Consider the following 135,887-nt stretch of genomic DNA (forward strand, 5'->3'; position numbering starts at 1 on the left):
TACTAGTGAAATATTTTTTGATTGCCAAATATGTTTTTCTCCTATACAATGTATTATCAGTTAACATTTTAAGATAGTAAATTAGATGGATTCTTTATTGTACCATGTTCAATTTCAATTAACATTTTAATGGAAACTTTGTGTGAACGCTGTTAATTGGCATAGAAAGCGTAAAACTGAGTATTTGCTGGTTTTCTTGGTTATTTCGTCAACCACAGCAAATCTTTAAAAAGTTAAGGCAATTTGCTTACAATTGTCATGATAAACACAGCATGAACGCGATAAGGGGATTAAGTGGTATGGCTAGTCGTAATGGCTACTGTACACTGGTTATCTAGCCATCCAATCACTGCAGATTACCTTCTACAGGAAGAGGTTGTACACTTCCAGTGTCTTCTGTCACACTCTTTATTGGAACATTCACTATTCCACCAGTTTTGTTTTGTCCTTGTGTGTGAGCAAGCCCTATCAAAAACTTGCTTCCATCTGTGAGGTCAACCTATAATTACACCAGTTGTTATTTAGTACACAAGAATGGAAACTTGACCAGGTTCAATAATTTTTATAGTGAAAAGTTAAATATTATAATCTCTGAAACAACATCTCCATTAGTTTCTTTGTTCAAAAATGGTACCAGTGCGAAAGGTTACTGAATAACATGAGCAGGTGGCATGTTTATGGGTCTCATAATAAACCTGATGAGGTGAACTTAGAAGGTGTTGTACCTCTAGACTCCCAATGCTTATGAAGCCGTCATTAGTGTTTGTGATGTTGTAGATGTGTGCTGATACATTAACACTTTTCTCAAATCTAATTGGAAAATCTTGAGCTCGGCTATAAAAAAAATTGAACATTCAAAAGTTATAAACTGGATGTTCTATTTGGTTCACATACATGTATACTTGTATTATGCAATATCTACAGTTGCCAAAGAGAATGTCTAACTGTTATATGTGCCCTAAGTATGTGTGACCTTGAAGCAATGTTATAGGTGGTCCAGCTGGTGTTATCTTTATGACTCATCAGTACTGATCAAGCAGCCTAGTTAAGCAGTCATCTTGAATTATCCTTGTCAACATTCATACAATAAAACCACCTTGAGGAAACTTCACATTATAACATGGTGTCAGAACGTCTATAGTATATAGCGTGGATTATCATCACTGGATAGTAATGGCAGAAGGTGGTTTGCGAGCTCCAGGTTGCTTTATATTTAATGCTGGCAACCCCCGTGAGACTAGCAGAAGCTGGCACGAATGGCTTGAACAATTTAACTTTTATATGCTAGCAACAGAGAAGTCAACAAAAGGGGAAGAAATCCAAGTAGCCATGCTGTTAACCCTACTTGGACCTCAGGGTCAAGAGATATTCCGCACTTTTAATCTTCCTGAAGAAGACCGCAAGGATATTAAAAAGGTTAAGGAGGCATTCACCCAGCACTTTACACCGCAAGTGAACACTATCTATGAACGGTACAAGTTTCATAACAGAACACAGCTTCCAGGTAAATAATTCGACAATTTTTTAACTACACTACGCAGACTCTTGTCTACTTGCAATAGACATGCTGATGAACAAAATAGTGCTCTAATAGACATATTTGTATGTGGCATCAACTCACTAGAAGTCAGAGAGGACATATTCAATTTAGATGGCAACCCAGGTTTGAACATAGTCATACAGCTGTGTCGCTGGGCGGAAGCCACCGAACATTATCTTACAGATTTGAAGATCGACAAAAAGATCGCTAATATTAATACAGTACAACAACCGACTTGTCTAGCTCACAAGAATAAGAACGGCATCAGGATAAATAGCTGTAAATACTGTAAGTCGGGTCACCCTAAAGGAGCATGCCCTGCATATGGCAAAGAGTGCCGAAATTGCCACAAGAGGAATCATTTCAGCATAGCTTGTATGGCACCACAACATAAGTCTGCTGCCAAAGCTGCATATGAGCTAGTAGAAACCAGTGAAGACCAGCATGACATAACTTTTACTGTGAACAACAACTAGAGCCGAAAAGAATGGTGCATCACCGCAAGGTGCAATTAAAAGCCGCTACATCTCAAAGTTGACACCGGAGCTTCATGCAATGTCATGCCTAAAGGGATATTTGACTTTTTATCGGTGCATACACCTCTACAAAAGTATGGCAAGTCACTAGTTTCATTTAGCAACCATGAACTAGATGTACTAGGTAAAGTGAAATTTTTGGTGGATGTTAGCACTCGTTTTGTACCAATAGATTTTGTAATAGTGTCATCAAGTGCTGGTCAGAAAACCTTGTTAGGATTACCAAGTGCAATGGAATTGGGTTTGGTCAATGTCTTAAATACAGTCAGCGATGACCTTGCTAAAGCTTACCCAGATGTGTTCAGTGGTTTGGGGTGCCTCCCATGCAAACATGCCTTGCAATTGAAAGAAAATGCTAAACCAGTAATTCAAAGTGCCAGAAGGGTTCCCTTTAGATTGCCCGATAAGTTGAAGGACACTCTTCAAAAAATGGAATCTCAGGGCACTATAGCCAAAGTGAAACAGGCCACAGATTGGGTTCACCCTATTGTAAATGTATTAAAACCAAATGGCTCACTTAGAATTTGTCTAGATCATACCCAGTTGAATAAATGTTTACGGCGTGAACATTTTGCACTACCATCGGCATCAGAAATATTTGCTAAACTATCTAAATCGCGGATATTCACAACGTTAGACGCTACACCTGGCTTCTTAGCGTTGGAGCTAGATGAAGATAGTAGCCTACTCACCACCTTTGCCACTCCCTTCGGTAGATACAGGTTTTTAAGGTTGCCATATGGTATTTCTTTAAGCCCAGAGATATGTTGTTGCACAGTTTCTGAACTATTTGAGGATATAAAAGGCGTTGAGTGCTATGTCGATGACCTCTTGATTCATGCACCCACAATGGCTGAACACGATGCAATTCTTAAATCAGTGCTAGAGAGGTGCCGGGAAAGAAACCTCTGGTTAAATGGGTCAAAGTGTACATTCAGACAAAAGCACATCAAATATCTAGGTCACATAATTGGGGATGGGGTCATCAAGCCTGATCCAGCTAAGATCAAAACAGTCATTAGCATGCCTCAACCACAAAATGTGGAAGATGTTTGTAGATTGCTTGGAATGGCAACTTATCTCTCAAAGTTTTGCCCTAATTTGTCAGACATAACCACCTCGCTGAGAGAACTAACAAAAAGAAATGCGACTTGGTCGTGGTCAGGCACACATGACGAGTCCTGGGCACAACTGAAAGCTGTGGTGACATCCACTCCAGCATTGGGAATGTTTGATCCAGACCTGCTTATTGTATTATCTGTGGACTCCAGTCAGTTTGGCATGAGTGCAATGATAATGCATTATGGGGAGTCAATTGAGTTTGCTAGCTGCACACTGACAGACACTCAAAAAAAGTATGCTAAAATCAAAAAGGAATATTTAGCAGTTCAGTTTGGCTTATGAAGATTCCATCAATATATATATATATGGTCAACATGTAGTGGTAGAAATGGATCATCTTCCACTCATAGGAATCATAAATAAAGGTCTTAATGATATCAGTCCCAGGCTATTGAGAATGAGACTACGCAATCAATTATATGATTACACACTTGTGCATAAACCAGGTAAAGCTCTAGTTCTTGCAGACACACTATCGTGTGCCTTTTTAGCAGATTTATGTGAAGATGCGGAAGCTTTAAGCTCACTAGATAAAGAACAAATTCATTCAGTCACAAGCGGTGTCCTTAGAAACCCAACGTTCAAAGACCAGCTCCTTAGCACAGTGCAATCAGACGGCATTCTACAAATCCTCAGAAGCTACATACGAAATGGCTGGCCAGCTAAGAGGAGCAAAGGCATCGAACCACCGAAACCATTTTGGGCAGCAAAATATCATTTGACGACACACGATGGTCTGATACTTAAAAACAGTCAAATAGTCATCCCAGTGTCTATGCGCAAGCAGGTAATAGATATTATTCACATAAGACATTTAGGGGTTAGTAAGTGCATAGAAAAAGCCAAAAATTCCGTGTACTGGCCAGGTTATCAGGGGCAGATACAGGATGTGGTGTTGAGTTGTGCAACATGCCAGGAGAATGTTAGGGCAAATGCACAATGTGCTTACGAACCATATGACATACCGCAGTATCCAATTCAATCAGTAAGCATAGATGTTTTTCACTTAGCTGGCAAGGAGTATCTAGTCACGGTAGACAGATATTCCAAATGGCCTACCTGCTGCGAACTGAAGAGTGCAAAATCAAGTAACATTGTCGAGATACTGCGTAGGCAGTTCCTTGACTTTGGTAGACCTGAGGTCCTAGTTACTGATAATGCTTCGTATTTTACATTATTTGAATTTGAACAGTTTCTAAAAGAATTTGAGATACAGCACATTACATCTAGTCCATATTATTCTCATTCTAACGGCCTTGCTGAAAGGATGAATCAAACTATCAAAAGCAGTCTGAAAAAGGACGATGAGTCAAATCAAACATTGTTTGATGTCTTAGCCTCCCTTCGATCTACACAGCTGGGGGTAAATTACCATCACCTTCAGTTCTATTACAGTCAAGAAATCTGAGAAACTATCTTCAGTTCATGCCTCAACAGCTCAAACTTCAGAAAGTAGATCTTAACCTCATTGAGAAAGCTTTCAGAAGGTGCCAGTCTCAATATATGTTCAACACAAGCCCTGCTAGGCAGCCTATTGAGATGTGTGTAGGTATGAGAGTTTGGTGCCAACTAGGCCATCGGCATTGGGTAGATGGTGTGATCATCCGGAGAGCAGAGACACCCAGTAGCTTTTATGTGGATATCGGCAAGGGTAGAGTTTTTAGAAGGAACATAAAATTCTTGAGGCCATACAAGGAAGCCCCAACAACCCTGCAATCTTTGAATTTAGATACAGTGCACCCTTGAGATACGATTACCCTGATTTACTATTTTTTCACCTTACAAAGTGAAACATTGTGATATCTTCACCTCGCCATACAATTTTTATTTCACCATATGATTTTGAGAAAAGTTTCGCCCGAATTAAAATTTGGCGGTTGGTGTGCTCATAACACACGTTGAAATAAAAAAGACACCGGAATATAGTTTGCCGAAAACGTTTTCAGAACGTGTAGAAGAGACACCATGATCAACTTCTCTCGTGTCAGCATTCCGCGTGGAAAATTCCGTGTAAAATACACAAGCGAAAGCAAATATTAATTTGTAGCGTTATTGTATCTTTTACTATAAACTTTTAAGTCAGCATACGTATATAACTACAAGTAACTACATTTAACTCGTTAGCTATGGAATCTGAGACCGATACAAACGTTACAAAACGAAGAAAAAATGATGTCAACAAAGTTAGATGTCATAAATAAGAAGGCACCCGTATTATTAACATTGTCAAGGAATATGATCGCAACCAATCAGCATTTGCAATTATTATTAAAACAAGAACTCCATTAAAGCAAGCGCAAGAAAGAGCTTCCGACTGTAGATTTGAAGGAGCTAGGTCATGAACGCGATCAGCATTCAAAAGGAGCAACCATTTTGTAAAGGCTAGGAAGTAGAAGATACAGAAAACCCCACATTGGCAGAAATATTTGAAGTATTTAACTTACTGATGTGGACTGGTACATTAAAACAATGCATGTATAATATATATTATTTATCTCTTGTGTGGCATGTTTTTCATATTTTATTTGTTTCCTTTTGATTTTGTTTAATTTTCTTGTTTAACCATTAGAGGTGGAACGAGACACGAGACGTCTCGAGTATCGACCTGTCTCGTCTCGTATCGGTCTCGTCTCGAGTTAACTATTGCCAAACTCGAGACAGAAAATAGAACTAAAGCGCCTGCGCACGGTCGTTAAAACATGGCTTCTTGCGGTAGCAACAACTCCATATATTGTAACGGATTGCGGGCAGCTGCCTTTAAAGTTATACACAGTCCGTTACTACCTGTTGCTATTGATTATGTTGGCCACTGAGTCTAATCATGTAGTCCGGACAACGGCCCTGTTATATTTTAGTTCGGTTCTGTGTTCTTAAAACAGATACCGGGTCGTATCTAATTACTCTTCGGATAATCCAATTTAATAAATTGGATAACTTTTGCGGGTAAAATGTCTGTATTTTATCGTATCGTGTCTAAACACCAACTGACCTTCATAAAATTCGGGCCTCTTTTACGTATATACTACCAATCGCGGATAAAACTTGCCCGGACACGGAGAAACGAACGAAAGGCCGTGTCGACCATAGTCCGTGTTCGGTTAACAATGACGTTTTGTTAACTCAATATAAGAATATACATGTGCATGTATACAGTAATTAATATAATTTCATGAGTACAATTTAAATATAATTCACATACTACAGTTAATACATAAACAAAACTTAACATTAATGAAACGATAAGAATGAAAGTGTTATCGTGTGTTCTTTTAGTTGCGGTATTTCTTTGTAGAGCGACGGCTATCGGTTTCATTACACATTACATTAAAAAGTAAGAACTATTCAATAGATGGTAAAAATATACATGTACAAAGCAATATGTTTATAATAATTATGATCAATCAAGCTCAAAATTCTTAGAATATATAACTTCGGTATTTTAGAGCTGTTTGTGTCACTTTTGTTTACAAAAACTACATGCATATCACTATAATAATTAAAATGTTGTATTTAAATCGTTTACACCAGGTGAAAATTCAATTTAAAAATAGATTTATTAATTTATATATACCGAGTAGCTAGTACTTGTGTAGTGAAATCATCACCAAATGCTCATTATTTTACTGTCTCGTGTCTCGAATTTTCACAAGACAGTGTCTCGAGTCTCGTCTCGAACTTAAAAAACCTGTCTCGTTCCACCTCTATTAACCATGTCTTTGCAGGTGAGCTTGCTATCTCCTACGTAAATACAATTCATCGTATGTATGTAACTCCTATAACTAGCTACTCAAGATAGTTGATGCATTTACATTACTTTCTGAAACTTGTTAAAGTCCTTTCCTCTAGGGTATAAATACGTACAAACTTTGTACGTATGGTTACATTGATTATTGTGCACATTTCATACAAGAAAAACTACTGTAGCACCTTCTCTGGATCCTTCTACAAGCTTTAGCTACCTAATAGTTTTCTGCATTGCACCAGCATTTTTTTTAAACCAGAAAAAACGATTGGACAGGACTAGACAACCTTCTTTAGCCTGCTGAAAATTCCATTTTATTACGTATTAAATTAATCTTCAAGTGTACAGCAACATAATTAGCATTGATACGTTTTTGTCTCCTCTTTGCTTTATTCTCTACAATATACCAACTAAAGTCACGTTACTCCAAAAGTATGTACGTCCTGTGTAGTAAATAAAATTTCATTTTTCTTTTCGGTAGCCATTAAATGGTCAAGTGTGTGAGAGGCCACTTTCGATAACTGCATCGCTCAGCCTTTCTTATTGATTTCTGGTTGAAAAAGGTTTCAACAGACACGCTAAATTTTATAATGAAAGTGAAGACAGAAATTTATGAAGGATAAAATAACAGTGATAACAGTTGAAATTCATTAAAATAGTTCAAAATACATACTAAAACTTGGTTTTAAGGGTGAGTTTGGCAAGCTAAACTTATTTGAAGTAAATTCAACGTTTATGTTATGCGTACCTTTTGAAGGTAAGAACTTGTTACTGTCCGATCTGCATTTGGTACACAGATTACAATTTTACAGTATTGCAGATTATAATCACTAGGTGCACTTAATACAATGCAGCTACTGTAGGTAACTAAAGTTAACATACTATTTTGTTTCTAATTTTTAATATGTACAGCATTTTTATAAAATTTTAGACGATTTTTAATTTCTTTTTTTCATTGTATAATTAAAATGGTTTCTATACTCGGACATATGATTTTTTCGCCATACGATGCCAGCCTTGGAACGGATTAACACCGTATCTCGAGGGTGCACTGTAATAGAACCATGCGTAATTTTATGGCAGTGGAACAAGACCGGCACAATGTGTAGACCGCAATGACACAAGGTCAGAGGCCACACAGCCTTCAACCTCATCAGATACCTCACAGTCTTCACACCCCACTCACCACCCCAGTCATATTTATCAGTCACTTCCATCTGCGCAAACGCACACAACTAAGTCAGGTCGCATATCCACACCACCAATGAGGTACCTCCAGCCAAAAAACTAATTTTAAAAATTGAGCATGTAACACTAACCCTTGCTTAGTAAGCTGCATCCACCGACATACATTTTAGTTAACTCAGCTCCAAACTCTATTATAAACATTTTCTATTTTTATGCTTTTGTATTACCTGACATTTTAAGTTTTGTTTTACTGTCCTCCCAAAAAGGAGCGTGTTATACCCTACAGGATGAATTTATTCGCGGAGTTATATTTCACGAAAATTGCCATTTCATGCATATTCGCGGATTAATATATTCGCAGCTGAAAACTGTCACTCTCTATGAAAAGTTAACTCTATTACGTCTAGCAATAGAGTTAACCTTACGCATGTGCGGCTGCGCTCATTGCGCGTTTTGTTTTCTATTTAGCTTACAACTATATACGGGTGGATCGTGCTAAGCTATAAATTCTTTGCTGCATTCAGAGGTTTTCACGAATATTCATAGATTTGGAGACCTATGATGAACCAACAATTTGTGGTAAGTAATGAGTTTTTCACATTTACTAAATTAGTTGAATTTTACTTTGGTTCTTCGGTAAAACGCAATACTTATTTTTTCCATCCCTACCGCTTCATTATTTGTCTTAGTGTGAGAGCGATTTTTCATCATACACGGAAAAACAATGATTGCAAGGGTGGTAGATGTCATTCTTAGAAGATCACCAATCCTTCAGGGAGGTCTTGAAATTGAGGTAGAAGTGGCCGCAGCTGCTAACGAGGAGAATATATCTGTTTTAAAAGAGGAACAAAAACGCCTTCACGAGCACAAATCTTTGACCAACCGACAGAACTTTACAATAGTAAGCCACGAGGAGAGTTCTGATGATAACTTTCTTACCAGTCATGTAGTAGCGAGAGAATCACCTTTAACATCTACCCAGGACAGTGACAGAGCTGCTATTACCAAAATAACTTGTCAGAGAGCACCATTACACGCTAGTATTCACTTATCAAGAGTACCAGTTTAATTTTATTGCTAGATAACCGCCATAATGACTAAACTGTTTATATTTACTCTATTCATCTTTTGTAAAATTTTATTTGTATTTGAAATATTTTATTTGTACACTCGAGTTTGTAATAAATTATAATATATCTATACATGAAATAAAATATATAATTTAATCATGTTTGCTGCAGCGATATCAAGGAGTTGTTGTCGATGAAGGGGTCTAAGTTAACTGGTTGCTTCTCTGCCAATATTCCTGACTTGATGAATATTACTACTTGTCTCTAGTTTTCGTAATCGGAGTAGGTTGTTTCATTCTCAATCTGCAGTAAACACAAAAAAGAAAAAAAATATTAACAAGTGTCAAGGAAGTACAAAAACAATAGCTGAAGTATTTAATGAAAGCGATCAGTTTTTAAACAAAAAAATTAACTAATGCAGTTAATTATGGAAAAATGTATCTGCACTGCAAATAAAATACATACCATAATGTCCAAATCAAAATCATGATCGTCCTCAACTTCGGTATTAGAGATTGATGGAGTTGATTTCAATGTAACAAGACTAGGAGAGATTTTTTGCGATGATGAAGCCATACCGAACAACTTGTAAAAACCTTGAATAATTTTGTAAAGTTTGCTGCAATGGCAATAAAACTCGAAGCCCGGCGATGATTTTAAAGAAGTTTTGGAGCTCTCCTACGTTTAGTACTTCTGCCTAGTGGCTATTTTCGCTATGACGCCATTCTGCATATCTTGTGACAACCTTGAACAATTTTGTAAATAAATGTGATGCATTGGCAATGGTGTTAGCTCAAAGCCCAGGCAATGATTTTAAAAATGTTTTGGAACTCAACTACATTTAGTATTTATATTAAAAACTAGCCTAGCGACTAGTTTTCAATTTGATGCAGTAGTTATTCTCCCTTGTGATTAAAAATAGAACTAATTATTCACGGAATTTAATAATTTGCGGAATTGACTGTTCGCGAAATCGCGAATTTTTATGACCAACGAATATTTTCATCCTGTACGGTATGTGCACTAAGTATGTGTGACCTTGAAGCAATGTTATGGGTAGTCCAGCTGGTGTTATCTTTATGACTCATCAGTGCTGATCAAGCAGCCTAGCTAAGCAGTCATCTTGAATTATCCTTGTCAACATTCATACAATAAAACCACCTTGAAGAAACTTCACATTATAACACTAACCAGTAAAATATTGCTACCACAATCTGACCTGGTAGCAATGATGGTGCCAGCAGTGCTGACGAGAATAGCTAGGAGAGTAAAAGTGAACTGCTCGCTTTTTAGCAAGTACCAACCAAAGGGTAGAAAGTTGGTTAGAAAGTTCAGCCTACAAGAAGTTTTAGGAGAACCAAGTGTTACAACCAGTATGTACTCATATGGAGAGCAATTGGGGAGGAAAGATGTCCAAAAAGAAGGACTCCAAATCGTGTGCTATTAATAGAGAGGAAAAAAGTTCTGGAAAATTGTTGCAGCAACAATGACGCAATTTCAGGCAGAATGAGCTGCCATTATACACAGCTGAAACAAAATAGCAAAAGTGTTTGTGAAAGCAGTCTGAGACACGGCGTGACAAAAGTAAGGGTGACGTGATTTCAATCTCACCACGGGAGAGGCTCCAGCTTGGTAGAACTTACAGTAATTGATAAAGCCAAACAAACCAAGACCTCTGGTTAAGTGGAAAATGATAAGACTCCTGCTGAAGAGGTAGAAAAGCCAAGATCTTTAACAGCCTAAAAGCTGAAACTATTTCTGACATATTGACATGTATGTACTGAGGAGAGGTTTTAAGCAACGGGATTTTCATTGCAAGGAAAAGGTTGACGTATGCTCCCGGTAGAAATCTTTTAAAACTGGGATCATGAACAGCCTAAAGAGCAAAATGATAAACATGGTAAAAATATAAGTTTGACAGCTTTTGGAGAGTCGAAGTGAGCCTAAAAAATATGAGAAAGGTTTGATAGCTTTTGGAGGGGTGGAGTGAGCTTTTAAATAAGGAGTCATTTTAAGAATCAATATGTAGGAGGCAGGAGTTGCTCAAACCAATCCATCTCGGCTATCTAGAAATTGTGTGAGGCTTTAAGGGGACTGTACAGTTAATCTTTCACAGTTCACTCTATGTTGATCGCTGCATTCCTTCCGAGTTTACTATTAGACCTAGTACGTAAGTAAGTCGTGCACTAGATGTGAGCCGGGCACAGATGCTCAATGAAAAAATTTATCCTCACGTCAAAACAAGATTATAATCCGGCAAAAAGAGACGGGAGGTTTCGAATAGCCAGCTTTTTCAAGATACATTCAAAAGCCTGCATTATATCTGAGATCGGCAACAAAAATAACTGCAATTGATTTTCTCTCTACTTTCAGGTGAATATAAAGGACAAAGGTGCATAAGCAGGTGCGTAAATCAAACACAAGTTGCATGTACCTCTTATCTTGGAGTGAATCAGATCAACTATTTATAGAAATCAAAATCAGGAGCTTTTAGATGAATGCGACGTTGATAAACTTTGTTGGCAGTATTTTTCAAGTAAATGAAATGCATCTTTTTTCCTAAAAACTATTGAAACCGTAGCAAGCTAAAAAGCAGTGGTGACTTTGTGCTTTGAACACCCATCTGCTAAAAATAGAATATTGATGCTATGTATGTACTTTTTTGGTACAGATTACTTTAAATGAACAGTTATCGATGGCGTAAATTAACACTCGAAGAGCCAATTCAATTCAATTTAACTGGAAGGATGTGCTGATGTCAACTCAATTCTACAGTAAGTAAAAGATACCAAAGAGTCAATTCAATTTATTTGTGAGATGAACCATAAGAACCTCTCAAGCAAGCATGCTAATTCAAGCACCCATCTCTGACTTTCGGTGATCTAAATTAGCATTTCATAGTTTATCCAATGTTTAGTCTCAAGTTGAACAACTTGAAGAGTTACGAAAAGGAGTTTTTACTTGAGTGAGGCAGCGTCTTTTGTTACAAATTTTTTAATCATACAATGGCATTGCTAGCAACCAATCAGAAAAAGCTACATTCTGCCCAGATAATATATTGTTAATCTTTAGTTTAAAACGGAACTATTTCAGTATTTCAACAAACTTCAAAGGTAGCAGTGCATCATTTAATAGTCATTATTTGAATAAAAGAAATAATAGCTTTGAGGTGTTATATGTAGGGTAATAGAAAGTTGAAAGACATGATAGAGAAGAGATGAACCTTCAACATTTGCACAGCTCTAAGTTGGCAGTCCGCTATCAGCAATACAATTAAGGTGACCTTTCCATATCTTCAACACCGATAAGCTGGTGTTGATAATAGAAAGTTCGTAGTATGTTAACAGAATGCTCAAGGAACCATTTGTTTTCGAATCTAAAGTTTTTTACACAAACTGATGCAGACAAATAAAGTGATGGAGGCAGGCAAATCTGACCTGATATTAGTAAATAGAAGTCAATTAGTGCCAAATTATAGAAAACATAAAAATAGAGACGAATGAGTCTGTCGTCGTCATTCAGTGTCTTCCCAACTCTATATATGTACATATATATTATTATGTACATATAAAGATTTACAGCCTGATGACTGCTTACACAGTCATAAAATATACATAAAATATATATAATATACATAAAAGATATACATTGAAATTTATCTATGTAGAATTAAAGCCACAGTGTTCAACATAGAATAGAGCAGTATAAACTTGTAGAGAATTAGATGAATTACTTATCTTGGTCAGCTACTGTCAGTTTCTTGCTTACGCAGTCATCAGATTGTGTAATTCTTGAGATCTACAGCCTGATGACTGCGTAAGCACAAAACTGACAGTAGCTAGTAGCTGACCAAGATAAGTACTCTATCTAATTCTCCACTAACTAATACAGCTCTATTCTATGTTAAACACTGTGGCCTTAGTTCTAATTATGATAAATTTCAGTATATATATATTATAGTGTATATATATTATATATATTTTGTGCATATTTTATGACTGTGTGAGCAGTCATCAACTTTCATCAAGATTTTTATATATACATATAAATAGATATATTTAAATCTCAAAGTTTGTCATCTTTCGTTCGGTCTGTCCAGCTATAGCGATTAGTATGCAGCAATGGAAAATCCGTGTCACAAAAGATTTGATCTCGGAACCACCCAATCACCAGGCTATAAGCTAACCCATTGAGTTATGTGAGATACAATTGAGATTTATTGGGCAATATGAGTTGTTATCTGGGTTAAAGTACACAGAGGGACTCTGTGTAACATGCAATGTCACTAATGCTTGCTCTCATGGCTCTTATTAGTAAGTTTAGCAATACAAATACTAGCTTACTCAAATTAGCCATTGACAATATGCCAGGCTAATGGCAGGCAACTAAATTATCTGCCACTGTTTATACGCTGTGTTTTAATACCCGTGCAACGCTGGCCATCTGTCTAGTATATACATCTATATATATATAAAGCTAAAAATTTATTTGTTCTGTACTTCAGTTTGTCTAGCATTAGCTATTAAACTGTTAGAAAGAAAATAATTGGAATATGTATATATATACATATATATATACATGTATACACTATACATATATATATATATATGCATACATATACATATATACATATATACCATATACATATATACATATATACTATATATATATATATATATATATATATATATATATATACAGTCAAACATGGATAACTCGGCCACGGATAGCTCGAAAACATGGTTAATTCGAACGGTTTCTTTGGTCCGTTCCCACGTAATGGTAAATTGCTATAGATAACTCGAACTTAACATTGATAATTCGAACAGTTTTTGTGCCAAAGGAACCAACTTAAAACAAACCGAAGTTGGTTTTAATCCGAAGGAATTTACATTAGTCACGGAGCTACGACTACTCTGCCTTCCTAGCGAGGAAAGCGCTCTCTATATGTATATAGTGTATATATATATATATATTTCCCCCGTACCGTATAATGGAACTGATTAAGAAACCGTATAAAACCTGATTAATGGGGTCGCTAACGCGTCGGCTAAGTTACGGCCAAACTAAAAACGTTAAAAAGTATTAGCGATAAAAATTTAATAAAGATCGACACAACAAGCAAAATGCATATTGTAAGAGTGATTATAATTACGCGGATATATAAAGAAAAAATGTCAAAAATATATTCGTGGCCCGGCGTCCGCTATACCAAACATCCGCTTTGCAATGGCCTCACGAAAACAAGGAAAAGCGTGGAAACCTTTTGAAAAACTTAAAATAATCGAGCAAATTGAAGCAGGACAAAAGTCATCTGCAATATCAAAAAGAGAAAATCTTCCAAGAAGTACATTGTCAACGTGGATTAAACAGAAAGAAAGAATAAGATCGTTATGTGACCAAAGTTCATCAAGGTTAAGAGATCGTTCAACGTCGCACGATGATTTGGATGGTGTGTTATTGACTTGGTTTAGACAAATGCGTGGTAAAGGCGTACCTATCGATGGGCCAATTTTATTAGAAAAGACTAACAAGTTTTTACAGGATTTAGGGAAAGATACTATTGTTTCTCGTGGTTGGATCGACAGGTGGAAGAAAAGGCATTCTATTGGCGGTCAGAGAGTTGTTGGAGAGTCAGCTGCAGTTAATGTTGGAGAGGTGGAAAAATGGAAGGAAGAGGTGCTAACTCCATTACTTCAAACTTATACTTATGATGACATATTCAATATGGACGAAACCGGGTTGTTTTACAAGCTCATGGTTGACAAAACTTTGCTCTTTAAAGGGGAGAAGTGTAGTGGAGGGAAGCTGTCAAAAGAAAGACTGACTGTGGCACTTTGTGCTAACATGTCGGGCACCGAGAAGGAAGTTCCTATTGTCATAGGAAAGTTTGGAAAGCCCCGCTGTTTCAAAAATGTTACTAACCTTCCATGTCAGTATTACCACAACAAGAAGGCTTGGATGGTGAGTGACATCTTTCAAGCATGGGTAAGAGATTTTGATCGGCGGATGACCAGAAAAAACAGAAAAGTGCTTCTCATCATTGACAACTGTCCATCACACCCAACTATGAATAGGCTTATGTCAATCAGGCTTTTATTCACACCACCCAATACCACAAGTGTGCTGCAACCTATGGACCAAGGAATTATTCGAAATTTCAAATCTTACTATCGTCAGCAAGTTTTGCAATTTACCGTTGATTACATTGACACTCATGGAAAGAAGCCAGATGCATCTATTAATGTTTTACAAGCTATACGCTGGGTGCACAAAGCATGGCACTGTGTCACGAAAGAAACCATGGCTCGCTGTTTTCACCACGGGCTTGGTCATACCAACCTTGATCAAACAGATGTGACTTCAACTGTTGATGATAATGGAGGTGACACTGTGAGAAATCTAAATCTGCTACTACATACCATAGATCCTACATCAAATGTGACAGCAAGTAGGTAATCTTGAAATAGCCTATGCTGTTAAATTATCATGAATTCGACCCAATAAAGGGCTACATTTATGACCGGCAATAGTGCCTAACAAATGTTTTAAACGTAGTGTTACTTTCCCTTAAAATAGAGTTTTGTTTTGCAGATGAGCTTTTAGCGGTTGATGCAGACGTCACTGTTGCTGAGCATTTGAGTGATGCGGAAATTGTGCAGTCTGTGACATCTTGGGGTACTCTGGATGATTCTGAGGGAGAAGATGAGGCTGAGATTGTTGAACCTAATCCACCTACCATGGCTGATGCAAACAACGCTTTAGATGTCCTCAGACGTTTTATAGATACGAGAGAGGTCAAGGACTATAATAACTGCTTAAAAGCTATATCTACACTCAGTTACACTGTTGATTTTTCTCAACAAAACATCTTTTACCAGACTACACTCGATAAGTTTTTTAAATGAAACAACTGATCAGATGTAAAGCATGCGTTTTTGCATTGGTCGTAAATGTGTACTCGTGTGAAGTTTTAAAAATTATCTGAAATTTTAAATATTTTTCTATCAGCTGAGATTTGTTTGTAGTTTTAGGTGATGTGACTGCCAGGATGTTTTAAAATTAAAATTGGCAAAATTGATCTCTGTTAAAACACTCAGAGGAAAATGATGGGTCTTTTTTCTGAGTGTTTTAACGGCGATCAAGTTTTGCCAATTTTAATCTGAAAACGTCATGGTAGTACATCACCTAAAACAACAAACAAATCTCAAGTGATAGAAAAATATTTATACTTCCTGATAAATACTTTTGAAACTTTACATGAGAGGCCCTATAACTTGCAACAAGCAATCTATGATTTCGCTTTATACATATTTTGTATATGTACGTTTATCTTCTGTTAAATACATGCACTTGTGACAGTGCTCTGATAACTTGAACGCTCTGATAACTCAAACACTTTTGCTCGGTCCCGTGAAGTTTGAGTTATCCATGTTTGACTGTATATATATATATACATATATATATACATATATACTATACATATATACATGTATATATATATACATATATATATACATGTATATATGTACATGTATATATATATATTTATATATATATAAATACGGTGAACTTTTGAAACTGAAATCAGAGTGCTCAATGCATAAAGCAGAGCTAAAACTAAAATATCACACATGAACTCAGACACATGTTTTTCCTGTAATATTTTATCTATATATATGCATATATATATATACATATATATATATATATATATATATATATATATATATATATATATATATATATATATATATATATATATATATATATATATATATATATATATATATATATATATATATATATATATATATACATATATATACATGTATATATACATGCATATATACATGTATATATATATATCGTGTATATTTATCGTGTATATATATCGTGTATATATTATATATAGATATTTACTGTATATATATATATCGTGTAGGCCTATATATTATATATATAGGCCCACACTATTTACTGTATATATATGATGTATATGTATATATTATATATATAGATATATACTGTATATATATATATATATATATATATATATATATATATATATATATATATATATATATATATATATATATATATATATATAATGTCTGTTTTGCTATGATTAAAATAAAAAATAAATTGGTAATGATACAATTAATACGAACTGAGAAAACAAAATAAAAGTTCTGAATATGTTGAATTAATAATAACAATTCTTGCATAGAAGTGTGTGTATAAAAAAGGTTACTGCTCCGCCAGAAGCTATCCATCAATACTTTGAATAAGACTATAATTATACTGGTACCTCTCGACACTAGTACAAATGTAAAAATGTGATATCGGACTATCTTTGTCTGATCGAACGGTGAGAGAATGTAGAGGCCATTCCTAACTGAGATAATACTAGAAATTCCACTGTCATACAGCCCACGACCAAAGAAATATTGGAAAAAAAGAAAGGGTACTGATGGTTGAGAAATGCAATATTAGCAGTCAAATGGCACTGCGGTGCAATAGGATAACTGCAATGGTAGCTGTCATGTACTGGGTGTTATTATATACAACAAATAGCAATAACGAAAGGAAAAGATTATATGTTTATATCTCTCCCCTGCAATAGGAGAAATGCAATATTGGCCAATATTAGAAGTAAAATGCACTGATATTATTAGAATAACCAATATTATTAATATAGTAATAATATACTTGTAAAACCAATGCAAAATTTTGTTTACATTTCAAAACGTCATAGCTAACAATATCAAGAAGTTGTGATATTTATATAGGTTTTTTAGAAAATCTGTACTACGTAGTCATTGTTCTGTAGTCATCTAAACTTATAATTAAATATTGTAATAACTTCATAAGGATCGTTAGAAAAAAAATCATCGTCATTTCCTTTACTTACACTGCGTTAGACATCAGTTAGAATACCAAAGCACTCAAGAGTGTCTAAATTGTCAGTTACTTTGAAATCAGCAAAAATGAAACTTTCATGAAATGATTTCAGTACTCCTATGTTAATTACAGAAACCTTCGGCAATTCGACAATGCTATAGACTGGTGAAAGGTGAACGTTATTTTTCCGTGAAATGCGCACGACTTAATCGTTCTATTCTCTGTCGCTTGGCGTTTCAATTTCCGGTCTTAACTTTTATTAAACCAAGCTTGTCAAGCGTTTTGTGAAGAATTTCAGCCAAATTAATTTGTCTATTTGTGTATAATTCGTTCAGATGGGTAAGTTTTAAGAGATTTTCGACAATTTACAAATACTTGGTAACATATTCAAATAGGCTTATATGTGTTTTGTATCGTTATTATACTTTAACGACTCTACAAAACAATGGTTAAATTTGTTGATGAGATTTCGCGACAAGGGTTCGTCTCATTGTTGATGAATAATTTTCGTAAGTTGTGTGCACATGCATTTATCATAAAAACTCTCAAACTTCGCATCCACTCGTTTGGTCGTGGTAAAATTGTCCACATGAAAAGTATTGACCTTTAGAAATTGAACCTTACAGAAAGCCAGAAATAGAAGTTAACAGAAATCCGAAAAACCATCGTGCTGCACAGAGTTAATAGAATTCATTGTTTCAAATAATACGCCATTTAGCCTGTGCACACGCTAGCCGTGTGCACATGCTACATGGTATATAATATAATAACGTCTTTTTAGTTCAACATGACTTGCATAGCTCAGTGGTAGAGCTTGTGGTTAAAAATATTGTGGATGCAATCTCCGAGTTCAAATTCATCAGGACGTGGAATTTTAATTCAAAGATTTTAATAGCTATAGCTGGACATACCAAAGGACATACGACAGAAACGACGACAAACTTTGAAAAATATATGTATATATATATATATGTGTATACCGATATTTATCAATGCTTACCACCGACAAATATCTAAGGTCGGCAAAATCTACCAGACATATACCTATGTGGCTGAACAAAGGGAACCTAATGGCCAATATGAGTCGCTACTCATAGCAGCCCAGAAGCAAGTGCTCCCAACAAGGCAACTCCAAACAAAAATCTATTACACTAGAAATGATCCTAGATGCAGACTGTGCAAAGATGCACCAGAAACCATTCAACACATCATCAGTGGATGCAAGCAGCTAGCCGGATACGCATACACTGACCGTCATAATCATGTTGCAGGTGTTGTGTACAGAAGTCTATGTGATCAATAATAAGCCACTAATAATTGTGACCTTAATAAGCCATGACACTGGTTGGAAGCTCCTCGTAAGGTCAATGAAAATGACTGCTCTAAGATCCTCTAGAACTACATCCAAACTGACAAGCATGTCCTAGCAAACCAACCAGATATAGTCGTGGTGGACAAGGAGAACAAGAGAGCTACTATAATAGATATTGCAGTACCCAATGACTACAATATAGCCAGCAAAGAAAAAGAAAAAGTGGAGAAATATCTCCCTCTTGGAGAAGAGAATGAAAAATACTGGAATGTAAGAACAACTGTAATTCCAGTAGTCATTGGGGCACTGGGCACATTAACACCTGCGCATCAAATGTGGCTTGCCCAAATACCAACAGCAATCAACTCAGGTGAGTTGCAGAAAAGTGTGCTATTGGGAACAACTAAGATCTTGAGGCGAGAGCTCAAACTCCCAGGTCTCTGGTAGGAGACCCGAGTTAGAGCAGAAATTACCACCCACATGGGTTAACTGGTGTGAGGAAACAATTTTTTTTATATATGTATATATTATGAGAAATAATAAAGCTTGAGAATACAATGACAACAGTGAAGTGAATGTGGGAAACAAGAGCTGTAGTGATAGTGATTGGACCATGTCCAGATATTTGATGTCTGGGCAACTAGATGGACTCTGTATTGGTTAGAAACTACTTAGCAACATCCAAGGACATTTAGTACTGGGATAAACAGACATGAAAAGGAAGAGGCTGCCTATCTAATTCTACTTGCACTATACTAATAGATAGCAACCTAAGTACCAGCATCAGCTGAGAAATATCTGCAATAGTATTAGTAATTAGTGACTAGTATTAGAGGTAAAGAGGAGCTGTAAAAGGCCGTGATGAGCATACAATCAGCTTCCCTGTGGGACTCAGCAAGAATGATGAAGAAAGTGTTAGTCATTAGCTGGTTGTTCTAACCCGATTCCAAACATCAACAAGCAGCTAATTACCAATTTGAGTGTTCAAGTAAAAGTGGTAATAATGATAAGTATTTGACTCATGTTTGTTACTAGGCTGTTATTATGTCCATGTATCAGAACTAAATATCATCACCAAAAATAAAAGTATCAGATTAAAGGTGCCAAATAATTATAAAGTGTTACCTCAATGTAAGTATCATTAGACATAGTGTTAAACGTCTCCCTGACAACATGTTAGCTCAGTAATCCTACAACAATAGGCAGATTATTAGTAAGAATGCAGGTTACTCTTGGTGAGTTGTTAGACAGAGAGCCTTGCAGGTATAAGTCTACTATGCCTTAGTTTCTTTCAGCGAGCATCCAGAACTGAGTGTTGTTCTTTATAAAAGAGTTGTAATTGACTGATAGCTAGCAAAATGACATGCTTTACTCATCCTAAAGCAACAAAGTCTAATTAAATCAGACATGTGAGACTATTTCATGTATTTTTATGGTCAATTATTCACGTATCATGCCAGTTGAATTTTAAAGATGCAATGAGAATTGTTGGTAGCAGAACTAGCCAATTAGACTATAAACAGTGCAATTGTACTTTCAACAAATTCTCTAAGTTTGTCATAAAAGGGTCTGACGGCAGAACCATTTTATAAATTTTTACCATTTATTCTATAGAACTGCATAGAATGTTTAAGTAATTTCTATCTTCTGCTGGAACAAAGTCACCCTCTTGACAGGAAGTAAATGGTATCCAATGAGCAAAAAAAGGTCAAGACATACATTTCAATCCAGGTGCAGTGGCTGGCCAATAGATAGGTTTGTTCATTCTCGCACTCTAGATGCTGCCACTGTGCATCACTGGAATAGCTTAGCGCTTCTACATATGTTATTTTGGTTCTGCAAGGATGTCCAGTTAACCCTCCCCATATGTATGAGGGTTGATGGCTTAGTCACCGTCAGCCCGACCCATGTACAGGTGGTGCTGGATTACATGTGTTACTCGTAAGAGGGTAATATAGCCTGGCATGACCTTAACTCAACCTAAACTCAAAGTTTGAAAGCTTAATACAAAACTTGGACAATGCTCATAAAGCTTTATACAAAGCTCAAAAAAATTAATGCAATTAAAAATGTACTGTTTTCTCCATATAATTTGTAGCCAAAGTCTTGGTAGAAGTTTGGTTATAGATTGTACATTAATTATTAGCTAAAAGGTTAAGCTTTTCTCCCAGTATATAAACGAGTGCCTCCTGTGGAATTTCAGCCGTTCATGTATTGCTAAATAATTTCTCTCCAAAGTATCGATTTCTATTGATACAAAAACCATTTGATATCCTTATTAGAAAGTTTGGGAAATCAGCAAAGTTTACCACAGCTAAAAATACTTGTGTAATTAAGAATAATAAGACATAATTTATTGTCTGACTCTAGCATGTCAGTGTGTCTGACGCTAGCGTGTCAGTGTGTCTAACTCTAGCGTGTCAGTGTGTCTAACTCTAGCATGTCAGTGTGTTTAACTCTAGCCTGTCAGTGTGTCTAACTCTAGCATGCCAGTGTGTCTAACTCTAGCATGTCAGTGTGTCTGACGCAAGCATGTCGGTGTGTCTGGCTCTAGCGTGTCAGTGTGTCTGACTTTAGCATGTCAGTGTTTCTGACTCTAGCATGTCAGTGTGTCTAACTCTAGCATGCCAGTGTGTCTAACTCTAGCATGTCAGTGTGTCTGACGCAAGCATGTCGGTGTGTCTGGCTCTAGCGTGTCAGTGTGTCTGACTTTAGCATGTCAGTGTTTCTGACTCTAGCATGTCAGTGTGTCTAACTCTAGCATGTCAGTGTGTCTGACGCTAGCATGTCAGTGTGTCTGACTCTAGCATGTCAGTGTGTCTAACTCTAGCATGTCAGTGTGTCTGACTCTAGCATGTCAGTGCATTCTGCGTACCTGGCTAGCTAGATAATATTGGTTTGCTTATCATAATAGTATTTACTACATCTGTTAACAGCTGCTCACCAAAAGTCAGTGAGTAGTATAATGAAGCAGAGAGTATTACTTCCTGTACAGAGGTTCGACTCCATCATGGTAGTATCAACCTGCTAATATAACTGCTTATGATATTGCTAATGGCTGTATGGGTACAGAAGGATTAACTTTTGTTATATAAAAGACAGTCAGCCTTATGTTCACCCTAGACTATGTTTGTCAGCTCACTCTCGAGTCTGTTTGAGTGGCTATTTGTTAGCCCTTGAAGTTGTCTACCTCTTCTAATAAAACTACTTCCTGTAGTAAAGCAGGGAGTAGTGAGTTATCACTTGCATGCATAAAATACTCTATGGTGCAATAGATGAACCAATGGGTGCAAATCTTTAGCATAAATCAGAACATGAAACAGTCGAGTCACTGAAATCTTTGTATATCATCTCGATTACCTCTGTTGCTACTAAAAGAATATGCTGGACTCAGCGTGAACATCATTCCCAGCAGTGATCTTAAAACTCCTACGTCTTCTGTGAGCAGAAGAAACTTATTTAGTTTTAAGTAGCACGAATTGTAATTCAATTTTAGCTAATGTCTGTATATTAGTTACAGTGCAAAATAAGTTACGATCATCACATTTGCTTACATTTCCAAGGAGTTATCAACTTGTTCCCATAACAGAACTCAATAGACATCTTGGCACACATGGGAGTGTTTGTTAAGAAAAAACTTCTCTGAACAAATTTGTCAGACAATATATAGACACACACGCTTCAGCTATTTTAGAAGATACTAAATTGCAAATTGATCTAGATAGCTCGACACTCACCGTCCTCCGCATATAAGGAACATCCAGTAAACTTTAGGCAGTCTTCAATGCAGGCTCATGCTATCAACTACATTAGCAATGTGATTAGATAAGAGAAATGCCACTCAGTTTCCTTATAGGTAAGTACTTCCTCCTACACCGTTATGTTCTTATGAGTCAAGGCAAATGCAATCTCCATGCAATTCAGCACATTGGATGTGCCTACTGCTAGTGTTTATATGTATGAATATGTTTATAGCTGTAACCAATGACGGTTAGTTGTGGTTACTATCTTATCTTACCGAGAGCAAACATGAGTGCTATGAGAGAATATTCCTAAGGAACAGAACTGATAAGTACCCCTAACCAATAGCCTACCATAGCGGATATGACCCTACCGATCTCTTACTACTAGCTAATGACGGTACCTATTTGATCTCTACTATAGAAAGTATGACCCAACCGTGTTTTCTACTTGCCAGCTAATAGAGGTACCTAGGGGATGTCTACCATAGAGTATATGACCCTACCCTATCTCCTACTATTAGCTAATAGATGTTACTAATTGATGTCTACCATAGAGAATGTGACTACCCTATCTCCTGCTACTAGCTAGTAAATGTACCTAGGGGATGTCTACCATAGAAAATATGACCCTACCCTACCTTCTACTTCCAGCTAATAGAGGTACCTAGTTTATGTCTACCATAGAGGATATAACCCTACCTTACCTCCTACTACTAGCTAAGTTAAATACCCAGACTGAACTCTCTTTTCCCTAGCTTGTGTTATCAGCTGAGCCATCGAACACGTAAGGCTAATAAAACTTAAGTCTTACATTTAAACTAAAGTATAAATTTACAGCATTTTATTATTGAACTGACAAAAATAGGTATTTTTAAAGAAGCAGAAACATAACCTGGCTCTGATAAATGTCGAGAAACGTATAGTATACTATATAAAATATAATATTTTCATGATCGTATACAATTGTACGTTACGACTCCGGGAACATTGAGACGATCGAGTTAAATGATGGTGATTCCAACTAGTGAAACACCTGCCATCCATTTGGATAACTTCAACAATCGTTGTCTTTGAAGCTTTTAGAAAAATGGTCACCGTGTTGCAATGTACTGTAGTTGTAGATTTCCTGGAACACAAGCTAGTTGTGGAAAAAAATTGGAGAGTTTGGTGGCCAGTCCAACCCAATGCAGTGTTTCTCGGACCAAACAGACAACCTCGATGTCATTTCATGCATTAAATCATTTTATTAGTTGATGACTTTTTGAATGCGTATAAATAGACCCTGTCTATCCTTTCTAAATAACAGATCAATGTTATTATTAATATACATGTATATAACAATTATATATATATAACATATATAACAATTGAAAATATTATCAGACAGACAGCTGAGTTCAGAATAGTAGGGTATTTAACCACTCTGAGGGCTGACGTGATTGGGACTCCACATGACTTAAAGCAGAAATTAATATTGTATATTTTAATAAAATAACTACTATTAGTAGTGTGATACATTACTAGCAAGATATAAGATTGTATAGTCACACAGATTAATGATAGAGCTGAACAACAAATAAGACCCGTATTTTATAATTTCTCTTCAAGGTTGACTTGAAACAAAATTCACATTACAGTTATTTGGTATCAAAAAGATTCACCATGTCTTACTCTGTTGTGTTGTAGGTGCAAAATATGTGGGAATGCGATTACAAGCTCTTAAAAGCTAAAAAAACGAACGGTTAATCGCAGCCACACGAGACCGCCGTAGTTTGGATTCTCTTTCCAAAACTGCTGAAATGGGACGTAGTTACAAAATGGTTTCTGTTTACACTTTCATGCAACCTTATTCGTCGAAATATTTTCACAAATATACTTCACGCATTCAATAAAACCATGTCTATTGTTCTTACGCGCGTCTGTTTTATCATCATTGTAATGCTGTCACTTTTAGCACTGATATCTCTTATAACTTACCGTAAAAATTCGTTTAATTTTTTAACCTTAACTCGAAGGAGTACATATCATTGTATGATAATCATGACGAGCCTGTTGGTCACCTGTGACAATCGAAAAGTGCTGCAGAAAATATTTGCGAAGTATTGGGTCACATGATCAGATTACGACTTGACGATTAGATCAAGCAGAAACAAAACTGTAAAGTAGCGAGCATCTATATTTGATACTGGGTCTTCAGTAAAACCCAAAGTGTTTGTCATAAACTAATGCCACAATAAGTTTTATATCAAACTTTTTATTGGCCTTTCAATTCACGTGAGAACATCACATGACAAGACAATAATCAAATGTAATTACTATGTCAGAGAAATAAACAGATTCCAATATACGGCGACTTTTTGTTTTTGAGCTTTTAAGAGCTTGTAATCACACATATTTGGCACCTACAACACAACAGAGTAAAACATGGCGAATCTTTTGATACCAAATAACTGTAATGTGAATTTTGTTGCAAGCCAATCTTTAACATAAGACAGAATTAATACTTCGCAATACTGCTGGTCAGATGGCACAGGAAAGGGAGCCTAACGAGATTGCTTTGAAAGAGGCACATCAGCCTGGTCTTCCATTTTAGTAGTTGAGTTGGCTTTTCGTTTATTTGAGTGGAAGTAAATGACTATTCCCACGATAACAGCAATAACCACAACACCTCCAACTGCGATCAGCGCGACAATCCAAACAGCTGTAAAAGAATATCATTATTAAACCACCATATATGAAAATGATAATCTACTGAGATATGTACTTTGTATCTCAAAACGTCATATGTAAGAACAGATATGCTCATGAGATTGCAATGCAGGTCATTTAATTTGTTCCACAGTTTAAAATTTGATGGCAAGTATTCAGATAAGTAAGAAACTAAACAACCAAAAGAGCATTCTATAACTACACTTTGGGTGAGTTAGAGATCGATAAATTAAGGTATAGCCTTAGTGATACAAGAGGTGGAGAGATGGAAGTAGGGGACTTATAAGGGGTTTGGAGATATTATAAGTTTCAAGCTTCCTTTTCTCACATAACTTTTACTTTCTTACACGGAATGACTAGACTCTATAATAACTTCCTCATAAAGAATTAATCCCAAGATGTTTACTCACATATTTCTGCAATTTCTATCATTTATCTTCTAAGAAGGTAGTGCTTTCTGCAACTTCTCACACTAGCCATCCAAATATGCACACTTTAAAATCATGAAGGGCAATTTATGAAGCTTAGTTCAAATCATATTAGGATCGCGGAATCAAGCTACTAGTAGGAGAGTTAAGTACATATATATATACATGTATATATACATGTATATATACATGTATATATACATGTATATATACATGTATATATATACATATATATATATATATATATATATATACATATGTATATATATATATGTATATATAGGCTATAGTATATATGAGTAGCTCTATGAGTTAGTATATATATACTAACTCATACAGCTACAAAAAAACCTTGAGTGGCAAGCATCAGAAACTAGTTAGAATGTGGAGTCAGAGATTTGATTAAATCTCTTCAGATATTTGAGTGATCACAAGTTGAGGTCAAACGTGTACAGCTAAGAGATCGTGTCCTGACTATAGATGCACACTACTGTTTTTGAATGAGTGTACAATCAAATTTTATTTATAATTGCCTTAAAATCTGTGCTTTCCTAATTGAAATATAAATTTGAACAACTATTTGAATCTGCATTTCCACCGGTTTCTAACATACACCACTCGAAGCATCACAACTTTAGAATTAGGTGACCAAACTAAATACTAAAGTAGTTGAAATCATAAGCTAGGTACATAAGCTAGGTACATAAGCTAGGTACATAAGCTAGGTACATAAGCTAAGTAAGTCAGGCTTGAACTAGCCTGGTTAGAGAAGTTGCACAAAGGTAGAGAAAGTAGTAGTGTGAAAGGAAGAGAGAAACGATAGCGTGTCAGAGATAATAAAGAGAAGAATTGAGAGAAAGACGAGTAGAGGTCGACACAATTAAGGACGATAAGAATTCCACAGTGAAACACTGATAACAAAGCCGATGTTTGTAGATAATTGATAAAAATTGAGATTAAGTGAGAAACTTCTAAGATGTATTAAACTCTTGGCGACAGTGAAGCGCATAGATATGACCAAGGAGCTCTGGAGTGGGTGTAATAGCATGCATCGCAACAAGCCATTTTTAACATTACAAATGTGGAATGGTAAAAAAAATTCAAAACAAACTTAGTAATATAAAGAAAATATACAAATGGGCTAATAGGTTAGTTGGCATCCACTGGAAAGAACAGCTATTAAGGACACAGGGGCATTCGGTAAGAACAATGGGAAATCAATCACTTCCATTTATGAATCACACAAATTCAAGCTTAAACAGATGCATTTTTAACAATGGAAAAGAGCTCAAGTCATACAAAAGTTTAATAACATATTTTGAAGATATTTTATACAGCTCCAAAATATTATGAAAAGTTAAATATGAAAAAAAATGTAAACAAATTGACTGAGCAAAAGGGCGGATGCAAATCTGAGTCGTTAAAACTTTGAAGAGCAAAGGTGGGTCATGACTTTTTTTTCACAGTTTCATCTCAGACGAGTTTTCGTGGTATTGACTAAAGGCTTTAAAAAACAACAGTGGAATCTCTACATAAAAAATAAACTACTGTAATTTGCTCCGGAAGTCCTTTCGCAAGTGGAAAGATGTCATAACAAGAGACCGATTTTGCCATGTAAACACTTAATCTGTTCCAAGTGCCAACAAAACTCAGAAATAACATTTGTTAAATAATATGACATTAAATTAAAACCCGTAACAAATACATGTTGGAATTACATTACTACATAATAAATAGAAAGTGTACATAAAAAAAGGACGAAAAAACAACGAATAAAAACTCCGAGCAGTAGGTTTGTTTACTTTTGGCGTATAGCCATTAAGCAAAGATTGCGTGAAGTAGGAGAATGGTCAGAAGACGTGGGTGTCGAATTGTTGCTTTTTTGCTCAAGATAAATGTTTTTAAAAGCATAAGTAGAAAGATTTATTTACATTAGTTCATACTAAAAAACTACATCATACAAAATATCCAGTAAGTAAACTGACTGAGTTGAACACGCTGCACATCATGACTTCAGTAAGTCATGACATCACGTTGACATCATGCACATCAGTAAGTATAATGTACATGATGTACATCATACTTACTGGACACGCTGTATGTCATACTTACAGGACACGCTGTATGTCATACTTACAGGACACGCTGTACGTCATACTTACAGGACATGCTGTACTTCATACTTACGGGACATGCTGTATGTTATACTTACAGGACACGCTGTATGTCATACTAGCAGGACATGTTGTATGTCATACTTACAGGACACGCTGTACGTCATACTTACTGGACACGCTGTACGTCATACTTACAGGACACGCTGTATTTTATACTTACAGAACACGATGTACGTCATACTTACAGGGCACGCTGTATGTCATACTTACAGGACACGCTGTATGTCATACTTACAGGACACGATGTATGTCATACTTACAGGACATGCTGTATGTCATACTTACAGGACACGCTGTACGTCACACTTACAGGGCAACTGTACACCATACTTACGGGTCACGCTGTATGTCATATTTACAGGTCACGTTGTATGTCATACTTACCGGACAAGCTGTATGTCACACTTACAGGACACGCTGTATGTAATACTTACAGGACACACTGTATGTCATACTTACAGGACTCGCTGTATGTCATACTTAAAGGACACACTGTATGTCATACTTACTGGACACTCTGTACGTCATACTTACAGGACATGCTGTATGCCATACTTACTGGACACCCTGTACGTCATACTTACAGGACACGCTGTATGTCATACTTACGGGACACGCTGTACGTCCTACTTACAAAAAGCAAATAGGCCCAGACCTGATACAAACAAATGGACTAAAAAATGAAATACCTTTCAACTATTTATATCTAGAAATATCCCCTGCAAATAGAAGTAAAGTGTCTGCCAAAAGACATTTCATAAGATGAAAATTTCATAAGTACAAGCTCAAATGTACATATGAGCGAAACGAAGATGCGAGTCGGTCAGAATTGGTAGTCTAATAATGAGAATGAGAGAGAATGTGAATAACTATGGAAGCTGATGGCATCAGAGTAGAGCTTGGCTAAGAGATTGGGAGAATGGAGATGTAGATAAACAAGAAGATAAACAAGAGACATAGACAACATAGAATTATGAGAGAGGTTATAATTTATGAATAAAGAAAGAAGAATTAGCCCTGATAATATATAAAAACTGACCACATATTGACCTCTTATACACACAAATATCACACCGATATTGGCTACAATAGGATACTTGTTCAGCATATAGACATAACAGAGGACTTGTACAAGTTATAGCTACCTTATAAAACATCAAATAACAGTGATGGTACATAAGCTTGGCATAAAACCTGCCATCTGTGACCATAGTCAACAAGTTTTCTGCCATGGCGGAAACCTAGATATGTACTCTGTTCAGCAAAACACTTGACAGCAAACTATACTTTATATTAGAAACTCATACATTTGTCTAGCCTCTTCACTGAAAACCCCTAAACCTGTTACAATTTAAATTCATTAACAATTCAACTTCAAAATGATTTTATGCTCACCTAATCCATCTGTTTCTCCATTAGCCGATGTACTACCTAAAACAATATATGATCTGCATATCAATCACTGATTTAAGATTATCTATAATGATACAGAAAGTGGAGGTCTTCCAATCAATGTTGTTCCCTAAAATATTTACCATATACAGTGTATATGCATTCATATATTAGCCCATATCACCAAATTTGAAAAACTGACCCAAAAAAGAGGACTTTTCAACAACTCCCATATAAGCTGACACTCAAACATTGCACCTGCTGTTTGTTATAATCACAACTGAGGATTGATCTGTAATACCTTGATTAAAGGTATGACAGATGAACATTTCACAAAGGTCTGACACTATAAGACCACATATATGTACTCTCAATAAGACCCTGGGTATACACTCTCAATAAGGCCCTGGATATGCATTCTCAATAAAGCCCTGGGTATACACTCTCAATAAGACCCTGGATATACACTCTCAATAAGGCCCTGAATATACACTCTCAATAAGACCATGGATATATATACTCGCAATAAGATCCTGTATATGTACTCTCAATAAGACCCTGGATATATACTATCTATAAGACCCTGGATATGCACTCTCAAATAAGCCGTGGATTTGTACTCTCAATAAGACCCTAGATATGTACTCTGAATAAGACCCTGGATATGCACTCTGAATAAAACCCTGTATATGTACTCTCAATAAGACCCTGGATATGTATTCTCAATAAGACCCTTCAGACCGTAAAGCCTGTATTTGAATGCCACCTCTATCTGAGCGCCACATCTATTTGAGCGATACTATTTGACATTCACACTCTTCATGAACTCATAATAGCAAGCAATTAGTACAAAAGTGCCCACAAAACCGTACTAATAATGACTTGATTACATTAATAACAATTAATTTGTTCATCGTTTCTGTCCGTATCAAAGTACGTTTTCCCACTTCAAGTCTTCAAGTTCTTTCATTAAAAACTTTGATTGCCGAACCATAGAAATAACTGGTAGCTGTATCAGGTTAAATAAGGAGTTCATTTTTAACGCGCCCTTGATACTTTGATGTATGCGAGGAAAGGTTTTTGCATTTATGCTGGAAGATGCGCTAACATTTTGAGGTTATTTTGAATACACACGGTTTCCCTTTATTTGGTCTAAAAGTATCTATTCAAAATGGCCTCATGAAAAAGTTTTGCTCTGCTCAAAAAATTGTTAAGACGCTGATATCAATATCAACTAGTTCAGCAGTGCAGAAGAAGAGTTGAGATCAGAAGGCATTGTGGAAGATATTAGACAACTAAAAGATGTTTTTTTTCATCGAAAACAACAATAAGAAAGCAATCAGTCGAGCAAATAATGCAAATACTTTTGTTTTAAAAATGTGAATAATTGTTTTAAAATGTTAGCTTTTGTCTTTGCACATATTATAATTTTGGTTTACTTATGTCATTTGCTTTTGAACATATATTTGTAACATTTAATAGATTATTATAAAGCTTATAAATTTGCAGATTTATGGCATTTTATTTGATAGTTTGATTGCGGTAATCTGAACTCAGCTTACAATGGATTGACGCTCATAACTATTGTTTTACTGCACATAAGAAGCCAGTTTTGGCTTCGTGCAATCAGTTTGTACACAACCTTGTTAAATAAGTTTAAAAAATGCTTTCAAGTTTAAGCTGAAATGAAGAACTTAAGTTCCTACATACTGCAGTGCAGACTATAAGATCATCGCAGGTTAATTGCGAGCAGTAGATATCAACTGGTAGAGACATGTATCAGCTTCCTCATGCATACTTATTTAAAGATCTATGACAATTTGTAAGTAAGTTAGCAAATTTCACTCATACAGAAGGGTTAATGTTGCACCACCCGAAGGATAGTAAAAAATATAGGCGACATTCGACTCCCTCGTGAATGGGTTGAATTTATCTACACAACATTCTGACAAGGTCTTTGAAAAATACGTCATCCTTTATTTGACCGTCACCTATTATAAAGCGCAGCTTTAAGAGAAGAGTTGAAAAATAGCGTGCCATGGCATTCAAATAAAGGTTTTATGGTGCGTATACTCTTGCATAAAAACCTTGAAAGAAGAAACTTTATATGAGCTATAGCAATGCTGCAATGCTATTTACTTACTCATAAAATTTATGACTTGGAATCCACCGAAAGATTTGTCATAGACAATGTACTGATAATGGTTCACCCACACTCCAGCCGTAATATCAGTAAGTGTACAGTTGGTTCTGTTGCCAATTCTGCTGTAGAGTGGGTTCTCACAAATAGTGGTGAATTCTCCTGAAAAAAGCAAAAACGGTCCAGAGGTTCAGCTCCCACAAAGTATTAGTTAACAAATATTTTCAGTAGAACTAGTTGGTGCGTAGTAGCTGAGTTGGTGGTGAATATCAGTTCTTACTAAGTCAGTATTAGTTAACGAGTATATTCAGTAGAACTAGTCTATTTCATCACCTACTAACATACTAGTCTGCAACTGAACTAGTGACATAAGATCATTAAACCTACTGTATCTCTTATTAACTTGTTAGTTTATAATAAGTAGTTAAACAGTGACTAAAGTGATGTTATTATTAAACTCACCAGTTGTGGTGTCAAGGAAAGAGATTCTATTATTGTTGGTGTCTGTCATTGTAAGAATATTCTTTACTGGACTGGCGCTCATATCACTGTCACCATCAGTAATAACAGTGTTTCCATTGTTATATTGGTACCAAGCCGTTGTGTCGACTTGCTTTTGAGGTTCCCTTGCACTATAAAAAGAAGTAGTCATACAATAGTCACTCTATGTTATGCAGCAGTAAGGTTACAAAGTGAAACCATTTAATCCATTTCTTAGTTAATAACTAATGGAATAGTTTCTACTGTGGAGAAATTGACCATAGTTTTACCTGATAAACCTGACGAATGTCACATTATCAAATGGCTGAGTCCCAGTTGTGTTGAGTCCATCAAGATCATATCTATTAAATCCTGCAATACTAACTGAATGAATCCCACAAACATGATTGGTAGACATTCATATCATTTACTATGTTACAGATTGTTGAGAGAAACAAAACCCCAAACTATAATAGTCCTTCTTCAGTAGGCGACATAAAACACTCAACATGAAATTGAGCAATGTTTTGATAGAAACAGAATAATAGTTGGGTTCTCTTATGAGCCAAACTATTATTCTGTATTCTAAATAATTATACCCGTACGCAAGTATAGGGAAACATCCTTCAGGTGATTTGTAATTTTGGAGTTATCTGCTGTTACATTGTGACCGTTTTCTCGTAAAAAAGTATGGAAGAAATAATGCAAGAATATTCACCAGTTTAGAAAAAAATTCCATGTGACTTTGAAAAACTCGAAAAAAAAACTCATGCGATCATTGCGGAGACATAAGTGACAATTTTTCTTTTTATAGTATGATGCAATTTAATTATTAGTAGCACTTATTTAACACTAGAAACACAGCAAATCTATTAAATAACTGCTAGAAAGAATTATATTACTAACAGCCTAAAAGCAATGGTAAGTAAACAATCAGGCATTTAGAAGAAAATGTGAAAAATTAAAGCATTTACAGATACAGCATAAGCAGATGAAATTAAACAAAGTTCATGTTGTTGAGTTTCTCTTTGTCAAAATAATCTGTAGTCAATAGAGATCTAACCACTTACCATAAGGCACCTTGTTCCATAGATAATGTTCATTTATGATCAACTGTTTTGGGTAGGAGCCTGCTGGCACTGACTCATCATTAACACGTACAACAAGATTTCCAGTGTAATCTGCAGAAGGTTGAGCTCTTCTGTACATGTACAATCCCTGAAAAACATAAGAAGGCTTCTCTAGAACAGCGGCATTAAAATTCAGCCACTGTTAATCACATCATATTGAAGGCAGTAAAGATGCTCATCATTCTTGTGAAGCAATATTATAGAACTGGTTGTATTATTTTGCATGATAGTATGTCCTGAATGGAATATCTATCATGACCTTGAAATTTCATAGATTTACCATTTCTTAGTATTTTAGATATTACAAATAGCAAAACCCTGACCTTGGGTCCACTTTAAATTTAGGATTTTTAACAGGCGATGTAAAACATGAACAAATACTTGTCTAGACAGAAAATTAAGTTTCTTCTCTTCATGGCAAACATTATGAAAATTTATCTTTGTATTTGTCAGTCTCTGACATAACATTCTACAAATGTAGGCCTTTACTCCTCACATTATGATTCATATTATATAAAAATATAAGCCTGCGTTCTTCACTCTATGATATACATTATATAAATGTAGGCCTTTACTCCTCACTCTATGATTCATATTATATAAATATAAGCCTGTAGTCTTCACTCTATGATATACATTATATAAATGTATATAAAATAGAACATTTGATGCAGCTTAATATACTATGTCAAAAGATTGTTTTTATGACTGACTAACCAAACATATCTCAGGATGAACTCACATGAATAATATTATGTTTGTAATGGACTGACCAAACATATCTCAGGATGAACTCACATGAATAACACTGGTTATGTAAATTCTGTCTTTCATCTCATCATAAACCATACCAGATATAGCTGCAATATTTTGTTGTATGTCTAGTGTATGTTTTCCACAGGAATCCCAAGCTTTTCCTAAAATGTAAAAATGTTTACCTATCACCAAAGTCGACCTCCAAATTATGACAACTGAAAACCTGTAAATTGTACAAATAAGCAGCACTTAATCAGGAAAATGGTTGCAAACACAAAAGTAGAAATAATTATCACTCAATATTTTAAATTTCTTTTTCAAATTGTATCAATATTTTATGTTTCTTCAGTATGATGAAACCAGCAGAAAATAAGATCATAATATGCGATTACAAGCTCTTAAAAGCTCAAAAACTAACAGTTAATTGCAGCCATCCCAAAAATGCCGTAGTTTGGAATCTCTTTATTTCGATGACGCATTCAAACTTTGTGGTTATTGTTTTGACACATGATGTTATTGCAAATAGACCTATTAACTATAGTTAATAGGTCTAATAACTATAGTTAATAGGACCTATTAACTATAGTTAATAAGACCTATTAACTATAGTTAATAGGTCTACGTTATCACGTGAAATTAAAGGCTAATAAAAGGCTCAATATAAGACTTCTTGTAGTAAGTATCTACGAAATGTTTATGACAAACACTTTGGGTTCTACCGGAAAGCCCTTATTAAATATAGATGCTCGCTACTTTACGGCTTCGTTTCTGCCTGGGCTAATAGGCTAGTCGTAATCTGACCATGTGACCCTTACTTCCTGCCAAATGGCGCGAATAATTTCTGCAGCATTTTTCGACTATCACAAGGTGACCAACAGGCTCCTCATGTTTATCAGAGGATGATATGTACTCCTTCAAGCTAAGGTTAAAAAATTAAACGAATTTCTATGGTAGGTTTTGATATATCCGTGCTCAAAGTGACAGCATTACAATGATGATGAAATAAACGCATAAGGACAATAGACATGGTTTTATTGAATGTGAAAACTATATTTGTGAAAATATTTCGAAGAATGAGGTTGCATGAAAGTGTAAACAGAAGCCATCGTGTTCAAATACGTCCTATTTAAGTCATTTTGGAAAGGGATTCCAATCTACGGCGTTTTCGAGATGGCTGCAATTAAGTGTTTGTTTTTGAGCTTTTAAGAGCTTGTACTGTACTTTTCGGACTATAAACCACACCCCTATATAAGCCGCATCTGCTTCATTTTTCAAAAAACGATAATATAACAATACATAGGCCGCACCTTTGTATAGGCCGCAGAACTCAGGACGGTGCTTTGTAATGCAGCAGCAACTTTGCTATTGAAAACGGAACAGTGCCTAATGGCACTGTTTCGTATTAACCGACACTTTTTAACCTAGTGCCTAACGGAACAGTACCGTTAGGCATTGTTTCGTAATTTCTCTCACCAATAGAGGCACACTAACCGGAGATTCTGGTTAATGCGCCCTAGCGGTGAAAAAAAAGCCACGGAACAGCCGCACCTTTATATAAGCCGCATGGCTCAAATCGTCAGAAAAAGTAGCGGCTAATAGTCCGAAAAGTACGGTAATTACAGTTGTACATATTTTGCACCTACAACACAGCAGAATAAGACATGGTGAATCTTTTGATACCAAATAACTGTAATGTGAATTTTGTTGCAAGTTAACCTTGAACACCAGATTATTAAGTGAGTGATAGAGGTCTCTTACCACCAGATCAATAAGTGAGTGTTAGAGGTCTCTTACCACCAGATTAATAAGTGAGTATTAGGGGTCTCTTACCACCAGATCAATAAGTGAGTGATAAATGTCTCTGATTACCATCAGATCAATGAGTGAGCGATAGAGGTCTCTTAGCATCAGATTTTGGAGTGAGTGTTAGATATCTCTTACCACCAGATTATCGAGTGAGTGATAGAGGTCTCTTACCACCAGATTAATAAATGAGTGATAGAGGTCCGTTACTAGCAGATTAATAAGTGAGTGTTAGAGGTCTCCTAACACCAGATTATTGGGTGAGTGATGGATGTTTTCGTCACCAGATTTGCGAAAGAGTGCTAGAGCCCTCCAACCTGTCCCTCATGGTAAATTAAGTATTAGAAATGTTTTTCTGAGGCCTGATAGTACAAAACGTCATATTCTATTAATTTTCGATAATTGTTGGGTGACGATATGGAAGATTTTAAAGATTACGATACTGAATTGGTATTGGATACAATACATAGACTTGAAGGAAAAGAGTACATAGAGTGTGGATACTGAGATATTCTACTAGTCAACTCTACACTGCTATGAAACTAATGAAATTTGACCTCAAATGCAGCTCCTAATGCAAACTGCTAGATTTTTGTATTATATAACAGTAAACAAACCTGAAGGGATAGTGGTATAATTTTTAGAAGGATAAATACTAACCTAGCACTGTTGTGATTCTTTTAGTGTCTCTATCATATTCCCTGACACAAGAAAATGCATCTACCCACATCATCTTTTTTCCATTAGCAATTTGTTGCAAATAGAATGGATTCTGAATCTTCTGGAGAGCATCCCAGTCATCATTCGGGTCAAGTCTGTTATTAGTGAATGACCCTGCAACCTCTAAAAAACCCACATACAGGTAAGTACTGTAACTCTACTGTATGTACTGAAAAATAATAGACTACAAGAGTAGTGGTTTGACTTTTCTTTTTGCTACAAACCAACTCCAACACTCAAAGACCTTCTATAAAGTTAGTCTATGATGAAAAACTGGCTGAAGGCTGATCAAGCACATGCTGTTCAAACTTTTTTTGATATCTACCTTTGATGGCTCAGATGGTAATGGTCTTTCAATTTGAGGAAAATTGTCTACATTGTGTCACTGCCTTAATTAGACACGGACTGTTCAACATTCTTTTCTAATCTGGATTCTTTCATAAAGGTAAACCAATGAATTGTTTCGGATATACTTTGGTTAATGTTTAAAGGAATTGAGACTTCTCTACTTGCCCTTTTAAGTACGGATTCAATTAATCTTTTAGACATGGATTAATGATGCGGCAACTTTGCAAGATCTTGCTGACTTCTTGAATTGTCTCAACCCTTGAGTAAGCTAACATTTCCAGAAAAAGTGTGTAAGATGCAGGAAATCTACATACTTGATCTGATGAGTATTGTTAATAGAGGTAAATATTCACTACTTCAGAAATAAACTATATACTCTTATCTGATGAGTGGTGTTCAGGAATAAACTATATACTCTTATCTGATGAGTAGTGTTTAGAGATGAACTATATACTCTTATCTGATGAGTAGTGTTGAGAGATGAACTACATACTCTTATCTGATGAGTAGTGTTTAGAGATGAACTAGGCCTATATACTCTTATTTGATGAGTAGTGTTCAGAGATGAACTATATACTCTTATCTGACGAGTAGTGTTTAGAGATAAACTGTATACTCTTATCTGATGAGTAGTGTTTAGAGATGAACTATATACTCTTATCTAATGAGTAGTGTTTAGAGATAAACTATATACTCTTATTTGATGAGTAGTGTTAAGAGATGAACTATATGCTCTTATCTGATGAGTAGTTTTAGAGATTAAACCATAACTGCCACGAACAACTTTTATCGTATTTACTAGGTAAATCAGACATGCTGATTCCGATTTTGTAATCAAAATAAAGATTAGGCCACTAACTTTCAGAGTAATAAAGGATTTTTTATAGCGTTTTAATATCGGTCTCGAAAACAACACGATTGGCATAACAAGCTCCGCCCATAAATACTTGACGTAACCTAGCTTTTTAGGAACAGAAGTTACGTAGAGATGTTTAGACCGATTTAGAATAATAGAGATGGGTGTTTTAAAATCTATTAATATCTAAATCCAGCTTTAAAAATAATATCAGTCTTTTCTGAAAGGTAGATAAGCTATTTAGCATTGCATATTTAAAAAGCGCGATAACAACGCTAGCTCGTGATAAAACCGCGCTTTTTGAGCTCATTTTTCTCGGCGTCCAGCCCATTTAAACGTCATGTAACAAGCTGCAAGCAATTTTAAATAGTTTATATCCCTTTCATAAAAAACTGAAATTATTTTACAGGCTGGATTTAGGTAATAATGGGTTTTAAGACACCCATCTCTATTATTCTAAATCGGACTAAATTTTCCTAACTTCCGTTTCTGAAAAAGCTAGGTTTCGTCACATATTTATAGGCGGAGCTTGTAATGCCGATTGTGTTGTTTTCGAAACGGATATTGAAACGCTTTAAAAAAGCCTAAATGACTTTGAAGGTTAGTGGACTAATCTTTATTTTGAGTACAAAATCGGAATCAGCGTGTCTGATTTACCTAGTAAAAACAATAAAAGTTGTTCGTGACAGTTATGGTTTAACTATATACTCTTATCTGATGAGTAGTGTTTAGAGATGAACTATATACTTTTATCTGATGAGTAGTGTTGAGAGATGAACTATATACTCTTATCTGATGAGTAGTGTTTAGAAATGAACTATATACTCTTATCTGATGACTAGTGTTTGGAGATGAACTATATACTCTTATCTGATGAGTAGTGTTTAGAGATGAATTATATACTGTTATCTGAAGAGCTGTGTTCAGAGACTTTTATCTGATGAGTAGAGACGTTGAGAGATAAGTTCACCAATTTGACTGTTTCCCTATTAACAAACTTGACTACATTGATAAGGTTCCATTTAGACATTTTGCTGACAACACAATTTGGTGCAAACAAATGGTTTGGAGCTGAAGCGGGCATTTTGGTTTGAGCGGATGGCTTCTGATCCTCCAGAATAAAAATCCAATTTTGCTCTTCCCGCAGCAGAGAAGAGCAAATAATCTATAAATTGTTACTGCCTATTCTGTTTTTTAAGGAAATGATTTGATGGTCGTGTGTCAAATAGCCAAGTTTTGCCAGCATAAGAAACAAAATGGTCCATTTCTTAAAACATTTTAAGAACATGAACACCAAAGGTTCAGCTAAATGGCTTGCCATCAGGGTTGGTTCGGTCTAACCGTAAGATTAAACAAAGTGGTTTAAACACGCCAAATAACTGTTTTTATGGTTTTTTCATTTTTTTGTAAAAAAAAACAGTATTTTAAGCTCTTAGTGGTTTCTACATTGTAAAAATGCAATTATATGTAAATATCAGCTGTGAATAGTCATTTGGCACATAGTAGTGAGGCGGTGGTAGAGCCCAAGTTGTAACTAGATGTAATCATTTTCACTTTCAATTGGTTTTATCAAGTGATATGATGAAATATGCAAACCATGTGAAATATACTAATCCCATCATCGTCTCTAATAATGAATGAAAACTTTCTTAAATATGGCCAGTGAGAGAGGATTGTTTATAATTAGAAGTTAAAACAATAAATCCTTTTGGGCAAATGCTTTAAGTTTGCAAACAAATATTTCATTCATTGGGCACAAGCCAAAGTAGTTGAATTGCTAGATTTCAGTTTATTAAGTTTTTTGTGTTTCGAAAAATCAACTCTAGTGTTAACATTTGGGTTTGTCCATTCAAAAGTCAGAAAGACACTGGGCACAGAGAAAGCAGAGAAACTTGTATTTACTTATCGTATGACCAATACCTAAGTACATATTCAGTCACACATTGTATCTACTACTACCCTTACAGATTTACTTATTTACTGATTTTTGCTACAGTTTTAGCAATTGTAGATCATTATGCTCTGCTCTTCACCAACACGCGACTAATCACTGGGATTAAAATTCTTACTTATACATAGAGCTGTATGTTATATATTCACTTTATGTAATAAGATTTCTGCTCTGTATTTCTTCATTCATGTTTGACTAAAGGTTCATTTGGAAATTTCCATGTTTTCTCTCCTTTTTCTCGTAACAACTCCCACAGTACCATCTTTAACTGATGATTCCAGATATGCATGTTCAAGACTCAATCATACATCTATAGTAAGTAATGTTAATTAGACTTGAAATTGCAAAAACCTTGGTCAAATTATATAAACTATAAAAACCGAGTTAAACCAAAAATACCTGGTTTATTTGGAATTTTCATAAAAACTGTGGTTGTTTCCAACTCTACTTGCCGTTGAAAACATTTCTTTTTAGTAGATGTGCCATAGCCGAAATATTCAACTACAAACTAGTGACAGTGCACTAATTATGCCTCGCGCATCCATTCCAAAGCTACATATAAATCTCCATTGGTATAATTTTCGTGTCTTATCTTGACTCCTGCATAACTGATCGAGGCCTGAGTCGAGAAAAGCTTCTGATTATTCAGGATGAACTTGTTGTTATTTTTACTTATCTAGTGAAATGCTTTATTAGCATAAGTGTACTTTATCTGGTCAGCTACGCCGACGCTGCTCCATCCAGAATTACACTCTGCCATTACAGTTGCCATGATTTGATCTGACCATTCCTAAGCATCTACTTGCAAGTTTTTATGCTTTATCCAAGATATTGAATTACCTGCATGAGATATCTGCCAGTCTTTACACCATGTTGTTATGATGTCCTTTGGAGCTGTCATTTTTGTTTTTGACACAAACAGCACAGACTTCATGTTTTTTGCCTTGTATTGTTTCACAGATGTGTCTAGCTGTGAATCTGGCCTACCTGTTTATTAGGCTTAGTCTACCAGCATTCTTACGAGTCACTTGGTAACTATCGACCAGGTCTTCGATTACCTCTACAATTTTAGATTCCATCGGTTTTGTGACATTGTGGTTTTGCTTATACTTACTGTATCCGTTAGTCATTGTTCTGTCAATAAAATAGAGGAATATTTCTTTCCAGTATTTTATGGTTCTTTTCTCATTAGCATAAGTGTACTTTATCTGGTCAGCTACGCCGACGCTGCTCCATCCAGAATTACACTCTGCCATTACAGTTGCCATGATTTGATCTGACCATTCCTAAGCATCTACTTGCAAGTTTTTAAAGCGGGTGTAGACAGCATGTGTATTTGTTTCCTTCTGGCCATTGCTCATGACTCTCATATCTCCTTTGGTTGACAGCTTATCATTGATGCCATCAGGCAGACCTCGCGACCTGCCGGTACTGTGCCAGGAACATATATTTGCTTTCTGAGCATTTCTCCAAAAAGAACTCGGCTGGTGTAACTGTTATCAACAGAGAACTCAGCTGGTGTAACTGTTACCTTCAAAGAATTCGGCTGGTGTAATTCAAATATCAACTCAAATATGGTGATTCTTGCCACCATATTTTTCTAAAGGTTTGTTACAGCCATCGAATAGCCGCTCTTCGCTATATATGTTAAGATATGTCTTATTACAGACAGCGTTGTGCACATATTCAGCCTTTTAGTTTGTAATATTGTGCTCATTTGAACCAAACTGGTGATGTTTTTATGTAATTGACCAGACAGTGATGACCTTTGACTCTTTTGACTGTTTCACCATTTCATATTACTTTGGAGAGATAATAACCTTGTTGCCAACTAACTGTAAAATGTTCCAGAACTTTCCTAAACTTGTATGACGATCATAATTTTTGCCTAAGTATGGAGGCTCACTAGCACTGTTAGAGACATGCAAAAAATCTGAGCATGGAGTTTGAACCGTCGTTGCAGAATTATTAGCTTTGTTATGAGTAAACTCATAGCAATATTTACTGTTTGTTAGGAAGAAAAAAAGTATCCAAAATACTTAAAGTGAAGTTGCAGCAAGTGGTATGAAGTTGGGAGCGGAATGAGAGAAAAAATTGTAGAGCGATGGAGACCTGTCACCATCTAAGTCAGTGGCATTAAACCAACCCTTGAAAGCCTGTGTGGTTGCATTTGCCCAAACCCCTGATCCCAAGCGGTTGTATGAGTTGCATTAGAGCTTGTGGCACTAGTATTGCATGTATTTGGGTTGCTATTATGGGGCACTCATCTAATTTGCACGATAGAACTAATAGACACATCATCATCATCAACAGAGCTACTATAGCCATCACGCTTCTCATTGTGTTCAAAGTCTCCAGGCTTTACATCTCTATCATTATCTGAATTATTATCATACTAGCTGTGCTACCCGGCGTTGCCGAGTAAGAAAAAATTCTTTGGACAGAAAATTGATTGGTACTTAACATATAGCAACGTTTGTCATTCTAACTTTCAAACTACATATCCTGAGAGAAGTGTTTTGTGTAGTTGAAATAAATTAAAAGAGAAAATAAAAACAACTTTAAAGGTTTTCAAACTTTGTCAAACAGCTGTAACTTTCAACCTTCATATCATAAGGCAAAGGTTTTGTGCAGAACAACTAAATTAAAAGTAAATAAAACAACTGTAAAGGTTTTCAAATACTGTAAACTTGAAATTTCATAACTATCAACAAAGTATTTCTTTTGATAACGTACAATGGAACCTCGGTTTGAAAGCCGAGTTGTTCAAGATCCGAAACAATTTTTCCCATTAGAATGAATGTAAGTAAATTTTAATCCATTCCAAGGTGAGAAAACAACTTCAGTAAAGTATTTTATATTTTACACCATAAACTGTACTGTATACTGCATACTATATAAATAAAAATGGGTAGATATAGATCGTGTTTAATTTTAATAAAAGGTTTTCTATTTATGATGATGGAAAAAGAAAACAAGAGTAAACACTTTGTATGTTTTGTACAAAAGTAAACATTTTGTACGTTTTGCTCCTAAAACAAGAAAAACATTAAAGGTTAAGATACAATGACCAAAATTGCAGAAATTGATAAAGAAACAGCAAAAAATGCAACAGATCAGTTACATCAGAAATCGTGTGAAAAAGAAAATATAAACAGCAATGGCACATTTACTTCACATCTTTGAAGGAGAATCCTCCTCCAAAACAATTTAGGGTAACTCGACTGGAGGGGTTGTCTCTCTAGCAAATCTATTCGGTAAATCTCTTCGTCCCAGATGGTTCCTCCCTTTTTGTACAGAATTTATGAAGCGTAAATTGCTTCTCCGTTTGCTAACTAATGTTTGTATGCTGTTTCCAAAGCTGTTCTAATTGCAATGCGCATGCTCTCGAATTTATGTTCGAGATCCGAGACGAACAAATCTCAAAATCTTTGGTTAAAAACTGAATTGGTCGAGAACCTAGCGTCCAAGAGCCGAGGTTCCATTGTATATAATCAGTACACAAATCGCAAAATTTCAACTTTGAGAAAAATTATTGTCGATATTGTGGGCCGAATAAATTAGCCCTACCGAAAAAAGACGAATAAGCATCACGTTGCATACACTTATGCCCCAAAATACTTTTGAACAGAAGCATCGTAACTCGTGGACGCAAGGCTAAAATAATTAGCACGCGTATGGTGTATGCGGTATATGATAAAGTGTCAGATCACTATGTCGTGCTCGCTCAGCGGTAGAGTCTCCGGATAATAACCTTGTTGAAGCATTCGTCGCGAGTTCAAATCCATCAGAAAACAGAATTTTAATATCAAGATTTTAAGATCTATCGCTGGAGGGACTCACAAATCCACACACATACTTTGAGAAATATATATATATATATATATATATATATATATATATATATATATATATATATATATATATATATATATATAGACCAATCAAGAAGATCAATGATCATTACGATATTAAAAATATTTTTAGATTTTAGTTTAGAACATACATTTATGCATATTAACTTGTTTCATCCATTTTGGTAAGGATCAGGTTTTCATTTTTTTAGTTTTAGCGTAAAGGAGTGCAGATAATCATTTCATATCATAGGTTATAGATAAATAAATTTTCCACAATCGTGAAAACTTGATAACCTTGATTTAATTTTCCTCTGTTACTGGGTGGGAGCTTTACCAACTTCTATTAGAAATGACATAACTTTCATTTATCCACGGAGACAATAGGGGACATTTATTCTATTTCTCGAAAAAAGGATTAATACAAGGCAAAATAACTTGAAGGCGAGCTGATTCACTAATTTTCAAAGCAAAGAAAATGGTTTTTATTAATGATTTGATCTAGGTGAACCTTTTGGTAATCGCAAACAGTCTTTCTTACTTCATGCACTTGAGTACTTACATAAAACACCTCAAATGGTGATGAAATTGTGTTTAATCGGTCTTTTGTCTTTGCAGTCAAGTTACAAACATTTTACTGCAGTTATCACTGGTAGCATGTAGTTTTACATGGCATAAGTAGTATGTAGAGAGCAGATCTACACAAAAAAGTGACGGATCCAGCAGGGGGATAGAAAAAGGGGGTTGCGAATTAAATTGGCTAGGGGTGTAGATTGAATTGCGTGGAGTTGAATGAGATGTTGGGGTTTGGGGGGAAATTGTGGTGTAGAGTAGGGGGTTGAATTCGAGGGGGTATGGATCCGCTCCTGGCGTAATCGGCGGATTATCTGTGGATGAGTCATCCGATTAGTGGGGGATGAGTCATCCGATTAAACGTGGATTAGCGCGGGATTAGTCGGGGGAATCGTTGCGGATTAGTCGGCCGAATCGTCGCGGATTATCGGTGGATTAGTGGGGGTGAATATCTGGGACATCGAGGGCTGGTTGGTTTTCCGGAGTGGATCTCGCGGATTATCGAGGAGAGCGAGAGGAGAATGTTATATATTTGGTTGAATGAGAGATAAGTTTTTATTATAAAATATAAACTATAAATGTTACAAAAATTCAAAATCATTCTGTCATTCGTTTTAAAAAGGAAAGTTTTGGAATACATCTTTCATCAATTTCTGTGTCACATCGAAGAACTAAAATAAGAGTTGATTTTCCCAAAGAATTGAGAAACTGAACAGGAAGTAACAAATCTAACCCTTCATTTTTTCCAATATTATCATAAATGAAGGTATCTTTAGGTGTAGTAGAAGTTGAAATAGGCTGAAGATTACAGATAAAGTCAATATCTTGAAAATTCGATCCTGGAGGACATTGCAACATTGAAAGAGTAGAGTTATATCCACATAATTCTCCTCTGTAGAATAATTTGAAATCAATTAGAATATCGATTGTGGAATTTTGAACTGAATATTCACATTCAGAATATGTTAGAACTTGTTCCGATGAAGCTGACACTATAGGATTAAGGTATAGGTTTTCTCCATCTGTTTCATCTTCATTTAGTAGTTCTTTACATACAAATCTGTGATTGCCTGGTAATGGATAACCACAATGAAAGTAGTCTGATGGAAATATTCTTCCGCATGTTTCATTATTCTTGTGATATAAAGTAGTTTCTTCGAATGGAAGTAGTAATGAAACTTCAAATTCATTGAGTGTTCTGCTTAAGCAGCTATTCGCATCGGTAACATATTGAATTCTTTGATTTCCATTTATTATTCCCGTAAACCGTAAAATGAGAAATATTATAATGTGCAAATTCATTATAGTCATAGTGTCTTTTTAAAATACTACTCTCTTGACTGAAGTAGGCAAAGAAAATGAATAAAAAGTATGTCAATATAATATATATAGTTCATTTTTCAAAATTATCTTGAAATACTATACAAAAAAGTTATTCAATTCTGTTTGATGACTCAATCCTTCTTGGATATGAAGTGAATAAATATAAAGAATTATGCAAAGTCTAACTGTGATGTTTATCAATTCTTCCCATTGATATGTAGGAGTTCACTGAAGTAATGATTTGTAATTTGTTGATCATTGGCTTCTCTCAAATATGGATAAAGTCTTGTTTCGGTTAATATTATGTTTGAAGGTGTGTTCCAATCAAGTGAGGATAATAATGATAGTTGGACTTTGTCACTCCTTGGTCCGATTTGAGCAGATTCCAAACACGTTCCAATATCGAGTTCAGCAAAAGTCTCATGAAGTTCTTGTCGAGTCAATCCTTCATTTCCATATCGTACTTGCATTATTCTAATACAATATTGACATCCTCGAGCTCCCTCGAAGCATCTACACTGACTTTCTAAATATGTTACAAAGCGTTTATAGATATAGAATCCGATAACATAGTAAAAAGTTTCTTCAGTAACTCTTCTGATGAATTTTTTTGTGTTTTTCTTTACAACCACTCTTGATAATTGTCCATCCTTAAGATGAGCTGGAAGAAACTCCTCTAGAAATATAACCGACATTGTTTCTGTTTTCTTCGTTTTTGGTTCCTTCACCGTCAGAGCTAAATTGAAGAATGGTGGAGAATTCTAGAGGAGTAGACTTAATAACATTCCGAATCTTTTTTTTATTTTCATCCAACAGTTTTTTCATCTATAATTACATCATCAATTTCATGCTCGATTTCCTCTTCCAGTCTTTCTCCGATTAATGGAAATTGTGCTATATGAAGGAGTCTTCTGAAGAGCAGTTGTTTCGTTTCATCACGTTGTGTAGGATGAGTCATGTAGTGCCGAATTCTATTCCAAAGCACGGTTTCAAAAATCTTTTCTTCCATCGTTTTAAAATCGATCGCGATAAATCTGTTAATCCATTCTAAATCAACCTCTTTTCCAATTTTACCTTCTCGAATGGTAGCTTCAAGATCAACCCATTCAAAGATCATCTTCAAATCTGAGGGTGTTATCGATATTTCTTTTACACATATTGTTGATTCCAAACATTCCCTGCATTCCAACGCACTGCAGACACAGTTGGACTTTAATCTTTTCAATGACACAACTTTTCTAAAAGCAGCTGTTCCTAGAATGTAGTATAAACATTCCTCGGTAAGATGTGTACGAATTTGTTCATTTTCGTCAAGTTGAACCAAGATGTTATCCGGGATTATTTCTGCAACCTCGAATGGAACAAAATCTTTAATCAGAATGTTTTGAGCCATGTTACTATGAGAAAGTCTACATTCGAAATGACTTTACATTGGATAGTATATTGAATTTATATGAGCTTAGTTATATATTATTGATATTGTATATACGAAAAGAAGAGTCAATGAAGAAAATAAAATTTTATAGTAATAATACATCGAGGAGCAAAACTCTACTATCATATATACTTAGCAACAAAATCACTTCTAAAAATTATGCTAAAATCTATTCTGTGCTCACTCCATCGTTACATACTCTTCTTTTTGAATAAAAATATGTTAATCCGGTTCTAAGTTGAGTGTATGAGAACACTCTATTGTCTTTTTTTACAAAGCCTTTGTTTATCCCTTCCTTAGGAAATCTTGATTGTAATACTTTTAAAAAAGTGTCTTTTGTAAAACTATTCGTAGTTTTACTTAATCCTTTACTGCTATGCTTTGTAGAATGAGTTTCATAATTCCAGCAAAAGTAAGTCTTAGAATTTAATGCTACTATTCCATGACCTGAAAATTCTACTTTGAATAAACCGGGAGTCCTTATATCATATTGATATACTTCTTTGCAACAATTTTGTAATTCCCACGACTTTGTAGGATCAGATTTACAGAGTTGGAAATCATCCGCGTGTCGATCGCAATACATCCTAGGAAACCATTTTCCATATTCTTTGTAGTATATATCAGCAATCTCTTTTCTAACGACATTATCCATAGGTGCTGAAAGAGCCATGTAGGCACTATCTGTATCCATCGCCACATACTGGAAGTCCTTTCTGTCGAAGTATCTAAAATAAAAAAATTTCAATCCTTAATTCTTGTTATCTTAGTATTATAATACTCCCATTTCAAAAATTATCATTTAAATGTTTACCATTATACATATTTTTTCTAGAAGATACAAATGAGATTACTTACCTATCCATGAAGTCATAGTAGAACTCCAACATCCGAAGTTTAGCCAGTTGTAATATGGAGAATCCGATATGTACAGGTATATCCATCTTCATCTGAATAAATATATATATACAGTCTTATTAGATTCCTTTACATATATTAGTTCAAGTAAATTTTTCATTATGATTCAATTATATCAATAAGATAATAAATATATACTACTAACCGAAGACTTGTGTTGAGTCAACTCATAGAAGCTATCATCGATTTCCTCCAAAGATTCAAATCTGTGTGATCGTATTCTCAAGGATGCTTCATAATCTCCTTGAATATACTTGACATTTCGATGTTTTAATTTCTCAGTGATTGTTTTCCCGTACGATGAATTTCCAATGAGTTTATTGGTTGTGGCTATCAACTCTTGGTCAGGATCTTTGTCACCAGCTCTTCTAGCATTTGAGACAGATTCTCCAAATGACTGGAAAACTCTTCTAGGGGTGTATTCTATGAGTTGATATATTTTGGTTATAATCAACCCATGATTAAGATACCATTTTGCTAAAGTGGTGAGTAGTAAAATTTTTTGTCCAAACATACTCCCCACCAAAGTTCGTTGTTCTTGAGGTAGCATTCCTTCCTTTTCAGCAAATTCTTTCATACTTTCACTAAGATGATTTCTATTCAAAGATGTATTCTTGAAAATGGGACTCATTTCTGAAAACTTTTCGTATAAGTTTTCAGGAACAGATATATCGCATTCAATGAATCCATATATCTCCCCTTTTATAATCTGCTGAACAATCTCATCCTCGGTGGCAAAGGAATTGGAAGGATAAAACTCTTCGTTGAAGATACTAATAAAGTTCTTAATCTCAGTGTTATCCTCAATCATCTTGTCCCATTCACACTCCCAGATTCTTACTAAACGATATCCAAGTTCTTTAACATATTCTTCCTTCTTTATCGTTTCCTCCAGAACTTCACTCATGGGTCGATTCTTATATGGATGTATACTTATTCCTTTGGTCTTGTTACAGTTATGTCCATGCCAGAAACATCCATGAAATTGAAACACTGTATTCGATTCTTCACAATATCCATCAACAGGAAGATTATGTTGTCCAATTCTAAATTCTTTATCATTGTTTTCATGTAAGAATTGAATATTGTCCTTCCAAGTCAAAAATTGTAACCATCCATGAGCAGCCTTGCTATTTTTTCGAGGATGAGTGTATGCAAATCCATTTTCGAATCGCCTTATTTTAGGGTTTCCAGTAGGCATTTCTTGCATCATACTCCACAAATATAATGCATTTGCATCAACTCCTAGAATAAGTTCACAAAGTTTGGATTCCTTTCCAAACTTTCTTTCTCGAATCAGTGTTTTCTTCGACTCATGAAGTCTGTGAAAAACAATGCTAGGTCCACCTACGATATTGTCCTTGATGGTAAAGTAAATATTTTTATCGTTTTCCTTGATCAGACAGACAGGTTGACAAGTTTTGAAATGATGTGATGAGATTGTCTGATGATGAGAACTCATAGGATGAGGAGGTGAATCTGAAAGTTTCAACATCCATTTTACTGCCAATCCAGGAAGTGAAATGGCGTCTTTCAACATATCGATTCCCATGGTTCTGTAAACTCCTTTTTGTTTTTCTACAGCTTCAACAAATGGTACTACATCGAGATTGTTGTACCATACTAGAAAATCTTTAAACGTTTTCATCTTCTCTTGTTTCCAAATGTTTAAACAGATTTCATAATCAGCATCCGAAATATGTTCATCTCTCAAAAAACTGTAAAAGCATTCTTTAGGTGGTAGAAACGGTTGTTTCAACTTCTCAAGATCATCCATATATTCATAAGGATAGAATCCTTTTTGTTGAGAGCACTTGAAAGCTTTGAGATACTTTGCATAGGAAAATCCTGGAGCAATGAAGTTGGAAATATCCAAGAATTTGAATCTTCTTGATTGAATACAGCTCATCTTGTTTGTTCTTTTCACTACAAAATCAAAATCTTCATCTTCTGTGTCTTGAAGACATCGAAGTAGAGGTCCTTTCATCACATTCAGGTCGTAGTTTTGTGAATTAAATCCTAGAATCGGAATACATGAGATGAATTTGTCGAAACGTTCAAATAAATGATGAAATCCTTCTCTTGAATGGTATACTCGAGGATTGGAAAATTTGCAGGATTTAAATCTTTCTTCAACTTTTCCTTGCTTTTCAGCTTTTGCCTTCATCAACTGTCTAATGTAGTAAATCTTTTCTTCAAGGATATCCTGGGCTTCATCAGCAATTTGGGAAATATACTGAACAAAAAAAGATATACAAGAATCAGTATCTCCCTCACTTACAAAACACTTTGGATCCTTAAATCCGGGTACATTTGAACAAACTGATATACTCATCAATTCGTGTCTCGATGTGAATGTAACCGAATTGGAATTTGGTGGAAGGTCGGATTTTGGAAGATAACACTCGATATCATAGGTGATTAAAAAAGGATAATAAGTATCTTCCTCAGCCACGGATATTCCTATCTCTCGTTTCAGTTGTTCGAAAATTGTAGGTGTTGCCCTAAACTTTCCTCCTTCGAAGATGAAGTTTGTTACTGTTTCTTGACTACATTTATGTCTCTTGAAATTTCCTCTTTTTGTAAAGCTCACTTCACAGGAAGGACAACTAAACCCTTTAGTATAAGCATTAACATCCTTGATGAAACTGAAATGAGAGTTCTGCAAATCGAGGAAGAGTTCCTTTCCCTCTTTTTGGGTCGATGTCCAGATGACTGTTGAGGTTTCATCAGCATTCAGAGATAATACGGTTATACGGATGTCAAAACATTTCTCAAGAGAAATTAAGTCTCCTAACTCAATTCCAGGAAAATTCTTCATCAGATCTTTGGAAGATGAGGAAGAAGAAATGTGTTTCGAGTACTTTTGAAATAGCATCTTCACAAGTTGCTGTTTTGGTCTTTGTCTGGTGCAACTACATCGCTTTGAACACTCACACATCTCCTTCAATGCTAAACATCTGAAGAAACAGAGATTGTCTGTGTAAGGAGTGCAGCTCATAGTGATTACATGTCGATTGTTAAGAATGTGAGTCGGAAGATCTGAAGCCACTCCTATTTGCCCCATTCCAATCAATTTATAGAAATAGAATGAAATATTGGTAATTACATTCAATTTCCAAGCTGTATTTGGGCGTTCTCGAATCGCTATAGCAGCAAGATCTTGTCTTGTCAATTCTTTAAAGAAATTCTGTAGTTCCTGTCTTGTTGTAATCAGTTTTGCTTTTTTGAAAATTGTAGCATTATTCGATGAAGCATGAAAATATCTTAATTCTCCTGAGGCTTTATGTTTAAGAATGCATCCCACACTACAATTTAACTTAGCTCTTGTTTGTAACCCATTCCAAGTTGTCAACATCTCGTTCCATATTCTTTCCGAATGGTTTGGAGTTGGAAGTTCTGCTTGAGGAATATTTCCATTCCATAAATTTACGTTTAACGTTTCAACAACTCTTCCTCGTCGTCTTTTTGTTTTCATAGCATTCCAATATCTTCTTATTAACTCATCCCATGCCTCATCATCATTAACAGGAATGATATCCTGATTAACTTGTTATCTTTCATTTTCGATAGGAACGATGGGCTCGACTCTATCATTAATACCAACTAAATTGTCATCATCAGCGTCCACTTCATTTTTGTTTCTTTCGATTTGTTTTGTAGGTTGATCAGATAAATATCTATTTTCTTCGATTTCATTTGTATTTTCTTCTTCTGATACATCTGATTCATCGGATTCATCATCAGCAAGATTTCGAGTAATAGGAGTTACTGTTATCTTAGATCGACTAGGATCTCTTCTTCCAATTTGAGTTGAAGCAGAACGAAATGAAGAATGATGAGAAACATTCTTTACTTTTTCGAAAATGAAAGGGGGATTGGAAACTTGTATAATAATCGAGGCATCATCATCATCATCATCATATTCGTGATATTGTTCCGAAGAATCATTAGTTGATGTTGTAAACGATTCTGAACTTTCATTCGTTTGGAGATGAATGTGTTTAACATGTCTTTTGAGGATTGATTTTTTGTTAAATGAAGTCGAACATTCTAAGCAGATATATTTATTAGCTGAAACGGATGATGCACTTCTTTCCCTACTTCTGCTTCTTTCTCTATTATCAATTGAAGTGGAAGGAGTAGAATTTTCCGATGAAATTAAATTATGCTCTCGTGAAAGCTTGAACATCTTTGAGGAAGAATTCCAGCTGCCAAGAATTAAAAATCTCATTTTACTATTCTTTCTACATTTATTCATTCATTAAAAATTTTTTCCACCAATTATTGTAAATCAACTTACCTCATCAGATTTGTTCCAGTCTCCTTCTGAATGGGAAGTTGCCGGATACATTTCCTTGTTGTATTCAAATTTCGGAGATATATAATCCGGTGAAACAGAGATAATCCAAAGTTCTGAGAGAAGATTATACATAGATATCCAAATTGTAGAATTAATCCAAAATTTTGTGAGATATATAATCCAGTTAGTTCGGAGAAATATAATCCAGTGAAACAGAGATAATCCAAAGTTCTGAGAGAAGATTATACGTAGATATCCAAATTGTAGAATTAATCCAAACTTTTGTGAGATATATAATCCAGTTAGTTCGGAGAAATATAATCCAAAGTTCTGAGAGAAGAGTATACGTAGATATCCAAATTGTAGAATTAATCAAAACTTTTGTGAGATATATAATCCAGTTAGGTATAGAAATAGTTCGAAGTTCTAAGAATTTCATGTATAATAACTCCAGGAAAAAAAAGTCTCGATAATGGTGAGCCCATCAAACTTGGCTGTATTTATACTAGTCAAGTTCAAGGAGGTGGAACCTGGACAAAAGCTATAAATCACTTCTAATCCAACTTGTCTCACTCAACTTTCGCGAAAATTGAATTTCGCGAAAGTGAATTTCGCGAAATTGGATTTCGCGAAATTACACATTATATATATTATATAGTCAACTTTCGCGAAATTGAATTTCGCGAAAAGTGAATTTCGCGAAATTGGATTTCACGAAATTATATATTATATAGTCAACTTTCGCGAAATTGAGTTTCGCGAAAGTGAATTTCGCGAAATTGGATTTCGCGAAATTACACATTATATATATTATATAGTCAACTTTCGCGAAATTGAATTTCACGAAATTGGATTTCGCGAAATTACACATTATATATATTATATAGTCAACTTTCGCGAAAGTGAATTTCGCGAAATCCAATTTCGCGAAATTACCCATATATATTATATTGTCAACTTTCGCGAAATTGATTTTCGCGAAAGTGAATTTCGCGAAATTACACATTATAGGCCTATATATTATATAGTCAACTTTCGCGAAATTGAATTTCGCGAAAGTGAATTTCGCGAAATTGGATTTCGCAAAATCCAATTTCGCGAAATTACACATATATATTATATTGTCAACTTTCGCGAAATTGATTTTCGCGAAAGTGAATTTCGCGAAATTACACATTATATATATTATATAGTCAACTTTCGCGAAATTGAATTTCACGAAATTGGATTTCGCGAAATTACACATTATATATATTATATAGTCAACTTTCGCGAAAGTGAATTTCGCGAAATCCAATTTCGCGAAATTACCCATATATATTATATTGTCAACTTTCGCGAAATTGAATTTCGCGAAAAGTGAATTTCGCGAAATTGGATTTCACGAAATTATATATTATATAGTCAACTTTCGCGAAATTGAGTTTCGCGAAAGTGAATTTCGCGAAATTGGATTTCGCGAAATTATACATTATATATATTATACAGTCAACTTTCGCAAAATTGAGTTTCGCGAAAGTGAATTTCGCGAAATTGGATTTCGCGAAATTACACATTATATATATTATATAGTCAACTTTCGCGAAAGTGAATTTCGCGAAATCCAATTTCGCGAAATTACCCATATATATTATATTGTCAACTTTCGCGAAATTGATTTTCGCGAAAGTGAATTTCGCGAAATTACACATTATAGGCCTATATATTATATAGTCAACTTTCGCGAAATTGAATTTCGCGAAAGTGAATTTCGCGAAATTGGATTTCGCAAAATCCAATTTCGCGAAATTACACATATATATTATATTGTCAACTTTCGCGAAATTGATTTTCACGAAAGTGAATTTCGCGAAATTACACATTATATATATTATATAGTCAACTTTCGCGAAATTGAATTTCACGAAATTGGATTTCGCGAAATTACACATTATATATATTATATAGTCAACTTTCACGAAATTGAATTTCGCGAAAGTGAATTTCGCGAAATTGGATTTCGCGAAATTATACATTATATATATTACACAGTCAACTTTCGCAAAATTGAGTTTCGCGAAAGTGAATTTCGCGAAATTGGATTTCGCGAAATTACACATTATATATATTATATAGTCAACTTTCGCAAAAGTGAATTTCGCGAAATCCAATTTCGCGAAATTACACATATATATTATTTTGTCAACTTTCGCGAAATTAATTTTCGCGAAAGTGAATTTCGCGAAATTACACATTATATATATTATATAGTCAACTTTCGCGAAATTGGATTTCGCGAAATTACACATTATATATATTATATAGTCAACTTTCGCGAAATTGAATTTCGCGATTTTCAATTTCGCGAAAAGTCTTCTGATATTATGGATGATGCAGCTAAATTTATCAAAACTCATTAATCATTTGATGAGGAGAATTGTATATAACCAGCAGAATTTTACTAAAACGATATCAGTTCTTCATTCAAAGTCGGAGAATTAACACACTACACAACTATGGAGGATAATACTCAATCTGGAGTGATAAAACCTGGATCGAATAGTTCAGTGAAGATGTCGAAAAAGAAAATTTCACCTGTAACTCTTTCTAACACGACTCCTCCAACGAAGAAGAAGAAATCCAACCAAATCGAAACGAATTTGGAGCAAAGGGCAAAAGATGTGGCAGACAAGTTAAGAACATTAAGTAAGGATACTTTAATGGAAGCAAAATCACTGCAGAGAATGACAGACCTTTCAGTAGGATTGATTATGGAGGTGACAAAAACGAAAGAAGCTCATTCGATCCATGGAGCGTGCTGTATCATTCACTTCAACTATGTGGAAAATGGGATTAGTAAATCTACTGCTGTATTTGCTCCAAAACGATTTCTAGATGAATCGCTGTCTTATCCAAGTATTATGGTATATCTTGGATTAAAACCTAAGAGTAATGGACAGGGAAGTTACCATGACTTAAGACGAGTAACAGAAGGAACCTCAACTCCCTTGGACATGAAACGCACTCTAGCCAATCTGAGAACGAAGAGACTTGAAAAACTTATACAACATTTCGAGACTCGTCATCTCAAGGAGTTCAAAGCACCATCTATTTTCTACTATCACAATGTTGGAGCAAGTGAATACAAAGATGCTGAAGGCAAGGTGAATGTGGTACCAACTGTAGCATTTTCAACCAAAGTTGATGGAGAGGAAGTTCAAGGAACTTTAACGATGCCTTCGAGATATGCCCTTTCGTTGAAAGAAAATTATCCGGGTATCATTATATACAAGGGACTAGTAACATCTCACAATACTCGCGAATACTACGATGTAGTAGTCATGGGACATGAAGAAGCAAGCAGATTTTACGAGAGTTCGGCACAATGCAAAAAGGATCCTGCTATCATAGATATTTCCGATGACGATGAGTGATTGATGAACAACTCGATACAAACTTCGTTTTAAAGATTGTACATGAACATTTTCTTATATATATATTCAATGTTTCATTTATACTATATTATCTTTATTGTGAACTATCTACTTGAACATTTTCATATATTTCAAGTTAAACATAAACTATTTTATTTTTATTGAAACGAAATGATGATGGAAATAATGAATAATACATATAAATATATCTTTTAAAGTGAATAATTTTGTAATAAAACTGATCTTTCATTCAACATATTAATTTCTCCAACAAATTTCAATCTTACATACGAGGGGTGTTCATAAAGTTCCCGGAATCGTTTTCCTAGTCAAATATAAGACCATGTGCAGTTGTTTTGATTGTTCCATGTTGCTAAGCAGCACGGGATTTCCCCATAGCCAAAGTTTTACGCTTGTCAGAGCACCCGCAATGAAGTTATAGTAGGTAATGTCAAGGTCATTTTTTAACATTCGTCGGATTTTTCGAAAATGAATGAAGTAGAAGAGCAACGCGTTTGTGTAAAATTTTGTGTAAAACTTGGAAAGTCCGGTCCTGAGACGCTCCAAATGTTACGGATAGCTTATGGAGACTCTGCCCTTAAGAAAACAGCCTGTTATAAATGGCACAAAAGATTTAGAGAGGGAAGAACAAGTACTAAAGATGATGACCGCATGGGCAAACCAGCAACTTCAAGGACCACAACTGCCACAGACCTTGTGAGGCAGCAGGTGATGGGAGATAGGCGATTGATTATACGGGAAATATCAGCAGAAAGTGGGCTTTCTTATGGTACATGTCATCTTATTCTCACTGAAGATTTAGGCATGAAAAGGATCTCTGCAAAGATGGTACACAAACTGCTCACTGACGACCAAAAAGAAAAAAGAGTTAGCTGTTGTATCGAACTAAAAGATGCTTTAAAACAAGATCCTGACTTTATTTCAAAAGTTGTGACTGGGGATGAAAGTTGGGTCTATGGATATGACCCAGAGACCAAATCACAAAGTTCTCAATGGAAATCCCCTTGCTCTCCTAGGCCTAAAAAAGCTAGAATGTCTCGCTCAAATGTAAAAACGCTGCTGATAACATTTTTCGACATTAGAGGTGTGGTACGCTCTGAATTTCTGCCACATGGTCAAACTGTGAATCAGCATGTGTACAAAGACATTCTGATAAAACTTAAAGACAGTATCAGAAGGAAACGTCAAGATTTGTGGCGCTCAGGTGACTGGTACCTACACCATGACAATGCTCCGGCTCACACCTCATTGATGGTACGTCAGTATTTGGCAAAAAATAAGGTGACTGAGCTTAACCATCCTCCTTATTCACCTGATTTAGCACCATGTGACTTCTACCTATTCCCCAAAATCAAATTGACAATGAAAGGTGAAAGATTTGACGACATACCAACTATTCAAGAAAATGTGACGAGACAACTCCGAAGCCTTACGGAAAGTGATTTCCAGCATTGCATGGATCAGTGGAAACACAGATGGGACAAGTGCATAGCAAGCTCAGGCGATTACTTTGAAGGGGACAGTTTAAATTAGGTAATTACGATTAACGGTTTTTGTGTACTGAGACAATTCCTGGAACTTTACGATCGCCCCTCGTATATACAAAAAAACCGAAAATAAAATCCTTAAAATTCTTAACCATTCAAGAGCTTCAACATTACAAAAACATCAAATCTTCAAAAAAATAACTTTGTACATAAACACTTTCTCATATATATTCAATGTTTCAAATATATAACAATCTCCAGAAAATCAACCCCTCGGTGTCCCAGATATTAACCCCCTCACTCATCCGGTAATCTCTCGCTCTCCTCGATAATCCGCGAGATCCACTCCGGAAAACCAACCAGCCCTCGATGTCCCAGATATTCACCCCCACTAATCCACGACGATTCGGCCGACTAATCCGCAACGATTCTCCCGACTAATCCCGCGATAATCCACGTTTAATCGGATGACTCATCCCCCACTAATCGGATGACTCATCCACAGATAATCCGCCGATTACGCCAGGAGCGGATCCATACCCCCTCGAATTCAACCCCCTACTCTACACCACAATTTCCCCCCAAACCCCAACATCTCATTCAACTCCACGCAATTCAATCTACACCCCTAGCCAATTTAATTCGCAACCCCCTTTTTCTATCCCCCCGCTGGATCCGTCACTTTTTTGTGTAGATCTGCTCTCTACATACTACTGGCATATACCAATAAAATCATTCTTGAATGCCAAATATCACTTTCTACTTGTCAATTATTTTCTGAGAGTAGATGAATTCCCGGTTGCAAAAAGTTCGAGTTCAGATAACAATTCAATGAAAATTAAGCATGAATGCTGTTAATTGTCATGGAAAATGTAGGACTGCATATTTGGTGGCCTTTATGGGTGTTTTGTCATACCCAGCAAATCCATACAATGTTTAGGCAAGTCTCTGACAGCAATCATGGTAAACACAGCATGACCACAATAATGGGATTAAGTGGAGTGGCTAGTCATAACGGCTACCTAGTTATTAGTTACCTCGCAATAAAATACAATCACTGTCACTTACATACCTTCTACAGGAAGAGGTTCTCCACTACCGGTGTCACCTGTCACACTCTTTATTGGAACATTCACTATTCCACCAGTTTTGTTTTGTGTAAGTGTGTGAGCAAGTCCTATTAAAAACTTGCTTCCATCTGTGAGGTCAACCTGTAATTACACCAGTTGTTATTTAGTACAGAATAATAAAGACTTGACCAGGTTCAATATAGTAAAAAGTTATATATTATAATCTCTGAAACAACATCTCCATTAATTTCTTTGTTCAAAAGTGGTATGAGTGCAAAAGGTTATTGAATAACATGAGCAGGTGACATGTTTATGGGTCTTATACTAAACCTGACAAAATTAATTTAGAAGGTATTCTACCTCTAGACTCCCAATGCTTATGAAGCCATCATTAGTGTTTGTGATGTTGTAGATGTGTCTTAGTACAGTAACACTTTTCTCAAATTTAAATGGAACGTCTTGAGCTCGACTACAAAATAATGTATGTTAGACTTTAAGAATACGTTAGATACACATATATTGCTGCATAAATCGATATATATGTATTTCTCAGAGTTTTTCCATTCGGTTAGATATCTTTCCGTTTGCATATAACTTAAAATATTGGACATTAAATTTTCGCAATCTGCTGGAAGGAGACAACTACTGCTGGCAATCCGCTCGACTCGAACTCTCAAAGAATGCAACTGCAGGTTTGCAATCTAATTCTCTCACAAGACAACGAAAGCTCTTAAGATTTATTGCTTTCACTATATATGCTTTATAAACACCTTTTTTCGATTGCAGGCATTAAATGACGTATTAGTTGAAATTATATTAACTCTATGATATGTGATGCTTTCCACGTTTTCCTGAACCTCTATTTCTGGTTTTCCGTAAGGTTAAATTACTACATCGCGTACAAGGTCAATACATTTCCTGCGGAAAATTGTATTATCTCGAGTAGAAATAACCTTTATATCCTTTCTCTGTTCGGTCAGACAAAGACAGTACAATATATCCTTTTTACATTTGTATCAGTAACGAGAGTACCAGTATTGTTGCATTCAAAATTTTGATGGATAGCTTCTGCTGGAACTGTAACCTTTTTATACACACACACACGCACGCACGCACGCACGCACACACACACACTTTTGTATAAGTATACGTTATAGGAGGTATACGTTATAGGAGCGTCTGCTGTATTTGCTTCCCCATGCATATTTATTTGGAGATCGACAAGTCACCTGTCTGCAACCTACTTCTGTCACCTGTCCTCCTGGACAAGTGACAGAGGTATGTTTTAATCAACCATTAATATAATTTGTTCTCATTAGTTGTTGTTATCGTTTTGTTACTATAAAAAATTGTATTTATCAAGTAATTTTATTGTTAGCTCTGCATTATTGTGTACTTATCTTTTTTGGTATTGAAGTTTCACGGTGTAGTTAACAGGAGGTTGACTACTACAAACTATCAGTCAATAAATGAAATTATAATTTACTGTACCATTCTAACATCCGCTAAAACTTTCACTGCATAGCTATAACTATGGGAGACTTCACATACACGGTAACTTTAGTGTATTTAGAGGTTACGATCTGCAATAAAATGTAGTATTACAATGTACTAGGTGCAGTATGTACCGTAAGGAGTTCTTATTTCCAAGACAGTCAGGCTCATCATAACCCATGGTGCACTATACTGAATACAGCAAGTCTAGAGTGAATAATGCTGTAATATACAGTGTACCTTCGGGTTACGATGTCCCTGTTATACGATTTTTTTGCCTTACGAAGTAGAACACGATGGGTTTTTGTCCTCGCCATACGATTCTGATTTCGCAATAGGAACCCAAAAAACATTCTGTCTAAAATTCAAATTTGGCTGTCGGTGTGCTTACTACGTCGAAAAAAACAAAAATGCTGATATGCTGCTCGTCAAAAAATTTCCCAATGCCTGAAAGAAATACGATGACCGACTTCTCCGAGTTTAGCATTCTTTGTGTGAAAAGTGGTAGGTAATAGTTGACCTTCAAAACCGGTAGCAAAGTTGGAGTTGCGATATCTTAGAACAGAGAGTCAGGGATCAAACAACTTAGGCCTATACCTTAATCTGCTAACCAAAATCAATTTCACTAAGAGAACATCATCGATCAGACATTTTGTCGAATTAGGTTGGAAAGGGTTTTAATGAGACCAGCTAAAAGTTATAGTAAAAATTAGCAGGAAACCGATAAGTGATAAAATTTTAGCGATGAAAAAGTTGACGTTCAGTAAAATAGTTAAAAATACATGCATTCACATGTAGCCTAATAATATTTTGCTTTAAGTGTTTAGTAAGCTAAATTCATTTATAATAAATTGACAACGAAATAGTATGTTAACCTTAGTAACTACAGTTACCGTAGGTAACTATAGTTACTAAGGTTAACCTACGGTAACTATAGTTACTAAGGTAAACATATTATTTTGTTGCCAATTGTTCATATGTACAGTACTTATATAAAATTTCAAATGATAACTTTTACTAGGGGATGTTTGCATTATATAATTGCTATGGGTTTCTATACCGCTTTATTCGAAATATTCGCTACACGATGCCAACCATGGAACCGAGTAAAATAGTATGATGGTGAACTGTAAATTAAGAACAGCACTAAGCTGCTAGTTAATCCACAACAAGTTTGTTTCAATCAGACATACATCTGCTTTCATATATGTAAATATTTAGCATCGTCACAAGCGATTGGTCAGAAGGGAAGAGATTATCTTACTTCAGCCAGGTTTGAATGAGCTTTTGAGCTTTTAGTGTGACATTTTCAGAGATAAAAATGTCTACGCCAAAATGAAAAGAAAATTTGTTTCTGTGACTGGTTAGCTGGTGAATATGGCTAAATCTCTGGTCAGAATGGATAGACTGAGCCTTCGAACACAATGATGATGCACAGAAAATTATTGCTGCAATGCTAGCCACTAATTGTCCATGCAATGCTCAAGTCAAAAGAAAAGTTGATGGGCCATAAAATGGTATAAGGAAAGCTTGGCAGAGCACTAGGCCCAAAGATTTGGTAAGCAGGCAGAGGGCTAAATAGATAGAGTCAATAGCGATGCCAAGAAGGCAGCTGTGGCAAAAACAAATTGGAGAGGGGCTCTGAAGATGGTAGTGTTACCTTGTGTAGCAGTTATTATAACCCTTGGGCAGATCGAGGGAAAGCCAGCAAGGCAATGGAATAGGGATAGTTATAGCTCAAGATATAGCTACTATTTGTATTACTAACTACTAGCTGTATTTTAATTTTCCTGATTTATTGCATCAAAAAAGATTGCTAGATATTTTCTATGTAAGACCTTTGTATAAACAAAAACATAGAAAAGCTTGTATAAGGCAAAGAATGTTGTTAATAACAAAACAGCACATATTCCTTCTGTCGTAAACTTTACCAAAAAGCTATAAAATTTGGCTTTCTCATATTAGCTTGAAAGCTGGTCAAGTAATAGTTATAAACAGAGATAGTTCTACCATGGCTGCTGCACTCTAAGAAGGAATTATAGCAGACGTGAGGTTTACCCAAAGAGTTGCTTTCGGATGTGACAAAACAGTAGGGACGTAGAGTTCCATCTTAGTTTCCTTACTAATCTAGCAGTAGTGACAACAAAAATGGAAGACTCACTAGCCATGCTTGCGGCAAAGTATGACACTTCATGAAAATATGTCCTGAGAGAGTGTGCCAAAGCTCATGCTACTATACTTAAAAGGTCATACTTGATGAGAGAGATTTGTCCTACCCATATCGCTAGGCATAGCAGTTTAAACTGCCAATGAGGAAGTGCAAGCATTTAACCTTGAACACATCTAAAAGACAGATTAAACCAATCCACTCATTGTGTCAACCCTGTGGAGGTACAAAACTTGGTTTTGCGGTGGAGTTTTCAAATGGACAACTCGTAAAAAGACATGAAAATAAAAAATTTCTGTTTACATGCTTCTCAATGGTGTCAGGAAAATAGAAAATGGTGATGAATGAGCAAATGGTGATGAATGATGTGAGAGGGCTTGCCATCCTAGGCAGATCAACGTTATACCACAGCTACAATACTTGCTAATACCAAAGACATTACGTAGCACTTAACTGCAATGTCTGCATGTTCCACACCTGCAAATGAACAGACCAAAGCGGAAAGCTAAACAGCTACTGTGGTAACCTAGCATAGGTGGCAGCATAGTGACTTGAATAGCAAGGTGTTACGCAGGCATCAAGAGAGTTTAAGTAAGTCCCAGCTTATCTAGTTGACAGGTTTGCTTAGAGAATCATGGAAAGTGGTGGCCGCTATGCATTTTAGTTTTGAAACTCATGTATTCATTATAGTTGCAAATTATTAAAGCAGATGGATTAAAGCTAGCAACCCCTACCAGTTGAAATAAATGGTGTAGTGATCTATGCCCTAATTAATGCTAAACTGGAAATGCTCTTTGTTTTGAGGAGTGATTTGTAAAGGGCAAATCGTTTCATAGAAAAATGTAATTTTCAGTATCCTACTAGCAGCCATAGATAGACAATGTCTTATCAGATGACTGAGTTCAGATGAAAATTGGTAAAAAAGTCATAGTCCAAGTAGAGAGAGAAATGTTGTGCTACTCGCACACTATAGCACACGTCATGTCATGTTTTTAACTAATCAGTCAATGATTGGTAGAGTCACAGGCTTCACAGCAGGAAAATCAGTAGTAGTAGACTGACTTCACATCATATATAGAAATGCATACATCTAGGTAAAACAAAAAGCATCGTGCCAAACCTTTGCTCACATTGCGATGGGCTAAGCAAGGGTACGAAAAAGAGATCATGATCGTCAAAGACACTACACAGCCTGATGGTTACTGAGCAGAAATAGGCTCGAGTGGGCTAGAACTGTGGTCACACAGTGGCTGAACCGACTTAGGTTTGGTTGGGAGGTTGTTTCGGTTCAGTTTGGCTGAGCCACATGTCACACGGCATCCGAAGTCACCTCACTTCCTAGATACCATATGCATATAGAGACAGGACACTGTTTCATTGGTGGTTTTTATGTATTTGAGCTAAATATTTCATTGTAAGCAAAAAAACTTTGAGGACCAATTATTAATTATAATTACACAGCAGATTATCAGAAGATCACTCAGCTGCTCAAAAAAAATTACTCGATACAAAGATTTTGCCAACCCTTCCCATCAACAAAATTATATTTTTTATTAACATATGAATGTTTTTCTATGCTGAGTACATAACAAACAAAAACAGTCTATTATAACAATGCAGTTTTACATAAATATCAGTCAACGATTCTTCATCAGGATGAGTATGACACATTACTTCTACATATCTACTTATATTCTACACGTAAGAAAACCAGACTCATTCTCTTACATTTATGCAACACTTGAGTGCAACATCTTACATTTATGCAACACAATCACAAGCTACATTTTGCCCGAGTAAAGCCCGGCAAAATCCTTTTACAATATATCATCATATGGCAATGGATGACATCTTTTAATTCTTTTACTTATTTACCAATAAACTCCATTTTTGTGCTCTCATTTCATTCGAAATGAAGGACCAAATATTTTAAATGAGGCAATATTATTTATGTAGACCGAGGGAACCTTGTCGTAAATTGCTTCTTGTTGTTTAATTAACGAAATAAAAAGATCATCCCATTTTTTAAAACTTTGCTCACACATGTAAGGAAAAATGTGACGCATGCTCACTAGAATTTTAATCAGCCATTAAGAGCAGGGATTCGGCCACGAAATCACGAGCATGATCGAAATGATTCGTTTCGGCCAGAAATGTCTTTGGCCGAACATTTTGCAACTGCCACCAACGTCGTTTTGCGTCGTTTCGGCTCTCGTGTGACCACCCCTTTACGAGGAGGTTGCTTGTTGTATTAACTTTCTTATTTCAGTGAGGAAAAACAATCTTTTTCTTGATTGATTCTGGAAGAGGTAGCCTCCCGGAAAATGGTAACATACATTTCTTAGAATACATGTTTTCCTACTAGCAAAGAAGAAGTCTACACAGCAGACATAATAATCTTATGTGACGCTGCTTACCAAAAATCCTGCATTTGAACGCCACCTCCATTTGAGCGCCACCTTTATTTGAACGCCACCTCTATTTGAACGCCACCTCTATTTGAATGCCACCTCTATTTGAACGCCACCTCTATTTGAGCGCAATCATGGAAGAAAGGTGGAAAAACAGAGCGCCACCCTTTAATTGAACGCCACTTATATTTGAACGCCACTTCTATTTGATTGCCACTTCTATTTGAACGCCACTTCTATTTGAACGCCACTTCTATTTGAACGCCACCTCTATTTGAACGCCACCTCTATTTGAGTACCTCCTCCATTTGAAAGCCACCTCTATTTGAGCGCAATCATGGAAGAAAGATGGAAAAACAGAGCGCCACCCTTTAATTGAACGCCACTTATATTTGAACGCCACTTCTATTTGAACGCCACCTCTATTTGAACGCCACCTCTATTTGAATGCCACCTCTATTTGAGTACCTCCTCCATTTGAAAGCCACCTCTATTTGAGCGCCATCATGGAAGAAAGGTGAAAAAACAGAGCGCCACCCTTTAATTGAACACCACTTATATTTGAACGCCACGTCTATTTGAACGCCACCTCTATTTGAACGCCACCTCTATTTGAACGCCACCTCTATTTGAGTACCTCCTCCATTTGAAAGCCACCTCTATTTGAGCGCCATCATGGAAGAAAGGTGAAAAAACAATGCGCCACCCTTTAATTGAACGTCACTTATATTTGAACGCCACTTTTATTTGACCGATACTATTTGACATTCTTAATCTTTACGAACCCATAATAGCAAGTGATCAGTAGAAAAACGACCACAAAACTGTACTAATAATGACTGGATTACAGACATAACAATTCATTAGTTGTTTCTACTCCTATCAAAGTCCATTTTCCAACTCCAAGTCTTAAGGCTTTCTCATTAGAAACTTTGATTGCAACACCATAAAAATAATTAGCACATGTAAATGTATCAGGCATTTAATTAGTAATTAATTTTAACCGGTCTTAATACTTCAATGTATGTAGGAATAGAAAATAAAATGTGGCTATAGAAAATGTGCTACTACATATTGATGCCATAGCTGATGCCATAGAGAGTAGCAGGCTGATGTAGGTGAAACCATAGACTGTGCAGCTGATGCTATAGAGAGTAGCAGGTTGATGTAAGTGAGACTATGGACTGTGCAGCTGATGCCATAGAAGGTATTAGGTTGATGTAAGTGAGACTATGGACTGTGCAGCTGATGTCATAGAGAGTAGCAGGCTGATGTAAGTGAGACTATGGACTGTGCAGCTGATGCTATAGAGAGTAGCAGGCTGATGCAGGTGAAACCATGGACTGTACAACTGATGCCATAAAGTGTAGCAAGGGAAATGGAACTGCTACGGTGCAGTTGCCGGTTGTCTAAGAGCTAAGCCAGTGAAGATGCACTAAGGATGATACAAGGCCTATTGCAGGGAATATCCAGGAGAGTAAAATTGGAACTACTCGCGTTTAGCAAGTTGCAACCACAAGTTGATGGTCAGTATGAATAGTGACTATCTATATAATGCCTGTTTTATACCATATCTTGTACATGACACTATATATGCTATTAAACAGGTAAGCTAAAGGCAAGAGAACATGACCTAATAATAGTAAGTGAAGAAATCAATTAGTGCCAAATTATAGGCACCGCGAAAGTAGTAACAAGAAATAAAAACCCGCCTAAGTGCAAATTACTAAGATTGGAGAATAGATGACTACAGAATGTGAGAATAAGCCGTACCTATAGTTATCAAGCACTACCAGATATTATTGCTAACAGGCATTTGTCTTATCAGGTTATGGTCAGAACTAACATGTCCTTTGAGATGGCCACATACATGCATAGGCATAGAGTCGTGTGGCTTGACTTTAGTGGGCTTCATGCAAAAAGTTTCTGATTAATGAGCAGGTAATTAATTAGCCTAGCGTGTCTGTGTGTTTAAAGTTTACACGAAAGGAAACAATCAACTGCCTCCTTTCAGCCAATAGAAACCATGTTTGTAACCCATACATAGCAGAGTTTAACTTTGCAAAACCCTTAATATCTACCTCCTTCTTCGCAATGACTTGCCCTGTCAGACGCATTATAGCTACTGAAGCTTCCCAATTGTAGAATAATGGACTTCTGATCATTGTCTATTGAGTAATAGCGCCAGTAATTTTTGTATTGTTAGCAATAATGATGTGGTAAGATATGGTAACAGCGATAAGCCTTCTGACACTGAGCACCCTTCTGACACCGAGCACCCTTCTGACACTGAGCACCCTTCTGACACTGAGCACCCTTCTGACACCGAGCACCCTTCTGACACTGAGCACCCTTCTGACACTGAGCACCCTTCTGACACTGAGCACCCTTCTGACACTGAGCACCCTTCTGACACTGAGCACCCTTCTGACACTGAGCACCCTTCTGACACTGAGCACCCTTCTGACACTGAGCACCCTTCTGACACTGAGCACGCCCTGGTTATTACTCATAGTAGTAGTAGAAATGGCCAACAAAGTGTAAAGCTTATTCTGAATTATACATTTCTAGACTTGTTTTTATTGCATCAGCTGATGTAAAATTTTATTGGTATCAAATTTTTTTTAATAGACCTTGAGGTTCACAAGTTATAAGAACTTGCAAATATATGTACCATGCGCTTCCTATGCCCATGGTCCAATATTAGGTTTTATTAAATATTTAATGATAACCCAGCAAAAACCGATCAGGTAGTGAAAGATTTAGGAGCTGCAAGAGTACTCAGAAAGGCTATTCAGTGATACAAAAAACTATGAGAGTGGCAGCGTTTGGATAAAGCCTGACCATATTACACAATCATTTTGTAAGCGTAAGCCAACCACTGTGTAAACATACAGAAAAACAACGACAACAATACACTAAATCCATCGGTTTAAACACACTTGGAAGTATGTAATGACTAACTGAAGCTAGTACTTTGGAATGAGGATTTGAATTAGATCACCTTTCGAGTAAGATTGGTAAAAACATATGGCTAAATATAGTTGTTGTCAATAAAAAGAATGCTGAAACAAGGGCTATTGGCATTCTTGTGCAGAGTAAAAAACAAACATTCATTTGATTTCAGTGGCTAACTATTGCCGTTTTTCTTTTTTGGTGTATCAGTGTTTTATAGCATAATTTTAAAAACATTTGCTTGATATCAAATAACTGCAAGTAAATATATGTATATACTATATATAAAGTGGAAAATTAAATAGTTCACTTATCTTTTATTCAGCTACTGACAGTTTCCTGCTAGTACATTCTTCAGGCTGTAGAATGTTGAGGTGTACAGCCTGAAGAATGCACTAGCAGGAAACTGTCAGTAGCTGAAAAAAAGATAAGTGAACTATTTAATTTCCCGATTTATACTACTCCATCTTATGTTGAGCACTTTGATTTTAGTTCTAGGTATTATAAATTTCAATGTATATATATATATATATATATATATATATATATATATATATATATATATATATACAGTGAAACGTGGATAACTCGCCCTCGGATATAGCGAACACATGGTTAACTCGACTGGATTTGCTTGGTCCGTTCCCACGCAATGATAAATGGCTCTATATAACTCGAACTCAACACTGTTAATTCGAACTGTTTTTTGCCCAACGGCTACCGAAACGGTTGTTATCGCTTTAGAAAATCACTTTATTCCTAACCATAGAGGTAAACCTCAACTTTTCGTAATTCATAAGCGTCGTTACTACCTCCATCGGCAAAATATTTTTGTCAACGACTGTTCTGAAGGTTTGATGAAATTTGATTTATACTGTTATACGGTGAATAGCACGGGCTAGCCGGGTCACGGGCGCAAGGATTTTCGCCACACACATCCAAAACAAAAACAGCATGTTGTTTTTGTTTTGTATTTGCGTGGCGAAAATCCTTGAGTGCGTGACCCGGTTAGCCCGTGATGAATAGTTTTCCGACGTGGATTCTGTGTTGAATCAACGTCGGAATGTTGAATGTTTAAAACGTTTTAAAAATTGTGGTAATTAAACGTATGCGTTGTCTTAGCTAAAAAAAACTATTCATCGTTTGACCTAAACACAGAATACGTGTGTACATTCAATAAGTATCCATTCAAAAAACGTTAGTGATATACAATGTACCGTAAAACCTCGTAAAACTTTTAATTGAACTGCCTCGGAGTGTTGCTCTTAATGAATCCCAGGTAAAGTAAGTTAATCTTTGCATAAACTTCAAGAAAAATCGGCAAAATTGATCGTGGGTAAAACGCTCAAAAGAAAAAGATGTCTTTTCTTTTGAGCATTTCAGCAACGATCAAGTTTTGCCAATGTTAATCTAACAAACGTCCTGGCAATAACATCACCTCAAACAACAAACCAATCTCAAGTGATAGAAAAATCTCTATACTTTTTGATAAAAACGTTTTAAACTTTACATTAGAAGCATTTAATTTGAAACAAGCCATTTGTGCTTTTGATTTATATTATAGTTTGTATATGTACATGTATCTACTAATAAATAAGTAAATACATGGACTTGTGACAGTGTTCTGATAACTTGAACACTCTGATAATTCGAACACTTTTGCTCGGTCCCTTGAAGTTTGAGTTATCCGAGTTTCACTGTATATATATAGCTCGCTTAATATATACAGTGAAACTCGGATAGCATGTGAAACATAGATAACATGAGATATAATAAGGTTTGGAGATGTGTTGACAGCAGTGAACTGAATATGGAAAACAAAAGCTGTAGTGATAGTGATTGGACCATGTCCAGTTATTTGTTGTCTGGGCAACTAGATGGACTCTATTGATTAGAAACTACTTAGCAACATCCAAGGACATTTAGTACTGGGATAAACAGACATGATAAGGAAGAGGCTGCCTATCTAATTCTACTTGCACTATACTAATAGATAGTAACCTAAGTACCAGCATCAGCTGAGAAATATCTGCAATAGTATTAGTAATTAGTGACTAGTATTAGAGGTAATGAGGAGCTGTAAAAGGCCGTGATGAGCATACAATCAGCTTCCCTGTGGGACTTCATCTAATGAAGTCTTCACTAGATGAAGTCATCTTTATCCAATGACTAACACTTCACCATTATTGCGGAAAGATGAAGTGTTAGCCGTTGGCTGGCTGTTTTAACCCGATGATTCCAAACATCAACAAGCAGCTAATCACCAGTTTGAGTGTTCAAGCAGAAGTAGTAATAGTGATAATAGTGATCAAGAATTTGACTCAAGTTTGTTAATCATTAGCATACTAACTATCAGTGTATGTCAACGGTACCAAGGCCGTGTACCAAGTATCGACAGTATCGGTTGTAGCGACGGTACCAAGGTGGTGTACCAAGTATCGACAGTATCGGTTGTAGCAACCGTACCAAGGCAGTGTACCAAGTATCGACAGTATCGGTTGTAGCAACCGTACCAAGGCAGTGTACCAAGTATCGACAGTATCGGTTGTAGCAACCGTACCAAGGCAGTGTACCAAGTATCAACAGTATCGGTTGTAGCAACCGTGCCATGGTAGTGTACCAAGTATTGACAGTGTCGGTTGTAGCGACGATACCAAGGCAGTGTACCAAGTATCAACAGTATTGGTTGTAGCGACATATCCAAGGCAGTGTACCAAGTATCGACAGTTTCGGTTGTAGCAACCGTACCAAGGCAGTGTACCAAGTATCGACAGTATCGGTTGTAGCGACGGTACCAAGGCAGTGTACCAAGTATCGACAGTATCGGTTGTAGCAACCGTACCAAGGCAGTGTACCAAGTATCGACAGTATCGGTTGTAGCAACCGTACCAAGGCAGTGTACCAAGTATCGACAGTATCGGTTGTAGCAACCGTACCAAGGCAGTGTACCAAGTATCGACAGTATCGGTTGTAGCAACCGTACCAAGGCAGTGTACCAAGTATCGACAGTATCGGTTGTAGCAACCGTACCAAGGCAGTGTACCAAGTATCGACAGTATCGGTTGTAGCAACCGTACCAAGGCAGTGTACCAAGTATCGACAGTATCGGTTGTAGCAACCGTACCAAGGCAGTGTACCAAGTATCGACAGTATCGGTTGTAGCAACCGTACCAAGGCAGTGTACCAAGTATCGACAGTATCGGTTGTAGCAACCGTACCAAGGCAGTGTACCAAGTATCGTCAGTATCGGTTGTAGCAACCGTACCAAGGCAGCGTACCAAGTATCGACAGTATCGGTTGTACCAACCGTACCAAGGCAGTGTACCAAGTATCGACAGTATCGGTTGTAGCAACGGTACCAAGGCAGTGTACCAAGTATCGACAGTATCGGTTGTAGCAACCGTACCAAGGCAGTGTACCAAGTATCGACAGTATCGGTTGTAGCAACCGTACCAAGGCAGTGTACCAAGTATCATCAGTATCGGTTGTAGCAACCGTACCAAGGCAGTGTACCAAGTATCGACAGTATCGGTTGTACCAACCGTACCAAGGCAGTGTACCAAGTATCGTCAGTATCGGTTGTACCAACCGTACCAAGGCAGTGTACCAAGTATCGACAGTATCGGTTGTAGCAACGGTACCAAGGCAGTGTACCAAGTATCGACAGTATCGGTTGTAGCAACCGTACCAAGGCAGTGTACCAAGTATCGACAGTATCGGTTGTAGCAACCGTACCAAGGCAGTGTACCAAGTATCGACAGTATCGGTTGTAGCAACCGTACCAAGGCAGTGTACCAAGTATCGACAGTATCGGTTGTAGCGACAGTACCAAGGCAGTGTACCAAGTATCGACAGTATCGGTTGTAGCAACCGTACCAAGGCAGTGTACCAAGTATCGACAGTATCGGTTGTACCAACCGTACCAAGGCAGTGTACCAAGTATCGTCAGTATCGTCAGGTCAGGTGCTAGCCTGCTACTGGTAACCATGTAACCCAGTACTACCTGTGCCATGGGTCGGGTCGCCGGCGACTAAACCGGCAACCCCTCCCTTTCTTTGAAAGGAGGGTTTGGAGGGAACCAAAAACAACATCCACCCAACATTTGGGCATGTACTATCCCGACAGCAAAAACACCAGTTGGAAAGGACGAAAGAATCTCTTGCAGATCAACGGCCGCGTACTGCAACTTGTCATACTTCCAATTGTCTAGGTCTTCTTGCCATTGGATCAGAGTATGACTAGCCAAGTTAGTGGATCTCTGCAGTGCATCAGAAGAACCACTTAAATCCACGCACAGCTTTCTGCTTGCACTAAACCAACCAAGCCCTGCGGCGATTGGAAGGTGGCAACGGGGACAGGGTAGTGAAACCTGGGAGTCCTCAGCTCCCAACCAGCACGCAGGCGGTGGAAGTTTATCAGTCGCTCGTCTCTTGAATGGAACAGGAGAGATGTTCGGTAGTTGCTTTCACGACTGAGCAGCCCTTTTTAGGGACCGCCCTGCTCACCTCAATCCGAGGAAGGGACTAGAAAAGGTGTCCTATACATGGTCTGTTCCATTCTCACCTGGCTGGATTACCGCGTCCAGATGGTTCACCTTTTTGCGGTAGAAAACAACAGATTACACTAGCAACATGGAATGTACGCACGCTCATGGACAATCAGCGCAGTGATCGACCTGACCGTCGCACAGCTTTTGTGGCACGTGAGCTCAGAAGACATGATATTGATATTGCTGCACTACAGGAGACAAGACTTGCTGATGAGGGCCAGATGACAGAAGTGGGAGGTGGTTATACATTCTATTGGAAAGGGAGAGATGCTAAAGATCATAGGCTGTATGGAGTAGGTTTCGCTGTTAAAAATGAGCTTGTTAAGCACATGGACCATCTTCCTGTCGGCATTTCAGATCGACTGATGACTTTACAACTAAACATCAGTAAGAACAGGAAAGCAACACTGATCAGTGCCTATGCCCCGACCCTGATGGCCGAGCAAGAGGATAAAGAGCTATTCTATTCAGCTCTTGATGACACTGTATCGCATATTCCTAGAGCCGACAAGGTTGTGCTTCTTGGAGACTTTAATGCAAGAGTTGGTACGGACAGCACGACATGGAAGGACGTCATCGGCAAAGAGGGAATTGGCAGTATGAATGACAATGGTCTCATGCTTCTCACCAAATGTGCAGAACTTAACCTTGTGATTACAAACACCCTGTTCAGACAGAAGAATAGAAGGAAAACAACCTGGAGGCACCCTCGCTCCGGTCACTGGCACTTGATAGACTATATAATCACCAAACAGCGGGACTTGGCAGATGTAAGAGTAACCAAAGCGATCAACTCAACAGATAGCTGCTGGACGGATCACAGATTGGTGAAAACTCTGCTGAGTTTCACTCTACAGCCCAAACAGAGAAGAGCTAAACGGACAGCAAGGCCAAAGTACAACGTGAATCTATTCAATAAACCGGATGTGAAAAAAGACTTTCAAACAAAAATCAATGAGAGACTATCAGCTGAAATCTATGACCAAAATGTCAACTCGACTTGGACAAATCTAAAGAGCTGTATCACTGAGACATGCGAGGAGGTATTAGGTAAAGTGAAAAGGCACCACCAAGACTGGTTTGATGAGAATGACCTAGAAATAGAACAACTTATAAATATAAAACGATCTAAATTTGCAGCCTGGCAAAACGATCTTAGAAACAAGGAGAAACAGAAGGCATACCACAGCATACGAACAGATGTGCAGCGACGAGTTCGAAGGATGCAGAATGAATGGTGGACGCAAAAGGCAGAGGAGCTTCAGAGCTTGGCGGATCAGAATAAGACAAGGGATTTCTTTGCAGAGACACGAAAACTGTACGGTCCTCTGTCACATGGCTCTGTACCTGTTCGAGACAAGAATGGTGTGCTCCATAAAGACAAAGATGCCATCAGAGATTGCTGGAAAGAACACTTTTCAAATCTTTTGAACCAAACATCCACTGTAGCTGATCCAGTCCTGCAGAAAGTCCCACAGCTGCCAACCCATCAGCAGCTAGGAGAAGAGCCAACACTAGTCGAGACGAAATCCGCCATTCGAGTAATGAAGAGTGGAAAGGCTGCTGGCGCTGATGGAATACCTGCAGAAGTTTTCAAGCATGGTGGAACTAAACTTACCAAGAAACTGCACTGCCTTTTTACACTTGTGTGGACAACTGAGAAAATACCTGATGAATTACGTGATGCACTGATTGTTACCATCTTCAAAAAAGGAGATAGGACGATGTGTGGGAACTACAGGGGGATATCCCTCTTGTCAATAACGGGGAAGATTCTAGCTAGAATTCTGTCCTATAGACTCTCCAGTGTTGCGGAAAAAATTCTTCCAGAGACGCAGTGTGGTTTTAGGCCTGGCAGGGGTACAGTAGATATGATATTTGCTGCTAGACAGATCCAGGAAAAATGCCGAGAACAGAACAAGGACCTCTACATGGCCTTCATAGACCTTACCAAGGCTTTCGACACTGTTGACAGACAATCTCTCTACAAAGTACTTGAGAAAATCGGCTGCCCTCCCAAATTTGTGGCTATTGTGCAGCTTCTGCATAATGAGATGAACGCATCAGTTTTGGTGGATGGCCAACAAACGGATCCTTTTGGAGTAAAAACTGGGGTGAAACAAGGCTGCGTGATTGCGCCAACGCTGTTTTCTATCTACTTATGTGCTGTACTACACCTTGTGAAACAAGAACTCTCTGAAGGTATCACATTGAACTACCGAATAGGCGATCTGTTCAACCTGCAGAGACTTCGGGCTAAAACTCTAACTTCGAAACAAAGTGTTCTTGAGCTCCAATATGCTGATGACAATGCTCTCATGGCTCATACAGAAGAACATCTTCAAGAAGTCATGACAGCTTTTGAAAATGCTTACAGGGCTCTTGGACTCAAGCTGAATGCAAAGAAAACTCAAGTATTGTACCAGCCGAAACCTGGAAAAAACATAGTCACTCCACGCATTGTTGCCGGAGGCGAACCACTTTGCCCTGTAGATGACTTTGTATACCTAGGTAGTAATCTCTCCTCCAAGGCCGACCTAGGGAAGGAGATAGAAAGAAGACTGCAGGGAGCTAGCATAGCATACAGCAAACTGAGACAAAGAGTGTTTGAAAATCCAGTCTTGCAGGTCGACACCAAGCTAAAAGTGTACAAGGCAGTAATTGTCCCCACACTACTGTATGCCTCAGAAACGTGGGCTACTTACAGCACTGACGTTAAGGTTCTGGAGAACTATCACATGAGGAAAATGAGAGAATTACTAATGATCAAATGGTCTGACAAACGCACTAACAATAGTGTGTATCAACAAGCTAAGATGTCCAGCCTCGAAAGTATGATCGTTAAGAACAGACTTCGTTGGGCTGGACACTTGGTTAGAATGCCAAACTACAGACTACCAAAACAGATTCTGTATGCCGAACTAGAAAATGGGAAGAGGTCACAGGGGGGACAAAGAAAACGCTATAAAGACTGTCTCAAAGATAGCTTGAAGCGTTGTCACATCAGATGTGAAACCTGGGAATGGAATGCCACGAGAAGAACTGGATGGAGAACTCTAACTCATAAAGGGGTGAAGATACTTGAAAATGAAAAAATGCGTCACAGAGAAGAGCTCAAGGCAGCACGAAAAGTGCGGCTTAGCTCATCTGATACTTTGATGAATGATGACTACCAATGTCCACATTGCAATCGTCAATGCAGAGCAATGATCGGACTACGAAGCCATCTTAAAACACACCAAACACATCAATAAAGCAAGCAGACATCTTACTCTAAAGAGAGGGATTGCAGAGAGAGAGAGAGACCAAGTATCGTCAGTGTCGGTTGTACCAACCGTACCAAGGCAGTGTACCAAGTATCGTCAGTATCGGTTGTACCAACCGTACCAAGGCAGTGTACCAAGTATCGACAGTATCGGTTGTAGCAACCGTACCAAGGCAGTGTACCAAGTATCGACAGTATCGGCTGTACCAACCGTGCCAAGCTAGCCAATCTCGACATCGCCTGACCAATTCACCTACCACTAGACCTTTTTAAAATCCTACGGGGTTGAGTAATTATTAAAAGTTACGGGTTGAGTAATTATTGTAAGGCTAATATTGACGCTTAACAGACAAGCCGTACGCGTTGATAAAAGTTTCACTTGCTTTACATTAAAAGTATTCAGAATGGCTAAATGCAAAAGTTCTTGCTTCGATAAAAAACCTGTTTAAACGCAAATACCTACTGATTCAGCTGTGAAAAATAAAATTTTAGGCCAAAAAACAATAAAAAAGATATTGAAAAACTAGGATTAGCTAAAATGAGTCAAAGTGGAAGCAGCAGTCAAATAGCAGCAGGTTGTAAAGGCCAAGAAGCTAACCACACCAAATAGTTGTTTTAAAGTTTTTATTTTAGTGTCTGCAAATATTCTAAAAAATGTTTGCACCCCTTGTCTTTCAATATATATTTGTACCATTTAATAGATTGCTATTATATCATTTATAGATTGGTAGCATAGAATTTGATCGTGGCAAGGTCATTACCTAAACCGGGCTTGCGATAACTGAGGCTAGCTACTACTCTTCTGTTGCGCATTAAGCCATTATTTACTGCGAACTGTATCAAACATGAATCAGTGCCATGAACTTCTATACAATCATGTTAATTATATTGATAAAATAATAGCATTCAAATTTCGAATATTTAAAAAAATCCATAGCTACAAAAAATTGCAACTTATATTATAACGTCTCCATATGTTAATTGCAAGCAAAGAATATTAGTTTTCAGAGACAGTTCTCCACTTTTTAATGCACACTTATTTAGAACTCCATGACAATTTAAGTTAATTCAAACAGTTTTCTTGCAGGAATTTCCAAGGTCTAAATGTTGCTACTTTAAGCCTGGTTCCCATATCAATTGCGAGACTCCGGTGGTAACTTACACAGCAAAACGCTTGCGACGCTATGCTCGGCGGCATATGTTCACATATAAGCTGCATCGCTAAACATAATCGCGTAATCAAACAAAATGTTCGCTCGCCATGCCGTTTCTATAATGGTGACCTTCACCCGTACAGTGCATTTCGGGAAGGTTTTGCCTGCGGCCTTTGGCAAAATTTGAACAGCGCTGAACTGTTGCGTTGCCGCTGGCAATTACCGGCGGTCCTCGGCGCGTACGTTCCCATTTCACCACTAATAGCTTGCGGTGCTGTCGCTGGTGCTTGGCGACATATATGGGAACCAGGCTTAATAGGTTAGTTGTCTGAGGGGAAAGATTAGGAGGGTGTTATTATGTCTGTGTATCAGAATTAAATATCATCGCCGAAAGTCAAAGTATTAGATTAAAGGTGCCAAGTAACTATAGACTGTTACCTCAGTGTAAGTATCATTAGACATAGTGTTAAACATCTCCCTGACACCATCTTATCTCTGCAATTCTACAACAATGGGTAGTTTATTAGTAAGAATACAGGTTACTCTTGGAGAGTTGTTAGACAGAACCTTGCAGGTATAAGTTTGCTATGCCCTCCTTTCTTTCAGCTAGCATCCAGAACAGAGTATTATTCTTTATAAAAAAAGGAATATTCTATATCGAAGGTATACTTTATACACAAAGGAATAAGGATAAAACGATTATTCTATATGCCTTTTATGAAAAGAGATATACTAGAAATTTGCAGCATTATCTAACATTAATACATTTTTATCAATTTTTCACTTATCAGTTGCTTCAATCAGCCTCTAAATTTATCAATAGAAGTAATCAACTTAGATAAGAACACATATGCAAAGCCACATAAATCGTTCCAAAATTAAGTCTATTAGCTACCATCTATTAGCTACTGTCTATTAGCTACCGTCTATTAGCTACCGTCTATTAGCTACCGTCTATTAGCTACCGTCTATTAGCTACCGTCTATTAGCTACCGTCTATTAGCTACCGTCTATTAGCTACCGTCTATTAGCTACCGTCTATTAGCTACCGTCTATTAGCTACCGTCTATTAGCTACCGTCTATTAGCTACCGTCTATTAGCTACCGTCTATTAGCTACCGTCTATTAGCTACCGTCTATTAGCTACCGTCTATTAGCTACCGTCTATTAGCTACCGTCTATTAGCTACCGTCTATTAGCTACCGTCTATTAGCTCCCATCAAAAGCAAACAAGTCAATCATTACAAGCGATCAGACAAATAAATATACTGCTTTCAGACTCGCAGAGAAATTTTCTCGCTCTCCATCCTGTAGCAGACACGCTCAACACGTACACCAATGTTGTTTTTATTATGCTTCATGAACATTCACTAACTTAATGGAATCGATCCTAAAGCTACATTATCAAATGATGTCATATAGAGCTATATATAGTGTATTATGCTATTATATTAGTCGCTGACCGTGCCTGTTAAGATTTAAAGTAAAAATGAGAACTCTGATGTTACTATTGACTGTACAATTATGGAAACTGCATGCGAGTTACACCAGACAGTCAGCCTTATGTTGACCCTCGACTCTGTGTGTCAGCTCATTCCCGAGTCAGTTAAATAGATATGCTCATACGGCAACACTTTTGAACTTCCATCTTGGCTGCTTATTAAATTGGCATGACAATTGTTTCAAAGTTCAAACAGAGTGACTAGATATGAGTGCCAACTATTTTTAAAACTGCATTGTCGCTAATCGGTTTACAAAGCTGGAAAGCCACTGGTACCGGCTTGTAAGGCGCGTCCTCTCAACTTTTGTCAGTTTTCAATGCAATCAAATATTTTAACAACTTGTTTACGTAAGAGACATGTCAAACTGTTTCATTGTACTACTGTACCTATTGTGACTCATGCCAAAGGCAATCTCCATTCTGCCACTGCTACATCTAATACATTTTAATCAAACTTCAAAACCTAATCAACAAGAACTGAATGATTTGATCTCTCCTGTCATAGCCAAGGCACTGAAATGCTTGACATTAGATACTGTTATAACTAGTAACTAATAGCAGCATAGCAGTTGTGATTTTTTTCTCATTACAAATGTAATAGAATTTAATGCAGAATTAATTGCTATAGCTTAGACTTGTAACATGCACTATGTTTCAATTATGCGGATAACGCGGATTTGGAGTTGTGCGCTCGTTGAGTTACTACGCGTTAAGTTACCGAGTGATAAGCATTTCAATAAATAGTTGTAGTTGCGGATTAAAAAAGGATAAAGATTTCTGCATCAGAGATCTTAGTATCGCGTTAGGAACTGCTCAAGTTGAAATAAGAACGACTCAAGTGTGGAAAATCTTTAAAATGGAAAAGCTTGCGCGATATTTTCTCGTACATCAATCACAGGTGGGCTTTCCATCTTTCGCAAGCATGAAACGGGCATGAAACATTCAATGAAAATTTGCGAGTAACAAAACTTACTTGACTCGTGGGTTTCTGCTGTTTTCGTTTTACGGATAATGCAAACTTGCCCGTCATGGAAACATAGTGATAAACTAAGCACCAAACTCAGCATTTGGTCTCAGTTCACTCTATGTATCTTTCCGAAAGATGCAATGAGGGGCAGAGATAGCTACTACAGCTATTGTCTGTGTCAAAATCTACGAATACTTCTATCTATATATAAAAAGCCAAGTGTTCTTCTGTATGTCGTCGCTCTAATGTCAAGTTAATAGCGATAATATATGTCAATGAAAATACAGTACAAAGACTACAATTTTGTCTGAATTGTTATGATACTCTCTATCCCGAAATTATATGAGAGTAAGAGCGCAAGTTTGTGAGCTCACTAAAAATAGAATTTGATACTTTTAAAATAGTACAGACACTGAAAAAGCCAACAGTGTCAGTTGATCCATAATATCTACTTCTTGTTAATTCACTGTTGCAGCACCCATACAGTTTCAAGTTTTGAACAGCACGCATTCGCAATATGCATGAATTGCGTGGTTTCAGCAATGATATACAGCCCCCCACAGGGGGGCTGTATGTTATTGCTGATATACAGGGCTGATATACAGGCGGGCTGTATATCATTGGTTTCAGGTAATGCGTTATGGAAGTAAACACGCGATAGATCACAGATGGCAACTCGCGATAGAAGCACGGTTGCAGTAAATGTTTACTGTGCAATCAATGTACAGCCCCCTGTACAGGGGCTGTATATCATTGGTACAATCAATGATATACAGCCCAAATTTTGGGCTGTATATCATTGGTACAATAAAGTTTTAATGCACTGCAAAATTACTGCAATTATGCAGTGCAGGTCTAATACTGGCAAATATCATAATACTGCAATTTACCTTGATTAGCTAATGTGACAACCCAGTACAAAATCAGATTACCGTAAGACACTACATTTTCTCAAAATCCGATAAGACCACAGTGCCCAACTGTAGTAAATTTGTGTAAAATTTACGAAGAAGACTTTCAACCACTAAAGAGAAAAGACTACTCATTAAATGTTGGTGGTTCTCAAAGGAGCTGTAGAAAAGATGGGAGCAAAGGTTATTAATTTTAGCGAGTCAATCAGGGCTTATTTATCCATCTATAAAATTCAAATTATGCCGTGTTCCAACGGCTAACGAAAGCAATCACCCGTGCTGGAATAAATGCAAGCTAAAATGCGCCCGCTAAAATAACTATAAGGCACCTGCTACCTTAGACTTACAAGCAGACATTTTCTGAACTTCCAGAAAGAATATTCGTTGGTTCTTTGTTTTATTATTAACTTGTTTCCCCTATTAATCAATGTATTACAACAATGTAGCAAAACTTTTATATCATGTATTTACTTGTAAATAGCGTTTGTTTTTTTAAGTAACTGCCGTTTTAACCTACACATTTATACTACTTGTAACCACCGATCATATTTTGTATTTGTTTCTGTTTGCTTATATAAACAGTTGTTTTGCATTTGAGAAGCAGTCGGAATTTGGCTTGTATGGTGAGACCAATGAAATACAGTCCCCATGTGGGGGCTGTATATCATCGGTGAGACGTGCATACCTGCCGACTCTCACGCATTGGGCGTGAGACTCACGCAATCACCCCAAAGAAAAAATGAAAATGCGTGAGATTTTTGCCCCAATTTCCACAATTTTATATATGTACTATCATTGATACATCAATTGCCCCAAAACCAAATCTCACGCATTGCCCCACTCTTGGGTTGGCAGGTCTGATTGTGCTTCTTAATCCTTCAGCTTTTTCAAGTCAATTCTCTCTTTGGGCATAATGACCATTGAATTCATTGATCTGTTGAACAATAGTTGTGCTGGTGAATAACCATTTGGTGCGTCCCTATACATACACAACGCAGCTTCCAAGTTGGTATTCTTGTTCATCAGATCTTGTACTGTTCTTACCGCCCTTTTAGCTTCACCATTGCTTTGGGGATAACGTGGCACACTCGTAATGTGTTGAATGTTCCATTTTCTGAAAAAGTTTTTCATTTTTTCTGAAACAAACTAGGCCATTGTCACTGACCATGGTGCTCGGAATCCCTATGGTACAAAATAATTCTTCCAGAATCCTTATGACTAAAGATGAGCTGGATGAGTCTTTCAACTCCGTGCACTGTAAAAAAATTGCTAAAGTAATCTATCACCAACAGATATTATTTTACATTGCCAATCTCCACCAGGGTCTCTCTGGTATCGGAGTAGTTACCCATGGTTTTCTTGGTTTCAACCGAAACTGTTCGCATTTGTCGCAATTCTTGACCATTGTTCTAATTTCTGCTGTCATACCCGGCCACCAGAATATCTCTGTTGCCCTTCGGATGCTTTTGTTTCTCCTTGATGTCCCTTATGTATATCTTTTGACACTCTCTGCCTTTTCAGCAATGGAATAAATACGAGATTGTTTTATAGAACCACACCATCAACGTATGTCAGAAAATCTCTAAAAATGTAACACTGTTTAGCTACTTCCGGCAATCTCTTCAAGTCCGGCCATCCATATGCGATGTATTTACATAACAGCACTCCTAATTCATCTTCTAGTAGTGTTGCTTTGATTCTGTTTAATCTGTTCGTGGCAAGTGGGATTGCTGCTATCATTTTTAATTCCATCTCCGAGTCCTTCAACTCATCTATATCTTTTCCTATCTCTTCCAGTGGTACCCTTGACAACGCATTAGCCAGCACTAACTTTTTACCAGGTGTATATATGATCGAGTGCCTATATGCCATCATTCGTAGCCGGAAGCGCTTTACTCTAACTGGTAGATTTGCCAGTTACTTAGTACTGCTAGTAGTGGCTTGTGATCAGTTTTTATTGTAAAATCTCATCCCGACACATGGTAGTTAAACTTGTCGCATGCCAGGCTACAGCAAGGGCTTCCTTTTCTGTTTGTGCATAGGATTTTTCTGCCGAAGTGAGGGCCATTGAAGCATAAGCTACAAGTCTCCACTCTTCATCGACCTTTTGTAATACGGCTGTGCCCAATCCATAGGACGACGAGTCAGCACTGATTATTGTGTCAGCAGACAGAGTATGGAACCAATACTGGGGTAGTTGTTAAAATATCTTTGACATTTTTAAAATGTTCATCTTGTAGTTCTCCCCACACCCAATCACAGTCTTTGCCTAATAGCTGACGTAAATGATGAGTCCTAGTCGCTAATAGTGGAGTGAATTTTCCCAAGTAGTTGACCATTCCAAAAAGCCGTTGTAATTCTGTTCTATTGGATGGCTTCAAAAAGTTTGTCACAGCTTTGGTTTTTTTCCGGATCAGCTCTTATTAGGGCTATTTCCTTTCCGTCAATTATGTGGCTTATAAATTTAGTTTTGTTCACTTCAAACTCACATTTATCTGAATTAAGTGTTTTCTCAGTCTCGTATCATGTTCTTCTTTAGATGTGCCATGAACCACGATGTCATTCATTTGATGAATAACCCCTTCAAGACTCATTAACACCTTCTGCATTTCTCTTTGGAATATTTCTGGGCGGAACTTATTCCAAACGGCACTCTTTTACAAAAAATTCCACCAAACGGTTTAATAAATGTTGTCATCTTCTGTGATTCAGGGTGTAATTGTAACTGCCAATAACCACAATTGGCATCTAATTTACTGAACACTTTGGAGTTTTCTAACTCTGCCAGTGTCTCCTCTGAAGGCGGAAGTAGATGGTATTCTCTTTTTGCTGTTCTGTTAAGGTTAGTGAAATCTATACAGACATTAAGCTTTCCATTTTTCTTGGGCAATGCAATGGGTGCAGCATTCTGTCGGCTTTTCAGTTTTCTCAATTACTTCAAGTCGTTCCATCTTTCACAGTTCTTCCAGTGGTTTTCTTAGCGCTGCTATGACCCTTCAAGGAATGTTCTGTACAAATGGGTCAATCTTTTCATTTGTTGATACTTTCACTTTAGTGTCTAATGATTCTAACCCTACAAACAGTTTAAAATAGTCCATTTTCCAATTACTTCCTTTCACTTTTACAGTTCCTACAAACTGTATCAACCCTAACTTTGCTATTGCTGGCTTTCCCAACAATGGTGAAACTAGATTGTCTACAAAGAACACAGTTTCCTCAACTTGTCGACTTCCACTAGACATTCCACTAGGCTTCTTCCTTTGCAATTGTTATGTATCGGTTCTGCCATACTTTTTACTTATGGCATCTATTGTTAAAACAAAAGACCAGAACTTAACAATCCTACCTTCACTTTTATTGACCAATCAGAATGTATTAGTTTCTAGTTTCATAAGGGATCGTCATATGTTGAGTTTCTTCCTCTTCCCTAATCATACATCATAATCAAATGACGAGGCCTTACGAACTGAGAGCTTATACACACAAATTTTAATTTTAACAAAGCTTAGTAAGACTACGAAATGTACACAAATTTCAATAACGATAAAATGGTTAAGAACACGGTTCAACAAATAAAAAGTAAGTTATTGGTTCACCAGGTAAGATGTTTTGTAGAAGACTAGATATAAAGAGACGGTATTTGATATATGCATGAAGATTCGGTAATTTGTTGTATAAAAGAAGTGTTAGTAGTATACCTCATGAGAAAATTAGCAGTTGTCGCACAGAAACTGAGTTCAACAAGTTACCATCGTTACCAGTAACAAAAAAACTGAAATCACGATTTTATGCTACGTTCTATGAGTAGGCAAAGTTCCTGGATAAATTTGATAACACTGCGATCCGTCAATTTAATTAATTGCATTCGCCCCCATATGGGGCAATAGAGCAATGATATACAGCCTCCACATGGGGCTGTATATCATTGATTAGAGCGATATCTTTATTTAATACATGAGAAGATAACTCTTAGCTTTTATTATATATTGAGCTTTTAAATTTAACAACAGGCTGCGGGTAAAAATTGTTGGAAAAGGATTAAATGGGAGACTAGGGAAAATGTGAGTTAATTGTTGTAATTGTTATTGTAATTGTTATGGGTCCTCACAAAAAAGGAATGTTTTTTATGTTTGTGTTAATAGTACCTTTGGCACTTTTGTGGCGTGTATAGAGGAGGCGGGCATTAGAATAAAAATCTAAAAGTATCACAATTTGTTGAGTAATGGTTTTGGCCAGAAGTTCTTCGACGCTCTGCAAAAGTGGTCCATGACCTCTCAGACATGCGGTCAGAAATCATGTTCTTTTTTGTTAGGTTAAACACCCATCTAAAAACTTTCCTATTCACAGATTCGAGAGAGTTAATGTGATTTGATGAAAATTAGGAACTAGACATTTGAGGCATACTCAAGGACTGGGCAGCAGATGGTTCTGATAAAAGGGTTTTTGTTTTGGGTGAGCAACCTCATAGGGCATGTATAGGGTGGATAAAGACTTAGTTATGGTTTTTTCTATACGGAGGTTAAAGTTGAGTTTGTTGTCAATAATAACTCCAAGGTATTTAAAGTGAGTGACAAATGTTAGCTGTTGGCCTTTTATTTAGTATTTGTGAAAAAAGGGCTTTCCTGGGACATTGCAAAATAAGTTGTTTCACATTTAGTGATGTAAAATTTCATTTGATATTCATCTGCCTAGTTTATGAGAGAAACAAGGTCTGATTGAAGGCTTGCACAATCATTAGTTGACTCGATCTGTGAATATAGGAGAGCATCATCAGCAAAAAGTCTGAGTTTAGAGGTCTTTATGGCAGTTTGCATATTATTTATAAAAATCGGAAAGAGGCGGGGCCTAAAACAGCTCTCTGGGGCACACCAGATGAGACCGGACATGGTTTGGAGTATGTTTCATTGATAAAATAGTCTGTGTACAGTCTTTTAACCAGTTCTCAAGCCAGGCAATATTTGAGCTATCCGGTTTGCTTTGCCTGAGTTTGAGTACAAGTTTGTTACGGGACACTTTGTCAAAAGCCTTGAAAAAATCAAGAATAACTGCATCTGTTTGGATACCAGCATCAAAAGAGTCAATAAGGTCATGTGTTGTGAGGATCAGCTGGCTTTCACAGTTTATTTTGTAGCGAAAATGATGTTGGCAATTGTAGAAAAAATCAATGGAGTCCAGAAAGTTATGAATGAAATGTGCTACTATGTGTTCTGTGGTTTTCGATAAAACACATTTCAGAGAGATTGGACGGTAGTTAGATAGCAGTAGTCTGCTACCTTTTGTTTTTTTAAATGGGTATGACAGTAGCAGTTTTCCAATCTTTCAGGAAAGTGTGGGTGGAAAAACAGTGCTGCATTAACTTGGTATCAGTTGGATTAACTTGGTAACTGTGTGATATAGGGGGCTAGCTGCTTCAGCAGTGAGGTGCTCAGTTCATCTGCGCCAGCGGCTTTAGAGGGGTTTAGTTATTTTTAAAGTTTTAAGACACCATCGTTGGAAACTGTTATTGCTTGGGGTTTTTGTTCTGTAGGGTTTGCTGGTTTGTTTTCATTTGTTAGAAAAATGGGGTTAGTGCCATCATCAACCGTAAAAAGTGAGGAAAAAGTTTCAGCAAAGGTGTTGGCTATCTTTTCAGATGGTTTTCCAGTTTGGTCTTGCAGGGTCTTGACAGTGTTGCTGGAGCCTCTTTTTGCTGGTATTAACTTAAAAAGAGGTCTATTATTGTTTTCTGTCAATTAATGAAAGGTGTGAATATTTAGGAAGTTATTATAGTCCTGGCTTATAAGTTTTTACACTTTTTTATTTGTAGCTGAAGCATATCTTTATTTTTGGCAGTTTGGTACTTTTTACATGTTTTGAACAGTCTATTTTTGTGTGAATCCCTTTTATGCTAGTCTGTTTAATCCAAAAAATTCTGTTTTCTTGCTTTAAGATGGTAGTGAGGGATTGAAGCCTTAGCTGCTGTTACAACTCTAGTTGTAAATGATTCCCAGACTTCATCTATGTTAGAATTGACAGATATTAGGTTAGTAATTTGTCTGTCAAGTGCTTGGGATTGGATGGTAAGTTCTACATGTTCAATCTGATTGTATTTCCATTTAAAAAGCGATGTTGGTTCGGGAGGGTTTTTCTGTTTAGTGTAGTCGGGTATGCTCACCTCAAAGTGCACACAAAAATGATCAGATATACTAGGCCCTCCATGAGCATTTTTAATTTCCATCGAAGATAAGACAAGGCCGAGTGTGTTTGCTTTGATGTGTGTTGGAAAATCAACAGGTTTTGAGAGGTCATGTGTTTAAATTAAGCGAAGAAAATCTGTATGCATTTTCTTGTCTCGGCTAAATTTCAGTGTTTTTCCAGGTCACTGTATTTTAGGTGCATTAAAGTGACCTGTAACAGCACAAAAGGGGCAAGTGTAAGATTCAACACAGTCGAGTAAACCATCTCTGTTTTTGATACTAGGTTGGTGGTAAAAACTAGAAAAATAGAAGGTCAAACCTTGGTATTTATTTTCAGAGTAAAAATTTCATAGTCTATTATTTGGTCTACAGATAATATCTTAATGGGAGAACTGTCTTTGATGGCTATAAGGGCATCACCACCTAAGCTTGGGCCTTTGGTTCGGTCTAGACTGTAGATTGTATAAAGGTTTGTCAGTTCCCCATATGTCACACTGAAATCAAGCTTGGTTCCTTTAAACGCTATAATATCAGGAGAGTGGGTGTAGATCAAAAGATTTAATTTGTGCGTTCTGTTTCTTAAGCCGTTGGCATTCCAGGTTATACACTTTATTGAGTTTAACATAGTATTTGTTCATCGCCTGAGACCCTATATATCTTATTGTTTTTAATCTTGTATTTGGTCTCTAAGTGAGCCTGACAGTTCTCTTCTCTTTTGGCATAGAGCATATGCTTCTGCTCGTTCTTCTTTGGTCATGTCATTAGTGGCAAAAATTTGGGGCTTTGGTTTCTTTGAGTTGAGACGTCTTAAGAAATCATACTTGTTTATTTCAGATTTACATCCAATTCTAATAGGGTGACACGACTGATGTGGACAATATTTGTCTCAGGTATTCCTGATTATGTCATCAACTCAAAGACAGTTTTCTCACAGTTTTTTTCCTTAACTTCATCTATGTTATGGGCATTAGCAAATGGCTTAAAGCCTTCTTTTTCTTTGGCCTTACTTTGTTCCAGAAGTATGTTGGTAATAGTTTTAAGTTCTTCTAAGTTGCTTCATTAGCTGCTGTTGCCGTAGCAGAGACACTGCCCACAGCTTCAGCATAGTCTAGAGTTTTTTACTGTTTCTGAAATCATCAGTTTAATTGTTTTTATCTTGGAGTCTAGATTTGACAACGGGTCTTTCATTGAGTGAGCATATACATATTCTTTAAGTTTAGGGAGACATCAGGGCAGTAGTACATTATACCAAGTAAGGCCAGGAAGGTTTGGGGGACGTTTTGCCAACCTGGGAGGCAGAAGAGATAGACATGATAGGTTCATGTTGCACAAGTTACACCAGGTTTTTTTTTATTCACCATGTTTCCATGATGCGCAGGGCTTCGGAGTTGCGCTATCTCCGAATCATGGAAACGGCGTCTTCGCACTGAAATCACTGCGCACTGATCAGTGCGAAGCCAGTGCAAATTCGCAGCAAGGAAACAGCGACTGCGCAGTGGCTGCGCATAGCTCTCATGCCGTGAAGACAGATTATTCGAGGGCCATAAACTAGTACCAAGGTTGTCCTGCTAATGTTTTTTTTTTCTATTCTTCCGATTTTCTTTCACCTAAATTTAATTATGGTCTGCATTCACGAGGATGATGAGGTGATTACTTTCCTGGACTTTGTTATCGATGCCAACACTTTTCGAAAAATAGGTGGCAAGTCCTAAATTAACGTTTAAATAATATATTACATAAAAATACTTATTAAAAATATATTACTTTGTAAAAAGTGTATTAAGGTTTGTAAAACCTTGTGAATGTGTATTGTAAATAAAAGTATAATGACGACAGAATCATAAAAAGACCGTTTATGACGTTCGGTATCCGTGATCGATTCTACAGAATCATAAAAAGACCGTTTATGATGTTCGGTATCCGTGATCGATTCTATTTCTCCATCAGGCGATTCGATTTATACAATTTCTTTTTACTGGCTAATATGCTGAAAACCACTGCGCAGCATGGAAACGTATAATCCCCTCGACTTCGGAGGGGGCTGCTTTGCAGTACTGCGCACCATGGAAACAGTGATTCAGTGTTGCAGATCACGCAGCTGTTACCTTGGGCATTTGGCATGCCCATGTTGGCCATTGTTGCTAAGCAGTTGGTTGGGTAATTTAAAATAGCCTTTTAGTCAATAAAGAGCTTGTGGCAAATAGATGAAGAGAGGAAAAAAGAAAGTAAAGAAAAAAAGGGTATTTCTAACTGTGGTTGACTTGAAAAGAAAATCAAGAAAAATTTATCAAGAAGAACACCAACGAATATAGTTTAGAACCAGGACAAACAGAGAGACTCAGAGATTGCCTACAATAAATAATACAGTGATAAGTAATGATATGGTTGTTTTGATGAGTATTTCGCTTGGACCTGAAGAGCAGTTTTGAAAAAGCAGCTAGTCAGACCGGAAACAGTTGTTTCTGGTCTGTATACAAAAACAACTATCCGTGATAGTTGTTTTTGTATTGGTACTAGCTGTGCTACCCGGTGTTGTCTGGGTATTAAAAATCAACTCATAAACAATGAAAGGTAATGAGAGTTGCCTGCCACTTCCTATTAGCCTAGCATATTGCCAATGAATAGTTTAAGTAAGCTTGGTAATAAGAGCTATCCCTTTCCGTGTTGTAGGGGAGACGGGGGCACTCTGGGACAAAATTTACACTTTTGACAACCCATCGAATAATTTAATTGATAATGAGCTGAATTTTCTTGTGATGATACCCTCACATGTTGTCTATATAAATATCCAAACATTTCCCCCTGCTAATAGTTAAAAAACTTTTACAATGAAATTACCAACTCATGTTCACTGTCCCAGTGTGCCCGCATCGGGGGCACCCTGGGACAGCGGCCGGGGCACTGTGGGACTATATAATTACCTACTGTCTTCACTAAAGATGGTGCATAAAAGAATTTTAGTCAAGTTTATTGTATAATATAAAACAGTGTAGAACAGTAATTAGTAGTATGGTACATTACAAACAAAACTACAGTATGATGAGGTGTACATGACCAAGACAAGACAACTAAACAGCAGAGAAGTGCGGTAAAAACAAATATGGAAATCCTCACATAGCTAGAAATATTGTGCCAAACTAATAGGGAAGGCCATTCTCTCTGAGAGTCTGCTTGTTCCACCAGTGATATTCGGTGATGGAAGCTTTAATAAAATGTCACTGTGGTCGACTAGTGCTAAGTCTTCTGGCTCTGATTTAACAAATGTAGGCTTGGCACCAGGAACAGAAAGAACGACACACTTAATGTCATATCAGAACTCTCCATCTCGACGATGATTCAAACATAGTGCTTTACAAGCTTCTGTTTGCCAGTAACTGTGAACTTTACAAGCACATAATCTCCGGTGTTATATTCTGTTGAATTCGTTTCACTGTCCATTTCGACAACCCCATTATCTCCGTCATCCTCGCTAGTGTCCTCTTTCTCAAGCCTAGTGTTCAATTCGACCTCTTGGCGCTCATCCTCACTGCTATCACTGACCTCCACATCCTGAATAACCTTCTTCACTCTTTTAGATGTTTTCTTGGCCCTCTGTTTGTTGCGTTCCCTTTCGAGTCTTTCTTTTACTGGGGTGTCTGTCAAAACTAGTGACTTTGCAGTTTTCCTTTTTCTTTGGTTTTGTCGTGGAGGGGCTTTCGGGAATGGCTGTACTTCTAATGGTGTAAGGTCTTTAGGGGTAGCTACAACTTGGCTGGTTGATGGGGATGAATAGACTGGCTCTGCTGGTAGTGCTTGGTTCACTGCAGGAGCTGCTATCGGATCATCCTGGCTGGTAGATGGTGTAACCAAGTTCTCGGGAGCTGGACAGTTTGTGACTTCTGAGGCGAGATACATGTCGTCACCAAAAATGTCTGGCTTATACGGAAAGACACCAGACACATGAAAACCGGATAAGATATTCGATGGTGTAAATGCCCTGTTGAAGCTCTCACCGAGTAAGGCGCCGATCTCATGTATGGATATTGTCCGGGCAGGATTATTCAACATCCAGCGCGTACAGCTGTCATTGTAGTAGCGCTTTAGGGGGCCATAAACGGTGCGGTCTAAAGGCTGTAGCTTGTGACTACAATGGGGAGGGAACGTTAGTAAAATAATGCCTTTCTCTTTAGCGGACTCTATGGCTGAAATAGATACATGACTTGTATGATTGTCCATGAGTAGCAGCACGGGATGCTGATGAGAACATTTAGCATGCTTAGCAAAGTGCTCCAGCCATTGTAGAAATATCTCCTGATTCATCCAACCAGATACATGAGCGGCACCTCTGCTTCCAGGTGGGGTGCCATTTAGCATGGAATTCTTGAAGTTGACTCGTGGGAATATGAGGAATGGTGGGATAAAGGAACCTTGAGCATTGATGGAACCAACAAGTGTTACAAGAGTACCTCTTTCAGCAGAGGTAGCGAGACCAACTGGTTTGGAGTTTTTGCGTGCAATAACTTTAGGAGGCTTGTGAACGGTAGTCAGAGCCGTTTCATCCATATTGTAAATTTGATTGGCCTCAAATTTATACTTCAGAAGTACAGCTTCTAGGTTAACAAAAAATGCCGATACATTACTTCGATTAAAGCTAGTGGCCCGACTCAGACTCGTAGCTTCGGGTGTGCGGACTGACAAGTTGGGATGCCTTTTCATAAAAGAGTATATCCAGTTCTCCCCTGAAATCACAAAATGAGCTTTCTTCAATGAACAACCATAGACCTCAATTTAACGGCCTACTATGCACATAGGCCTAGATATTTATAAGGCTACATTCAGATTTAATAAAACGGTATGAATATTTTTATTTAATCTGTGTTTGTTTTCTACTCTTTTCTTCAGGTCATTCTAAAGAACAGAGATAGCGAGAAGCAGATAGGGCTATTAGACTAGTTTTTTTTATAAATTAGGTACTAACCTGCTTTCTCGTTTTTATCCCAGAGGATTGGGTATTTTAGATTTAGTTTTTTCGCGTATTCATACGCGAATTGGCGCATCATGACTTTGGTGAGGCATGCGTGGTGTTTTGCTCCCTCAACAAGGTATGACTCCAGCATTACTTCGTGTTCAGTGGAAAACACACGTCTATTGTCCCAACGTGGTTGGTATGTAACACTAGCATCTCCAGCCTTACGTCGCTTCGTCACCGCTCTTGCCAGGGTTGACTTCGGAATGACATAACTTTCAGATGCGGCTCTTAGGCTTAGCTTGCCATCAATAACTTCTTTGATAGCTAATTCAAACACTGAATCAGCAATCTTTCCTTTGGCGCTGGTTTTTCTTTTTCGAACCATCGTTCCTACAATGTTATCATCACGGCTTACATAAAATAATGTTCGGGGCACAGCGGGACACGCAACGGGGCACAGTGGGACGCGTCCCACAGTGCCCCGCCAGCTTTTGTCCCACTGTGCCCCGCCTGATGATAAATTGGCTTTGGTGTCATATCTCCCAGAAAAAAAACAGCGGCTACACTTGTAATATATAGGGGAATTCTGCATAAAAAGCTACTATGACTAGCATTCTTAACATTTGGTCATACAAATTCTAGTGCCATTTATGAAACATTTTCCCTGGGTGCAAATATTTACTTTTTTGGTGAAAATCTACATTTTTACTCACCTTGTCTAAAATAGGTCCAGCATGGAGATGAGAACAAAATGGCTTCCCTATGATGTAATTTCCTGTAAGTTTTCCCATGCTAAAGAATGAGAACAGAACACAACTCCCAATAATGACACTGTCCCACAGTGCCCCGTGTCCCAAGGGCCCCCGTCTCCCCTACACCATGACTTTGCATTATGACCAAAAATGCTAGCCTGTTTGCTCCCATCTATCGACATATATCGCCTTCTGAATCCATGAAGCTCTGTGACTTAGTTAGTAAGATGGTGGACTGTCGAGCGGGAGGTACCAAGATCAAATTCTTTGCTTCAAGGATTCTTTATTCCAAGATTTTAATCGCTATATCGCTGGACATATACATCGACCAGCCAATCTTTTTACAGTTCATCTCTAGCAGTACCCTTTCTTTTCCATTATCACTTTGGTTGTGGGCTGTATGACAGGGAAATTTCTAGTGTAGTTGAAATAATTTAAGAGGAAATAAAAACAGCTCTAAAGGTTTTCAAACTTTGCTAAAACTTTGTCTTACTATGGAGATAATATAATTGTCCACGTGAGAAGAATTGGCCTTGATCCCAGATATAGTAATTGAACCTTACGAAAGATATTTATTAACAGGGACATCATAACGCGTGGGCGCATTGCTAGAATAATTAGTATGTGCATACAGTATACGCCGTACACCATATGATAGATGTTATCTGATATACCGTATGTTGTTAGACGTTATATGATATACCTTATCATAGACGTTACACATACCGTATATGGTATGATATGTGTAACATCTGTGATCAATATGCCATTGTAGCTGTGTTAGAGCATCTGGCTAAAAAACTTGCCCATGCATTCGTTGGGAGCTCAAATCCATCAGAACATAAAACTTTAATTCCAAGATTTTAATAGCTATAGCTGGAATGACACACATACAACCAACTCTAAAAATGTATACACTGTATACGTATATAGACAGATTATACACTGTATACGTATATAGACAGATTATACACTGTATACGTATATAGATATATGTACGGACACACAGACATACGTACATAGACAGATTTTAATTTAATTTTAATTTTTCTCGACAGCATAAAATTTGTGGATAAAATCTTTGAGAAAATTTTTACTGAGCAGATTAAAAACAGAAAAAGGAAAATGCAACAAGCAGAATTATATACAATACGAATCAGAGTTCAACTGCCATTAAAGATGTAATTGCACCAAATTTTATTAGATTATATCCAAAAATATAGATGCTTTTTGTATCATTTGACATTTTGTTTGTTTTGGATGATCTGACTGTCAGGATGTTTGCAGATTAAAATCGACAAAACTTGATCGCAGTTAAGCTCTCAAAACTTTGGCAAAAGACCATAGCTGTATAGCTATCCCATTAAATCAGATACTTCCTGTGTAGGATCCTTTGACTCAGAGATATGAATGGCAACCAATAGTTAATACTATTATTTATTTGAATTCTATAGACATAAAAAACAATACAAGTAAGTTTTGTGAAAGTTCTAGATGTCACTTTCGCCATTCTGGAAATTGATATTGGCTGCTCATTCTATTTTAAAATTTATATGTTTGTGAGTATTCATCTATAATTACATATTGAGACATTTTTTTGTTTATTCAGGTGTATGTTTGGCCTGTCAGAGCAGAGCAAAGACAAAGCTTTGTAATCTCTGACCTTTCTCGAGATACTTTGCATGCTCTACATACCCCTCAAGCTAATGGGTTTCCAAACTCCTATGCTAGTCGGCATTAGATTGTAATAAAACAACTGTTTGTTAGTAAAGCTGTTTAAAGAATAGACTTCGAAAATCCCGAAAACTGTGACGTATAAAATCGACTTAATGGTCATGTGCCGGAGTTGCGCACCCTTACCGCCGTTATGCATAATGATTGTTTCGGCTACGAGATGTGAAACGCTTCTCGCGATAGTAAATAATTTACATACTAGCTCTGGGTTCTCAGAAAAATCAACCAAACATTGTGTGGTAAAGGCATTTGCCCACAACCCTTCGCCATGATTTTTCAAAGCAGAAGAGCAGATTTTGACTATTGTGCTTCAAACTTTAACTCGATCTCCACGGATTTGCTCCGAAGATCATCTGTTCAACGAACGGCGCGTGTATAGTCTATATGCGATATCCGCGAGTCGCAGTTTGTTAGAATAAGAAATAGGAATGGGACTTTTTGTTCCTTCATCATTTTTCTACTGTGTATCTACTGCAGCATTCTTCTACTGTGTATCTACTGCAGCATTCAGTTGATTTTCATGATTATCGTCACTATTAACAGACTGGAAGTTCACTACAGCCATAATCTTAAAAAGACTAACTTGACCGTGCTGCTCTTGCTATAAGAAAAGAAAACGATAACTTTTGCTTTGATTTTTCTATTGATCTATTATCTTATCTATGATTATTTTTTATGATTTATATAATATTCATAATGCATATTATACAAAATAATAATATAACTGCGTATAGAACAAATGATGTAACTAATATAATTTGTAGAAAATTCCAAATGATAACCGAGATTGATGATTGATTTAATTGATTCCATTTATTAGCTATAATTAAAAAAAATCTGAACAACGCTAAAGATGAGTCTGAATAGGGAAGTTAAGTAGGAGAACAACAAAACTGAGCTGAACTAGCAAGATAGCGAAATGTTGCGAAATAATAGATGCGTGTAATTATTTTATGCTAAAACTAATCTACACGTCAGAGGGACTGGTTCGGAATTCTAGGAGCGATGATTGTTAGGCCCAATTTGATTGTTCTATACTCCCAGGGATTAAACCAATTAAAACGCCGTGATTGTTATAGGAGAGCGCATTAGTTGGCTTAATTGACCAATGGCACACAAGTCGATTTTATACGTCATATATTGATGATTACCAAAACACTTTTGTTTTTTGGTAGACCTGTGTTTGGCTGGCTATATCTCAGCTTCTGGTTGGTCAATCTCCTTGATTCTTTTTTTAAAACATCAGTCAACACCTCAAGATGAATAATGAAGCATAAAAATATTATGCTTTCTCTATTCTTTAAGTGAGAAAAACTACCAGCAGAGCTCAGCTTAATCTGCAAAAAAACAAGCCGATGTTAATGCTCAATCTCTGTGCAGGTTCTCATCAGACAAAATATGTTATAGTTAAAGTTTACGTACTGAGTTGGCTGAGTTCTAAGCACACCATAATTCAGAATAATTCAGGAATACATAAATCATAATCACGGTAATTCAGGAATAAATCTTGTCTCATGAAAAGTTGGTATATGTACATGAGATGGTTATAGTAAGTAACCTAACATTATATGCTTTAAAAGTACATTTAGCTTGTAGGAGGCTTCAACTTATATGCTACTTATGGAAGCTGGCAGACGGCAAAGTTAGATGTCGTAGCTTAAGTGTGAAAGTTTACTCCTCTTGGATGACAAAGATCACTTTGGTGGCGTTAGAATTTCAGTAACATTTACGGAGTTTGGAAATTCTTTAGTGTGGATCCGTGTAGCTTAGTATGATCTATTGTACTGCAATATTTGGTCCTATGTTTGTGCACTTTGGAAGTTTTAGGTTGAAAACATAAAACAATAAATGCAAATGTTAGCTCTTCTCTGTATTACTTTACATGTAGTGTTGGTTATACTGTCTTGCTTAATTTTACATACCAGTAGTATAAAATTGTTTTATAGCTTTGCAATCAAAACTGCAATCAAGTTTTGTTGATTTCAATCTGCAAACATCCTTACCGTCATATCATTCAAAACAACAAACAAAATTGGAAATGATAAAAAGTCTTTATACTTTTGAAAAACATGTAATAAAATTTGGTGCTATCCCATCTTTAATGGCAGTTGAACTTTGATTCGTAAAGTGCTTGCTGCATTTTCCCTTTTCTGTTTTTAATCTCCTTAGTAAAGATTTTCTCAAAGATTTCATCCACAACTATTAATCTGTCCAGAAAGATTAAAATTAAGTTAAAATATATATGTTTATAAATTTATTGAACTATTGCTACATGATAACTAATTGACAACTTGACCTTTAGCAGCGTGATTGCCAGCGGTGAAAGCGTACACCTACAGAAATGACTGCCACCGAACCCAGCCCTGTGTAAGGCATTTGCTGACATCAAGTTTAGTGGTTAAAAACACTTCAAACAGAGAGATGAAGGTTTTGATGAATAATTACAAAATAAATTGTATTTCAATGAGCTCTTCTGTAGAATGAATAGATGAAAACAATATTAACAGATGTTATTTTGCTACTTGGGAGCCTTCATTCCACAAAATGCATAAAGGCAGGGATCGAAGGCATTTCCTGTGTATTTATATATAACATCATAGTTTGTGTCCCAGCTGCATCTCATTACCAAAGCCTTTTCTATGACACTCTTAGGGTGGTTGTATGCTCCATAAACTTCTATCTCTTCTGGCTTTCCGATTGCAGAAGGCAGAGGGTATAATGTCCAAAAAGGAATATATGTACCACAACTCCTTGTAGGCGCTGTATAATTTCTCATCAAATCTCCTGAATCAAATCGTATCGCTTTTAGTAAGCAAATTCAAATTATATCATCATCATTAAATCAACCTGTTCTTACCTATTAACTTACATCACCTAAATGGACTTAAATTATTTGTATCAAATCAGAACGTATCACTTAAATCAATTCATCCACACAAAATAAATATACCCCTATCAAGTCAAAGTATCAACTAAAATCACATCAGCTCTATCACTATCGACTCTTGTCTTAAATATCTACTTGTTTCAACTGTTTACGTCAAATCAGATTTTTATCACCTGTATCAAATCACAGTGCCTGTATTAAATTACATGGTATGTACCGAATCACATCATTGTAATCACATCAAAACACTGGTTTCAGATAAAGGTTCAACGATTTTATAAACTAGTAAAATCATTAAAATATTAAAAATATAATAAAATCAATATTAAAAGCCATATTAAAATCAATATCCTAACATAATTACTAAAAAACCTTTTTCTTACTGACCAGATAGATTCGTGTAAATAGATTAAAATACAGTATCCTATGAGACATCATTGTGTTCAACGCTTGCGCAGCTCGCTAAGGCTAAGGTTGCAATCTACTGCAAGATTAAAGTCACAACTGATACAAATGTCAAAACTCTGGCCAGGCAAGTTTATTAAATAGCAAGAGGTTGTAGTTCCAGAGTAGATTATAAATAGAGGAATGAACAGACGGCTGAATTTCACTAGTTGAACCTGGCATTTTGCTGGCTACATAATTGTTAGTTTAGCATTTGTGTTCTAGTTTATATATGTATCTGTGAACTTTTTAAATAGAGAGTAAAACGCTATGGTTACTACCTTTTCATTTTTTCCTATCCAATTTTGAATTTTTTTTTACTTTTCCCTACTCTTATTTTCAAACTGTTATTTTATTGGCTTACTGCTCCTTTTCACTCCCGTTCTCATCTGATCCTTGTTTTAAATTTTTTTTCATTTGCTACTACAACCGTCCACTTTACCTTCTCTTTAAACTTCCTCCCTCACTTTCTCCTTTTTCACTTTTACCATTATTCATTCATCCTTTTTGTCAATTAACTCATTGCCCACACCAGTTTAATCTGTCTTTTCTCACCCCTTCTCTCTACTCCCTTTTTATCTCTACTCACTCACCCCTTTCCTAACCTCAATTCCTGTCTGAGTTAGCTTTCAAAAGAGAAATATCTAGAAGGTAAATTGTAATCTTGCCTCTAACCTCCTTCGCCAGAAAACTTGAACCAAAAGCCTCCACCATACAAGTCACAAGCATAGCCGTTTTTAGAATGTGACGTGTTTGGTCTGATATTAGAGCCAGAGTCGTCGAGTCTCCACAGTTCATTATACTTTACTGGATTCTTGCACGCCTCTATAGACGGCGGAGTCGTTGTCAAGTGAGATGGTCCGGCTGTTGTGGAAACTGTGGAGTCAGTAGTAACTATCATAGAAGTAATGGGAGTGGTTACCAAAGTAGTGGTTGATACTGCAAATATGAGGTGAAGTCATAGGATAATAATAACCCATAACAAGATCTATCTAAATATAGTGATATGTGTGTTGGCTGCAATGAAAGGCATCTTAAAAGAAAGTACATGTAAATGGCAAAAAGTACAAAAAGCATTTAATGTGGCATCTGGAAATTTTTACCATTCCGATAAAAACTACTTGTATGTAGAAGTCAAAAGATTTCGTCATTGAGAAGATAACTCCTGACAAAAGCCTGAGTAGCACATCTTACAAATAGATCGGCATTGCAAAAGATTTTAATACGCAAGTGTCAAAAAATCACTCTTACCAGTTTGATTGGGCAAACGATATGATCCCAAAGAGCTGTTGTATATGATTGAAACGAGAATCTAATATGGTCATAATATATAATATAATGTTAATGAGACCTCAATTTCATAGCAGAGATGATAATGGCTGCCTTTCTATTCTAGTATGGAATATGAGTTAGAGCACAAGTTTATTGCCTCTGTCAATTTTGTGCAAAGCAGTACCGATGCTTGGAAATCCAGCAGTGTCAGTTGATCCATCGTATCGAGGTTGTACTAATTCGCAGTACATATGCACCAGTTTTAAATTTTTAGGAATGTACATTTGCAGTATGCATGAATTGCTAGAAAAACTAATCGTTTTATAATAAAAATGATCTTGCTTTTGCATGTAGTCACATGACAAATTTTCTTTTTTGTTGTATGCAGACAAAAGGAATGCGACGCCATCGATTATTTTCAGTTGCAGAATCGCGCAGTATTCGTTACTATTTGCGCTACTCGAGCCCAGCCAGTCGTGTGGAGTCTGCGTAGGATTTAGTTGCATCATTTTACAATCTTATGGCTACTGCGATTCACACCAATCGCGCACCTGCATAAGCTTGCATAGCAGGGGCAATACCTCGCACGCTATTCATAAGACAATGGTCTGAGCCAAGCTTAAGTGTTAGTGAAATGCGCTCAATAAGGTATGACAATCCTGTCCAATCTCGTGTCTCATTATTTTATTCGTAATAATAATTGAATGACTCCACTTTTAGTAGCTGGAAAAAATAGCAGAAGATGATGTTGGATTTTTGCTGTGGATAACATACTTGATAAAAAGCTTAGGTATGTCTCAGTCGATATCGCCTTGCACTACAGTAGATTCCTTTATGCCTTGCGCTACAGTAGATTCCTTTAGTGATCTGCCAGTCAGTGAACACTCAAACATTTCACTTGCAATCGGTATAGACTGCTTTGAATCTGCCATTGAGGGAGTTCTAGATAGCTATGATTCTTTTGAACATAAAAACACACATTGCTATTTACTTTAACAGTCTCTGAGTTTACTAGCCATCCACTAACCGTGTACCAACTAATCCCTCGCTGTCAAACCATTTATCTAACAGGCTGTCAAACAAGCATTAACAATAAGCAAGTTTGGCTAATCTACAGCTGGCTCTTTGCCAGCAATTGTCAATGTGTGGCCTATTAGCCGTTTTGTACATTTTGGCTGTCAGTATAATTTGCTCTCACTGTCTTTAAATAAGCTAGCGCCTCTCGAGTACAAATACGTAGCGATCATCTACACTTAAGGCAATAGTGAGATGACTCCAATCCCAGTAACAGGGATGTACTACAGTTCGCGATATGATAAGCGCAACAGACGCATAGTTGATAGTGTGCTAAAATCAAAGTTGTGTTTTCCTCAAACATTTTCTGACAATCTGGAAGTATAGTTGTTGTGAATGCAGTTGTTCATCGTTACTGGCATTCAGCCAACTCAATAGTAAGTTTATTTGATTCATCTAGTTGTGATATAGAACTTTTTGAATGTGTTATTGGACGCCTTTAGAACCTTTTCTCTTTTTAGCTTTCAGTACAATATACTTTTATAGATTTTTTGCTTTTATACACTTAAACTTTGCATGACAGGCAGGAACAGGTGTTTCAAAAGTTATTGACTTTACAAGCTACCTCTCTTGAATGAAAGAATTTTTATAAACCCTGTGATACCCAGCTCATGTGGCTCGGAATTTCCAAGTCTACTGAACCAATCAGTAACACGGTTTTGAAACTCTGACAATGCTGTGAGAAAGCTCCTTTAACTTACCTCCAATTTGTTGTCGATCGCTACATAAACATGCATTGGGAGGTTTCTCTGCAAGTCGATATCTATTGCTTGCAATTAACAATTGCAATTGAAGATCTTATAACCTGCATGGCAATTTGTAGGAATTATCAAACTTTTTTCATTATACCAAACTTGAAAGCCTATTTTGGTTTTATAAATATATTTGTATAAAAGCGCATTGCACTCATGGATGTATTTACTGCAACAAGTCCAGTTAAGATAATGGCCATAGCACTATCAACTATTTTCCTTGATAAAAAAGCTCTTTTGAAGTAAAAATGGTGTAATAAAAAAGCATCAGATGTTCAATTGCTGCAGAGGGGTTTATGAAATGAGGTTATTTGATTGTTAGTAAACTTACATGCTTGACTTACCATAAAACTTGGAGGGGGTTGAGTTGATGACAGCTACTGGGATAGCTATACTCAGACAAACCAGCAAAGCCACCACAACAGCAATAATCTTAAGGTAACACTTTTCTGCAAACAGCAAACTTATTTGAAATAGTAAAATGTATTAAATCGAGAGAGATAGCTTCAAAGATAGAGAAAGGGAGTAGCATTCATGTTGAAGACTCAGAACAAAAAAGTGTTGTTATAAGACTTATTTGTAACTTTATAATTCGCAATCAATGTTCTAGCATTTAGGAGTTGCCTTCTCCCTTAATTACTGATGTCCAGTTTTTGACCTACTTTTTGATACAGCTGTTGGCTAATGTCGCTTGTACTTATTCGGCTCCATAATCTCCTGTTAAAATGTTAGAGAATAAGTATTTCCATAATGATATACTCCAAGTCATTCAATTGATCTCAAAGGCTGCGCCTCTAACATAACTCTTTAATACATGCAAAAGGTAGTTGAACTTAGTAGTAAAAGCATTATAAAACCCTGATTGATTAATCATGTTTTGTAATCATGTTTGTGCCTGCGTGTGTTTGTTAGTCTGTGCAAAAACTATGTTTTTCCACATTTTTTGGCGGATTTTATCTAAAGATCACATTCATATGCTCTGTGTCTTCCGCCAGGTCGCCAAAAATGCTTTATTTCAAGACTCCGTCTGGTCCCTGAGAACCAGCCTCTTAAACACCCACCGGATTAGAAACTTGAGAATGTGACTTATGATGCATTAAGGCTGCCCTCGATGATACATTAAGGCTGCCCTCGATGATACATTAAGGCGGCCCTCGATGATGCATTAAGGCTACCCTTAATGATGCATTAAGGCTGCCCTCAATGATGCATTAAGGCTGCCCTCGATTATGCATTAAGGCTGCCCTCTATTATGCATTAAGGCTGCCCTCGATGATGCATTAAGGCTGCCCTCGATGATGCATTAAGGCTGCCCTTGATGATGCATTAACGCAGCCCTCGATGATTCATTAAGGCTGCCCTCGATGATTCATTAAGGCTGCCCTCGATGATACATTAAGGCTGCCCTCGATTATGCATTAAGGCTGCCCTCTATTATGCATTAAGGCTGCCCTCGATGATGCATTAAGGCTGCCCTCGATGATGCATTAAGGCTGCCCTTGATGATGCATTAACGCAGCCCTCGATGATTCATTAAGGCTGCCCTCGATGATTCATTAAGGCTGCCCTCGATGATGCATTAAGGCTGCCCTGGATGATACATTAAGGCTGCCCTCGATGATGCATTAAGGCTGCCCTCGATGATTCATTAAGGCTGCCCTCGATGATGCATTAAGGCTGCCCTTAATGATGCATTAAGGTTGCCCTTGATGATGCATTAAGGCTGCCCTCGATGATACATTAAGGCTGCCCTCGATGATACATTAAGGCTGCCCTCGATGATACATTAAGGCTGCCCTCGATGATGCATTAAGGCTGCCCTCGATGATACATTAAGGCTGCCCTCGATGATACATTAAGGCTGCCCTCGATGATGCATTAAGGCTGCCCTCGATGATGCATTAAGGCTACCCTTAGTGATGCATTAAGGCTGCCCTTGATGATGCATTAAGGTTACCCTTAATGATGCATTAAAGCTGCCCTCGATGATGCATTAAGGCTGCCCTCGATGATTCATTAAGGCTGCCCTCGATGATGCATTAAGGCTGCCCTCGATGATACATTAAGGCTGCCCTCGATGATACATTAAGGCTGCCCTTGATGATACATTAAGGCTGCCCTCGATGATGCATTAAGGCTGCCCTCGATGATTCATTAAGGCTGCCTTCGATGATTCATTAAGGCTGCCCTCGATGATGCATTAAGGCTGCCCTCGATGATGCATTAAGGCTGCCCTTAATGATGCATTAAGGTTGCCCTTGATGATGCATTAAGGCTGCCCTCGATGATACATTAAGGCTTTCCTCGATGATACATTAAGGCTGCCCTCGATAATACATTAAGGCTGCCCTCGATGATGCATTAAGGCTGCCCTCTATTATGCATTAAGGCTGCCCTCGATGATGCATTAAGGCTGCCCTCGATGATGCATTAAGGCTGCCCTGGATGATGCATTAAGGCTGCCCTTGATGATGCATTAACGCAGCCCTCGATGATTCATTAAGGCTGCCCTCGATGATTCATTAAGGCTGCCCTCGATGATGCATTAAGGCTGCCCTGGATGATACATTAAGGCTGCCGTCGATGATGCATTAAGGCTGCCCTGGATGATACATTAAGGCTGCCGTCGATGATGCATTAAGGCTGCCCTCGATGATGCATTAAGGCTGCCTTCGATGATGCATTAAGGCTGCCCTTGATGAACGTGCCATTTCCTGTGTTGCGAAAATCAATCACAAGTAATAGAACAATATCAATACTTTCTGCTAAGTATATATATACATATATCTGTAGAGATTGTTTTAATCTATGTATATATAAATATGCATAGAAAACTACTAATAGTTTCATGTAGAGAGTACAATCATCTGATGATTGTACTCTCTACATGAAACTATTACTAATAAAAACTATATATATATATATATAAATATATATATAAATATGTATATAAGTATAATATATATATAAATATATATATATGTATACCTCTAAAAGTTTGCTTGTCTTTGTGTGTGCCTGTATATGTCCAGCTATAGCTATAAAAATCTTGGATTTGAAATTTCGCATTTTGATGGATTTGAACTCACGGAGATTTCAACCGCAAGTTTAAATCCAGGCGCTCTATCGCTTAGCTATGTATAAAAGGCATATTGATCACAGACATCATCATATATGGTATATACGGTATACGGTATTATTTAAAACTCGATGAACTCGATTGCCTCATGAAACACGGTGCTTTTTCTTGTTTTCTTCAACTTCTAATTTTAGTTTTTCACAAGGTTCAATTGCTATATCTCGGTCAAGGCCAATTATTTTCACGCTGACATTTGTATTATCTCCTATTATCTCTATAGGAAGAGCCTCGACATTATTTCTCCGCTCGGTCAGACAAAGACAGTGCGATATTTCATTTTTACATTTATTGCTTCTGGTAGAGCAGTAACCTTTTTTTCACGCGCACACACAGACACACTTTTCTATGCAACAAATTGCTATTTTTAATTCAACATATTCAGGATTTATATTTTGTTTTCTCAGTTGATATTAATTGTATCATTACCGAATCATCATTTATAGTAATCGAAGCAAAACCGATTTAATTTAGCTATTACTTGCTAATTAGTTCACATTTACATCTAAAACCTTGTAGGCCTATAATAGATGTTTTATTTTTTTAATTCATTTGACCTGCACAAAATATTTTCTTCATGATATAAAGTTTAAAAGTTAAAGTTGTTTGCCAAAGTTTGTAAACTTTTACCATTGTTTTTATTTTCTTTTTCAATTTATTTCAACTACACAAAACACTTTTCTCCTGATCTGAAGTTTGAAAGTTAGAATAGTAAATGTTGTTGTATGTTCAATACAAATAAATTTTTTGTTCAAAGACTTTTTTATTACCCGGGCAATGCCGGGTGTTCACTTAGCCATAATTTAAAGATGAACTTGCTCAAAATTTTTAGTAGATTTTATCAGAAAGTATCAGTATTATTCTATTATTTGTGATTGTTATCGATGTTTGAGGTGATCTGACTGCCAGTATGTTGCAAAATTTAAATCAACAAGACTTGATCATGGTTAAAACGCTGAGTTTCAAGGGGCGGTGAATTCATGACATATAAATTGTCAGATAGGAAAGAGTTCACAAGCCAAAAATATACCGTCTCTTCTTTAGCCAATCATCAGCACAAATTTTTTATTAAGGTTGTAATAAAAATTATTGCCGACAAACCAGTATTTTTAAATTTTTGCATTCACGTTTGCTGAACTTTCACTTAAAACTTCAAATGTTATATCTTGAATGTTGCTTCAGCTTTAAAATAATAAAAATATTTAATAATATTAATATTGATTAAAATTGGCTCACATTTATCATCGTACATTGGAAATTTCTTATTTTGAGGCATTCAAAAGTAGATTTTGGATTGCGTAGGTTACCCTTCAGTTAAATACTGTGTGGTTCTGAAAACTTTACCTTGTCTAGGATGCAGAATTTGACGTTTGTTGCAAAGTTTGACAGACATGACAACATTAGTTAGTGCAATGCAAGCTATAAATTATGTAGAGGTCAATGAAGTGACTCATGTGGTTATTCTACCTGCTCCGCTATGTTAATAACATCACAAAACCAATGCTTTTTCATACACTCTGAAGTTTGCAAACATGATTTTGAAGATCAGTTTGTTTGCTGAGCCAAATACAAGCTACTTATACATGAAGTACCTTAGGTTTATCAGGAGTAGACAGCCCTGCCTTAATTAATAAGATGAAGCTGAAGGGACACCTGCCTCTTGTGTCATTGTTTTAATACTCGCAGTCATAAATTCTTAGTGTCATTCATATTCAATGATTTGTGGAAACTTCAGACTATCTACTAATGGTGAAAAGAAATAGCTCTCACTGTTGTTTGTAGTCTGTGAAATCAGTGGTAAATCTTCCCCCTCTGTAGATGTAGAATGATTGAGAAGGCTATTTGTGCTCTCCATACTCTCAGATCTTTCTCTAGTTGGTACACTAGTGAATACAGACTTAATATGCACACTCGATGTCAAGGTTTTACAGAGTTCATACAAGTATTATAAATGGTACGGCCACACGTGAACAAATTAATCGTTCATTTCGGTCAGAATGAACGAATACATGTAATTTGTTTCGTGTGGCTATACCTTTAGACTGATTAAGAGATATAAAGACTACTCACACTGTATCATGTCTCTTTGACATGCTTAGAACTATACATATGGCAGACAGCTCTCCCAATATCTTACAGTATCATATTTTATTGCTCGGTATTGCAGCTTTATATCAACATATGAATGGCATTAAACTTGGTGTATAATTCAGTTTTACAGGTAGTGTGATATAATATAGAGGTATATGACAACATTACTCAACATTACAGGTAGTGTCATATAATATAGAGGTATATGACAACATTACTCAACATTACAGGTAGTGTCATATAATATAGAGGTATATGACAACATTACTCAACATTACAGGTAGTGTCATATAATATAGAGGTATATGAAAACATTACTCAACATTACAGGTAGTGTCATATAATATAGAGGTATATGACAACATTACTCAACATTACAGGTAGTGTCATATAATATAGAGGTATATGACAACATTACTCAAGGCACAATCTTTACTGTAATAAGAGTCATATCCCTTCGTCTGAAGCCACAACAGGAGCATCAGGAAAAAATATTGCACCCCACAAGAATTGCACCACTCACACGCTTCGCTGCTTCTTGAAATAATTATACACATACTTATTACCCCTGAAGATCTGTCATTGCTTTCGAGACCGCCAGCGTACAAGACCACCAGCGTTGCATCACTCACACCCTTCGCTGCTTCTTGAAATAATTATGCACATACTTATTACCAATGAAGATCTCTCACTGCGTATGGGACCGCCAGCGTGCCGAACCGCCGGCATACGGGATCACCAGCGTATGGGACCTACAGCATACGAGACCACCAGCGTGCAGGACCACCAGCGTACAGGACTACCAGCGTACAGGACCACCAGCGTGCAGGACCACCAGCGTACAGGACTACCAGCGTACAGGACCACCAGCGTGTGGGGCCACCAACCTATGGGACCACCAGCGTATGGGACCAACAGCGTACGAGACCATCAGCGTACAGGACAGCCAGCATGCAAGATTGCCAGCGTATCAGTGAGAGATCAATAGATTGAACAAACATAGAATATTACATTTATGAGAAGTATGAAGGTACCTTAGAGGTGTCTCCGGGTTATATTGCTCACTTGTCGAATCTTGGATCAAGGAATATAATGTTTGCGGACCAGTGTGTGAATTGCTGTCTTTCTCTGGACCCTACAGACAAGCAAACCTGGTTTCTATCCCACTAGCTTGTTAATAGGAGTATATTCAGGAATATGCTAAGCTTTGCGTGTATGTATCCGCTAAAACTGGTTTATCTTCGCAACTAAATATTGCATTTGTACTGTGTATCGCGTCTTGTGAGAAAGAATTCAACTGATGAGTTGTGATGCTAGTGTTTTATTTCTATCACCAGTTTCACCATGAAAACTATAGGTAAAATAAGCATAGTAAATATTCAGATAACATTGTCTTTAATTATAATTCATATAAAACGATGCATGTTACATGATAAAACAAGAACTATTTTTGTTTCATAGCAGCCATCAATTCAATGAATCCAATTATAAGAAATGTTAAAAAATGCATTAAGATTGAAAATACCTTGTTGGCTCCAGACAAGATACACAGTAAAGGCATTAAGATTGAAAATACTTTGTTGGCTCCAGACAGGATACACAGTAAAGGCATTAAGGTTGAAAATACCTTGTTGGCTCCAGACAGGATACACAGTAAAGGCATTAAGGTTGAAAATACCTTGTTGGCTCCAGACAGGATACACAGTAAAGGCAAAATGGAGATGAAGTTCATATAATTTTCCAAGTATCTTCTTTAAAATGATATGTGTTGAAGTAAAAAGTTTACATTGCTTATCGCAGAATTTGCTTGTTTTCTGGATGAGCCGCAGAGTAAGAATGAAGAGGGGTGCTGTTTTGTGGATCCAAAGGGAAATTATGAGAAAAACATCATGAATCATAATTGTTTCATTGCTATATATTGCTCAAATTGCTATATAAAGGCAAAAGGTCACATGTTGCTGACAAAATTGTGACTTTCCGGATGTGATATGTAATTAATTGTTGATTTACACACAAGTTAACTGGTGATATCATGAATTGGCTGAATACTGTGTTTAGACATGTGTTTACATTGTTTGGATTTGATGTGTAATTGTTATTTATAAGGCTACTCCTACTTCTAAATATGCTGACAATGATACTATGAATTTAAGATATGATATCATGATACTAAAAATCTTACAGCATTTATATCTAAGTAGAGTTTCTGGACAAGGCCATGAAATTAAAATTTATGATTTCACTTCATCTGGCAGGTTTTGAAGCTATTAAAAGCCAAGATAATTAGATTTTTAAGAGGGATGCTGAAAGATTCCCACTTGAGTTTCTAAATGATACCAATGTCTGATTATACTAATACTAAATGATACCAATGTCTCATTATACTAATACTAAATGGTACCAATGTCTTACAGAAGTTTCTGTGAGATGCGCAATTCAACAACTGCCAGCATTTTAGAGTCGCACAAACTCAAAGCGATTCAGAACCACTCGCACAGGTCTACACTGGTCTATTTTGTCAAACTAAGTGAGTGTGCCGGTGAGAAAGTGACAGACAAACTTTTCATTGATCAACTTTTTACTGGGACAAAATAAATCTTCTTTAAGTTAGATTAGACACTCAGTAAGATTAGACACTCAGTAAGATTAGACACTCAGTAAGATTAGACACTCAGTAAGATTAGACACTCAGTAAGATTAGACACTCACTAATATTAGAAACTCAGTAAGATTAGACACTCAGTAAGATTAAACACTCATTAATATTAGACACTCACTAATATTAGACACTCAGTAAGATTAGACACTCACTAATATTAGACACTCAGTAAGATTAGACACTCAGTAAGATTAGACACTCAGTAAGATTAGACACTCACTAATATTAGACACTCAGTAAGATTAGACACTCACTAAGATTAGACACTCAGTAAGATTAGACACTCAGTAAGATTAGACACTCACTAATATTAGACACTCAGTAAGATTAGACACTCAGTAAGATTAGACACTCACTAATATTAGACACTCAGTAAGATTAGACACTCACTAAGATTAGACACTCAGTAAGATTCGACACTCAGTAAGATAAGGCAATACTTCAAATTAATGCAGCCACTAAAAAGAATGTATCTGCATTGAGCTCTAAAGCTATTTCCAAAATACTCTCAATTTGTTCACAGTCTTTGATCTCCTTACAAATTAGCTACAAGCTTATAAGCTTTTAGCTACCTTAAAAGCTTTGCAAATTATGCCAGTGAGTTTGTATAGCAGATGGACGCCTTCAGATCAAACAAATAAATAGTTGCACTTTCTGTATTAAACTTGTTTTGAAAAATTAGTTTCTTCTCCAGCTTTAGATAGAATGATCAATAATTATTTAAAATACTAGGTCATGGTCATCTTCTGTCTGATTGAGAAAACAGGAAACTTTTGTTGGCTCTCTAACAGATGACTCGGAGGTTAACTTTCATTGCTTACTCAAGCATCAGTTCGGTCAACTTTTCTGGAATATTGTTGCAACAATCTACCTGGTTATATCTTGTGTTCACTGAAGCGCAGGTAGTCCTTGTCTTTTGATTAATATTATTTTTATTATAATTATGATCATTACTATGATATAGTTATTATTATCATTATTATTATCTTTATTATTATTATTCTCTTTATTATTCCTATTACGGTTTTTCTTCACAGTCGTTTGGTGGTAGGTGACTGGTTTTAGTCCGTGTTGAGTCCGGGTCTTACCAAAAGGCCAAAGGAGCCAACATCTTTCTCATTTCTACTAAGAGAGGACCTTCCTGTCATCTGGCTGTCATCTGCATAGTCTCAAAAGACAGGTATACTCCTACCTCGGCCAGGTATGCTATATGCTTCATTGATATTGTACCGAGTGCACCAATTACTATTGGTACCGTTTCTGTCTTCACATTCCACAGTCTGTTTATTTCGAACTCAAGCTCTTTGTATTTACCAATCTTCTCATTTTATATTCCTTCTGTACTACCCTTGTGTCTCCAGGTATTGCTATGTCTATGACCTGACACTGTTTGGTTTCTTTGTTTATTAGTATCAGGTCTAGTCTTCTAGTTTCAATAACCTTGTCTGTCTGCACATTGAAGTCCCATAGCAGCTTCACTTTCTCATTCTCCAATACAGCTTCTGCATGGTGGTTGTACCATTTTTCTGTGTGGGGCAACTCATGTTTCTTGCATATGCTCCAGTGCACTGCACTTGATTATTATTATCATCATTATTATTATATTTATTATTAACCTTATTATTATATTTATTATTATTATTATTAGTTAGACCAGATCTTTTAAAATTAACAGTTACTCTACCACCTGGGACTTGGTTCAGGTAGACACAGCTGTTCTCAGATTATTAACTGGCCTAAATGGAGCAAGCAGTTGCATGCTATCTTTTATCTTTATCTGTACTAGTAGTGTTACATGTATTATTGTTAATTAATATGGACAAGTACCTGCAAACTTCTTGGTCCACTAATAAAGATTGGACTATTCGTTGGTGGTCTACAAAATATGAATCGGCACAAAGCAAATGATTCATCTTTGTTGGCGTTAAAAATGATCAAGATATTTCTATGGTATGATGAGATTAACAGCTGAATCTTTGATAGGTCAAAATGAAGAGACAGCTGTTGAGCAACCTTCTGTCTATATCATTGGCTTGCAGACGCTTTATTTTACCCCTATGATGTGAGACCAAACTGTTTCCTTACTCTAGTCAAAACAGCATACGCTATAGTATCTCTCTTCATCTCTACTCTACAGTAGAGCCCTAGCTATGGTCTCTTCATTACAGTAGTACCCTAGCTATGGTCTCCCCATTACAGTAGTTTTCTAGCTGTGGTCTCCCCATTACAGTAGTTCCCTAGCTGTGGTCTCCCCATTACAGTAGTTCCCTAGCTGTGGTCTCCCCATTACAGTAGTTCCCTAGCTACGGTCTCCCCATTACAGTAGTTCCCTAGCTGTGGTCTCTTCATTACAGTCGTTCCCTAGCTGTGGTCTCTTCATTACAGTAGTTCCCTCGCTACGGTCTCTTCATTACAGTCATTCCCTAGCTGTGGTCTCTTCATTACAGTAGTTCCCTCGCTATGGTCTCTTCATTACAGTCGTTCCCTAGCTGTGGTCTCTTCATTACAGTAGATCACTCACTATAGTCTCCCAGTTACAGTAGTTCCCTAGCTATGGTCTCCCCATTACAGTAGTTCCCCAGCTGTGGTCTCCCCATTATAGTAGTTCCCTAGCTACGGTCTCCCCATTACAGTAGTTCCCTAGCTGTGGTCTTTTCATTACAGTCATTCCCTAGCTGTGGTCTCTTCATTACAGTAGTTCCCTAGCTATGGTCTCTTCATTACAGTCGTTCTCTAGCTGTGGTCTCTTCATTTCAGTAGATCCCTCACTATAATCTCCTATTTACAGTAGTTCCCTAGCTATGGTTTTGGCATAACAGTAGTTCCTTCGCTATGGTCTCCCAGTTGCAGTAGTTCCCTCGCTATGGTCTCTTCATTACAGTAGTTCCCTAGATATAGTCTCTTCATTACAGTCATTCCCTAGCTGTGGTCTCTTCATTACAGTAGATCACTCACTATAATCTCCTATTTACAGTAGTTCCCTAGCTATGGTTTTGGCATAACAGTAGTTCCTTCGCTAAGGTCTCCCAGTTACAGTAGTTCCCTAGCTATGGTCTCTTCATTACAGTCGTTCTCTAGCTGTGGTCTCTTCATTTCAGTAGATCCCTCACTATAATCTCCTATTTACAGTAGTTCCCTAGCTATGGTTTTGGCATAACAGTAGTTCCTTCGCTATGGTCTCCCAGTTGCAGTAGTTCCCTAGCTATGGTCTCTTCATTACAGTAGTTCTCTAGCTATGGCCTCTTCATTACAGTAGATCCCTCACTATAGTCTCCTAGTTACAGTAGTTCCCTAGCTATGGTATCTTCATTACAGTAGATCCCTCACTATAGTCTCCTAGTTACAGTAGTTCCCTATTTATGGTCTCCGCATTACAATAGTTCCTTCACTATGGTCTCCCAGTTGCAGTAGTTCCCTCGCTATGGTTTCTTCATTACAGTAGATCCCTTGCTATGGTTTCTTTATTACAGTAGTTCCCTAGCTGTGGTCTCTTCATTACAGTTATTCCCTAGCTATGGTCCTTTCATTACAGTAGTTTTCTAGCTATGGTCTCTTCATTACAGTAGTTCCCTCACTATAGCCTCTCCATTACAGTAGATCCCTCACTATAGTCTCCTAGTTACAGTAGTTCCCTAGCTATGGTCTCCGCATTACAATAGTTCCCTCGCTATGGCCTCCCAGTTACAGTAGTCCCCTTGCTATGGTCTCCTAGTTGCAGGAGTTCTCTCCCTATAGTCTCCTAGTTATCGTAGATTCCTCACTATAGTCTTTGTATTACAATAGTTCCCTCGCTACGGCTTCCTAGTTACAGTAGTTCCTTAGCTATGGTCTTCTCACGGCACAGGGACAAATCACACAAAAATGTTTGTGTGTTATGCAAAGAGAAGACAACAAGTTTCTAATTATCATACCTGTTTAGCAAGAAGCAATCTCAAACAAACATGAGCTGATAGCAAGGTTTCTAGTACTGCTTATAATTTACTTACGACAAAGAAAAGTTACTGGAAGGTGCCCTTGTGTCTGCGGCAGGGGTTGGCAATGAACTTCTGACCTGCAGTAAAATATATTGGCTAGTTTACACTAGTTTCTAAAGAAATCTGTTACAAATGACAAGTTTTTCACTTCCAGTCTATTTATGTATTTATGTAGCAGATTGATAGAAGTCAACTTATATATAATATAATTTTATGTAGTATCATCTGTCTAGTAAGTGCAATCCTCTTTTAGCTTTTAATAAAAAAGGATTTGTTGACTTATGTAATTTAAAACCTTTCTTTTAGTTGCATTTACCATAAGGCTAGTAGTATTTATTCTGATTGGTTGCTTGCAAAATCAAAACTTGTATCATTTATACTGGCTCATATTTACTTGTAATATATATAGGATACCGAGTAGGCACAACTCCTTTTGATTGATCCAACCATATCTAGGGCAAATCGTAGTAGAAAGAAAATTGGAACTTTTGTGCTCTCAAAATTACAAAACAAAATGGTGCTAATAGTCGTCGGCCTTCTCATCTGCATTGATGGCCGAAATTACAAGGTCATGACAAGGTCTTGGTTGTTAGTAAAAGTTGCTATAAGTATCCAAACTTTACTAGTCTGGTGGAAGATGATCATATCAATTTCTAATGTTTAATGTTTGTGGTTAGCAGGTTAGAAGTGCTCCACAGTAAGTTATTGTCTGGCTCAATTTTTGTAAAAAGTTTAGTGGCTGAGACAGAGGCTTGCTAGATGGTACTAGCCCCAATGTTCTACAGGTAATCAATGCTTATTCTATTAAAATGAATATAGTTTGTAAAGGAATAACTAGATATAAACCGGCTGCTATTTAATGTTGTATTTAGGTTTTTACGTTTCACTGACCAAACTCTTAGTAGGTTCTCTGGCAATGAAACATTGACTTTTATCAACTCAGACTATCATTTTTGTAATTAATTTTTTCATTAATTTCTGTAAAGATTTCATTGATGTAATTTTTAATAAAAACATTTTTGGCGTCACACAACATAATGCTCTTTTCATAACCAATAATTATTTAAAGAAAATAGTTTTGTTAATAAATGGGTTGTGCACAAATGGGCTACTTTAAAAGAACCCTAGCTAGCAGTTTCGTGCTTCTCATCACGGCTTGTTGGTCTTCTAAATCTGTGCCTCAAGACTTTAAGAATGGGAAAATAACAACTCTATCCAAGAACAAAGGTGAAACAAGGAGAGTATAATAACTATCATGATATTTCTCTATTAAGCCTCAACAGGAAATTTTTTGCACCAAACCTTCTCAGTCGTCTTCAGCAACATGCAAAGACTATTTATTCTGAGCCCAATGCAGCTTCAGGGCCCAGTGCTCAACCGCTAATATGATCCACACAGTTCTTGAGCAACAGGAAAAGTCTCGAGAACAAAAACAGCCTCTCTCTTTCTCTCTCTCTTGTTGACTTTACAAAGTGTTATGTTTCTGGACAGAAGCAATCAAATAGAGTATTAAATTAGAGGAATGTGGTTTATTGCACTCTCCAGAGACAACTGATTTGATAACAGAAAACCCAAGTATTTATATGTTTGGTCATAGAAAAGCTTTGTAAAAAGCTACAAGCATTATTAATAGCTATAATGAGACAGTACTATAATATATTAGCTTGTATAAAGCTTTAGCTAATAAGCATAATGTTTGTTGGCAAAGTACCAATAATACTTGGCACTTGCATGACACCTCCTCACTAAGCTAAAGGTTCTTTCTGGTTCTCTTAGACCTTCGGGGTTTGTCTCTGCTATACTCATCTCCATCAGGTAGACGAGGGTTGCGTGGTCTTCTTCTAGACGGAGGTTGCTCTGTTACAGTTGTAGGGGCTGGTAGTTGCAGTTTTGTCTCCTCTGTTATATCAGGTTTATCTCCAGGGTCTTGATCTTCTTCTGTTGAGTATCTTGGTCTGAGTTGTTCAACATGTCTTCTCTAAGTAGGTCCCTTTGGTACCACTTTGACATTGAGACTACGAGTTCCATATATCTTAGTAACAATGGCTGGAACCCATCTAGGTTGTCTGTTGCGTCTAGGTCCATGATACAAGGCATAGCATGGTGCTCCAAGATTGTAGCTGTGTATCTTGCTAACTGTCTTTTCTGCAGATCGGTTGACTTCTCTGGATTGATGAAACTGTGCTATGTGTGCGGGTGATGGCAATAGGGTGTCAATCTTGGAGGTGACGATTTCTTCCATTGCTGAAACTCTCCTGAGGTGAAGCTGGTAGCATTGTCAGTGACTATGGCGTGAGGGTATCCAAAGTGTGCGAATATCTCCTCTAAGATGTCTGTGGTAGCTCTGGTAGAAGTAGATGAAGTCCTGTGTATGCATGGATACTTTGAGTAGGCATCTATCATCACTAGCCATTGGCTGCCCATGAAGTTTACTGCATGATCTAAGTGAAGACGACTCCATGGCTTCTCAGGTAGCATCCAAGGATGTATAGGATACTTCTGTGGAAGCTTCTGGTGTTCCGCACAGGCAGTGCACTGTCGGCTTGTCTCCTCTATATCAGAGTCAATGCGAGTGCAATAGACAGCAGTTCGAGCTAGCTTCTTCATTCTTTCCATTCCAAAGTGTCCAAGGTGAAGGATCTTTAATACTTCCTGTTGTAACTTGACCGGAATGACTACTCTGTTGCCATATAGAAGACAACCTTCAGTGATAGAAAGTGAATCTGAGATCTTGTGGAAGAGTGACAGCTGAGTCTCCTTCATCTCTTTGTTACCAGGCCATCCTTCTGCTGTGTAGCGCATTACTGTGGCTAGTGTTGGATCTTTCTTTGTCTCCTTTGCTAGAACATTGTAGTCTGTAGAGTTGAGCTGTTGTCCAATAGTGTGAATAGTGCATACTGTATCAACATCATCCTCATCTTCTCTTGCATCAAACTCTTTATCAGGTCCAACTGGCAGTCTTGAGAGGACATCTGCATTTTGATGATGCTGGGTAGATCTGTATTCTATGGTGTAGTCATACTGATTTAGTACCAGTGCCCATCTTGCTAGTCTGTTGGCTGCTAGAGCTGGAACTCCTTTGGTAGGTCCTAGAAGTGTGAGAAGAGGTCTGTGGTCAGTTACCAAGATAAACCGTCGACCATACAGGTACTGGTGATACTTCTTTAGAGCAAATATGATTGAGAGAGCTTCTTTTTGTATTTGTCCATATTTCCTCTGTGTGCTGGTCAGTGTTTTTGAAACATTGGCTATTGGTCTCTCACTTCCATCAGGATAACGATGAAATAGTACAGCTCCCAGTCCAGTTTCTGAAGCATCACATGAGATTCCAATGTCAAGATCTGCGTTGAAGTGTGCTAAGACACTATCAGTTGATAGCATATCTTTCAGTTTGTTGAAGCTCTTTTCTTGTTCAGTGCCCCACTTCCAGGTCTCTCCTTTGCGTGTCAGTTTATGCAATGGTCCTGTGAGTTGTGACAGATTGGGTATGAACTTGCTGTAGAATTGTGTAGCTCCTAAGAAAGATCTTAGCTGAGTTAAGTCTGTTGGGACTGGCATCTGTTGTACTGCATCTGCCTTCTTTCCTTTAGTGATTCCCTTTGAAGTGAGTTTGTGTCCCAGATACTCTACTGTCGGTTGAGCAAAACAGCACTTGTCTTTTCTACATCTGAGCCCTCTTTCTTCTAATCTTTGAAGAAGTCGACGTAAGTTTTGTAGATGGCTCTCTGCATTGGCTCCACTCACTAGTATATCATCTAGGTATACTGCTACTCCTGGGAGGTCTTGTGTCAGTTGCTCCATGATTTCTTGAAAATACCCTGGTGCTGAGCTTATGCCAAAGGGCAACCTCTTCTGTAGTAGTACTCCTCGGTGTGTTGATAGTGCTAGTCGTCGTTGACTTTCTGGTGCCAACAATATTTGATTGTAGGCATCTGCTAAATCAATCTTTGTGTAGCAATAGCCTCCACCTAGTTTTCTGATTAGATCTTCTGGTAGTGGGATAGGTTTCCTATGTGTTTCTAGCTGATTATTGATAGTCTTGGAGTAGTCTCCACATACTCTGATCTTCCCTGCAGCTTGACCTGTTGTAGATTTGCGTACAGGTACAACTGGTGTTCCATACTGGTTGAATTGAGTTGGTTCCCATATGCCTTTAGCTACACCTGCTTCGTATGCTTGGTTGAGCTCTTCTGTCAAGGCAATAGGAACTGGTCTGGGTCGGCAGAAGACTGGCTTTGTTGAAGGTTTGAAGTTTATCTCTAGTTCAAAGTTCTTGAGACATCCTAGCTCGTCTTTGAATATTTCTGGAAATTCTTTGCACATCTCCTTACACTTGATTTGTAACCTCCCATCTGGCTGGTTCTCTGTGATTGTTGATACAAGGTTCTGTTGTAGCTTGTCATCAATAGAGATGCCTAGTTGCTGTATAGCAGTTCTTCCTAGTAGGTTGAGATCTTGTACAGCACTAATCACAAATGGTAGTCTGACTTCTTTCTGTGTATCCAATTGGGCAGTTAGCTCACATCTGCCAAGCGTCTCTATGAGATGTCCTGAGGCTGATTTGTAGTTAACTGTAGTAGGTTTTAGGTTTGGCTTTCCTAGCTTCTCCCATATTGATTTACAGATGAAGTTGTCACAAGCTCCAGTGTCCAGTTCAAGTGTGAAGTTGTCTCCCTCCAGTTTGATGTTTTCAGCAAGTTTCACCATCTTGGTTGATGTGCATTCTATCAACTTTACTGGTTTTCCTGCTGCAGATGATTTCTTTTTCTTGCATGCTCTTTCTATGTGACCTTGTTTAGAACAAAAGTTGCAGGTGGCTGCTTTGAATCTGCAGTCATCCGCTGTATGGTTAGTTCGGTCACATCTGTAACATAGCTTTCCTTCCTTCTGCTTGTCAGGTGTAGAGTTGTTTTTCTGGAGTGATTTGTATCTTGATTTCTGTTGAGCAACCTTGTTGACTTTAGACGAGTTTCCATAAACTGTCTCTTTGGCAACTTTAGCTGCTTCTTCTGTTTCCTGTGCTACCTGTATAGCTTTGTTGAAGTTGAGTTCATTGTCCTTGACCTTGAAGAGAGATTTGAGAACTGCTTCATTGTTTACAGAGCAGATAAATCTTGTTCTGAGAGCCTCATCTAATGGATCTGTAATGTCTATGAAGGCACATGTAGTTGCATCCTGACGAATTCTGGCAGCTAACTCTTGAATAGTTTCTCCAGGTTTCCTCTGCATGTCACTCCAATACTTGTAACGCTCTCTAACAATGAAGCGCTTAGGGTCATACTGGTCTTTGAGAAATTCCAGTATTTCATCCATGTTGAGGTCGTTGATCTGCTTGGGTGTTGAAAGCTGAGCTGCCATATTACTAAGCTGCTTGTAGAGTGTAGGCTGTTGGTTGGTGAGAAAAGTGCCAGCAATCTTGTCTTGATGAATAGAATTTGCTGTAATGAAGGTGTTGAATCTGTCTATGTAATCTGTTAGTAGCTCTGCTGTTGGGTCAAAACCTGGGAAGGCTGGAACAGCGGTTGCAGCTGTTTCTTGTTTCCGTTGTAGGTTTTGTAGTAGTAGCTCCATCAGTTTCTTATTCTCCTCCATTCTTTCATCTTGCTGACGTCTGTATTCCTCTTGTTGCTGCTTGAACTCCTCATGCTGCTGTTGTCTATGCTCTTCTTGCTGACGTCTGTATTCCTCTTGCTGCTGTCTCTGGTCCTCCTGCTGCTTCTGCATTAGCTTGATCAGGTCTGCTACTTCTGCCATTGTAGTGGTGCAATTTTGAACAGTTACTCTTGTAATAAACTAGAACTCTTTGTATCGATTTTATCAATGATAAAATCTGAACAAAACTCTTTGTAACTGTTCAAAAGAGAAATCCTTGTCGCCAATTTGCTTCTGTTATGTTTCTGCACAGAAGCAATCAAATAGAGTATTAAATTAGAGGAATGTGGTTTATTGCACTCTCCAGAGACAACTGATTTGATAACAGAAAACCCAAGTATTTATATGTTTGGTCATAGAAAAGCTTTGTAAAAAGCTACAAGCATTATTAATAGCTATAATGAGACAGTACTATAATATATTAGCTTGTATAAAGCTTTAGCTAATAAGCATAATGTTTGTTGGCAAAGTACCAATAATACTTGGCACTTGCATGACACAAAGGCTTCTGACTAAAGAGCATTGCCATTTTGGGTCTTAGCAAAAGCCGACTGTCCACCAACCCTAATCGCCATTATCCAATCTTTTCATGATGGAATGCAAACCAGTGTCAAATTCAACGACAACTTATCTAACAGGTTACCTGTTACGGCTTCACCTCCAGATATTCAAAGGAATTCAAACTGATGTCCACTTATGAGATTTATTGAGCAACGTGAAAACTAAAATAACATAAAGCGTACTATGAGTAGATAAAATGAAAGGTTAAATTTCTCAATTAGCGCAACATGCATTCTAGACATGAATATAAATGCACTAATAGTAACATTGGACTCAAGAATAGTAAATGATAAAACACAAGAATAATACATGAAATAAAAGTAATCATTGTTACCTTGAACGACCTTCTGGAGATTCCGTAATAACTTGATTCCAAAACTTGTGTTTGATAAGTATAGAATATGTGAATGTAGATATAATAATAAAGCAGTAGATGCTGCTTAGTTGATATACATGTATATATTTGAGAATTCGATAATTTCACACGTTGCTTGTGCAGTAACTAAAGTTAAAGTGATAGATGTTGGAAGGCAAAAAGAAATATCATGAATCAGTTGTTTTGCAAAATTAGGCAGTGAAATCATAAGGCAGCCGGATGGCAACAGCTTGGTTGACAAAACAAATGAATGTCGCAATTGACAAACGATGCCATTAGATGCCCATTACCAAATTTTACCATGCAAACAAGACAGTCATAATGCACCAAAACTGAAGTGGTGAGATTTCACCAAAGCCGATCCTACATTACCTATCGAGAGAGGTGTGAAACAGAGCTGTTTGCTAGCTTCAACCTTGTTCGAACTCTAGTTCTGTTATGCCTCCCATGTAATACAGGCTAACATGACATTGCACACAGTTGTTTATATATTGTCCCATATGATGGTGACTTCATCAACCTATTGAGGTTCAAGACCAAAACTAGGACTCGGAGAGTAATTTTAAGGAAGCTGCTATATGCTGACAGTGCCACACCACGTGCCACTTGAGCTGAGCAGTTAAATTGTTTTTTCTAGATCATACAACAAGTTTAATCTTACGACCAGCTTCAAGAAAACAGTCATGATGAAACGAAACAGACTATTCATTGTGACATGGTAAAATTTCATTAAAGTCACATTTCATTGTGACATCGATGAAATGACACTGGAGGATGTAAATGAATTCACATAGCTAGGATCCACCCTTTCTAAAGCCTGGTTTCCATTTGACACTGCAATGATCGTGCGCGGCCCAGTGATCGTGTGCAATGCATTTCTTGGGCCGTGATGCAGTGTTTCCATATCGCGCGTAGGCGCCATGCTTGCATTGGACAGGGTGGATAATTTCCTTACTTTTTCGTAGGAGAAACATATTTCTTCGGAAAAATAGCCCTCCGTTGCGACATTGCGCTGTCATATGAAAACCAGGCTTACTCTTTCATACGGCAGACCGATTTCTTCGGAACACAGCCCTCCGTTTGAATTGTGGGATAGGTTGATAAGGTCTAGCGGTGTATTGTGGGATACATCATCGCGCACCCATTGCAAGGATCCATTCTGTTGGATCCTTGCGATCAGCGTACGCACGCCGCACGATTGTCGTGCGTTGATGTTTCCATATCACAGCTGGCCTACGCACGACGTCGTGCGCCTTGTTGCGCGCTTTGCGCTGTCATATGGGAACCAGGCTTAAGTTCATCACCACTGGCCGGGAAATATCCACCAGACTAAGCGAAGTATCAACCACATTTTATTGTCTAACCAAACGAGTCTGGAAACACTGGCGTCTCAGCCTTCATACTAAAGCTAGCGTCTGTGAAGTATGTGTTTTCATTATCCTCCTTGATGATGCTGGGCTACGTATCAGCCACAATAATCGAAGCTGAGAGCCTCGCACATATTCAACCTTTTTTCATTATCGGTAAGACCTGGGAAGACAGACTGATGAATGAGGAGATCCTTAAGATTACTGACTGAACCGTTGTCAGATAGATTGAAGTTTTTCAGGCTTCATAGCGCTGGACATGCTAATAAAGTGTGCCAATTCAGACTCCCTCTTCTCCTGCTACATGTAGGGCTGGAGAAAAGCATAAGACAAAGATGATGGCTACAGCTCTGCTGTCAAGATGTTACGAAAAAAGGCTTCCATGACTTCAACACCAATCTGATCTCTTGGAAAACCCTCTCCAGAGACCATGGCAACTGGAGGACTAGACTCCAGTATGATACCAAGTCAACTTGGAAGACATTTTTACAGAAGCATCTAAGATGCCATAAATGTGACTAACTAAGATGTCAGGCATTGTAACTCCTGACAAGCGCATGCCAACACAGAGCAGCTGCACTAATTGGATATTTTTGCTCAAACCAGTTATGTGTCAATATTCTTCCAGGTGCTTTGCTGATTGGTTGGCAATCCTAATTAACATCCTGATTGGTTGGCCTAACACAATCCTAATTAACATCTAGAAGGCCTAAAGTTATATTTCCTTAAAACTTTTTCTATTACTTTGGTAAAAAGCAATGACTGTTATTAACAAACCTACAATATTAGTACTTTTACTGACATCTCTAGAATCATTTACTGGTTTTCGTAGCTTTTTTTGAAGAGTCAAGGTCATTTTTGTGTTTTGGTTTGGATTAAGATACTGCAAAAATAATGAGATTGGTTTATTATACAAGAGTACATGCTTGAGATCGCTCATTCTGGTTTTTTACTAGAGCCATTGTAGACCAATCACATGCTACTAGAGCCAGTGTAGACCAATCACATGCTATTAGAGCAATTGTAGATCAATCACATGCTACTGGAACAGTTTTAGACCAATCACATGCTACTATAGCCCTGGCAGATCAATCACATGTTACTTGAGCTATTGTAAACCGATTACATGCTACTAAAGCAATTATAGACCAAACATATCTTATTTGAACCATTGAAGACTAACCAGGTACTACTAGAGCTATTGTAGACCAATCATGTACTACTCCTGCTAAAATATACCATGTGAAAACACTAATTATAATTGCACAAAAATATACAAAATAGTCAGTGAATAAGCAACCCTTTGCAGTTTGAAACTTCATGTATCCCACAGTTCAAATTTTAACTCATGATATATCTTTTAAAATCATAAATTAACTTGAAAGATTTTTAACAAGTTTTTGTGGGAAAAAATATGAACAATCAACTCACTAATAGTGATTCCTAATTAGTTATTTAATCATTCACAAATGTTTTTTTAATTTTATTTGGAAAAGATGTTAGTATGGTTGCATTTTGCTTTAACTTTTGGGTATGCTTACAATTGCTCTAGCTGGGGAAGGGTTTTCATCTCCAACTCCTGCAGCTCTCTCATGTTCCAGCATCCTGTGTGTAAAATAACAGTGATGGTAAAAAAACTAACAATCACCTCCTTTTTCATACTAGACTATGGCGGTCGATGATCAACACCTCTAAAACCTTTGAATAAAGAATTCAATTTGAAGGTCGTGATTCAGTTGATTTTCATGTGATGTGATAGGGAAAATATGGTAGGGCATATATTGTAGCCTTTGTAGTATGTTACAGCGAAGTATACGTGACCCTTACAACTATGATATGGTAGACTGCAGTGGTTCCCAACTACCTTGGAGCCATGGACCCCCGAGTTCTTTATTTAAAAGTCATGGACCCCTTTATAAACATCATAAAATATGGTGTTTATAACAATGCATTGTAAATTGGCGTACATTATAAAATAGAATAATATAAGAGTCAATAGATTTGACATGTTTCTATTTATTTACTTACATAAAGCAATGTTATACTAAATTGCTTTGACTGTTAACTTTCAGTTTGTTAGTTGGATAGATTATACTTCTTGTTTTTCACCAAATTCTCAATCTTTGGGGAAATGGTTGACAAAGCGCATCGCATGTCATCTTCAAGTCCCAGTCGGCTTTGTTGTTTCAATTTGAGAACAACCATGGAGGAGAAAGCGGACTCGCATAAGTATGTACACACAAATGGGAGCAGAGTTCGAAGGGCGTGTTTGGCTGTCTGTGGATGAATCATGGAAGGCCAAAATTCTTCAATGGTTTTATCTTCATAAACATCTTTGGTTCCTTTACTGATCTGCTGGTTTCATTTTGTTGTCAAATAAATATAGTTGCCAAATATTGTCACAATTATGATCAGTCAGCTGCCATTAACAAGCATTCATGATATTAATAGTCGCCATTGTGAAATGACCCAAATTTGGTTTTCATTTAGATTTTGAGTATGAAAACTAAACTGCACAGCTTTGCCGCTGTCCCACCTTATTGGCCAGGTCAAACAGTGTGACAACGACAAAAGACTTTGCCATTTTATATTATAGGTGGAAAAATATTAATCAAACATCAGGGAAAGAAGGCCGTTGTTCGGGTGATTTCGGGTAAATTATATTCAAATTTAAGCATATACTAAGACCCCTACCAATCTGAAAATTGGTAAAAATAAGTAAGTTGAAATGTTTTATTTTCCATGAATCTTAGTATATCGTTTAAATTGAAGAGGGAAAGAGAGAATTACGTGTTTGCTGGTTACAGGTTGTGTTTTTTTGTACTACTAACCGAAAATCAGGTACTATCCAGTGATTGATACATATAGGTGATAAAAGTCTAGACCCAAAAACCTAACAAGACAATGTGACCACCCCACGGGAATTGCATTAGCCCGGAAACCCAGGCTGCCACAATCCCAACAGACTTCGATCATTAAACCCCGCCCATATGATAGCCGTCGTCTATCCTTTTAGGGTTTTATATCCTTGATCCAACCACTATGACAGAAATAGCTGTAAATATCTAGCTAGAAAAACCAATACTGGCACCAGCCTGTGGACCCCCTCAAAACCTCCTGTGGACCCCTAGGGGTCCATTGACCCCCAGTTGGGAACCACTGTAGTAGAGTATATAAAAGCCCTTACAACTATGATATGGTAGAGTGCATAAAATGACCCAAGCAACCATGTTATGCTGAGAAACGCAAAGCTAACATAAAATTTGTGATTTCTTTCATCAAATGTTCCAACCGAAGAGCTGGTATTTGAGTGATGGTTACAAAGAGAGAGCAGAGCATTTTTAATTAGTAAGTTTATTTTTGCAATCTCAACGCACCTTCCAAACTGTTACCTACTTGTGCTCTTTGAGTACTAGATAGTTTGTGCTCCTCGAGTACTTGGTAGATTTTCATGTTAAAGAACAGTCTATATAACGGAGTATATATAGTTATCAAGAGCTAACAAATGTCACATAAAATGAAACTTTTATTATACTTGCCAAGTGATTATAATTTGCCTAATAGACTTCTTATTTATAAAACTTGAGCTATCAGCAAAAAACTTGTTAAATACTTTAAGATTCTTGAACTAAACCAAAAAGGTATTGGTAACTTTATTCTATACACAAAAAGTGCCATGTGCATTGGTTCATCTTCTTGAATAGCGTGTAATGGTATAAAGAACAGAAGTTGTCTTCTCTTCTGTCTGAAGTGTTAAGAGTACTAAAATTTAAATAAACAACTTTCGATTGATAATCAAAGCTATGAAAGTTTAGTCTTTGACTTGAAATCAACTTTCCAAACTCTCCATTTCTACCAAACTCGTCAAATCACAGTTTTCTAGCAGTTAGAATAGAGCTACTTGATTTGATGACTTCTGGAAGTCAACCGATCTCTCCACGATCAAATATAGTTTCTTAAACAGGTCTTCTAAACCTTCAGTAGGTCAGCGTGGTGTGTTTTTGTCAGCACTTACCCGTAGTTCAGCTCATCGCTAGCCGCCGAGTCACTAGAGGAAGTTCTACAGTGGTGACACCTTGAAATGACCGAAGAAGGTCCATCAAAGTCATCTGCCTGATTATCACAGCAGACATCTTGGCTAGTTGAATGGAATGAATCGGTTACCGATGTGGAGGCATTTGCTGAGTCTGTCATAATCTACATGAAATCATATTAAATATTCATATCTTAATACAAAGAGAATAACAAAAAAGATTGATGTTAAATAATCTTATAATAGTTTAAAGTACATATCTAATCATTGGTGAGTTTAGAGAAAGACCATAACTGCTGTTATAGCGTCCAATGAGATGGTCCACTCAGTTTTTTGCAAGCACTCATCCCTTTTTCATTTTCAACAAACCAATTTGTCAGACATATCACACTAAATTCTTAGGTATTTTCATTGATTCTAAACCTGCTTGGAAAAAACACATCGAATATTTACTAAAAAAACTGAGACCCTTATCAGGCTTACTCTACCGAACAACCGGATATTTACCCCGCAAACCTCTGCTTTTATTATACAATTTCATGGTTTATTCCAAACTTTCATACTGCATTTGGGCATGGGGCAATGCAACTCCCACCCATCTTACAAATTTAAAAACACTTCAAAAACGCATGATAAGGACCATTGACAAGGACACTGCTGTACCTGTTGAGCGGTGACTAAATAGTTTCTGGCTGCTTGCTGTTAACTTGTGGGCCTGCGCCTTGACTAGCAATGCTACTGCGCAGTTTGGGCCTCATCATTATTTTTTTTTTTTTTTTCTGTTTTCATATCTTTTGATGAAATAAAACAAAACAAACAAAAAACCTCGCCTCACCCAAACCAAACTTCTTTTCAAATCATCATTCATACTACCTACCAGTTCACTATATTCATATCGCATTATACTTTTAGCCCATCAAGAATTTCATTGTAATTACATCCCTCGCCCAATATATCAAACTCGATTCTCAAATTCCTGTCTAAATCTTCTACAATCTTCTTCCCATGCAGGCCATCGCAGGGTGGATTTACAACAAGCCATTTTTTGGAACAAACTCCGTAAGTCTATTAAAGGCATAGAGAAGGTGACCAGTTTCAAGAGAGAACTCAGGTTGTATCTTTGAACATGTGAATAAAACCGATGACGACAAGCCCAATGCCACGACTAGCTATGCTATTGCGTATTATGGGCTTCATCACTCCTCCAGCGTTCTTCTTTTGCTCAACTAATTTTGTTGATGAAAATAAATCACAAATCAGTTAGCTGCGAATTCAGGCTGTCGTTTTTAACAAAGAGATAATTTTCTTTACTTCACAGCATTGCATGTGGTTATTCATTCTCTGGCAGCACTGCACAAAGATTAAAGACGACCAATAAGAGCTATAGCAAATCGTCATCATAAGGTTTTATCTGTTCTTTCCTGAATGGCATTGCAGGATATATGATGTAATGAAAATTTCTGCTTCAATAATTATATTGGCAAGAGTCCACTCAAAAATCTAAACTGTAGTCATAAAATTAAAAGTGCTATCAACAATACATTACAACACAAATCATTATCTTTGATATGGAAATGAAAGCCCCAACTTTTTTGTAAATTGCAGAAATGCTGCTCCCCATTTAATAAACCTAAGAGCAATCATATTGTATTATTGTTGGTGTTATATGGAAAATATGTTAGTTACTTTATATTCTTATTATTCAATTTAATTTATTGTTATACAGATATAAGTTACCATTTGTGTATTGGTTTCACCGCCTAATATGATTAGTAATATATATTGTTAAATTCTATTTTTTATTGACGCATTATTAAGCATCCCAAGTGGCAAGAAAATAGGTTTGACAAAAGTAATTTTGCGCATGCTGTTGGGTAGGTGCCCAAATAAGTTATGTTGGTGGTGGCTTCTGAGCTGAGTTATGCTTTTTATATGAAAACAATTGGTGACCTCATGAGATATCAGAAGCTTTTATGAGTTGATGAAGGACTATAGCCTTCCCTTTCTGATGAGCTGAGAGCAAAGCCTGTACTCTTGAAGGGTGTTAGCGAGTGTTAACCATGTGTTAGCGAGTGTTAACCATGTGTTAATGAGTGTTAACCATGTGTTAGCGAGTGTTAACCATGTGTTAACTAGTGTTAACCATGTGTTAACTAGTGTTAAACATGTGTTAGCGAGTGTTAACCATGTGTTAGCGAGTGTTAATCATGTGTTAATGAGTGTTAACCATTTGTTAACTAGTGTTAACCAATTAACTAGTGTTAACCATGTGTTAACTAGTGTTAACCATTATGCCATTTAACCTGTTTTGTATTAAAGTACTCAAAGTGACACAAGAAAACAAATATCAATCAAGTTGGTTGTAACTCGTAGAAAGAGAGCTAGAGAGAGCTAAAGTAAGCCTCCTATATTTTTCCCTGTTGCTCAGAAACATTATTGTCTTTTGCTATTCAAAAATTGCTGCTTCTGGCCGGAGAAGGTCATGAAAGTTTATTTTAATGCCTGATGCGTTTGACACATTGTCATAGTAGCTCGATGAGGGAGATCAGATCATCCTTGGTAGCCAATCGTGTGTTTTGATACCTTTAAAATTTTTAGCACTTATTTACTGTCCAAGCTTGGCACGCCCCTTTTCAACTCAAGCGATCAGCAAGTAACTTACTGTACAATTAATAAACCGTTTGCATAATTGTAACATCTTAAAATTGTTTCTGTGTTTTTGATTTCATTGAACCTGGAATAAACTATGCGAGTGTTTTTAAAGATTGCAAACTGTTTGTATCAGTCATGTTTTGTAAAATCGTTACTTTTCTATTGTAATGAAAATAAATGTTGTAAATCTGTTGATTCAAGTGTGTATTTCATGGTTTCAGAGGGGATCAAATACGAAAGTAACAACTCAGTGATTTTATCCCCTTCTTAGACACTAGCAAACTTCAAACTTTTAAAAAACCGTTGTACGTGTAATTTACTAACACCTGTCATGAACATACACAAACTATACCAAGAGCTCATTTTAACACCATTCACCCTTGATGTAAATGTCCATAGAGCAACTGATCGTAATTTGATAGAGGCTACATAATTTAGTAGTGATCTCCTGTATCTTTAAGCGCTGTTTTTAACCGTCTCTTCAGGACCAGCGTGTCACCAATTTTAGTGGTTTCAATTACTCTTCCTAACACCCCCGAATCTCAACGCTGAACCAGAGTCCAAAATCTATTTTTATGCCCACCGAACTGTTACACACAATAATCGGCTTACTTTCATAACTAAGTGACACAATACAGGGTGTTCTAGAATATTCTAAAGTACTTGCTGTCAGCAGTAAACCGAGCTTGAAGATAAAGCTTGCGAGCAGATATATGAGGAGTTATTAAGGGCCAAAAAGGGCTGATCTGAGGCTTTCATAGTTTCAGTAAATAGTTCATGAATCCTAAATGAAAAGAACGCGAGTAATTTTATCTAGGAATCAATGCCACTCAGCATAGCTACCGAATCATATCAACAGCGGTAGCTCAGTATGGTGTTAGCTAATTTCCCACATTAAACTAGAAGACTAGTATCACGTGGCAGCTACTAACCAGGAAGCTGGGAGCAGTTAGTACTAAATCAGTGATAATCACTATTTCATATTGCTTATGGCTGTAGAGCTATGTACTGGTTTTCCTAAAACTGTTGAAACTGTCTGAGGAGCCTGTGGCTTGGCAAGCTGCCATATTGGCAGCAGATGCATGTTGAAAAAACAAGTGCGCCACAGGAGATGAAAATCAACTATCTGCAAGTAGGCGCTTGTACAAATATTCACCCTTTCATTCTTTGTATATATGCATTCTAATACATAGACTACGTGTACTTATGTTATGCATTCCAATACATAGACTACGTGTACTTATGTTATGCATTCCAATACATAGACTATGTGTACTTATGTTATGCATTCCAATACATAGACTACTTGTGTTATGCTGTGTCTGTAGAGAACACCAACATTAACTCTTGCCCGTCCCTTTCCCTAAAAAGTAATTTGGTTTGGTAACGCAACATCGATGGCCATCACAAAACCAGGATGAGTCAGCCAATCACGACAGCAAATTTCAACCATCCCAGGACAATTGGATTACATAGTCTAAACGTAGCAATAGAATTACATAACCTAAATATAGCAACGGGACTACATAACTTAAATATAGCAATGGGACTACATAACCTAAGTATGTATAGCAACAGCACTACATAACCTAAGTACGTATAGCAATGGGACTACATAACCTCATTACGTATTGCAACAGGACTATGTAACTTAAATATGGCAATGGGACTACAAAACATTGTGCGTAAAGCAATGGCGCTACATAACCTAAGTACGTATAGCAATGGGATTACATAACCTAAGTACGCATAGCAGCGAGACTACATAACCTAAGTACGCATAGCAGCGAGACTACATAACCTAAGTACATATAGCAATGAGACTACGTAACCTAAATACATATAGCAACGGGACTACATAACCTAAATATAGAAATTGGACAACGGAACCTAAATATACACTAGAACCAGTTCCACCAGAGAAAAATCACATGTTTAGTAAGTGAAAAGTTGTCTTCCTCAATCTTCACTTAATTGAGATATTTGGTCAGTTCAGTTGTCAGACTATTCATAGCCTGTGGACTGAGAGACAACCTTACAATTGGTTGTCTTTATCTTTTGGCAATCTAATACAATCACCTGCTTAGCCACTTCATAGAGGTACTATTTAGTCATATCAACTAATACAATCACCTGCCCATCCTCTTCATAGAGGTACTATTTGGACATTTCAAATAATACGATCATCTGCGCATCCTGTTCATAGAAATACCATTAAGTGTTTTTGAACCTTGAGTTAACTGAAAGACACTCTATAGATGTGCGTAATCAAAAGCCTCAAGTTAATTAGGAATGCTACATGTAAGGAAGAACAAATACGTTTGCTACTCAAGAGGTAAGTTAAACAGTATGTGACAGGCAGCATATCTGTAGTTCTTCACCTATTTAGATTGTGGGAGTTGTTTACCATTCGGTCTTTGTTTCTCATTTTAAAAATGAATAAATTATATTGATTTATAATGTATACTAAAGTTCATAATTCCAAGGTCGTAGTAGTGACTTAATTGTCTACAAAGCCTCATCTGTACATAATAAGATGAGGTATAAGTAACAGGATTGGATGTAAGTAACATGATGAGGTGTAAGTACCAGGCGACAGGAAGACATCAATCCTTAAGCTCCCCTCTTCCAAATCAACAACACAAACTAGTATGCACTCTAACAGGAACTCACCTGACTCAATACCATAGTTCCTCATTGGTTACATAATATATGTTATATTTTGGTATGAAGTCTAAATATATTCATGTGTATATATTTATGGCAAAGATTATGTTTGCACATACAACAAGTTCAATGACTATCTGATTACATATAGCGATGCAAATATTTGACCTATTTCTTTAAAAAATAGTTTCAGTTATTCACTGCATAGTGAAAAAAGAGAAAAGTAACTACACTTACACTGTGTGAACTCATGTAATACATGTAACAAAGAGAAGAAAACTCTTGCAGCAGTTATGTCTGGCAAAACTATGAGCGCTATTAATGAGAATCTTGCCTAAAAGACTAAGTCTATGGTCAAACAGCCAACCTGCTGCCCAAGGTCAAAAATTATGTGAACAGTGGTTATTATTTCTTTCTACTAATTAAACAGGTACATGTAGGTCAGTACTTATAATATCTACAGATATATGTAGGTCAGTAGTTATAATACCTACAAATATATGTAGGTCAGTACTTATAATATCTACAGATATATGTAGGTCAGTAGTTATAATACCTACAAATATATGTAGGTCAGTACTTATAATATCTAGACATATGTAGGTCAATTAGTTATGATACTTACAGATTACAGATCTATGTAGGTCAATTAGTTATAATATTTACAGATATATGTAGGTCAATAGTTATAATACTTACAGGTCCATCTAGGTCAGTGCTTATAAAACTTACAGATATATGCAGGTCAGTACTTATATAACTTACAGTTATACATAGGTCAGTACTTACACATACAGACATGTGTTGGTCAAGACAGGTACTTACAGTATAATACTTGCAATTGCATTTCATGTATTATACAAACAAATGCAGGTGAGTATGTATAGGACACTTGTATGTACTACAAACAAATGCAGGTGAGTATGTATAGGACACTTGTATGTACTACAAACAAATGCAGGTGAGTATGTATAGGACACTTGTATGTACTACAAACAAATGCAGGTGAGTATGTATAGGACACTTGTATGTACTACAAACAAATGCAGGTGAGTATGTATAGGACACTTGTATGTACTACAAACAAATGCAGGTGAGTATGTATAGGACACTTGTATGTACTACAAACAAATGCAGGTGAGTATGTATAGGACACTTGTATGTACTACAAACAAATGCAGGTGAGTATGTATAGGACACTTGTATGTACTACAAACAAATGCAGGTGAGTATGTATAGGACACTTGTATGTACTACAAACAAATGCAGGTGAGTATGTATAGGACACTTGTATGTACTACAAACAAATGCAGGTGAGTATGTATAGGACACTTGTATGTACTACAAACAAATGCAGGTGAGTATGTATAGAACACTTGTATGTACTACAAACAAATGCAGGTGAGTATGTATAGGACACTTGTATGTACTACAAACAAATGCAGGTGAGTATGTATAGGACACTTGTATGTACTACAAACAAATGCAGGTGAGTATGTATAGGACACTTGTATGTACTACAAACAAATGCAGGTGAGTATGTATAGGACACTTGTATGTACTACAAACAAATGCAGGTGAGTATGTATAGAACACTTGTATGTACTACAAACAAATGCAGGTGAGTATGTATAGGACACTTGTATGTACTACAAACAAATGCAGGTGAGTATGTATAGGACACTTGTATGTACTACAAACAAATGCAGGTGAGTATGTATAGGACACTTGTATGTACTACAAACAAATGCAGGTGAGTATGTATAGGACACTTGTATGTACTACAAACAAATGCAGGTGAGTATGTATAGGACACTTGTATGTACTACAAACAAATGCAGGTGAGTATGTATAGGACACTTGTATGTACTACAAACAAATGCAGGTGAGTATGTATAGAACACTTGTATGTACTACAAACAAATGCAGGTAAGTATGTATAGGACACTTGTATGTACTACAAACAAATGCAGGTAAGTATGTATAGAACACTTGTATGTACTACAAACAAATGCAGGTGAGTATGTATAGGACACTTGTATGTACTACAAACAAATGCAGGTGAGTATGTATAGGACACTTGTATGTACTACAAACAAATGCAGGTGAGTATGTATAGGACACTTGTATGTACTACAAACAAATGCAGGTGAGTATGTATAGGACACTTGTATGTACTACAAACAAATGCAGGTGAGTATGTATAGAACACTTGTATGTACTACAAACAAATGCAGGTAAGTATGTATAGGACACTTGTATGTACTACAAACAAATGCAGGTAAGTATGTATAGAACACTTGTATGTACTACAAACAAATGCAGGTGAGTATGTATAGGACACTTGTATGTACTACAAACAAATGCAGGTGAGTATGTATAGGACACTTGTATGTACTACAAACAAATGCAGGTGAGTATGTATAGGACACTTGTATGTACTACAAACAAATGCAGGTGAGTATGTATAGAACACTTGTATGTACTACAAACAAATGCAGGTAAGTATGTATAGGACACTTGTATGTACTACAAACAAATGCAGGTGAGTATGTATAGGACACTTGTATGTACTACAAACAAATGCAGGTGAGTATGTATAGGACACTTGTATGTACTACAAACAAATGCAGGTGAGTATGTATAGGACACTTGTATGTACTACAAACAAATGCAGGTGAGTATGTATAGGACACTTGTATGTACTACAAACAAATGCAGGTGAGTATGTATAGGACACTTGTATGTACTACAAACAAATGCAGGTGAGTATGTATAGAACACTTGTATGTACTACAAACAAATGCAGGTGAGTATGTATAGGACACTTGTATGTACTACAAACAAATGCAGGTGAGTATGTATAGGACACTTGTATGTACTACAAACAAATGCAGGTGAGTATGTATAGGACACTTGTATGTACTACAAACAAATGCAGGTGAGTATGTATAGGACACTTGTATGTACTACAAACAAATGCAGGTAAGTATGTATAGGACACTTGTATGTACTACAAACAAATGCAGGTGAGTATGTATAGAACACTTGTATGTACTACAAACAAATGCAGGTAAGTATGTATAGGACACTTGTATGTACTACAAACAAATGCAGGTGAGTATGTATAGGACACTTGTATGTACTACAAACAAATGCAGGTGAGTATGTATAGGACACTTGTATGTACTACAAACAAATGCAGGTAAGTATGTATAGGACACTTGTATGTACTACAAACAAATGCAGGTGAGTATGTATAGAACACTTGTATGTACTACAAACAAATGCAGGTAAGTATGTATAGGACACTTGTATGTACTACAAACAAATGCAGGTGAGTATGTATAGGACACTTGTATGTACTACAAACAAATGCAGGTAAGTATGTATAGGACACTTGTATGTACTACAAACAAATGCAGGTGAGTATGTATAGGACACTTGTATGTACTACAAACAAATGCAGGTGAGTATGTATAGGACACTTGTATGTACTACAAACAAATGCAGGTGAGTATGTATAGGACACTTGTATGTACTACAAACAAATGCAGGTAAGTATGTATAGGACACTTGTATGTACTACAAACAAATGCAGGTGAGTATGTATAGAACACTTGTATGTACTACAAACAAATGCAGGTAAGTATGTATAGGACACTTGTATGTACTACAAACAAATGCAGGTGAGTATGTATAGGACACTTGTATGTACTACAAACAAATGCAGGTAAGTATGTATAGGACACTTGTATGTACTACAAACAAATGCAGGTGAGTATGTATAGGACACTTGTATGTACTACAAACAAATGCAGGTAAGTATGTATAGGACACTTGTATGTACTACAAACAAATGCAGGTGAGTATGTATAGGACACTTGTATGTACTACAAACAAATGCAGGTGAGTATGTATAGGACACTTGTATGTACTACAAACAAATGCAGGTGAGTATGTATAGGACACTTGTATGTACTACAAACAAATGCAGGTGAGTATGTATAGGACACTTGTATGTACTACAAACAAATGCAGGTGAGTATGTATAGGACACTTGTATGTACTACAAACAAATGCAGGTGAGTATGTATAGGACACTTGTATGTACTACAAACAAATGCAGGTGAGTATGTATAGGACACTTGTATGTACTACAAACAAATGCAGGTAAGTATGTATAGGACACTTGTATGTACTACAAACAAATGCAGGTAAGTATGTATAGGACACTTGTATGTACTACAAACAAATGCAGGTGAGTATGTATAGAACACTTGTATGTACTACAAACAAATGCAGGTAAGTATGTATAGGACACTTGTATGTACTACAAACAAATGCAGGTGAGTATGTATAGGACACTTGTATGTACTACAAACAAATGCAGGTGAGTATGTATAGAACACTTGTATGTACTACAAACAAATGCAGGTAAGTATGTATAGGACACTTGTATGTACTACAAACAAATGCAGGTAAGTATGTATAGGACACTTGTATGTACTACAAACAAATGCAGGTGAGTATGTATAGGACACTTGTATGTACTACAAACAAATGCAGGTAAGTATGTATAGGACACTTGTATGTACTACAAACAAATGCAGGTAAGTATGTATAGGACACTTGTATGTACTACAAACAAATGCAGGTGAGTATGTATAGGACACTTGTATGTACTACAAACAAATGCAGGTAAGTATGTATAGAACACTTGTATGTACTACAAACAAATGCAGGTAAGTATGTATAGGACACTTGTATGTACTACAAACAAATGCAGGTAAGTATGTATAGAACACTTGTATGTACTACAAACAAATGCAGGTAAGTATGTATAGAACACTTGTATGTACTACAAACAAATGCAGGTAAGTATGTATAGGACACTTGTATGTACTACAAACAAATGCAGGTAAGTATGTATAGGACACTTGTATGTACTACAAACAAATGCAGGTGAGTATGTATAGGACACTTGTATGTACTACAAACAAATGCAGGTAAGTATGTATAGGACACTTGTATGTACTACAAACAAATGCAGGTGAGTATGTATAGGACACTTGTATGTACTACAAACAAATGCAGGTAAGTATGTATAGAACACTTGTATGTACTACAAACAAATGCAGGTGAGTATGTATAGGACACTTGTATGTACTACAAACAAATGCAGGTGAGTATGTATAGGACACTTGTATGTACTACAAACAAATGCAGGTGAGTATGTATAGGACACTTGTATGTACTACAAACAAATGCAGGTAAGTATGTATAGAACACTTGTATGTACTACAAACAAATGCAGGTAAGTATGTATAGAACACTTGTATGTACTACAAACAAATGCAGGTAAGTATGTATAGGACACTTGTATGTACTACAAACAAATGCAGGTGAGTATGTATAGGACACTTGTATGTACTACAAACAAATGCAGGTAAGTATGTATAGGACACTTGTATGTACTACAAACAAATGCAGGTAAGTATGTATAGGACACTTGTATGTACTACAAACAAATGCAGGTAAGTATGTATAGAACACTTGTATGTACTACAAACAAATGCAGGTAAGTATGTATAGGACACTTGTATGTACTACAAACAAATGCAGGTAAGTATGTATAGAACACTTGTATGTACTACAAACAAATGCAGGTAAGTATGTATAGGACACTTGTATGTACTACAAACAAATGCAGGTAAGTATGTATAGGACACTTGTATGTACTACAAACAAATGCAGGTGAGTATGTATAGGACACTTGTATGTACTACAAACAAATGCAGGTAAGTATGTATAGGACACTTGTATGTACTACAAACAAATGCAGGTAAGTATGTATAGGACACTTGTATGTACTACAAACAAATGCAGGTAAGTATGTATAGGACACTTGTATGTACTACAAACAAATGCAGGTGAGTATGTATAGGACACTTGTATGTACTACAAACAAATGCAGGTAAGTATGTATAGGACACTTGTATGTACTACAAACAAATGCAGGTGAGTATGTATAGGACACTTGTATGTACTACAAACAAATGCAGGTAAGTATGTATAGGACACTTGTATGTACTACAAACAAATGCAGGTAAGTATGTATAGGACACTTGTATGTACTACAAACAAATGCAGGTAAGTATGTATAGGACACTTGTATGTACTACAAACAAATGCAGGTGAGTATGTATAGGACACTTGTATGTACTACAAACAAATGCAGGTAAGTATGTATAGGACACTTGTATGTACTACAAACAAATGCAGGTAAGTATGTATAGGACACTTGTATGTACTACAAACAAATGCAGGTAAGTATGTATAGGACACTTGTATGTACTACAAACAAATGCAGGTAAGTATGTATAGGACACTTGTATGTACTACAAACAAATGCAGGTAAGTATGTATAGGACACTTGTATGTACTACAAACAAATGCAGGTGAGTATGTATAGGACACTTGTATGTACTACAAACAAATGCAGGTAAGTATGTATAGGACACTTGTATGTACTACAAACAAATGCAGGTAAGTATGTATAGGACACTTGTATGTACTACAAACAAATGCAGGTAAGTATGTATAGGACACTTGTATGTACTACAAACAAATGCAGGTAAGTATGTATAGGACACTTGTATGTACTACAAACAAATGCAGGTAAGTATGTATAGGACACTTGTATGTACTACAAACAAATGCAGGTAAGTATGTATAGGACACTTGTATGTACTACAAACAAATGCAGGTAAGTATGTATAGGACACTTGTATGTACTACAAACAAATGCAGGTAAGTATGTATAGGACACTTGTATGTACTACAAACAAATGCAGGTAAG

The 135,887-nt window shown here is 36.9% G+C and overlaps 4 protein-coding genes across 4 annotated transcripts; 1 reads left to right on the forward strand and 3 right to left on the reverse strand.

The window, feature by feature from the left end:
• The first annotated feature begins 14,427 nt into the window (after positions 1-14,427).
• LOC137397593 (tigger transposable element-derived protein 6-like) lies at positions 14,428-16,106 on the forward strand. Its single transcript, XM_068083888.1, has 2 exons — positions 14,428-15,649; positions 15,793-16,106. The coding sequence occupies exons 1-2, from the start codon at positions 14,428-14,430 to the stop codon at positions 16,104-16,106; spliced, it is 1,536 nt and encodes a 511-aa protein (XP_067939989.1).
• A 7,969-nt stretch (positions 16,107-24,075) lies between these two features.
• Positions 24,076-79,930, reverse strand: LOC137396359 (uncharacterized). Its single transcript, XM_068082597.1, has 12 exons — positions 79,798-79,930; positions 76,878-76,942; positions 58,805-58,913; positions 58,447-58,585; positions 36,833-37,015; positions 34,412-34,530; positions 33,554-33,701; positions 32,774-32,855; positions 32,466-32,635; positions 32,007-32,165; positions 29,867-29,902; positions 24,076-25,858 (listed from the first exon to the last, which is right to left on the reverse strand). The coding sequence occupies exons 2-12, from the start codon at positions 76,925-76,927 to the stop codon at positions 25,701-25,703; spliced, it is 1,353 nt and encodes a 450-aa protein (XP_067938698.1). The 5' UTR covers positions 76,928-76,942; positions 79,798-79,930; the 3' UTR covers positions 24,076-25,700.
• A 9,400-nt stretch (positions 79,931-89,330) lies between these two features.
• LOC137397594 (uncharacterized) lies at positions 89,331-91,327 on the reverse strand. The gene is made up of 2 exons (XM_068083889.1): positions 90,952-91,327; positions 89,331-90,712 (listed from the first exon to the last, which is right to left on the reverse strand). The coding sequence occupies exons 1-2, from the start codon at positions 91,325-91,327 to the stop codon at positions 89,331-89,333; spliced, it is 1,758 nt and encodes a 585-aa protein (XP_067939990.1).
• Positions 91,328-95,862: 4,535 nt separating this feature from the next.
• On the reverse strand, positions 95,863-129,046 carry LOC137397596 (uncharacterized). The gene is made up of 10 exons (XM_068083890.1): positions 129,032-129,046; positions 123,689-123,870; positions 121,215-121,278; positions 119,671-119,764; positions 109,058-109,269; positions 106,119-106,219; positions 104,764-104,876; positions 100,202-100,306; positions 97,435-97,698; positions 95,863-96,212 (listed from the first exon to the last, which is right to left on the reverse strand). The coding sequence occupies exons 1-10, from the start codon at positions 129,044-129,046 to the stop codon at positions 95,947-95,949; spliced, it is 1,416 nt and encodes a 471-aa protein (XP_067939991.1). The 3' UTR covers positions 95,863-95,946.
• Positions 129,047-135,887: the final 6,841 nt, after the last annotated feature.

This window comes from Watersipora subatra, chromosome 5, assembly GCF_963576615.1.
Source record: "Watersipora subatra chromosome 5, tzWatSuba1.1, whole genome shotgun sequence".
Classification (NCBI taxonomy): Eukaryota; Metazoa; Bryozoa; class Gymnolaemata; order Cheilostomatida; family Watersiporidae; genus Watersipora; species Watersipora subatra.

Excerpts from the sequence above, each read along its gene's own strand:
- LOC137397593 (XM_068083888.1), top strand. The coding sequence starts at position 14,428 with ATGGCCTCACGAAAACAAGGAAAAGCGTGGAAACCTTTTGAAAAACTT. Across the intron at positions 15,650-15,792 it reads TACATCAAATGTGACAGCAA|ATGAGCTTTTAGCGGTTGAT; the intron begins GTAGGTAATCTT and ends TTTGTTTTGCAG.
- LOC137396359 (XM_068082597.1), bottom strand. The coding sequence starts at position 76,927 with ATGGTGTCAGGGAGATGTTTAACACTATGTCTAATGATACTTACACTG. Across the intron at positions 32,856-33,553 it reads ATGGAACAAGGTGCCTTATG|GATTTAATAGATATGATCTT; the intron begins GTAAGTGGTTAG and ends TTAGTATTGCAG. Across the intron at positions 32,636-32,773 it reads ACATTCGTCAGGTTTATCAG|TGCAAGGGAACCTCAAAAGC; the intron begins GTAAAACTATGG and ends TTCTTTTTATAG.
- LOC137397594 (XM_068083889.1), bottom strand. The coding sequence starts at position 91,327 with ATGGTTCGAAAAAGAAAAACCAGCGCCAAAGGAAAGATTGCTGATTCA. Across the intron at positions 90,713-90,951 it reads GGATAAAAACGAGAAAGCAG|GGGAGAACTGGATATACTCT; the intron begins GTTAGTACCTAA and ends TTGTGATTTCAG.
- LOC137397596 (XM_068083890.1), bottom strand. Across the intron at positions 119,765-121,214 it reads CTTCCCCAGCTAGAGCAATT|CCCAGCATCATCAAGGAGGA; the intron begins GTAAGCATACCC and ends GCTGATACGTAG. Across the intron at positions 96,213-97,434 it reads CAAGTTTTCTGGCGAAGGAG|GAGATTTGATGAGAAATTAT; the intron begins GTTAGAGGCAAG and ends GATTTGATTCAG.